General features: G+C 60.8%; 11 protein-coding genes across 16 annotated transcripts; 3 read left to right on the top strand and 8 right to left on the bottom strand.

Annotated features, from left to right (window-relative positions):
- Positions 1-1,380: 1,380 nt before the first annotated feature.
- Positions 1,381-9,442, bottom strand: ZWINT (ZW10 interacting kinetochore protein). Its single transcript, XM_054014807.1, has 10 exons — positions 9,347-9,442; positions 5,835-5,934; positions 5,478-5,598; positions 5,166-5,332; positions 4,824-4,880; positions 3,797-3,948; positions 3,483-3,675; positions 2,242-2,366; positions 2,006-2,165; positions 1,381-1,529 (listed from the first exon to the last, which is right to left on the bottom strand). Exons 1-10 carry the CDS (start codon positions 9,370-9,372, stop codon positions 1,467-1,469), a joined length of 1,164 nt encoding a protein of 387 aa, XP_053870782.1. The 5' UTR covers positions 9,373-9,442; the 3' UTR covers positions 1,381-1,466.
- An 808-nt stretch (positions 9,443-10,250) lies between these two features.
- Positions 10,251-20,232, top strand: WDR13 (WD repeat domain 13). Its single transcript, XM_054014827.1, is given in 11 exon segments — positions 10,251-10,401; positions 14,826-14,909; positions 15,207-15,447; positions 15,607-15,716; positions 16,185-16,315; positions 16,659-16,777; positions 16,779-16,967; positions 17,278-17,458; positions 17,542-17,683; positions 17,887-18,005; positions 18,419-20,232. Coding segments are annotated over 11 exon segments (1,581 nt in total). The 5' UTR covers positions 10,251-10,321; the 3' UTR covers positions 18,604-20,232.
- A 45-nt stretch (positions 20,233-20,277) lies between these two features.
- Positions 20,278-27,849, bottom strand: SUV39H1 (SUV39H1 histone lysine methyltransferase). Of its 2 annotated transcripts, XM_054014804.1 has the most exons (6): positions 27,831-27,849; positions 25,798-25,943; positions 23,642-24,310; positions 23,146-23,292; positions 20,592-20,721; positions 20,278-20,501 (listed from the first exon to the last, which is right to left on the bottom strand). In XM_054014804.1, the coding sequence occupies exons 1-6, from the start codon at positions 27,847-27,849 to the stop codon at positions 20,365-20,367; spliced, it is 1,248 nt and encodes a 415-aa protein (XP_053870779.1). In that variant the 3' UTR covers positions 20,278-20,364. The 2 variants fall into 2 exon arrangements, with proteins under 2 accessions (XP_053870779.1, XP_053870777.1); XM_054014802.1 differs by lacking the exon at positions 27,831-27,849 and having other exon boundaries at positions 25,798-26,103.
- Positions 27,850-28,877: 1,028 nt separating this feature from the next.
- On the bottom strand, positions 28,878-36,339 carry WAS (WASP actin nucleation promoting factor). The gene is made up of 12 exons (XM_054014801.1): positions 36,156-36,339; positions 35,249-35,389; positions 34,882-34,968; positions 34,408-34,504; positions 34,244-34,285; positions 34,051-34,104; positions 33,580-33,757; positions 33,279-33,321; positions 31,608-31,761; positions 30,848-31,269; positions 30,110-30,215; positions 28,878-30,007 (listed from the first exon to the last, which is right to left on the bottom strand). Exons 1-12 carry the CDS (start codon positions 36,267-36,269, stop codon positions 29,952-29,954), a joined length of 1,494 nt encoding a protein of 497 aa, XP_053870776.1. The 5' UTR covers positions 36,270-36,339; the 3' UTR covers positions 28,878-29,951.
- A 699-nt stretch (positions 36,340-37,038) lies between these two features.
- Positions 37,039-55,607, bottom strand: SLC38A5 (solute carrier family 38 member 5). Of its 4 annotated transcripts, none has more exons than XM_054014800.1 (16): positions 55,518-55,607; positions 46,102-46,279; positions 45,810-45,894; positions 45,118-45,233; positions 44,581-44,654; positions 44,388-44,480; positions 43,990-44,071; positions 43,218-43,300; positions 43,057-43,115; positions 42,735-42,887; positions 42,327-42,406; positions 42,068-42,168; positions 41,692-41,816; positions 41,372-41,516; positions 41,045-41,148; positions 37,039-40,855 (listed from the first exon to the last, which is right to left on the bottom strand). In XM_054014800.1, exons 2-16 carry the CDS (start codon positions 46,191-46,193, stop codon positions 40,751-40,753), a joined length of 1,497 nt encoding a protein of 498 aa, XP_053870775.1. In that variant the 5' UTR covers positions 46,194-46,279; positions 55,518-55,607; the 3' UTR covers positions 37,039-40,750. The 4 variants fall into 4 exon arrangements, with proteins under 4 accessions (XP_053870775.1, XP_053870774.1, XP_053870773.1 ...); XM_054014799.1 differs by lacking the exon at positions 55,518-55,607 and adding an exon at positions 54,748-55,482; XM_054014798.1 differs by lacking the exon at positions 55,518-55,607 and adding an exon at positions 54,492-54,737.
- A 1,851-nt stretch (positions 55,608-57,458) lies between these two features.
- On the bottom strand, positions 57,459-68,699 carry TBC1D25 (TBC1 domain family member 25). Its single transcript, XM_054014791.1, has 6 exons — positions 68,625-68,699; positions 67,732-67,841; positions 66,903-67,057; positions 66,644-66,768; positions 66,051-66,239; positions 57,459-65,647 (listed from the first exon to the last, which is right to left on the bottom strand). The coding sequence occupies exons 1-6, from the start codon at positions 68,697-68,699 to the stop codon at positions 64,226-64,228; spliced, it is 2,076 nt and encodes a 691-aa protein (XP_053870766.1). The 3' UTR covers positions 57,459-64,225.
- A 1,718-nt stretch (positions 68,700-70,417) lies between these two features.
- EBP (EBP cholestenol delta-isomerase) lies at positions 70,418-74,210 on the bottom strand. The gene is made up of 5 exons (XM_054014823.1): positions 74,124-74,210; positions 73,604-73,942; positions 73,029-73,065; positions 71,392-71,522; positions 70,418-71,132 (listed from the first exon to the last, which is right to left on the bottom strand). The coding sequence occupies exons 2-5, from the start codon at positions 73,917-73,919 to the stop codon at positions 70,921-70,923; spliced, it is 696 nt and encodes a 231-aa protein (XP_053870798.1). The 5' UTR covers positions 73,920-73,942; positions 74,124-74,210; the 3' UTR covers positions 70,418-70,920.
- Positions 74,211-75,876: 1,666 nt separating this feature from the next.
- On the top strand, positions 75,877-85,880 carry PORCN (porcupine O-acyltransferase). Of its 2 annotated transcripts, XM_054014805.1 has the most exons (14): positions 75,877-75,960; positions 77,753-77,897; positions 79,478-79,670; positions 80,074-80,117; positions 80,403-80,584; positions 80,768-80,898; positions 81,700-81,717; positions 82,464-82,589; positions 82,807-82,907; positions 83,347-83,423; positions 83,531-83,594; positions 83,923-84,008; positions 84,301-84,411; positions 84,879-85,880. In XM_054014805.1, exons 2-14 carry the CDS (start codon positions 77,762-77,764, stop codon positions 84,978-84,980), a joined length of 1,371 nt encoding a protein of 456 aa, XP_053870780.1. In that variant the 5' UTR covers positions 75,877-75,960; positions 77,753-77,761; the 3' UTR covers positions 84,981-85,880. The 2 variants fall into 2 exon arrangements, with proteins under 2 accessions (XP_053870780.1, XP_053870781.1); XM_054014806.1 differs by lacking the exon at positions 81,700-81,717.
- Positions 85,881-86,800: 920 nt separating this feature from the next.
- LOC128829410 (organic solute transporter subunit alpha-like) lies at positions 86,801-91,269 on the top strand. The gene is made up of 6 exons (XM_054014815.1): positions 86,801-86,914; positions 87,504-87,576; positions 87,801-87,956; positions 88,528-88,639; positions 89,589-89,841; positions 89,965-91,269. The coding sequence occupies exons 3-6, from the start codon at positions 87,868-87,870 to the stop codon at positions 90,396-90,398; spliced, it is 888 nt and encodes a 295-aa protein (XP_053870790.1). The 5' UTR covers positions 86,801-86,914; positions 87,504-87,576; positions 87,801-87,867; the 3' UTR covers positions 90,399-91,269.
- FTSJ1 (FtsJ RNA 2'-O-methyltransferase 1) lies at positions 91,159-101,428 on the bottom strand. The gene is made up of 11 exons (XM_054014809.1): positions 101,281-101,428; positions 97,340-97,482; positions 96,701-96,770; positions 96,050-96,155; positions 95,894-95,972; positions 95,711-95,763; positions 95,336-95,389; positions 94,905-95,007; positions 93,490-93,573; positions 91,946-92,049; positions 91,159-91,584 (listed from the first exon to the last, which is right to left on the bottom strand). The coding sequence occupies exons 2-11, from the start codon at positions 97,458-97,460 to the stop codon at positions 91,351-91,353; spliced, it is 1,008 nt and encodes a 335-aa protein (XP_053870784.1). The 5' UTR covers positions 97,461-97,482; positions 101,281-101,428; the 3' UTR covers positions 91,159-91,350.
- Positions 101,429-102,013: 585 nt separating this feature from the next.
- LOC128829382 (myoD family inhibitor-like) lies at positions 102,014-106,653 on the bottom strand. Its single transcript, XM_054014757.1, has 6 exons — positions 106,636-106,653; positions 106,430-106,533; positions 105,232-105,314; positions 104,901-105,008; positions 104,575-104,724; positions 102,014-103,327 (listed from the first exon to the last, which is right to left on the bottom strand). Exons 1-6 carry the CDS (start codon positions 106,651-106,653, stop codon positions 103,071-103,073), a joined length of 720 nt encoding a protein of 239 aa, XP_053870732.1. The 3' UTR covers positions 102,014-103,070.
- Positions 106,654-107,722: the final 1,069 nt, after the last annotated feature.

Genomic DNA, 107,722 nt, shown 5'->3' with positions numbered 1-107,722 from the left:
AGCGAAGGCGAGTCCAGTCCCTCCCAGGCGTGGATGCACTCAACCCACCAGACACAGCGGCCAGGAGTAGATGGGCCCCGCAGGCAAACTGCATTATCTCCCCCCCCACCCCGGTCCCAATGTGGGCTCCGCGCCGGCACGGCCCAGGCTGGGAGGATGGGCTGCAGCAGGGCACGTGGGGGCAGCGTATCCATCCTCGGCCTCAGACCATCGAAACCCCACAACCCCAGCACTGCTGACGCGCTCGAGTTATAGCAACAATAGGAAAGCGTCAGCCAAGGGTTTAGTGGTGTATGCAGGGAGGGGGCTCATCAAGCGCTGAGATGCAGCCACCTCTGGGGCGGGAAAGCTGAGGAACAGCCGCACATAACGCCACAAGGAGGGCTTACCTGGGCCAGATACCCCAACTCCCGACCCGTAGATAGGGACAGACTTACCACTTGGAAATTGCAGGCAGCAACATCCCCCACACACACCAGTCCCAGCAGCCGCGGGGGCTGTGGCTTATTCAGAGGGGCAGAGAACAGAGCCCAAGCCCCTGAAATATTCATCGTGGAAGAGAAAAACCCAGGGGGAGGCTGGGAAAGGGCAGGGGGGAGCAGGGGAGGGGGCACAGGGGTGAGTCCAGCAGCAGTGGTGGGGTCCATGGGGGCTGGTCAACTTCAGCTCTAGGGCACCAATTCACAGAGACCCCCAAGTCTCCACCCCCACCCTGCCCAACTCCCCTTCGCCCTGCAGCCAGTCCTCCACCCCCCCATGCTCCCACCCATCTCCACCCCCCCCATATCCCCACCCAGCCCCCTCTCTCTCCAGCACTGCCCCCAATGTATTCCCACCCCCCACTCCTCACCCCCATCCTTCCAGCCCCCATACCTCATCCCCCCCAATCTCAAATCAACCTGCCCCACTCCTCTAGTTCCATCTGCCCCCCACCATCCCAGGCCCCACCCCCCTTGGGGTTCTCAGCCATGCCTGGTTGAGGTGGGGGGAGTGGGGGGGTGATCCCAGCTGGGGGGGCAGGTCTGGGCTCCTCCCATCTGAGAAGGGGCAGGGAGCTCACAGACACACACGCACATGCACCTCACCCCACGCCCCGTTAGCAAGTAAAACTGAATAGGGCAAGAGCCCCACCTTGTGGCCTAATGGGGAACTACATATGGACAGGCTCCCGGACAAAGCAAAGGGGGTGGGGATGGGGGCCCGGGGCCTTTCCCCTCTAGGGGATGCCAGCCCCCACACCTCAACCAGGACGGGGAACACCAGGGCTGTAGGGTGCGGGGAAGGGTCAGTATCCGTCTCCCATGGGTGGATCGTGGGCTGCTTGTGGAAACCATCTGGTGCCCGTCATCTAGGGCTCCCCCCAATGAGGGGTGATCACAACACTTTACAAAGGTGTGTTTATTACAGGGCAGCTTAACCCCCCCCAGCCTCCCCCGCACAAGGGTCTCTGGGGCCCAGAGGGGTGCTCAGATGTCCAGAGTGCTCAGGTATTCCAGCCACTCACGCAGGGATGGCGTTTCCTGGGGGGGCTGGGAGGGGAGAGAGAGAGGCAGGTTAGAGGACTTGAGGGGGGGAGGCTGGGTCAACAGATGGGGAAACTGAGGCACAGAAAGAGGAGGGGCAGCGAGCAAAGGATAGAATCCAGGAATCCTGTCCTGGGTTCCCCCCCAGCTCTGCCGGTGCCCCTCACTCCTGACCCGCAGCCCCCCCACTAGCCCAGTCGTCAGCTCCCCCGCAGCCCTGCCGGTGCCCCTCACTCCCGACCCACAGCCCCGTGCTAGCCCAGCCCTGCCCCACCCCAAGCCCTGCTGGTGCCCCTCACTCCCGACCCACAGCCCCCTGCTAGCCCAGCCCTGCCCCACCCCAAGCCCCGCCCTGCCCCTCTCACTCCCGACCCGCAGCCCCCTGCTAGCCCAGCCCTGGGCTCCCCCCCAGCTCTGTCGGTGCCCCTCACTCCTGACCCGCAGCCTCTGGTGGTCTCCCAGATCTCTCCCCATCCACTCACCTTCCAGGCCCCAGGGTCCCCAGGGCCATGCTGCCCTTGCACCGCCAGCAGTCGGATGCCCCCACTCCCCAGGTATCCCGGCTCCACCGCCAGCGTCCAGACGGCGGAGGGCTGCAGGAAGCGGAGCCGGCGCTCCTGGGGCTGCCAGTCGATAGGGAACCTGCAGGGAGGGAGGGGGAATCAGTGCTGCCCCCTACCAGGTGGGGGCTGTGGGGTGGGGGTGGGGTGGGACAGACCTGGTCTGGAGGGCCTGGATCTCAGTCAGCAGTGGGGCCAGCTGGTGGTAGCGGTGCTGCAGCTCTAGTACGGTGCCCCGGACGTCAGCGCAGGGCGCGGGGGCTGGGAAGAGGGGACTGTGGCTCTGTGGGACAGAGAGACAGACACACCGACCTCCTGGTCAGACCCAGCCAGCCTGGCCCCCCCAATCCCCTCCGGGTCCCACCCAGCCAGCCTGGCCCCCCCAATCCTCCCCAGGTCCCACCCAGCTAGCCTGCCCCCCCCCAATCCCCTCCGGGTCCCACCCAGCCAGCCCCCCCCACCCAACCCTCCCTGGGTCCCACCCAGCCAGCCTGGCCCCCCACAACCCTCCCTGGGTCCCACCCAGCCAGCCTGGCCCCCCACAACCCTCCCAGGGTCCGACCCAGCCAGCCTGGCCCCCCCGAACCCTCCCAGGGTCCCACCCAGCCAGCCTGGCCCCCCCAATCCCTTCCGGGTCCCACCCAGCCAGCCTGGCCCCCCCAATCCTCCCCGGGTCCCACCCAGCCAGCCTGCCCCCCCAATCCCCTCCGGGTCCCACCCAGCCAGCCTGCCCCCGCAAACCCTCCCTGGGTCCCACCCAGCCAGCCTGGCCCCCCCCAATCCTCCCTGGGTCCCACCCAGCCAGCCTGGCCCCCCCCAATCCTCTCCGGGTCCCACCCAGCCAGCCTGCCCTCCCACCCAACCCTCCCTGGGTCCCACCCAGCCAGCCTGGCCCCCCCAATGCCCTCCGGGTCCCACCCAGCAAGCCTGGCCCCCCCACCCAACCCTCCCTGGGTCCCACCCAGCCAGCCTGGCCCCCCCAATCCCCTCCGGGTCCCACCCAGCCAGCCTGCCCCCCCGAACCCTCCCTGGGTCCGACCCAGCCAGCCTGGCCCCCCACAACCCTCCCTGGGTGAGACCCAGCCAGCCTGGCCCCCCACAACCCTTCTTGGGTCTGACCCAGCCAGCCTGGCCCCCCCAATCCCCTCCGGGTTCCACCCAGCCAGCCTGGCCCCCCCAACCCTCCCTGGGTCAGACCCAGCCAGCCTGGCCCCCCCCAATCCTCCCTGGGTCCCACCCACCCAGCCTGGCCCCCGTAATCCCCTCCGTGTCCCACCCAGCCAGCCTGGCCCCCCCCCCCCAACCCTCCCTGGGTCCCAGCCAGACAGCCTGGCCCCCCCAACCCTTCCTGGGTCAGACCCAGCCAGCCTGGCCCCTCTGCCCCCAGGCCATTACTCACCCGCACCCTGACACTCCCATCCTCCGCCCAGCACAAGGTGAGCCTCAGCGGCTGGGGGTCGGGGGTCGCTGCCTGGAGGTCAGGGGTCGTCGGCTGGGGGCTTGGTGTCAGCTCCATGTCGATTTCATCAGCAGAGGCAGAGACCAGCCGGACCCCCTGGAGGGTCTCCAAGAGCTGGCAGAGGGCTGAGCTCCTGGGGGGAGAAAGCAGGATGCCTGGGTTCCATCCCTGACTCCATGCAGGGGGGGGAGGGGAGGAAGAGGTCTAGTGACTAAAGCAGAGGGGGCTGGGAGCCAGGACTCCTGGGTTCTCACCTCTCCACCTTCTCCCTCCAGCCGCTGGCAACACACTCCTGGCTCTGGAGCTCCCCCTGCAGCCGGTGCAGTTCCTGGCGCTGAGCCTCCAGCCGGCTCCGCAGCAAAGCCGCCTGCTCCTCCAGCTGCTGCTGCCGCTCCTCCAGCTGCTGCTGGATTGGGGGGTGGGAGGAGAACGGGACAGTGAAATGGGGCAGCTGCTGCTCTGACCAGTCCCACTGCTCCTCCCACAATCAACCCACCAGCCCTTCCTAGAATAGTCCCAACCACCCCCCACTTGTCCTCTCGCCCCACTGATTGGCTCCAAAAGGTCCCCCCACAGACCCCTGGGTCAGTACCTGCTGTTACGGAGTTTCCGGGCGATGCTTTGGAACTGCTTTTTACAAAGCCAGTTAGGACTTTGGGGAGCCTTTTTTTTTTTGGAGCAGACTGTTTTTAGGGCAAGAAGCTTACATGGCTTTACCTTTTGGGTTTTTTCTGGGAGCATTTAGCATATGCCCCTTTGTGCGCTTTTTACAGCGAGTTTGCCCAGGCGGGGTTTTGGGGAAGCCAGAGGGTTTTGCACCCCCACTTTGCAGTTAGTTGTGACTTTTAGCCAGCCAGTAAAACAGAGGTTTATTAGATGACAGGAACACGGTTTAAAACAGAGCTTGTAGGTACAGCGAACGGGATTTTTTGGCCGGGTTTATTTTGGGGTTTAGAGAACCAGACACCCATGTTTGCCCTTACTTTTAGTTTTTAGGTAGCTTTAACTTTTAAACCCCCTCCAGCCCCTCCTTTTTTGGCTTTGTTTTTTTCCTGGGCCAGGAGGTTACCTGATTGCTTTGTTTACCTTTACCAGTAGCTATTTTTTTGCAGGGGGGGGGGAAGGGGCCCTGGCCATTTGTTGCCAGGGAGACAGAGTGTTAGTGATTTATGCGCACTGGCCTTTTCCCACCACGTAGAGACTTAAGAAATGCATAGGGGAAACTGAGGCACCCACACAGTATTTAGAGGAAACATTAAGAACAGTCCCACTTCGTCACACCTGCTCCTTCTGCCGTCTCTCCCGGGCGTCCCTTGCCTTCTTCTCAGCCTCATGTCTCTGTGGGGAGAGGGGAGCTGGTGGCAACGCTGGGGTCCCTGTGACCGCCTAGGCAGCTAGTGGCAGAAGTGGGATGGAAACTGCAGGGCCCCTCCCCCCAGAGGAGTTGGTGGCAATAGTAGGATCCCTGGGGAGCTGGTGGCAGCAGTGGGATGGAAACCACAGGGCCTCTCCCCCAAGGGCCAAGGGGACCTGGTGGCAAAAGTGGAATCCCTGGAGCTCCCGGGGCAGCTGGTGGCAACAGTGGGATCCCCACATTCACACACACCCAGGACAGGACCATACCTGGGCCTCGTATTGCACCAGAGCCTCCTTCAGCCGCTGCGCCAGGTGCTGGCCCTTCTCCAGCTGGGCCAGCACACAGGGCACTGCCCCCTCGATGGCTTCCACCCGCTGCTGGTAGCCAGCCTTCAGCTCCTTCCACTGCTGCTTGGCTTGCACCATCTCGCTCCCTGGGCCGGGGAGGGTAGCAGGAGGGAAAGAGGCAGTGCATCAAACTGATGAATCCTGGCTGTGAGCCACCATGGCTCTAACCCACTCTAGCCTCCACTCCCCTCCCAGAGCTGGGGTGAAAACCCAGGAGTCCGGGCTACTCACGGACGGCTGCCTCTTTGGTCTTCTGGTCAAAGGGGGCGGAGTCCCTCTGGTCCAAGAATTCCAGCAGGAATTTGACCACATGGAGCTGGCTGCACATCCACTTCTGCTTCTTCCGTGTGTCCTAGGGAGCCGTGGTAGGGGGAAATTACAGCCGGCGCCCCCTGGAGGGGAAAGGCCCCATTACCCACCCTGAGTCGGCCAGTCCCACGCCCTGGACAGGGTGGGAGCCAGCGCCTCCTAGGGGGGACAGGCCCCGTGTTCCATTTCCCACTTGCCTGAGCCAGCCAATCCCCGCCCCTGGGGCTGGATCAGAGCTGGTGCCCCCTAAAGGCAGAGGCCCGCTGCCCCATCACTCACCACAGCATGCTCCACCAGGACTTTGGCTGGCAGCTCCGCTTCCAGCTCCTCTCGGGTCGGCCCCTCGAAAGCCAGCGCCTCATCCAAGTGGGCCAGGAGCCTGTGGGGAGGGGCAGGGAGAGGGTCACGGCCAGGGAGCGATAGGCCCAGCCTGCGAGGAGCCCCAGCCCCGAATTCGCTCACCCGATGGCAGAAGCCCAAGATCCCGGCCCTCGTGCTCCTTTCTGAGCCACCACGGATGGAAGGATTCCTGTGGCAGCTGATTCTGGGGTGGGGACAACACCCCGGAGGCTTCAATGCCTACAGCCCCACCAACCTCATCTCCTTGCTTGGACTCCCCCAGGCCCTGATCTCTGCCCTAGAGGCAACACTCTGGCCAAATCTCCCACTACAGAGCCCCAGTCCCACAGCCGAGCCCTTTCCTCCCATGAGATGAAGAACCAGGGGAGTCATCTTTGCTCTACGCCAGCTTCCACCATGGAGACACTGGCCCCCTAAAGGGCCCCCTCTCTTCTCCCGCCCCAGATCTCCTGGGTTCTCCCCCCCATCCCTGGAGGATGACTCACACGCCACAGCAAGAAAACCTCCAAAAAAGCGACCAACTCTGGCCCCAATAAGCTACCCGGGGCAATAAACTGCTCCGGCCATCCCACATATCCACTCCCTACATCGTACCCCAGCTCTGAGAGAATCATGAGCACTGAGGAAGTCTTGGACCTGCCCTGTTTATATACAGTGGCCAGTCACCCGGTGGATTCTCCTTAAGAAGTTCAGGCCACCACAAAGGAGTCCGGACTCAAGACACGGCAATCAGAACTGGCCCTGCTTCCCATTGAAATCCAGGGATGGGAGCGTGGCCTTGGATGGATTTAGAGGGCACAAGGGACTAGCCCTGCCGTCTTAACCGCGCGTAGCTGGCAAAGGAATTCAGGATGAGATCGGGAGCCAGACATCGAGATACGAGAACTTTATTGAGGATTTAAATACGGACTAGGAAAATTGCAGTTATCCAAAAAAAGATATGGACAAGCCAACCCCACGTCGTGCCTACTTCTGACGGAGACCTTCTGATGAAGAGACAAGAAGAGTTTAGTGGAGAACGCCCCATAAGCGGGTATCTGCCACCGCAATGTGCCCACTAGACGTCAGACATTCACCTTACTTTAATACCCTTTCTCCTATCCACCCATTTGTGGCTGGCAGCCACGTTTAATTTGCTCGCCGGGCCCGGTCCATGTGGGGTGTTCCAGGTAACTGTAATTGGGGGACCCCAATTGCTACCACCAGCTATTCAAGGCTGGACATTCCCCCAGCGTTTCCAACAGGTTAACATGGCAAACCTCAGGGTTATGTGCACCAAAATTGGGGGGCAATTTTGTTAATTTGTGGTGTCCTTGTTTCTCCCCCAGTACACACAACTAAGTCTTAGAACGCTAGGTCACATACTTTAACAGAGAGAAGATGGATGAGGTGACCATCTTATGGGTCTATGGTTGCCTTTGAAATGTAAGTACATTACCATGAGCAGCACATACATCCCTACCATGAGAAATGCAGATGACGTGAAAAAAAATTATAGTGACTTTGACAAACTCATTGTGTCAACGTCAGATAAGCTAATCATCATGGACTTTTAATGCAAAGGTTGGAAGTAACGGGGTAATATGGCGGAACACCATCAGACACAATGGGACTCAGAAAGAGAATAGCAATGGTCCCACTCACTAAATAGCAGAGTTCAAGGGGAAATTAGCAATTGCAAACGGCTTTTTCCACCTATCTGACAAAACAAAAATGTCACAGGCAAGCCCAAGGTCCAAACAACAGCATCTTATTAACTGCATTGTTGATTGGCAGCGAATTCGACAAGTCACTGTAGCCATGCATGGGGCAGACCACTCCAAACTGTTGTTAGTAATTCAAGTGGCACAGCATAAGTCGTCCTCTAAACCAGTCAGACAACTCAACATAAAGCGATTTGAGCAGAGATTAGTTTCAACATCAGGACAAGTTTTCCAAGATCTGGTCAAGGGTGTAAGGTCAACAGAAGTGTCTCCATCTCCTTCAGGCCTGCAATGGGATCCAGCGGGTCTAGCCAACAACTGGCCAATATTAGTCCCCCCAAAGTGCAACTCCAAGCTCATCTAGATCCATCAACATCTGGATTCAAATGTGGAACCAGAACCACTTCAGTGATGCCAATGGATGATTTATCAATGGATGAAGGAGAAATCTCCATTCTCTCATGCTCTCTGCCGTGTTCCTGTCAACTGTGGTCTCGCTGTCTCAGCCAGGAAAGGCTGCAGGGTCCAGGAGAAAGTTCTGAAATGGTTGGAGTCATTTTTAGAGTGACACTAGGATGGGCAACTTCACTTCCACCACTAGACCCCTCATGAGTGGAGTCCCATTAAAGGATCAAATCTCTGTCCACTCCTATCAAACACCTGTCAGACGACTCGGACTCAAGCCCCAACGACACGCAGTTAACTAGGCTTGGCCAAATTCATTCTTTTATGGATAGCAATGTTTATTTTTAAGCTTTATTCTGCAAGTTTTATCTAATTATGTTTTCACAGTCACACAAAGTTTGGGAGGGTTGACGCATCTAATTGGTATTTTCACCCATTTAAATTTTCGCAGCCACATGGCTTGATGGGCGTCTCAGCCAAGAACAATTTAACAATGGTCTCTAACAAGTTCTCAATGGGCATTTTTTGCCTCTCCGTAAATTTCGACACTCATCGGTGGAAATATTTAGTGTCATTTGGGTGCGTGCAGGCACAGCCAACGTTTACCGCCATTTACAGATAAATATCTAATTTTCCATGTGTAGAGATGGCACCCAACTCTACTTAGCCTCCACCACATAGGACCAAATCTCCACCGGTTAGATGGCCAAATGTTTGGGCAAGATCAGCCCACGAACGGAGAACAGCTGGACCCAAGCAGAGGTGATGCTGGAGGACCGAGCGGAGGAGTGCGAGGAGCTCCCAGACACCCCGCCGTCTCCTCCGGTGGTAGGTTCACGCCCAGAGTTGCTCAGGGCCTGGCAACGCTTCCGACGTTGACCTCGCTGCTCAACGGGGAGACTCCAGTCCGCGCCAGCAGACGACAACGCGGCCTCGGTTACACGATCGCCCCTCGGGTGGAGCACGGCAACGCCGTCGACCTGCAGCCACCGGCGCAGAACGTGGCCGGGCAGCCAACCCGGCCGCGGCGCCACACGGAGTCGCGTCCAAGACTCGAGGCTGAGCGTCGAGGGGCTCCGGGGTCAAGGATGGTCGAAATTGCCGGAGCCGGGGCAGGGTCGATGCGATCGGGATGGGACGGGCCCGGCGACGCGGTGTCCTCAGGGGCCTGCCTCGGACCCGTGTCCCGCGCCGAGCGCCCTACACAGAACCCCAACACCCCCCCCCGCGGGACACCCCCCTACTGAGGGGGACCCCAGCCCCCCCGGGACACACCCCCGCCCCGCCCCATAGAAGGGGAGCCCAGGCCCCCCAACTACTCACTCCCGGGCCTGCCCGGCCGCTGCCATCCCGCGACCGATTTGTTGTTCCAGCCGCCACCCGCGTTCGCGCCTTTTTCTCCAACGCTGTTGGCCCCGCCCCGGCCACCGAAAGAGCCAATCAGCAGACGAGTTCCCTCACGGGAGTCCCCGCCCAGACCTCCGAAGGAGCCAATCAGCAGGCGAGTTCCCTCAGGGAAGGCCCCGCCCAGACCTCCGAAGGAGCCAATCAGCAGACGCGTTCCCTCAGGGAAGGCCCCGCCCGGGACTCTGAAGGAGCCAATCACCAGACGAGTTCCCTCCGGGGAGGCCCCGCCCAGACCTCCGAAGGCGCCAATCAGCAGACGAGTTCCCTCAGGGAAGGCCCCGCCCAGACCTCCGAAGGAGCCAATCAGCAGGCGAGTTCCCTCTGGGGAGGCCCCGCCCAGACCTCCGAAGGCGCCAATCAGCAGACGAGTTCCCTCAGGGAAGGCCCCGCCCGGGACTCTGAAGGAGCCGGCGACAAGGCGGCCCCCTGGAGAGTGGCCGCCATGTTGGAGCCGGGAGAAATGGGGGCGGCCATCTTGAAACGGAGCTAGCAGGGGGCAGCCATCTAGGAACCACGCGAACGGGGGTGTTCAGGTGGGGGCGGCCATCTTGGAACCATGGGGGCCGCCATGTTGGCATAGGGCAGGATCCTGAGGCCGCCATCTTAGGAGAGGCAGGCGGCTGAGGGGGGCGGGCAGGGGAAGCAACTGGCCGGGTTGGGAGGCTCCAAATTCTCTGTGCGCAGGGGGTGGAGAGAGGGAGTCAGGACGCCTGGGTCCTAATCCCAGACCCGGCCCGGAGAGAACCCAGGAGTCCTGGCTCCCAGCCCCTCCCCTCAGCCCACGGGGCGGGGCGGGGCAGGGGCGGGATCCAGGTGAGCCGCAGGTGTTGGCCCCGCCCCCGGCTATAAAGCACCTGCCCCCAGGTGTGGGGGGGGGGGGGAGGAGCCGCCATGGCCTGGACGCCCGAGAGCCGCAAGGGCCGAGCCCTGAGCGCCAGCAGCCGGGACCCCCCCGCCTGGAGGCGATTCCAGTAAGAGGGGGACAGGCTCCCCCCCCCCCCCCCCCGAGAACCCAGGAGTCCTGGCTCCTAACCCTGCCTTGCGCTACACCCATCCCCCACTCCCCTCCCAGAGCCGGGGAGAGAACCCAGGAGTCCTGCGGCCCCCCCTCCCCCTTGAGAACCCAGGAGTCCTGGCTCCTAGCCCTGCCTTGCTCTACACCCAGCCCCCCTCCCCTCCCAGAGCTGGGGAGAGAACCCAGGAGTCCTGGCTCCCAGCCCCCTGCTCTAACCACCAGCCCCCACTCCCCTCCCAGAGCCGGGGAGAGAACCCAGGAGTCCTGGCTCCCAGCCCCCCCTGCTCTAACCACCAGCCCCCCCTCCCCTCCCAGAGCCAGGGAGAGAACCCAGGAGTCCTGGCTCCCAGCCCCCCCTGCTCTAACCCACCAGCCCCCCCTTCCCTCCCAGAGCCAGGGAGAGAACCCAGGAGTCCTGGCTCCCAGCCCCCCCTGCTCTAACCACCAGCTCCCACTCCCCTCCCAGAGCCGGGGAAAGACCCCAGGGTAAGAGCCCTACCACTGCTGCAGTGCAAGTGGATCCCCTGGAATTGTGCAGGGGATTTTTCATGCAGAACCCAAAAGCTACCAAGGTGTAATGGGGCTGTGTGGGGGGGGTGGCGATGGGGCTGTGCATTGGGGTGGGGAGATGGGGGTAGAGGATGGTATTTAAGGTGCAGTGGGGGTTGTGCATGAGATGGGGGATCATAGGCTCCTCGACCCGTGGGGTGAGAAGGGACCGCCAGGGGCACCTAGTCTGACACCCGACCACGCCGCAGGATTTAAATCATCCAAGACAGATGGCTCCGGCCTCTGCTCGAAACCTTCCTCGAAGGAGCTTCCACGACCTCCCGAGGCCTCGGTTCCATCGTCGTCCTCTTCCTGGCCGGAAGTTTTCCCTGAGATTTAATCTGTCTGCTGTGCTGTAGTTTGAACCCACGGCCTCTCGTCCTGCCCTCTGGGGCCAGCGAGAACCACCTGTCTCCATCTTTTCTATGGCAGCCTTTCGAGTAGTCGAAGAGCGCTCGCGTGTCCCCCCTTAATCTCTTTTCCAAACTGAGCGTTCTCACTTCCTGCAGCCTTTGCTCACATAGCTGGCGTCCCACCCCTTCGATCGGCTTTGTCGCTTGCCTCTGGGTCCTACCCAGTGTCTCCACATCCTTTCTGTGCAGTGGACACCCTCCTCCAACTGAGGCCTCGCCTGGGCCGAGCAGAGCCGGACTGTCACCTCCTGGGACCTGCAGCCACGCCTCTGTTCATGCAACCGAAAATTGTATGTGCTTTTTCCTTTTTGCAACAGCATCGCATTGCTGACTCATGTCGAGGTTGTGATCCACCACAACTCCCAGCTCCTTCCCAGCAGCGCTTCTGCCCAGCTAGTTCTCCCCCGCACTGTACTGGTGCACTTGGTTTTTCTTCCCAAAGCGTAGCCCGTCTTCACTGAATTTCATTTTTTTGGCTACAGCGAGTTCTCCAGTTTATCAAGATCCCTCTGAATTGTAGTTCTGTCCTCCAAAGTGTTGGCAACCCCCCCCTCGCTTTGTGGCATCTGTAAATTGGATCAGTCTGCTCTGTATACCTACCTCCAGGTAGTTAATAAAGATGTAGAACACCACTGGATCCAGAACAGATCCCTGTGGATCCTCACTTGAGCCCTCCTTCCAATCCGACATCAGTCCATGTTACGCTTTGTTTGTGGTTATTTAACCAATTCTGTATCCGCCGAATGGTAGTTCTGCCAGGCCCGCATTTCTCCAGCTTACTTATCAGACTGTCATGTGGGACATGTCAAAAGCAGAGCTGTCAATTAATTGTGGTTGATGGCAAGTGATTAACGCAAAGCAAATTAACTAGATTAAAAGAACAGTCATGATTAATCACACTGTTAATACCAGAACACCAAATTTCCATTGATGATCAATATTTGGTGATCTTTTTCCAGATTTTCAAATATATTGATTTCAATTACAATGCAGAATACAAAGTTTACAAGGTTTGCTTTGCATCAGTAGTTTTGATTACATGTAGTTGCACTGTAAAAAAGATAAACAAAGAAATACTATTTTTCAGTTCACCTCAGCCCAGTGCTGTAGGGCAATCTCTTTATCCTGCAGGTGCACCTTACAAGTGTTTAAAAAAAAAAAAAAAAAAAAAACAACAACAACAAAAAATTTGTTACATAACTACACTCAAAACCAAAGCAATCTAAAACTTTAGCGCTTGCAAGTCCACTCAGTCCTACTTCTCGTTCAGCCAATCACTTAGATGAACTAGTGTGTTTACACTTCCAGGCGATCATGCTGCCCGCTTCTTATTTACATTGGCACCTGAAAGTGAGAGAACAGGCGTTCGCCTGGCACGGTTGTAGCTGGGGTCGCAAGGTATTTCTGGGCCAGACATACAAATCACGTGTGCCCCTTCGTACTTCGACCTGAAGTGAAATTGGGATTCAATCCTTGTTTAATAGTGAAATTAAACCCGCGATGGAGTGCCACTCTTTTTTGTTTTTTTAAATCTCGCGATTCATTGCAATTTTTTTTTTCCCGTCAGTTGACAGCCCTGGTCCAAAGCCTGGCTGAATCATAGAATATCAGGGTTGGAAGGGACCTCGGGAGGTATCTAGTCCAACCCCCTGCTCAAGGCAGGACCAATCCCCAACTAAATCATCCCAGGCAGGGCTTTGTCAAGCCGGGCCTTAAAAACCTCTAAGGAAGGAGATTCCACCACCTCCCCAGGGAACCCATTCCAGTGCTTCACCACCCTCCTAGTGAAACAGTTTTTCCTAATATCCAAGTTCAGGTATAAAAATGTTTCTTCGAGCTAATGTTTAAAACGATCTTCCCAGGTTACGGAAAGTGTTTCTGAACATCTGGGTATAATGCTTCAAGCATCCTAAAGTACAAAGTGGGGTTTGCAAGTCATAAAATACATCTAGTCCATCATCTGCCCTATCCCAACGGCTGGTTAATCAGTTGAACGGTGCAGTGAAAATATTAGCACCCAACTATTGGGGTACATCATTCATCCCAAGTTCTACTGAGGTGTAGATGGTCCCTCAGTAACAGAGACTTTGGGATAGGCGGCCCCTCGGGAAATCTCATCCACCGAGCAGGATTTCAGTTGCTTTCCTGACTTCACTTCTCCGTCTCTCTTCTGGTCTCCCCGATGTGGGGTGATCTGTCCCCGTGTTCCCCCCCCTCCACCAAACCGGTTACCCCCACCCGTCAAAGGAGGAACTCAAGCTGGTGGGGCAGGCTTTGGGCCAGGACCCGGCTGCTGGCCATCAGCCCAGCTCTTCCAGGGACGGGCAGCTCTGGTAGCAGCCCAGGGCCCGGTCTGTAGCTTCCCCTGCTCCAGCCAGGTGTTTGCAAATATTGTCTTTCTCCAGGGGCTGGGAGATTTCTTCAGCGCCCTGGGGGTCTGGTGCCCGGGGTGCAGAGGGGGGCTGGGTGCATGTGGGGGCTGGTGCCTGGGGGTGGGTGGGGGCCTGGTTGCACGGGGGGAGGGCTGGTGCAGGGGGGGCTGGTTGCACGGGAGGAGGGGGGGCTGGTGCAGGGGGGGCTGGTTGCATGGGAGGAGGGGGGGGCTGGTGCACGGGGGGGCTGGTTGCATGGGAGGAGGGGGGGCTGGTGCACGGGGGGGCTGGTTGCATGGGAGGAGGGGGGGCTGGTGCACGGGGGGGCTGGTTGCATGGGAGGAGGGGGGGCTGGTGCACGGGGGGGCTGGTTGCATGGGAGGAGGGGGGGCTGGTGCACGGGGGGGCTGGTTGCATGGGAGGAGGGGGGGCTGGTGCACTATTGGTTGATAATTTCCCCCTCCCCCCCCCCCCCGGCACACACCCAGGCGCATGCGGCTGCGGGGCGGGGCGGGCTCCCTGGCCGTATCCGCCCCCAGCCGCTGCCGGCCCCGGGACTGAGGCCGGGACCCGCCCCAGGTACCGACCCCCCCCCCACCCCGCGGGTTTGCATCGCAGCGGCCCCTCCCCCGGATTGCAATGGGGGGGGCTCGCAGCAGGGCCCCCCCCGCCCTGGGGTGCGACGCGATCCGTGCGGGGGGGGGGGCTGCACCTCAATCTACCATGAGCAGCCCCCCCCCCCGCTGCTCTCCCTGCCTCGCCTCCCCCGCCCTAGCAACAACCTGAGCCAACCCATAATACTCCTGCCCCCACCCCCATCCCATAATAACCCCATCGAGGGGGGTCCCTCCTGGCCCCTGCACACCCCCCCCCGGCTGCAGGGGAAGGGGGGCAGGGATGTGGGGGGGCTGGGACCCCGAGGGGGCAGGGAGGGGGGTGAAGGGCCCCCTCTGTGCTGGGGCTAGGGGAGCCCCAGGGCTGGCTCGGTGCCCCCCTGTGCTCCCCCTGACCAGCCCCCCCCCCCACTGACTCTTTGTCCCCCCCAGGCTCCCCCTGGCCAGCTCCCCAGAGGCGCCGGCCGGGACTGGCATGGCCGCAGTGTGGCAACAAGTGCTGGCTGTCGACGCGAGGTGAGGCGGGGGCCGGGCGGGCTCTCCCCTGGGGGGCACCGGGCTGGGGGTTACAGGGGGACTCTCCCCTGGGGGGCACCGGGCTGGGGGTTACAGCGGGACTCTCCCCTGGGGGGTGCTGGGCTGGGGGTCACAGGGGGGCTCTCCCCTGGGGGGTGCCGGGCTGGGGGGGATCACGGGCTGGGCAGAGGGCTCTCCCCTGGGGGGTGCCAGCCTGGGGGTCACAGGGGGGCTGGGCCCAGGGCTGTCCCCTGGGGGGCACCGGGCTGGGGATTACAGGGGGGCTCTCTCACGCAGGTACAACGCCTACCGCACGCCCGGCTTCCCGCAGTTCCGCACCCAGTACATCCGGCGGCGCAGCCAGCTGCTGCGGGAGAACGCCAAGGCCGGGCACGACCCCGGCGCCCGCAAGCTGTACCTGCGGCTGCGCGCCCAGCTCCTGGCGCAGCGCTACGGTCCCCTCTCCGAGCAGAGCAGCTTCCGCGCCTACAGCAACAGCATCGTCCGCAGCAGCCGCACCACCCTGGACCGCATGGAGGTACGGGGGTGGCTCACCCAGCGCTAAGATGCAGCCACCTCTGGGGTGGGGCAGCTGGGGAACAGCTGCATATAACACCACACGGGGGTGGCTCGCCCATGCTGAGATGCAGCCACTTCTGAGGCATGTCATCCGGGTGACCTGTCCATCTTCCCCTAGGACTTTGAGGATGATGCCCGGGCGTTGGGGGCCCGTGGCCATCGCCGCTCAGTCAGCCGCGGCTCCTACCAGCTGCAGGCGCAGATGAACCGTGCGGCGTACGACGAGCGGTGAGTGAGGGGGCACCAGGGATGGGGGTACTCTGGGGGTGGTGCTCACGCCTGCACTCCCATGTCTCTCCGGGGCTCTGGCGTGACGCTGCCCAGCTTCTGCAAACCCCGGCAGCACTGCCCAGCCAGGTGGCACCGCGGCCCTGGGCCTGGGCTCTGCTCCCAGCCGGTGGCAGAGCCCCCTGGCTGCCCCTACGCATAGGAGCCGGAGGAGGGACGTGCCGCTGCTTCCAGGAGCTGCACGGACCAGCCCCGGACCCCGCTCCCTGGCCGGGGCGCCCGAGCAGGGCGAGCCCCGGACCCCGCTCCCCGGAGAGAGCTCGCGGGCCGGATTAAAACATCTGGGGGGCAGGATGTGTCCCCCGGGCTGTAGTTTGCCCACCCCTGGTGTAGTGGTTAGAGCATGGGGTTGGGGGGGCGGGAGCCAGGACTCCTGGGTTCTCAGTGGTCGGTTCTGACCCTCCCCAGATCCCCCGGCAGCGTAGTGCCCACGTCGGTGGCGGAGGCCAGCCGGGCCATGGCCGGGGACACGACGCTGAGCGAGAACTATGCCTTCGCCGGCATGTACCACGTCTTCGACCAGCACGTCGACGAGGCCGGTGAGGGGGGGGCTTCTACCCACACCCCCTTCAGGGCAGGAGTCCCCCCAGCGCGAGACGGGGACCAGCCCATGGAGTGGGAGGGGACTGGAAGTGGGGGACATTGGGTGCCTGATTTGGGGGCCGCTGTGGTGTGGAGAGCGGGGCCTAGAGGGCAGCCTGTGTGGGGCAGAGGGGGTGGAGACACCGGAAGGGGGGGGCATGCTCCCTGGGGGGGGCAGGTGTTAAATTAAAAGGGGGGCAGGGCCCGGTGGGAGGGGCAGGTGTTAAATTAAAAGGGGGGCAGGGCCCGGTGGGAGGGGGCGATGGCCCCCCGCTCCCCCTCACGCCTCCTGCCCCCCAGTACCCAAGGTGCAGTTCGCCAATGACGACAAGCACCTGCTGGCCTGCTGCTCGCTGGATGGCACCATCTCAGTGTGCCAGCTGGCGCCCGCCCCGCCCGCCGTGCTGCGGGTGCTGCGGGGGCCACAGTCGCGGCGTCTCTGACTTCGCCTGGTCCCTGTCCAACGACGTGCTGGTCTCCACCTCGCTGGACGCCACCATGCGCATCTGGGCCGCCGGCGAGGGCAAGTGCATCCGCCAGATCCCCGACCCCGACGGCGCCGAGCTGCTCTGCTGCGTCTTCCAGCCCATGAACAACAACCTCACCGTGGTGAGCGCCCGCCCGCCTGCCCCCCAACCCGCCCCCCAGCCCTCTGCCCCGGCCCCCAACCCGACCCCGACGGCGCCGAGCTGCTCTGCTGCGTCTTCCAGCCCATGAACAACAACCTCACCGTGGTGAGCGCCCGCCCGCCTGCCCCCCAACCCGCCCCCCAGCCCTCTGCCCCGGCCCCCAACCCGACCCCGATGGCGCCGAGCTGCTCTGCTGCGTCTTGTGGCCCATCAGCCCCTCCCTGTGGGATGGGACCGGGGGGTCCCTGCGGGGGGGGCAGGGGGCTGACGGCTCGAGGCTCCCCCCGCAGGTGGGGAACGGGAAGCACAACCTGCACGTGGTGAACATCTCCACGGGGAAGAAGGTGAAGGGCGGGTCGAGCAAGCTGACAGGCCGGGTTCTGGCGCTCTCCTTCGACGCCCCCGGCCGCCTGCTCTGGGCCGGCGACGACCGCGGCAGCGTCTTCTCCTTCCTCTTCGACATGGCCACGGGTGAGCCGCCCCCGGGGCGGGCGGGGGGCTGGGCTCCCCCCACCCCCCCCGCCCTAACCGCCGCCTCTGCCCCCGCCCCACAGGGAAGCTGACCAAGGCCAAGCGGCTGGTGGTGCAGGAGGGCAGCTCCATCACCAGCATCTCGGCCCGGTCCTGGGTCAGCCGGGAGGCCCGCGACCCCTCGCTGCTCATCAACGCCTGTCTCAACAAGCTGCTCCTCTACCGGTGAGGGGCTCTGGGGGTGCCGTGGGGCAGGGCCGGGCGGTCCCCGGGGACAGGGTGGGGGTGCTCTCTCCTGGCAGGCCGAGCTGGGTGCCATGGGGAGGGCAGGGGGTGCTTTCCCTGGCAGTCAGGGCTGGGCACCCGTGGGTGGGGCAAGGAGGCTCAGTTGGGGGGCCCACCCCCGCTCACGCCCGCTTTGCCCACAGGGTGGTGGACAACGAGGGGACCCTGCAGCTGAAGAGGAGTTTCCAGATCCAGCAGGACTCCCATCCCGTGCGCAGCATCTTCTGCCCCCTCATGTCCTTCCGCCAGGGGGCCTGCGTGGGTAAGAGCCGCCCCCCGGGGGGAAGTCCATGGGGCAACCCCTTCTGCTGGGTCCCCGTCCCCTCAGCCCCCACAATCCTCTGGGGCATGGGAGTCAGCCCATGGTTTCTCACGCTTGCCGCTCAGCTCCCTCCCAGAATCCTCTGGAGGAAATCAATCCCCTCGGTTCCGACCCCCAGAACCCCCGGCTCTGCTCCTCCAGGGGGCTTCTGGGGCAGGCTCCACCCCCCAGGGGGCTTTGTGCCCCTGGCTCCACCCTGAGAGGGTGTGGTGGCACAGGCCCCACCCTTGACTCCACCCCTAAAGAGATCTACCTGCCAAGGCCCTGCCCCACCCTGGGGTTCTCAGGGCTGGGGCCCCCCCAACTCTGCCCCTCGGGTTCCAAGCCCCGCCCCTGACTCCACCCCCTTGCAGTGACGGGCAGCGAGGACATGTGCGTCTACTTCTTCGACGTGGAGCGCGCCAGCCGGGCCATCGTGAACAAGCTGCAGGGGCACAGCGCCGCCGTGCTGGGCGTCAGCTTCAACTGCGACGAGAGCCTGCTGGCCTCCAGCGACGCCAAGGGCATGGTCATCGTCTGGCGCCGCGAGCAGAAATAGGGGCCCCGGACCCACCACCCCGCTCCCCCCAGAGCCGGGCGCCCTCTGGGGGGAGCCCTCTGACCCCATGTAACCCTTTGTGGTCCTTCGTGTCTTCTCCCTTGGGGTGGGGCCCCCCTGTGCTTCGCCCGCTTCCTCCCTCCTCCTGCCAGCCAGGACGCCTGGGTTCTCTTGCTGGCTCTGGCCGGGGAGGCCTCAGGCTGCTGGTTTGACTGGGGCAGGTCCCAGAGCTGCTGGCCCCCCTGCTGGTAAGGGGTTACATTATTTCCGTGGGGGGGGGCAGGCCGCCATTGCTGCCATGTGTGGGCAGGTTGACCTACAGCCCTGCTTGATGCTGCTGGCTCTGACCAGATCCCCGGGGGGGGGGTTCTCTGCGCGCCCCCCACCCCGCCGTAGTACATGCAGGCAGAGGCAGCCTCACAGAGTCTGTTCCCTCGGGCTGCCCGCGCTCCCCAGGGGTACACTGCTGGCATGTCCCTTTGGGTCACAGCGGCCACAGAGCCTCCAGCCTAGACAGCAGGATGCCTGGGTTCCATGGCTGGGCCAAAGTCCCCGTGCCTCAGTTTCCCCATCAGTATAAGAGGGTGAACGGTACTGACAGGACCTGAGAGCTGCTGCTGGAAAGCGCTAGCAGAGGCCAAGGTTACTAGGGGCTCCCTCCTCTGCCTTGGTGCCTGCTGCCTTCTGCTGGCCCCAGCCCCCGACTCGATACCTGGTTCTCACAGGTGGATTCAGGCAGCTGAGGTCCCTGCCCTGTGCCAGCGGCGCTGGAGAAGGGCTGCCGTGCTGATGCCAGCATGGGAGGGAGGGCCAGGGCCAGGGCTGGGCATATCTGGGGCCTGTGGAACTAGGGCCAACGGGCCCGTTTAACCCTCACCTTCCATACAAATAACATCTGGGGTCTGGACCAATCCCAAACATGAGAGTATAAAAGGACAGTTTTCCCAGCACTGAGATGCAACCACCTATGGGGCGGGGCAGCTAGGGAACAGCTGTGTATAATGCATCATGGGGCAGCTTGCCCAGCACTGAAAATGCAACAACCTCTGGGATGGGACACCTGGGGAACAGCCACACAGCAAAACTGTCAGTCAGTGAAGCAAACTCCTCCATCTGAGTTAGTTAAATCTAAATAATCTTTTCTTTGCACTAGCACCCCCAATGCCGGGGAAGAGCGGCCCCCCTGGACCCCGTTCTCCAGCCATTATAACCACGGGCACTGTTCCCACGAGCCAAAAGAACCAGATACCACCATCAGGTGCAGAATCAAACCATCTAATTGCCTTGATCGCAGACATCAGCCCCGCTGCCCCCCAGCCCAGCTCCCTCCCCTTCCCCCCCCCCCCAATCAAAAATACCTGGTAGAAAAAGTCCTTTTACAAAATGCCCCAAATCAGTTTAAAAACACCCCACCCCACCCCCGCCCAGCTGCTTTGCTGGTTGCATAGGGACGCAGGGTCAAGTGCGGTTTCAAGTTGAAAATTCCTGGATCCCCCCCAACCGGCAGCTTCCCACAGGAGGCCGTGGCGCTCGGTACACAGTAGACAGGGTCTTTACAGGGCCGTGGCAGAGCCAGAACGGCTCCGGCCTGGGAACCAACTGATTAAAATCCATGACAGCTGTTCCTATAAAACCCCCCTTGACAGGAGGGGGAAGCGGGCAGGTGAGGTAAGTCCAATGGGGGAAGGGTGGGCATGGGCCCCCCAGAGCCCTGCGCGGTGGCGGCCGTGGGTCCCAGACCCCCGGCAGGGCACGCAGGGGCTAGAAGAGGTACTTCCGGCAGGACTCAGCCCCGCACTTACACTCGATCCGCACCCGCTTCTTGGGGGAGCCGGCCAGGCCACCGGCCCGGCCCAGGTTGGAGTCCATCCGTGTGCTCTCTGCATCCACCGGGTCCACTGCGGGGGAGGAGAGAAGGCATCAGGGGGAGGATCCCACCCCAGGGCTCCCCCAAGCAGTGGGGCCAGGCCCCCCTGGCAGGCACTCACCCTGCATGTTGTAGTCAAAGGTGAGCTCCTCCCCGGCCCGGATGTGCCGCGTGGCGAAGAGGGCGATGCGCGGCAGCCGTTCATCCAGGTTGTCTATGAACACGTTGTACACCTGCAGGTTGGGGTCGCACTGCGCCAGGGAGGGGGCAGGTGAGTGGGGCCAGACAAAGCTGCCATAGCCCTGCACCCCTCACCCACATGCCCCCCCCACCTATCTCCCCAAATACCCCTTCCCTCGCCAGGTGCCACCAGCTCCCTCCCCTTGCCCAGCCCTTCTCCAGGGACCCACCCCCCAGGGTGGAGCCACTGAAACTGAAGCGATTTAAATCACCACTTTGAATTGGCAAGTGGAGACCCCGGATTTTCAACCCCCTTTTGCGTCGGTCCTTTTCAATTCTCTCCCTAGGGAAAAGCCGAGCTCGTTGGTTGGTAACCGTTAAAACATGGTAATTGGCAACTAAATGTCGCCTTTGCCCCAAACCTGGCCCTTCTTTTCACTAACCCGCAGGACACGCTACATTTACACACATTTATTTAAGCAATTACCTTATTATTTATTAATGAATGATCCGATTCAAATAGAATTGATATTAATACATTATGTTGTCATTTAGAAATACCCATAGGTAGGATAATATGATGTATTAATATTAACGAATTATATTATCATATTAACATACAGCCTAGATCTCCACTTGGAAGGATTTGATTTTTGTTGGTCAGTGTCGGTAAAGGTCAGTTTCATCGCACACCCACAAACGTGATCGAAATTGAGGGCTAGGCAAAGTAAGAAAAATGCGGCTTGAAGGATATTGACTTTGACTATCTTGATATGTGGTGTTTGTTCTAACAGCTATAAAATTTTAACTTTTTGAATCTCAGCATCTACTGTCATTATATAATGATCGCCTGACCTACCCTATTGTCTAACCCCCCATCTCTCTCTCACACACAACGTCCAACAACTGTGAATATTTAAATCAGGAAAAATTATTAAAAATAAACATCAATTTTGTCCACCGAAATTATAAAAAATGAATTCTGCCAAGCCTACTTATATCATCATTCATTAATCTTAATACATTATATTAGTGTAATTTGTGAATGTTAATATTACACTAATGCAATGTATTAAGATGAATTATATATTATATGTTGTCTATTTGGATTCTTAAATTTTACTTTTTTATGATGTTAGAATTTGGTGAATGACATTTCTTATTCAGGTTTTTTGGGGGGGATGGGGTTTCAGCTCATGGTTTGTTGAAGTTTAATTTGGATGGAAACTAATGAAAAATGCACAAAAAGATTTTAAATTGTTTTGCTTTAATTCGTTCAATAAAACGACCATAAAATGTGCAGGATGCGTATGGAAAAACAAAAGTAGAGATTATCAAAACAGGGTTTGCATTTAAAACTGAGCTACTGTTAATTCCATGACAACTACCTTCAAATGTGCTTGATGCGTAAGAACAAAAATGAGTTTATAAAAACATGGTTTTGCATTGAAAACTGAGTTATTTTTCATTCATTAAATAAAACCTCCCTTCAACGTGCGGGGTGTAGAAGAAGAAAAAAGTAGTTTATCTACAAATGTTTGCGTTTAGAACTAAGTTGTTTTAGTTGGACAAGGTGGGTGAGGTAAATATCTTTTACTGGACCAACTTCTGTTGGTGGGAGGGACAAGTTTTCAAGCTCCACAGAGAGCTTCTTCAGGTCTGGAGAAGGTAACCAGAGTGTTATTTTTAGTGAATTCTTTATTTATTTAATTATTTCTAATCAGTTCAATAAAATGCCCTTAAAATGCACTGGAGGCAGAAGAAGAAAAAAGTAGTTTATCAAACCATGTTTTGCACTGAAAACGAAACAGGTATTTTTAATCAGTTTAATAAAACTACCTTGAACGTGCTGGATACAGAAGAAAATAGGAGGAATATCAAAACGTGGTTTGCATTTAAAATGGATTTAGTAAACAAAGGGAGCGTTCAGGGTAATTAGTGAATTTAAACTGATTGTTTCTAGTCTCCATATCCTTCAGGCTTTTAGATCTAGTAGCTCTCGTCCTCTCCCACCGAGTTTTTCTTTAGAGACTGGAAGAGGAAACCAAGCATTCCTGCTTTGCCAGCTCCTGACCGGTTTCTTAACTTGCAATGGACTGGCCATTGAACTGAGCTCGGTGAATAAACTGAACTGAAGCAAATATTCTCCCTACAAAATACGTGAGCCAAGCCAGCGATTTCCACCAGTTCACTGCTTCAGCTTTCTTCCACCCCTCCACAGCACACATGCCCGGCTGTCTAGTGAATGTGATTTAAATGATGTCCATAGATTCTCAAAGTGGGGGGGCCTTTACATACGTTGTCAACGTTTCAAACTTTGTTTTAAATCATTTTTTTCTTCTAAGAAAAAAACCCGCCTATTTAATTTACATTAAAAAAAAATCGGGGGGAGAGGTATGTTTTTTGTTTGTTTTTCAATCACTGATTTTTGTCCACACCCAGGCTTCCTCCAGCCCCACCCTTCCCCGTGGGCTCCCCCATGCGCCCCCACTCACGCTGTGATTTACGAAGTGTGAGATGTTGCCGTAGTAGGCAGCGTCCACTGTGTAAACATCCTCCACGTAGTCCAGATCAAAGAGGTAGGTAGCACCCTGGCGGTCGTAGATCTGCCCTCGTCGCTCCGCCTCTTCTGATGTGATGATCTGGGAGGGACGGGATGGGATGGGCTCATGCCGGGAGCACAGCACTGGGGGACTCTGTGTGGCTGTTGCCCAGCCGCCCCGCCCCAGAGGTGGCTGTATCTCAGCACTAGGGAAGCATCCCCATGCGGCAGACATGTGGCTGCTGTCCCCCAGCTGTCCCGCCCTAGCAGTGGCTGCATTTCCATGCCAGGTGAGCCCCCCGCCCGTGACATTATGTGCAGCTGTTCCCCAGCTGCTCCGCCCCAGAGGTGGCTGCATCTCAGCGCCAGGCGAGCCATCCCCATATGACACTGTGTGTGGCTGTTCCCCAGCTGCCCCACCCTAGAGGTGGCCGCCTGGCGCTCCGTACCTCTCCCACATACTCCATGACGAAGCTGTTCTTGCGGATCTTCTCCAGGGTGCGCACGCCCCAGCCGCGCCCGTTGGCGGTCCGGAAGATGCACAGATCGTAGCGGATGCCCCGCTGCACCACGCGGTTGGAGCACTCGGCCCCGCAGCGGCAGCGGGCGTTGCACTCGTAGATGGGCAGCCCTGCCCGGATGCGCACCTGGCCCAGCTCGTTGTAGGCGAACTTGTGACGGGAGGCACCGGGGCAGCAGCAGCCGCCGGCCGCCTCCGCCAGGCAGTCACGGCACTCGCAGCCCACCGCCACCTGGGTGAGGGAGATGCCCTCGCCCACCTTGTACTCGTTGATGTAGACGAAGTCCCGGGGCGGCCCATCGAGATCCACCTCGTTCTCCACCATGATGCGCCCCTTGTGGTTGCGCTTGGCATTCAGCTGGCGCTCCCAGCGCCACAGGGCCCGCCGCTGCTTGGCTTTCTGCACCACGTAGTTCGCCACGCCCTGGTCCAGCCAGCGGGCGTTTTTCTTGGGCTTGCCGTCCCGCCGGATCCAGGCCTGCTCCAGGTCCTTGTGGAACTGCTTCAGCAGGCCCACGCAGCGCAGGTTCTTCCGCGGCTCCCAGGTGTTCTCTGACTCCGGGTAGCCGCGCCACTTCACCAGGTAGAACTCCTCCTCCTGCCACCAGAACCTGCCCGTCAGCGGGCGTAGCCACGCCCCCTCCCAGAGATGGGACCCAGGAGTCCGGGCTCCCAGACAGCTCCCCGCCCCATCCCCTCTGTGACCCACTAGACCTCCTCTCAGAGCCAGGAAGAGAACCAAGGAGTCCTGGCTCCCAGCCCCCCCTGCTCTAACCACTAGAGCCAGGGATAGAACCCAGGAGTCCTGGATGGCTTTCACTGGGCTTTTCCCTACTCCTTTACCAACCACACTCCTCTGCCCGGTTGTTTATGCCCCAGGCCCCATTTCTGAGCCCACCCGGGGGAGGCAGGTGTGGAGCAGGGTATCCCTACACAGGCAGAATCAGTCTTGGGCGGAGTCATGTGTTTGGGGGTGCCAGGCAGAGGGGATCAGGATGGGGGGCACCAGGGAGAAGAGATTGGGGCTGTATGAGAAATTGGGGGCGGGGGCAGGGGGGATCCTGGCTGGGGGGGAGAAATTGGAGGCCACAGGGGGAGATCTGGACTACAGATGGTGGGGGGGGGAGGGATCTGGGCTGCAGGTGGGGAATTGGAGGCAGGGGGATCTGGACTACAGGTGGGGGGAATCTGAGCTGCAAGGGCGAATGGGATCCGGGCTGTGGAGGAAATTGGAGGCAGGGGGCTGCAGGCTGTGGGGGGGAATTGGAAGTGGGAGGATCCAGGCTGCGGGGGGGGAATTGGAGGCAGGGGTTTCTGGGCTGCAGGGGGGAATTGGAGGTGGGGGAGGTCCGGGCTGTGGGGGGGAATTGGAGGCAGGGGTTTCTGGGCTGCAGGGGGGAAATTGAAGGTGGGGGGTTTTGGGCTGCGGGGGGGAAATGGAGGCAGGGGTTTCTGGGCTGCGGGGGGGAAATGGAGGCAGGGGTTTCTGGGCTGCAGGGGGGGAATTGGAGGTGGGGGGGTCCGGGCTGCGGGGGGGAATTGGAGGTGTGGGGGGGTCCGGGCTGCGGGGGGGAATGGGAGGTGGGGGGGAATGGGAGGCAGGGGTTTCTGGGCTGCAGGGGGGAATTGGAGGTGGGGGGGAATTGGAGGCAGGGGGGTTTGGGCTGCAGGGGGGGGGGAATTGGAGGCGGGGGAGGTCCGGGCTGTGGGGGGGAATTGGAGGCGGGGGTTTCTGGGCTGCGGGAGGGGGGGAATTGGAGGCGGGGGGGGGGGTCCGGGCTGCGGGGGGGAATTGGAGGTGGGGGGGAATTGGAGGCAGGGGTTTCTGGGCTGCAGGGGGGGAATTGGAGGTGGGGGGGTCCAGGCTGCGGGGGGGAATTGGAGGCAGGGGTTTTTGGGCTGCGGGGGGGGAAATTGGAGGTGAGGGGGTCCGGGCTGCGGGGGGGAATTGGAGGTGGGGGGGAATGGGAGGCAGGGGTTTTTGGGCTGCAGGGGGGACCCGGGCCGAAGGGGTACTGGACGTGGGGGTTTCCCAGCTGTGGGGGGGGGGGAATCCCGGGAGGGATCGCAGGCTGGCACACTCACCCGCACTCTCTTGTAATCGCACAGGAACTCCACCTCGAAGTGGCTGAGGTTCCTGCGGGTGATGCCTAGCGAGGGGCAGCGAACCCTCTCCAGCCGGCACAGGTCCTGCAGCTGGGACCATGAGGACTTGCAGCACACGGCACAGCCTGCGGGCACACGGGGCAGCGTTAGGGGGCTGGCACCAGCCGGGCAGGGAGGGGAGGGACCCCAGGGAAGGGGGGGAATCACTGTGTGTGGGGGGAGCCCAGGGCTTGGCCAGTGGGGGCTGCAGGTCCGGAGTGAGGGGCACCAGCAGACCTGTGACATCGGAAAGGGCCAAAGTGCAAGGGGGCGACCAGGGGTCACAGCTGGGGGGGGGTCACCATGTCAGGGCATCAACAGGAGGATAGCAGGAACTGTTGGGGGGCTGCGTGACTTAGAGGGAGTCCCCTTGCATCGGGGAGATTGGCCTGAGTGTCTGGGGGGGCTCACACTGTATTGAGGGTTTCACCAAAGGGTACTGGGGGGAGGAGGGGGAAGTCACCACATCGGGGGACTGGTAAGCCTACCAGGGGAGGGGAGGTCAGCCCGAGCACGCGCATGGGGAGTGGCTCACCCCTTTTCCGAGGGTTGCCCCTCATCCGGAGGTTGTCATGAGCACGTGGTTAGCATGAGCGTACAGGGAGAGGTCACCATGTCTAGGGAGGATTGCCGTGAGTGTCCAGGAAGGGGTCACCCTGCATCGAGGGCTTGGTGTGAGCGTCCGGGGGGGGAGTCACCCCACATCAGGGGCTTGGTGTGAGCTTACAGAGAGGGTCACCCCGTGTCAGGGGGTTGGCGTGAGCGTACGGGGGAGGTCACCCCACGTCCGGGGGGTTGGCGTGAATGTCCAGGGGGTTGGTGCGAGAATCCGGGGAGTCACCCTGCGTTGGGGGGTTGGCATGAGCATATAGGGGGTTCACCCTGTGTCAGGGGGTTGGCATGAGCATACAGAGGCTTCACCCCACATACAGGGGGTTGGTGTGAGCGTATGGGGGGGGTCACTCAGCATCGGGCGCTTGGCTTGGGCATACGGGGGGGTCACCCCCATGTCACGGGGATCATTGTGGGCATACAGGGGGTCACCCCATGTCAGGGGGTTGGCGTGAGCGTCCAGGGCAGGTCACCCCACGTCGGGTGGGTTGGCGTGAGCGTCCGGGGGGGGTCACCCTGCATCGGGGGGCTGGCATGAGCATATGGGGGGGTCACCCTGTGTCAGGGAGTTGGCGTGAGCGTCCGGGGGGGGGTCACCCTGCATCGGGGGGCTGGCATGAGCATATGGGGGGGTCACCCTGTGTCAGGGAGTTGGCGTGAGTGTCCGGGGGGGGTCACCCTGCATCGGGGGGCTGGCATGAGCATATGGGGGGGTCACCCTGTGTCAGGGAGTTGGCGTGAGCGTCCGGGGGGGTCACCCTGCATCGGGGGGCTGGCATGAGCATATGGGGGGGTCACCCTGTGTCAGGGAGTTGGCGTGAGCATCCGGGGGGGTCACCCTGCATCGGGGGGCTGGCATGAGCATATGGGGGCGTCACCCTGTGTCAGGGAGTTGGCGTGAGCGTCCGAGGGGGGGTCACCCTGCATCGGGGGGGGTTGGTATGAGCATATGGGGGGGTCACCCTGTGTCAGGAGGTTGGCGTGGGCGTACGCGGGGGGGGGGTCAATGCCAGCCTACAAAGGGGAGGTGCTCTGTGTTAGTGGGGTGGGGGCACCCTTAGGGTCACGTGCGCCCCTCCCCCCCACTCCGCCCAGCCCCGTCTCCCGCCCTGCGCGCGAGGGCAGCCCCCTGAACGTTCCACTCGCGCGCTCTCAACCGGCCCCCTCCTTCCTTAACGGTCGCTTCTGCTGCCGCCTCGCGCGCCGGGAAAGAAGGAGAGCGGGGGGGGGAGGGGGGAACTAGCTCCGCGCTCGCGCCGCTCCTCATAGAAACCGCCCCCTCCCCCCGCGGCCGCCTCTCCCGCCGCGCGCCCAGCCCGGCCTCGCGCCACGCTCCGCGCGCGGCGGCTTCCCTCGCTCACCTTTTAAATTTTCCGCCATCTTTTTTTTTTTTTTTTTTTTTTTTTTTTCCCCTCCAGCCACTGGGGCCGCCCGAAACTTTTCCTCCCAAGGGGCGTGGCCAGAGGGGGGGGGGGGGAGAGCGACGTGCCCCGCCACTCCCCGCCGCGGCCGTTCCCATTGGGCGCCCCGGCCTGATTGACGCGCCCCGCCAGCCAATTGGCGCCAGAGGCGCCGGCCACGGGCGTCATTTGCATCTCCCAGAGTGCTGCGCGCCGCCGTGCGACCGCAAGAGTCGCGGAAATGGCTCACAAGGCACCAAATTAACCCGTTTCAGCCCAGTCTGCCCCACAGGCCGCCTGGTGGCTTAGTTGAGGGGCCTTTCTGGCGCCATACTGGGTGGAGGGGACTGCAAAGGATCCTCACCCTATCCGAGAAATGACACCTCAGCCTAAAACAATATGTAGCCCCTCTCCCCGCCCCCATGATTCTGCCCTCCCATCACTGAGCACCCCTGGTTTGCCCTGGTCCCCTTGCCCTGGCACCAGAGTCACTGCCTGGCACTAACGGCAAGGCCACGAGGCAGGATGGCGTCACCCAGGCGCCAATGTCAAGGCCAGGAGGGTTGGCGTCACCCAGGCGCCAATGTCAATGCTGCAGGGAGGGGGGTGGTGTCACCCAGGCGCCAATGTCAATGCTGGGTGGGGCAGGTTGGCATCACCCAGGTGCCAACGTCAAGGCCTGTAGGGTTGGTGTCACCTAGGTACCAATGACAAGGCCAGGGGAAGGGGTGTGAAATTCAGACACCAATGACAAAACACAAAAGCCCCCTTGGAAACTGGGGGTCCAAGGGTTTGGATCCTGGGTTGGCACTCTGAGTTGTTTTACTGACGCGGGAAAGGCGAGGTCTGATTGCGGGGGGGGTCACGCTCCCTGGCCTCCCAGCTGGTTTTATTGGGGTGGGATGCAAAGCCTGGTACACCTAGAGAGGAAAGGCCCCATTCCCCAATTCTGTGCCCCAGAGCAAATCCCCCGTGTGCTGGGATCGCTGCCATGAAAGCGACTGGAGAAACAGTTGATAAAGTTGTTTAATAAAGATCAAAGGAGTAACAATCGCTTTGACTGGCTACTTGAGACCATGTCTGAGTTTGAGCTGAGGCTCTTGACTTCGTCCATCTTCAAGAGACTTTGTGTTTTAAAGCTTTCGCTTTTTGAACTCAACCTCATGAAATAATTATTCCCTGACCCCCCCCCGCACCCGCATCATTTCCCACCTTCGAAATAAACAGTGATACGAGCCATCAAAATGATTGAAAAATAAAAGTCAAACTCTGCTCCGTCGAAATGATCAAAAAACAAATAAAAATCAGTTTCTGCCAAGCCTTGAGATGAATAAGCCATAACTCACGAGCAAGTTCTATATTGCGGGTGACGCCGACGCCATTATAACAAGACATTAGTCTAGAGTGGCTGCTCCGGTCTATGCTCAAAATTGAGAGCAACCTAGCTATGGCGCTCGGGGTGTGCAAAATTCACCCCCCAGAGCACCATCGTCAAGCCGACCTAACACACAGGTATAGACACAACTAAGAATTCTTCCTCCGACTTAGCTACCGGCAAGATGGATCAACTACAGACCCCTTCCATTGCCGTTGAAAGTGTCTACACTAAATCTTCTCTAACTGTGCCACCAGAACACATGGGGCGTAGACACGGCCTCAGATCAAGCGCTCTGGCTTCCAGTCCTGTCACTCAGACACTGACCCAAACCAATGGGTTTTAATCCACCCCAAAATCTGCGCTGATGAGCCGTGCTGGGCTTGATTCCAACTTGGCTTGTTTTTTCAATCGGGCTGAGATCAAAGCAAGGAGCCAAGTTGGAAGGAGATCGGTTTCTTTCTGATGCCAAAGAGGTCAGTGGAGACCAGGGTATTGCCAAGCCCTGGGTTTTGAGGGGGTGATGGGGGCAGATAGGGGAAGCTGGGGGATTGGGGAGGGGAATTCTGGGTAAAAGATGGGGCAGCATGTCAAGCGGAGAGCTGTCTTTATTGCTAAGGGACCAGGTGGGCTGGGGGATCACCCAGGGGAGTGGGGCACAGCGCCCAGTGCACAAGGGGGGGAGCTTTTCTTGCTGGGGACGGAGCTCAGTCGTCCCATTCGTCATCGTCCTCCTCGTCCCCGCCGTTGTCCTCGCCTTCGTCTGCAGGAGGAAGAGGAGGGTGAGTGGTGGAGGGGGCAGGGGGTGGGGGAGGAGGGGCACGGCACCCACTCCCCGCCGCCGAGGCGGGATGGGGCCACTCACCTGAGGAGTGGATCACTTTGCTCCGCTTCTGCATGACATGCATGAGCGCCCCCACCAGGCCCTCCGAGCTCTGAGCAGGCGGCGGGGAGTCCAGCATCTCGGGGGTCTGCAATGCAGGGAGGGGTCAGGGCCTGCAGCACCCATCCCCTGCACCCACCTACCCCCTGGCACCACCAGGGCCCCCATCACAGACCTCCTGCACCCAGCCACCCCCCTGGCACCGCCAGGCCCCCATCACAGACCCCCCTGCACCCACCCAGCTCCCTGGTACTGCCAGGGCCCCCAGCCCAGACCCCCCTGCATCCACCCACCACCCTGGCACCGCCAGGGCCCCCATCACAGACCCCCCTGCACCCACCCACCCCCTGGCACCGCTAGGGCCCCCATCACAGACCCCCTGCACCCACTCACCTACCCCCCTGGTACCACCAAAGCCCATTTCCCCCACCCTCACATCCAAACCCAGCTCTAACTCCCCTTTCGCACCCCCACCCAGCCAGCCGCCCCCTCCCCATCCCTGCTCCCCTCTCTCACCCCCTCCATATCCCACACCTGCCCACAACTCCCCTAGCCCTCCATCGCCCCTTTCCCCACCCACCCCAGCCACCCTGTCCCCCTCCCTTCCCCCCACCTCCTCCATCCCTGCCCCCCCACTCAGCCCTCCTCTCTCTTCCTCCCTTCCCCCCATCTCCCTCATCCTCACCTCCCTCCCTGCCCCCTATCTGCCCCACAGCTCACCTTGTTGAGCTGTATGCCTTGGCGGATCTGGTCCAGCAGGGCCCCACGACCCTTTGCGGGGGGAGCAGGCTGGCCCCCTGGGGAGCTGACCCCCCCTGAAGGAAGTGGGGGAGGGGGACAAGGCCCTGAAGAGACTGGGGGTGGAGGGGGCGGTGGGGGAGGAGGGGGTGGGGGGGCTGCCCCAGAAGCAGGCGGAGGGGGGGGCGGACCAGACCGGGAGGTTTGGGGAGGGGGCCCACAAGGGGGGGGCAGATGCCCCCTGGGAGGCTGGGAGGGAACGGGCCCCCTATTTGGCATAGATGAGGGGGGTGGGGGGCCGCCTGGGATGGGGGGCAACGGGCCAGACCTGCCCCTCGCTGAGGCAGGGGGTGGGGGAGGGAGGGGCCCAGATCGGGTCATGGGGGGCGGAGGAGGTGCTGGACCTGTGGGGAGAAACGAACTGCAATTAAAGCCCAGCCTATAACGAGTCTCTTCCCCCACCCCGTTCCCTGCGGATCCCAAAGCGCCACATGGGGCGGCTTGCCCGGGACTGAGATGCAGCTGCTTCTGGGGCAGGGCAGCTGGAGAACAGCCGCACATAACGCCGCACAGGGATGGCTCGCCCAGCGCTGAGATGCAGCCACCTCTGGGGATGGGCGGCTGGGGAACAGCCGCACATAACGCCGCCCAGGGACGGCTTGCCCAGCGCTGAGATGCAGCCACCTCTGGGGATGGGGAGCTGGGGAACAGCCGCACATAACGCCACACAGGGAGAGCTCACCCTGGCGTCTCAGCTCCTCCTTCACAGCCTCCAGCCCGCCCTGGCCTTCGATGAAATCGTAGATGAGTTTGGAGGTCTCGGCGTCAGTCAGCTGCGCCTCGCTGATCCCGGCCTGGGAGAAGAGCGTCTTCAGGTCGGGGTCCAGGTTATTCACCTAGGAGAGAGACGGATGGAGGAAGGCGGCTCAATCCCCGGGCGAACACCCCCCAAGTTCACACCCCCCACTCCCCACCCCCAGCTGCAGGTACCCAGATGGACAGAGCACAAAGCTTCAACCCCTGAAATCCGGGGATGGGGGTTTTATGGATCATGCCTTAAACTAGCCCCCCCCCCAGCAGCCTCGGGGGACCCCCTAATACTGACCCCCTCAAAGCCTAACCCACTGGACAGAGCAAGCGGCTGGGAGATGTTCCTGGAGGGATCCGACTGGGAGGTGACGTCAGCTGCCCCACCCCAGAGCTGGCTGCATCTCAGCACCAGGCATGCCTTCTCCATGTGGCGTTATATGGGGCTGTTCCCAGCCACCCCGCTCCAGAGCTGGCTGCATCTCAGCGCCAGGCGAGCCTTCCCCATGTGGCGTTATATGGGGCTGTTCCCAGCCGTTCCGCCCCAGAAGTGGCTGCATTCAGAAGTGGCTGAGATCAGTGTCATACAACGCATCCTCTTGCAGGGTCTCATGACCAGATTATTGGGCCGCTGCCTTTGAGGGCCAGGGGAAAACCCCATGCCGTCCAGAGCCCGTGACACTGGCTGCCTCGGCCAGACTTCCCGACAAGCTGCAGCAAAAAAGGGACAGTCCCGAGAGAACCTGGCAATCGATTTTGCAGGCCAGATCACCTAGCCGCCAACTGCGGCATGCCACAGGCCCGGTGTTAATTCCCAGTTGAGCCCCAAGGAGAAAACACATTGTCTGGAGTCCGAAAAACATCCTGGGGCTAGGACCGCGCCCTGCCCCTTGTGCCATCCAGACGCCCGCTAGCTCCGGCAGCGCCTCTGGCTGGCTGTGACTTGCCCCTTTCCTGTGGGCACGCACCAACCTCACCGCCAATAACGGCCACGCTGCCAACTCCCCGAGCAGCTTGGGCGGGCAGGGCGGGGGGAGCTCGGAGCCAGGATCTGACCCCAGTTGAGGGCAAATGTGCGTTGGGAGAACAAAACGAGTTTGGAAAAAGCTGGGGGGACGGAGGGCCACAGGGAGGCGGTATCTTGGGCAGTCCTGGCTCAAGCAAACCCTAAATTTGCCCCCATAATGCTCCATGGGGCACTGAGATGCAGCTACTTCTGGTGCGGGGCAGCTGGGGAACAGCTGCACATGACACCCCATGGAGATAGCTCGCCTGGCACTGAGAGTCAGCTACCTCTAGAGCGGGGCAGCTGGGGAACCGCCGCACATAACGCTGCATAGGGATGGCTCACCGGATGCTAAGATGCAGCCACCTCTGGGGCGGGGCAGCCGGGAAACAGCCACACACAGCAACTGAAGCCCAGTCACACCCCACATCACACCTGGTAGCCACAAGCAGAGTGAAACCCGCCCTCCCCACTGTACACAGACATTGTTAACGCCGAAGCTTTACCCCACGTCCCGTCCTTGGCCCCCTTCCCAGCCCCTCTGATCCCTGGGACCCCAGGGTCAGACCCCCACCATGCCCCGTCTCTGAAGCTACATACGTCAAAGCCGGTGTTGGGGTCCCATCCGACGTGGGTGACATGCCTGGAAGGAGAACAAAGATTAGCCAGTTCTAGAGGGGGCTAGGTCCCGTGTCCCATTCCCGGCCCCCCTGAGCCAGCCAGCCCCCCGCCCTGGGGCCAGACAGGAGCCAGCACCCCCTAGAGGGGCCAGGCCCCGCACACCATTCCCGGCCCCCCTGAGCCAGCCAGCCCCCCGCCCTGGGGCCAGACAGGAGCCAGCACCCCCTAGAGGGGCCAGGCCCCGCGCCCCATTCCCGGCCCCCCTGATGCCAGCTCTCACTTGAATCCGCTTGGGGCGCCGATGTCGGCCTTGGAGATCTTTTTCTTGCCCTTCTTCTTCTCGGTGGCTGTGGGCACCGGCAGCCCCCGGTACCGAGACGAGGTGATGTCCGGGTTCTGGATGTCCATTGTCATCAGGTTCAAGGAGCCGGAGGGGGAATTCGGCTGTTTGCTGGGACCTGCGGGAGAGAGAAATGGGGCTGTGGGGAGCAGGTTGGGGGGCTGGGCAGGGGGTGCTCTGCCCTGGCAGTCAGGGCTATGCGCTAGGGGGCGCCGTGGGGCAGGGAGCTGGGCGGGGGGGCGCTCTACCCTGGCAGTCAGGGCCGGGCGCTGGGGGGCGTCGTGGGGCAGGGAGTGAGGCAGGGGGCGCTCTCCCCTGTTAGTCAGGGCCGGGCGCTGGGGGGGCATCGTGGGGCGGAGGGGTGGGGGGCTGAATTAACCTTTTCAAGCCCCCCACCTCCAAAGCACTTACCATTCATGTCTCCCCCGTGCATTGGGGATCGGGGCAGCGTCGTCGCCCGTCGCTCTAAAGGAGACAAAAAGAGCCGGGGTTAGACCCATGTCACCAGCCCCCCCACCCCCAGTGAGAGAGTTTGGTGGGGGGTCTACCCCTAACCTGCCCCTCCCCCCCATTGCAAAGGACTATGGGATAGAGGGGGACTCACCTTCATTGACCGGGGGAGGTGGCGGGGGGAGCTGCCGTTTCTCTGAGGAAAGAGGAGAACAAGCACTGTGACCCTGGCACGGGCTGGCTCAGGGGGGCGGGGAATGGGGCACGGGGCCTGTCCCCTCTAGGGGGCACTGGCCGGCTCCCAACCCCTCCACGTACCCATCCGCTGCTGTCGCTTCTGGATCTTCTCCTCCACCAGCGCATAGAAGTCGCGGGCCTCAGCCTCGTCCGCAAAGTTCAGCCCGGCCTGGCATTCCTGAAAGCAAAAGGCACCTCGCTGGTCCTGGGGGGGCCCAGGGCCGGGAGAGAACCCAGGAGTCCTGGCTCCCAGCCCCCTGCTCTAACCACTAGCCCCCACTCCCCTCCCAGAGCTGGGGAGAGAACCCAGGAGTCCTGGTTCCCAGCCCCCCCTGCTCTAACTACTAGACCCCACTCCCCTCCCAGAGCCAGGAGAGAACCCAGGCATACGGGTTTCCAGCCTCACTTCTTATTGGTAGCCCTCAATTTTCTCCTTCTTTTCACTCCCCTGTCTCTGAACTGTTGTCTCCGGGGGCAGGGCTATGTCTGGAAGCCCCGCCCCACTGATCAACCCCCCACCCCGGCCCCCCGGCCCCCTCTGGGGCAGATACTCACGTCCCCGGGGAAGGTATGGAAGTAGGGGGTGACGGCAGAATAGACCAGCTGGCTGGAGAGCTCCAGCTCCCATGTGAGCCTCCTGTCCTGCAAGAGAAAGGGGAACCCCGGTTAGCACCCCGCCAGCAGGGGGCGCTGGGAGCCAGGATGCCTGGGTTCTTTGCCCGACTCTGGGAGGGGAGTGGGGTCTAGTGGTTAGAGCAGGGGGCTGGGAGCCTGAATTCCTGGGTTCTCTCCCCGCCTCTGGGAGGGGGGTGGGGTCTGGTGGTTAGAGCAGGGGGTTGGGGGCTGGGAGCCAGGACTCCTGGGTTCTCTCACCAGTGCTGGGAAGGGATGGGGAGCTGCCGGGGGGAGGACAGGGACTCACCTTGAGATCGAAGAGGCGGATGAAGTAGGAGCGCCGGGGGTTGTCCTTGACCAGGCACAGGACCCCGCAGCCCTGCTTACCCCACACCTGGCTGTTGGGGGGCATGGCCTGGTACAGCTGGGCCACCGACGTGGCCAGGGTCTGGCACAGAGACAATCGAGTTACAGAGAGAGCGCGCCTGAGATGCAGCCAGCTCTGGGGCGGCTGGGGAACAGCCGCACAGAACGCCATGGGGGAAGGGCTCGTCTGGCCCTAAGCGTGGCCCCCCGGGGCTGCCAGTTCCTATCTTGGTTTCCGATGTTGGCCGAGGCTCCGGGCTCCCCAACGTCACCGCGCCGGGCCCCTCACAGCCCCCGACAGCACCGCTCACCCCACTTCCTCCTGAGCGGAGGGGGAGGGATGCAGCAATGAAGGTGCCCCTCACTCCTGACCCGCAGCCCGCTTCTAACCCAGCTCTGCTGGTGCCCCCCCTCCACTGCAGGACCCTGCTAGCCCAGTGCTCCCCCCCACCTCTTCCAGTGCCCCCCACTTCCAATCCACATCTTGCTATCCCAGCCCTGGGCTCCCCCAAGCTCTGCTGGTGCCCCTGCTCCACTGCAGCCCCCTGCTAGCCCAGTGCTCCCCTGTGCCCAGCCCGGCTGGTGCCCCCCACTCCCGACCTGCCAGTCCCTCTCATTCCTGACCTGCAGCCCCCTGCTAGCCCAGTCCTAGTCTGCTCCCCAACTCTGCCGGTGCCCCTCACTCCTGACCTGCAGCCCCCTGCCAGCCCAGCCCTGGGGTACCCCCAGCTCTGCCGGTGCCCCCAACTCCCGACCTGCAGCCCTGGGTTCCCCCGCAGCTCTGCCGGTGCCCCCCACTCCCAACCCCCAGCCCCTGGTGTCAGCACCCTCTGGGCCTCACGCCTCACCGTGCATTTCCGGCCCAGGAGCTCAAACACCTGCTGGTTTTCATGATCCCGGAGGAGCTGGGAGGGGACGTTCTCCTGCTGCCCTCGCGCCCCTGACCTGGACCCCCGACTCATGCTGGCTCCTGGCTCCAGCCCCCAGTGGGTTCTCGGGGTCTCTCCCCACCCTGAGCTCGCCCCAGGGAACTTCCGCGTTGCGGGGACTTTTTTCAACAGGAAGCGCAGAAAAAACCACCGACTAACGCTGAGCGCCCGGGGCCTGGGGAAGTTGGGCTCTGCGAATGGCCCCAGCCAGGGCTGGGAGTGAGGGGCACCGGGAGAGCTGGGGGACAGGGGGGAAACCTGGCGATGGTTGGGGCCGGCCTGCCTCGCCGAGCAATGGGCGCAGGCTCTCGGCAAACTCAGGCAACGTTGCGTCCGCCTGGCGCCTGGTCTGTGGTTCCTATGCAGCCATTTGGGGGGGTGGGGGCATTTTCTGAGTCCGACGCACCTTCGGGGGTGTGGGGACCCCCCCCAAGTCAGAGGAGGGCAGCCTAGCTGTGCTGTGGGGGAGGGGCTGTTCCGGGAACTGGCTCAAGCTGCCTCTCTATGGTGGGTAATGTACCGCTAGGGCCCTGCCCCCAACCCCATGCCCCGTTCCTCCCCCCTTCCCCTCCCTGCAACACCCTCCTCCTTAACCCCCCCTCCTCCACACTCACCCCCCAACTTCCCTCCGCTGCCTCCTCCATCTCCCCCTCCCCTCCCCCCACCTTCCCCTCCTCCACACTCACCCCCTAACTTCCCTCCCCTGCCTCCTCCATCTCCCCCCATAACCCCCAGCCTTCCCCTCCCCTCATAGACCCCCCTTCCCTCTGACCCACACACACAGACAACTCAGGCAGGGGGAAAAAGTCCGGTTGTTATTTATTGAAACCCAGAGCGACCGTACAAAAGCCACCGGCTCCATGCATCTCTTTCACCTTGCGCTGCCCCTCCCCACAGCATTGCCCCCCCCAGTCATGGGGGGGAACCCCTGCTGAAATGGGGGGGGGGGTCTTTTGGCTTTGTCCGTAGCATTGGGGACGACGTGCTGACCAAAATAGTACTTTGAGGGGCCCTTTTATCCCCGCTCCCCCCCCCCCGGTAAAGCCTCATGCATCTGGAGTCACGTGAATCCAGGCAGGATCAATGGACCAAGACGCGGACTTTAGGGGCTGGCGGGACAAGGGTTTTCAGTTCGGGGAGCTGTCCCCGGTGCGATTATTCCATCCAGGCCAGCCCTGAATTAACCAGGCCTAGAACCCACCCACCCCAGAATCTGAACCCGGGCCCCTTCTACCAGCGTCCCCGAGCCCCAGGCAACGCCAGGCCCTGAAAAGGAAACGAGACGGTTTGGCAAACGTCCTGAGAGTTAGTAAGGGGGAAAGCTGAGTTTTGAGATCCTCCCATGAAGGCAAAAATCCCGCTTTCCAAAATGGTCTTTTTCTTGTTTCTCCTTCCGGGAAAGGACATTTGGGGGGGGACACAAGAGGGGGTTGGCAGCGTTGGCTGGACAGGACACGTCTCTTTTCCCAGCCCGACTGCCAGGGGAAGAACATGAGCTCTGCACAAGTTCGGAAACGTGTCTCTTTCCCCAGCTGTCGGCCCAAGAAAAGAGATCAGTCGCTCTGAGTCGGTTGCGTGATCGCCCAATTTTGGGAAGGGGGGTGTTCCCCCGGGTGGCTCGCAAAACGTCATTGTTTTCTTCGGCTCCGGGCCAGACCCGGAACCAGAGGATTCTGACAGATCTGTTGCGGCGCGGTAGCTTTAGTTGGACCGAGCCTTGATTTGTTTATCATGGCAGCCAATTTCCCCCACTGGCAAAACAAAAGTCATTTTGGGGGCCTCCCCACACACACTTTTCCGAAAAAATCAGAACATGGGGCGGGGGGGAGCAGATTTTTGTTTGAAACAGCGAGAATTTCCCATTTGAGGGTTTCGTATTTTGGGCAGGGGGTGGAGGGAAGCCTGAAAATGTTTGTTTCTCAAATGCTTCCTTCCAAAATGAAAACCCAAATTACGCCAGTAGAAAGGGAGAAACCAGTTTCTGGAGAGGGCGAAGATGGGAGCACTGGTGGTAGAACCCAGGAGTCCTGGCTCCCAGCTCTAACCACTGGGCCCCACTCCCCTCCCAGAGCCAGGGAGAGAACCCAGGAGTCCTGGCTCCCAGCTCTAACCACTAGGCCCCACTCCCCTCCCAGAGCCGGGGAGAGAACCCAGGAGTCCTGAGTCTCTGTAGGGCCCCTTTCTGCCAATATAACTGCTGTGTCAGGGCGGGGGCAGACTCACCAGGGTTGCGGTTGAATTTGGGGGGCAGGAGATGGCTACTGTGAAGCCAGGGGGCTGCACTGGGGGGGAGTGGGAGTTTAAGGCACTGGCTGAAGAGGCATTGAGTGCTAAGGCCACAGTGGTGGGGGAGCTGTGCAGATGTGGCTGGGGGTGTTGGGACTTTTCTGGGGGGGATAGTTCAGTGGTTTGAGCATTGGCCTGCTAAACCCAGGGTTGTGAGTTCAATCCTTGAGGGGGCCATTTAGGGATCTGGGGCAAAATCTGTCAGGGACGGTACTTGGTCCTGCTGTGAAGGCAGAGGACTGGACTTGATGACCTTTCAAGGTCCCTTCCAGCTCTATGAGATAGATAGGGAAATGGAGCCATCAGGGTGGGATGTAGAGGTTTCTGGAGGAAAAAATGTAGGCATAAGGATCCTTCTAGAAGGGAGATGGTGGCGTCGGGGCAAGATCTAGAGATCTCTGGAGGAGGAAGTGGTGGCGCTGGGATTTTTCTAGAGGAGAGAGAGGCACCACCGGGGTGAGATCTAGAGATAGCTGGAGGCAGAAGCAGAGGTGTCGGGATTTTTCTAGAGGAGGTGCCGGAGTGGGAACTATTCGTTTCTGGATGAAAAAACATAGGCACGAGGATTTTTCTGGAGGGGAGAAAGAGCCATTGGGACGAGATCTAGACGTTTCTGGAGGAGGAAGCAGAGGCTCCAGGATTTCTCGACAGGGCGGACAGAGCGTTCTCCGGCTCCGAGGGGGCACCTAACCTGGATTGTCTCCCACTCCGCGCTCAGGGAGGTGCCCCCCCCCCCCGACAGCCCTGTCCTTAACCTCTTGCTCTCTGAAGGGGCTGGGGCGAGCAGCATTAGTGACCCTCGGCTGTCTCTGGGTGGTGAGGTAGTTTGAAAAGAGAACCGAGACCCAGGGTTCGATAAACGCCCGCCCCGACACCCAGATGAAAGGGGGGCATTCAACTGGCTCGACCAGCGGCACCCCCGTGTGGTGGGGGGAGGGTGCTGACTTGGGGCGAATTCTGCACCGTGGTTGGGGCCTGTCCCAGGCGGCAAACAGGCCTGTAGGCGCACGGCTTCCCCTCCCGCCCCCAGCCCCGCTCAGGAAGCCAGGCGTCCCGGGTAGAACCCAGGTGTCCTAAGGCTCCATGGGACGCTCACCCCCTGCCTCCCCCATTACTGTAACAGTAACAGCGTCTCCTCCGGTCCCAGAGAATTCAGACACTCGAGGGTTAATCCTCAGCAGGATGGGAACACGCCCCTATCTCCCAGTGGGGAAACTGAGGCACAAAAAAGTGGACAGCCCATGGCCCCGTCGCTGGGGATGGGACCCAGGAGTCCTGGGGGGGTGTCACGATCCTGGCCCCAGCAGTGAGCCCGGCATCGCTCTTTGGTCTGGCTGCCGGCTCCGAATTAAATAAGAGCAATAAATAAGAGTGCCATGGATCCACCTGGCCCCCGCCCTGGCACAGTCAGATTCACAGTCCCTCTTCGACTGATGCCAGGGAATGAGTACAAGCGGGGGAGAGGGGGTGTTCCTGTCTCCATGGGAACCAAAGAGGTGGGAGGCATTGTCTGGAGGGAACTGTTGCTATGGGACCCCCCACCCACCCACTCCAGCAGTGGCCCAAGCGTTGTCACAGCAACAAAGGCCTGGTGTTGTTCCCCTGGGGACCTGCCATGTTGCCACGGCGACAGGGAGCTAAGGAGAACCCAGTTGCACTGTAGTCAGGCGACTCAGTAGTCGTGGGGAACCTGCCGTTGCCATGGCACCGATGGGCCAATCAGGACCTTTGTCCCATGGAAATGGGAGGCTGCCATGACTACAGGGCACACATAGGAGGGCCTTAGCGCCATTCCCATGGAAACCAGTCACTGCCAGGAGCTGTAGCGTTGCCACGGTAACAGTCAACCGATGGAAGGACCTTGGCACCGTTCCCATGGACACCAGTCGCTGCCAGGAGCTGTAGCATTGCCGTGGTAACAGGTGGCCCATAGAAGGGCCTTCGCACCATTTCCATGGAAACCAGTCGCTGTAGCATTGCCACAGTAACAGTCGATGGAAGGGCCTTGGCACCGTTCCCATGGACACCAGTCGCTGCCAGGGTCTGTAGCGTTGCCATGGTAACAGTCGGCAATGGGCGGCCCTAGCGTTGGTCTCAGCGTTGCCATGGCTGCAGCGGAGCAAGGGCCAATGGGAGGTGGCGGTGCCCTTGCCCCAGCGACGGCTGGGCCCCCCGAGCCGGCCCAGTGGGGTCCATGTGTCTGTGCCGGGGGTCGGCGGGGGGGCGGGTCAGTGCCCCCCGCTGCTGCTCCGTCCAGTCGTCACCCAGTCAGCCACGATGAAGCTGAGACTCATCACCATGAAAATGAAGCCGAGGGCAGCGAAACAAGCAGCCTGGGGGGCGGGAGGGGGAGGACAAGGTGAGCCCCAAAGTACAGCACAGAACCCTCCGCTGAGCTCCCCGCCCCCACCCCACAGCATGGCACCCCCCACCGAGCCCCCTACTCGCCACAGAATGGTGCCCCCGCACCGAGCCCCCCGCTCCCCAGGGCACTGCACCCACCCCCTCCCAGCGGTGGGTACCTGGATTTTTGGCCTGGATCTCAGCGGTTCTTTTTCATTGGGAACGATGCGGAGGTAGAAGATGCTGGGGAGGATAAAAATGAGACTGGGTGCGGAGGTGGCGCCTGGGAAGAGAGAGGAGAAAGGTCAAAGATGCAACTACCTCTGGGGTGGGGTGAGGCAGATGTGGAGCAGCCACACATAACGCCGCACAGGGATGGCTTGCCTGGCGCTGAAATGCAGCCACCTCCGGGGCGGGGCAACTGGAGAACAGCCACATATAATGCTGCATGGAGACACTTCGCCTTGGAGGGCCAACCCCCAGCCCATTTGAAGCCAGGGACTTACCAATGACTCCAAAGATATCCCGGATGTTAGGGACAAAGATGACCAGGAGATTGACCAAGAACAGAAGGCAGATAGCGATGCTCACATGCCGAACCCAGCTGAAATCCTTCCCGTGGAAGAGTAGCTGCTGGATGGCTCTGCGGATCTGGGAGGAGACAAGGAAAGAAGTAAGGGATATGGCGGTGGCTCACCCAGCACCGAGATGCAGCTGCCTCTGGGGTGCAGCAGCGAGGGAACAGCCACACATAACACCACACCAAGACAGCTCGCCCGGCGCCGAGATGCAGCCGCCTCTGGGGCAGAGCAGCCGGGACACATACCGGGAAGAGCACCACGGGCACTGTCAGTGTGACGGCCATCAACACGGCCAGGCGGACGCAGAGGATGAGCCGGTCCAGGGGATCCACCTCGCTGTACGTGTGCAGCATTTCTGGTTCGACGTTCCCTGTGGGACACGGAAGGGCCGGAGGGCCGGCCGTTAGCCGGGAGCCCAGCTGGGCCTGGTGAGGGGTGGAGGAACCGGGAGGGACGCACAGCCATAGCGTTGGGGTTGTAGGTGGGGGTGGAGGGCGGGGCTGGTCAGAGAGGGTGCTGGGGGCGCTGATGGGGTCAGTGCGGAGAGCGAGGGGGGAGCCGAGCCCTGGGAAGGGGACCCTGCGCCCCCTGCTGGAGGGGCCCAGCCCCGCACTGCCTTACCGTAGAAGGTGAGGTAGCCGAAGATGGCCGTCAGCAGGTACATGATGAACATGGCCAGGATGGAGACGTTCGCCACGCTCTGCATGCGCCGCCTCGAGGCTCTGGCGGGGGACAGAGGGGTCAAACGCCGCCCTGCCCCGGGGGCTGGCAGGGAGAACCCAGGAGTCCAGGTTCCCAGCCCCCCTACTGGACCCCACTCTCTTCCCACTGACTTGATGTCCCTGAACCCACCCAGCCCTTCCCTCTCCCCGCCCCTCACCTGCGCAGCTCTGTGTAGATGGGCAGCACCTCCGGGTGACAGACGAATGCGAAAGCCAAGATGGGGATGGTGTATGCGGTCTGCGGGGGGAAGGGAAGGGCTAACTGCTAGAGCCAGGAGAGAACCCAGGAGTCCTGACTCCCAGCCCCCCAGCTCTAACCACTAGACCCCACTCCCCTCCCAGAGCCAGGGAGAGAACCCAGGCATCCTGACTCCCAGCCCCCCAGCTCTAACCACTAGACCCCACTCCCCTCCCAGAACCAGGGAGAGAAGCCAGGAGTCCTGACTCCCAGCCCCCACAGCTCTAACCACTAGACCCCACTCCCCTCCCAGAGCCAGGGAGAAAACCCAGGAGTCCTGACTCCCAGGCCCCCTGCTCTAACCACTGGCCCCCACCCCCGCTCTCACCTGGGAGTTGACGGTGAAGGTCTGGGGCGTGCACTCGTCCCCAGTGGTGCTGGCGGCGCTGGTGCTGGCGTTGTGCCCGTTGTAGTAGACGAGGGGGGTCACGGGCTCGGTCCCGTTCAGCGGGCAGGAGATCTGGAACTTCTTGTAGATCACCTGGGGGGAGCCACGGGGGGGATGGGGCGGTGAGAGACATCCCTTCCCCAGCAGGGGTTACCCCCCCACCAGCCAGCCAGCCAGGGAGCTGGGAGCCAGGATGCCTGGGTTCTCTCCCTGGCGGGCAGGTGGGGGAGGGACAGCGGGTTGGGGGGCAGGGCGGACTCACCGAGATGAGGAAGAAGACCATGCAGGTCAGCGAGAGCCCGCTGGTGTACCCCAGATAGCCTGTGGGGGAGGGGAGAGAGGGTGAGACACGCAGGGCTGATCCTTACCAGCAGGGGGCGCCACCCCCACCCCCCCCATACACACACCCAACCCCACACTCACCGAGATGTTTCATGAGCGCCAGGGGAAGGATGACGCAGACACTGACGATGACAATTAGCACGTTGCCGTTCATGTACCAGCTCCTGGGAGACACGGGGGGGGGGGGTCAGCACCCCGCAAAGCCTCCTGCTGGGGGAGGCGGGGACGGAGCAGCTGGGAGCAGCCCTCCTCCCCCCCCCCGTGGCCAGCACCCCACAGCACCCCCTGCTGGGAGAGGCGGGGCCGAGGAGAAACACTCCTGCCTTGGGCCAGCCGATTCCTCGTGATTCCTCGGGAGCGGGACATGGGGGGGAGGGGGCAGGAACGGCCCCAGGTGACACGGGGGGGGGTGGGAATTAGAACCTTCTACGGGACCCACCAGGAGCCCTATGGAATTAGAGAGCTTCTTCTCCATGGCTCGATGCAATCCGTGGGGCCGAGAGTCCGGACTCCTGGGTTCTCTCCCTGGCTCTGGGAGGGGAGTGGGGGCTAGTGGTTAGAGCGGGGGGGACCGAGAGTCCGGACTCCTGGGTTCTCTCCCCGGCTCTGGGAGGTGAGTGGGGTCTGGTAGGATGGTGTGAGGGCAGGGCTGACTGTAGGGGATGAGGGCACCATGCCCAGGCAGGGAAGGCACGTGAACAGGAGAGCCAGATGTCCCCATTTATACAGGAATGTGGCCCGGGGCCTTTCCCCTCTAGTGGGTGGCGGCTCCCATCTGCCCACAGGGCAGGGGCTGGCTGGCAGTATGGCGGGAAAGGGGCCCGGGGCTAGTGCCCCACGTGATCTCACTCACCCGGTGTTCTCCGTCAGGCCCAGGAACGTCTGTATCACTAGAGGCAACTCATATTTCACAATGTACAGGTAACTGGACATGGCTGCAAAACAAACACCAGCGTCAGGACTCCTGGGTTCTCTCCCTGGCTCTGGGAGGGGAGTGGGGGCTAGTGGTTAGAGCAGGGGGGGCTGGGAGCCCGGATGCCTGGGTTCCCTGCCCGGCTCTGGGCAGGGAGTGGGGGCTAATGGGTTAGAGCAGGGGGGGCTGGGAGCCAGGACGCCTGGGTTCTCTTCCCGGCTCTGGGAGAGGAGTGGGGGCTAGTGGTTAGAGCAGGGGGGGCTGGGAGCCAGAACGCCTGGGTTCCCTGCCCAGCTCTGGGCGGGGAGTGGGGCCTAGTGGCTAGATCAGACTCTCACCTCCCGTGTTGTGCACACAGATGACCACCGCTGCCACCACCTTGCCGCCCGGGCCGAATGCTCGGTAACCCAGCTGTTCGTAGGCGCGGATCCCTGCACGGGAGGGAAAAGACAGGAGTTAGAGAGCGTCGGCGCCCCCGGCTGGGCGAGCCAGGGCTGGAGGAGCCGGGAGCTTCCCCTCCCCCCCACTCACCTACGACGCCGGCACATTTCAGCAGCAGGTGGATGGAGTAAGCGGAGAGCATGGCGATGCAGATCAGTAGCACGCTGCAAAGAGAAAGGTGGGCAGCTGGAAGTTCCCCTCCCGGAGCTAGAGAGAGAACCCAGGAGTCCTGGCTACCAGCCCCCTGCCCCTCCGACCATTAGATCCCACTCCCCTCCTAGAGCTAGGGAGAGAACCCAGGAGTCCTGGCTCCGTTTGCTATAGCTCCCACCCATCGGCGCTGCCTGGTGGAGGAGGAGTATATCTCACTGATCCCAGCACTGCGATCTTCCCTGGGCAGTGCCCTGTGGGGGCAGCAGTGACCCCAGCATGGCGATCTTCCCCTGGGCAGTGCCCTGTGGGGGCAGCAGTGACCCCAGCATGGCGACCTTCCCCTGGGCAGTGCCCTGTGGGGGCAGCAGTGACCCCAGCATGGCGACCTTCCCCCGGGCAGTGCCCTGTGGGGGCAGCAGTGACCCCAGCATGGCGACCTTCCCCCGGGCAGTGCCCTGTGGGGGCAGCACTCACATGAAGAGCGCAATGCCCGTGTTGCTCATGGCGTAGGCGAGGCCCAGGATGCCGCTGCCCATGATGGCGTTGCTGAGGTTAAAGACCGACATCCCAAACGACGTCTTCCCCTCGAACTGCGGGTAAGAGAGAGAGACGGGGCGGGGTGAGAGCCTGGGGGAGGGCAGAGGTCAAAGGGCAGGGGAGGAAAGGGCAAGGGTCAGAGGACAAAGAACAAAGCAATTAACGGAGCGGACAACGGCCAAAGAACACATTGCATGAATAGGAGGGCAAGGGTCATACACCAAAGATCAAAGGTCAGCGAGGAGAGGGCAAAAATCGGAGGTCAAAGATCAAACCACTTCAAGGCGAGGACAAGCGTCAGAGGTCAAAGGACAACGGGGCGGCCAAAGAGGAAGGGCAACGAGAAAGTGCAAAGAGCTGAAGGCAAGGGTCAGAGGTCAAAGAGCAAAAGAGGAGGGGCAAGCTCCGAGGTCAAAGGGCAAAGGACAGTGAGGGTCAGAGGTTAAAAGCGCCATGGGGTGTGGCATCAATGAAAGGTCAAAGAGCAGGGGTCAAAGGGGACATCGGGCGAGGGTCCAATGAAATGTCAAAGGGCAGGGGTCAAAGAGGCGAGGGACTACTCAAAGGACTGGCTGCCGGGGGTTGGGATCAGCTCTGCGTCGGGGCCCGGACGCCTGGGTCCCACTTACGTCGGTGAACTGGCTCAGCTTCTTGCTGGTGGTGTGGGGCAGGAAGCCCTCCTGCTCGGCCGCCGTCACCTCCGCTGCGGGGTCCCTGCAAGGGGAAGGGCCGCAGGGTGAGCGGGCTGCGAGCTCGGATGCCTGGGTCCCTTCCCCAGAGCCTCCCCCTCCCCGATGCAGGGGTTGCCCGCCCAGATGCCCCCGGTAGCCCTGGTTACTCACCCAGATACCTCCATTACTCCCTCCACTAGCCCCCCGATACCCTCGTCCGTTCCCGCCCCCCCGGCCCCCTGATACTCACCCATCTTCCAGGCCGCTGGCTTTGTCACACTCTGGGACAGACCCGTTTAACATCTCCAGCCCCTCCTGCTCCTCCATCTTCTGCAGCTCCATGGCGGACGCGGGCCGGTTCAGGGTGTGGACGGGGTGTGTGTGTCAGAGATCACACCTGGGGCACAGCGCATGGGTCACCTTCCCACCTAGAAACCCAGAGAAAAGGGTCAGCCAGGAATGCCCCCACCCAAACGAAGGAGAAGCTCATTCCCAGCGTGGGCTGGGGGGACTGGGAGCCAGGACTCCTGGGTTCTTTCCCTGGCTCTGGGAGGGGAGTGGGTGCTGGTGGTTAGAGCAGGGGGGGCTGGGAGCCAGGACTCCTGAGTTCTCTTCCCGGCTCTGGGAGGGAAGTGGGGGCTGGTGGTTAGAGCAGGGTGGGCTGGGAGCCAGGACTCCTGGGTTCTCTCCCGGTCTCTGGGAGGGGAGTGGGGTCTAGTGGTTAGAGCAGGGGGGGCTGGGAGTCAGGACTCCTGGGTTCTCTCCCAGGCTCTGGGAGGGGAGTGGGGTCTAGTGATTAGAGCAGGGCGGGCAGCAGGGGACTGTCTCCTAGGATGGCCAATGGCATGAACACAAGATTCGCCGCTGCCCGTCAGCCGGGCTCCCGCGAACGAAATCTGAACGCAAAGAGGCAATGGCCCTGACGGATCCACCCCCAAGACGGCATCTTCCAATCATCCCCGGTCAAGAATTCACAGATCTCAAGCTCAGTTGGGACTTCCGGGATCACCGAATCCGAGCTCCGATACAACCCCTGGGCAGATCTTTTAGCAAAACACCCCATCTTGACCGCAAACTGGCCCGTGATGGCAGTACAGCTGAGACGCGTGTTTATCCCGCAGGAAATCAAGAACTTTACATCCAAAAGTTGTTGGTTTTTTCCCCATCAAAGACTGGCCTTTTTGCTCAGTCTGAGACTTTCACCCAAAACGTCTCGGGGAACTTTTGGGTCGTTGGTCGTTAAGCCTCCAATTTTCTGAATTCTGCAACGTCGCGTCGTCTAACCAAGCTGATTTTCTCCTTTGAAAGTTGCATTTTGCCACGTGAGCTAATTTCCGAAATGGTCCCTTTTCCCCTCTACGTTCGAAATGCCACTTTTTCAAATGCAGCCACCGTTTCTATTTTTAGAAACGCCAAAATTTCTACTGGACGTTTTCTCATTTCAAAGCCTCAGTTTGTCCAATGAATCCATTCTTTCTAATTCTGACATTTCAGTGTTCCTAACAAAAACACGTGTTACATTTGGAACTGTTGGTTTACCTAAACCATCCAAATTATCTCACACTGACATAGCTGAGTTTCTAATAAGGCAAATATTCCCAAGTTCAAACTGTTTTCATTGAATCACAGTTTCTATTTTTGACATTGAAAATGTCCTGAATAAACTTTTGCTCTATTTCTGAAATGTCAACATTTCCAATTAATCCATTTTCCTCATTTTGAAACGTCAGATTTGCTAATGAAACTACTTGAAAAACACCGGGACGTCCATTCATCTCGTTAAGCCAAGTTCTTTATTTTGGAAGTGTCCAACTTTGTAGCGTTGGACATTCAAAATGTCCTTTTCACTTTTGAAAACTTTTGAAATATCAAATGTTTCTAATCAGAGTCATCACATCTTTCCAGTTTTTACATTTCAAAAGTTCTAATTACTACAATTTGCTTCAATTTCCAATTTCACAAACAATCCTCTTTTGAAAATGGATTTTTTTTTAAATTTCCAATTTTTAAACGTCTTGATTCAGCCAATCCTCCTCATTTTGAATTTGCCGCCCAATCCAATTTCCAAATCTTCACTTTTCAAAGTTCCTAATTAGCCTCTTTCTTGAAACTGCTCCCTTTTCGATGATTAAATTCCGATTTCTGTACATTTCAAACGTCCTAAGTAACCCAGTTTCCTACAGGTGAAATGTCCCATTTTCGAATCAGTCAGGCCCGGCTCGTCAAACGCATTTCGGTGCCTAATTCCCTTTGACTGATGAAATCTGAGCACGTTGAGTGCCGTGAAATGGACAATTTCTCCTCTCCCAATCCTTAACACGCGGGAGCAGAATTAGACACGGGATTACAAGCGAGGCTTTGTCCACAGGCATTAACACTTCCCGATCTCGGCTGGAAAAACCTCGCCTGATCCATCCTGTCACACCAACCACCTGGGGGGGGCGGGGTTTCATGTGACTCATCCCTTCCTCCCCCCATACCGAGAGCAAAGCAATAGTTGAACCGATTGCCTGGTGGTGGGGAGGGGGGTGCCCACTGGTGGATGCAATAAGCTGATCACAAAGAAGCCTCCCCCCTGCCCACAATTTTTCAGGTGGGGAAACTGAGGCACAGCTAGTCATCCCAGGTCCTGGGAGGCCTAGAATAGCTTCCCAATCACTCAACAACACTTCCCCTCCGTGATGGGACAGAGAGAATGTCACCAACAAACTCACGGCACTGGGAGGGGAGTGGGGTCTAGTGGTGAGAGCAGGGGGGGCTGGAGCCAGGATTTCTGGGTTCTCTCCCGGGCTCTGGGAGGGGAGTGGGGGCTGGTGGTTAGAGCAGGGGGGCTGGGAGCCAGGACTCCTGGGTTCTCTCCCCGGCTCTGGGAGTGGAGCGGGGGCTAGTGGTTAGAGCAGGGGGCGCTGGGAGCCAGGACTTCTGGGTTCTCTCTCTGGCTCTGGGAGGGGAGTGGGATCTAGTGGTTAGAGCAGGGGGGGCTGGGAGTCAGGACTCCTGGGTTCTCTCCCCGGCTCTGGGAGGGGAGTGGGGGCTAGTGGTGAGAGCAGGGGGCACTGGGAGCCCAGACTCCTGGGTTCTCTCCCCGGCTCTGGGAGGGGAGTGGGGGCTAGTGGTGAGAGCAGGGTGTGGCAGAGTCAGCGGGTTGGCTAATGTCTTCAGTAACGGAGCGGCAGGGAACGCGCGGGAACAGCGGCCGCCCGCAGGTTGTGCACCCGTCTTGGCTGGGTGGGGTGGGAAGGCGCCTGGCTCCCCCTAAGGGCAGGAGCTGGCGCTGCGCCCGTTCCTGCATTTCCCACATGCTGGGGCTTAACTTTGATGCCTGATCCCTCAGGACAGGACGGACACGCCCGGTCTCCTGGGTTCTATTCTCGGCTCTAGGAGAGGAGTGGGGTCCGATGGTTAGAGCACAGGGGGCTGGGAGCCAGGACTCCTGGGTTCTCTCCCTGGCTCTGGGAGGGGAGTGGGGGCTGGTGATTAGAGCGGGGGGCTGGGAGCCAGGACTCCTGGGTTCTCTCCCCGGCTCTGGGAGGGGAGTGGGAGCTGGTGGTTAGAGTGGGGGGCGGGGGGGGGGAGGCTGGGAGCCAGGACTCCTGGGTTCTCTCCCTGGCTCGGGGAGGGGAAGGGAGTCTAGTGGTTAGAGCAGGTGCATGGGGTGGGTGGGTGGGACTGGGATCCCGGACACCTGGGTTCTACTTCCTTGCTCAGATCAGTCCCAGTCTGAGGCTCCCTGCCTCGCCTTCCTGTTCCTGCCCCGAGGTGGCAGCGGCCCACCCTGCTCGGGCCCCAACCTCTAGCTTCCCCCTCCCCCCCCCCCCAGCAAAGCTGGGCCCTGGCATCGGAAACTGAGACTGGGGGAAAGGTCAGGAAGGGCCAGGTGCTGATGTGGCACAAGGCCTTGAGGAGCTGCCCAGGGCACCCCACTACCAGAGACCGGGAGAGAACCCAGGAGTCCGGCTCCCAGCCTCCCCTGCTCTAACCACCAGCCCCCACTCCCCTCCCAGAGCCGGGGAGAGAACCCAGGAGTCCTGGGGTCCCTTCAGGTGACCCTCACACAGAGGTGGTCTCGCCTCGAGGCTTTGGAGTTGTTGGGAGATGTTTGATTTTTCACCTCCCAGCACCCTGGAACCTACACTGGGGTCGGGGCAGCGAGGGGTTAACCCCGGCCCATACCTCAGAAAGGTCTTTGGGAGGGTGTGTGTGTGTGTGGGGGGGATGTGCAGCTCCAGAGCAGGGGGAGGCTGGAAGCCCGGACTCCTGGGTTCCCTCCCCAGGGCACCCCACAACCAGAGCTGGGTTAGAACCCAGGGTCCGGCTCCCAGCCCCCCTGCTCTAACCATCAGACCGCACTCCCCTCCCAGAGCCGGGCAGAGAACCAAGGAGTCCTGGCTCCCAGCCCCCCCTGCTCTAACCACTAGTCCCCACTCCCCCCCAGGGCCGGGCAGGGCCCCTAGCTCCCAGGCAGCCGCAGCGGCTGTGGGATGAGAACACAACACGTGCTGCCGCTGGCTGGGGGGGGGGGGACGACACAGAAATGGTGGGGGTGGGGGAGGGGAGGATATGGGGGGGACGTTGGGGGGGGGCGCTGGGATTTAACCACTCATGTGCTGGAGAGAAAATAGCCAACACCAGAGCACCCCCCAACTTGCTGACCCCCCCCCAGAAAGGTGTGGGAAAGGCCCCCCCCTGCAGACCCTCCCAATGAGATAGGGGCCATGGGTGGGTACAATGCTCCCCCCCCATCTGTCTGCCCCCCCCATCCGCGGCCCCCCGCCCCGGCCTCTGCCGCCGCCCCCCCCCCCCCCACCAGGGCGGCTGATGCAACCGCCTCATGGCCTTGCACCAGGAGTTGTGTCTCCCCCCGCGCACACCCACAGCCGGCATTTCACACTCACCCGTGCGAGGAGGGAAGGGGGGAGCAGGCCGGCCGGGGAGATCCGGGGTCGGGCCGGTGTGTGTGTGTGTGTGTGTGTGTGTGTGTGTGTGTGTTGGGGGGCGTCTCACGCCGAGCCACACGCTCCCCCAGCCGCACGCCCGCGCCAAGAGACGTCCCCGGCCAATCACACCCTGCGCAGGCGGGCAGGCGTGAGGCAGGCGCACAACGTGCAGATGGGCACAGGACACGACAGCCCCGCAACACAACACAGATCCACACACACAAAGAGCCCGCTGGCCCTGCACAACCACACCCCCCGCAACACAACACAGATCAACACACACACACAGCCCGCTGGCCCTGCACAGTGACACCCCCTGCAACACAACACAGATCAACACACACACACAGCCCGCTGGCCCTGCACAGTGACACCCCCTGCAACACAACACAGATCAACACACATACACAGCCTGCTGGCCCCGCACAACCACACTCCCTGCAACACAATACAGATGAACACACAGACATACACAGCCCACTGGCTCTGCACAATCCCTCCTGCAACACAACACAGAGATTAACACACACTCACACAACCTACTGGCCTTGCACAACAACACCCACTGCCATGCAACACACAGATCAACACACACACAAACAGCCTGCTGGCCCTGGACACCAACACCCACTGCAGCACGACACCCCCCTCCTTCTGCCAACACACACAGATCAACACACAAACATACAGTTCAACACACACACTCTAAAGTGTTCCCAACACACAGCCTCTTGGGTCTACACCACAACATCTCCTCCAGCACGACACACATACATGTCACCTCCTGTGCCCCCTCCCACACACACAACACCCAGAATTGGCTGTGCCCAGTACAACCGCACACCTGCCAACACACAACACGCACCTCCTATCCCAAAACTGATCAATTCACCCCTGCCTACCCCCCAACACACACACACACACACACAGCCAGCTGTCCCCAATGCAATCACACACCTGCCAGTCCCACGGCACACACAATCCACACATGCATGCCTCTGCTTCCTCCCAACACAACGGGTACGCATGGACCAACATCCACACACACACAGAGCTGGGTTTGTTCCCTCCAGCAGGGGGACACACCCACAAACACACCGCCACTCCCACTAAAGAAACATACACACCTAGTGGTTGGGGGGGGGAGGTGAGGAGGGCTGGGAGCCAGGACTCCTGGGTTCTCTCCCCGGCTCCAGGAGGGCAATGGGGGCTAGTGGTTAGAGCGGGGGGCTGGGAGCCAGGACTCCGAGTGCTTTACCCCACTGGACCCAGCTACTCCAGCCCTGGCCTCTCCTAGCAGGGGGCGCTGTGGGGACTGTGGGGCAGGGCGCTGGCTGTGGGGGGAGCGCCGGGTCCAGCTGGCAGCTGTGGGAGTTTCCACCACGCACTGTGATGTGTGTACACAATCCGCTGGGATTCATGTCTCTATAAGGGCCAGTGGCGGGTGCGTCTCGGGGCCGCGTTCTGCCTTCGCCTTCCCCTTCGGGCCCTGACGCTAACGGCTTTGCATCTGACAGAAGTTTTAATTAGGCCTCATGGCTAATTGGCTGTAATTATTCTGGTGTTCGTTAAAATATCCCGGGGGGAGCACTAACATAATTATAGTTAGCAGCCGTTGAGGGTGTGTCAGAGTCAGGAACAGCTAATTACCAGGCAGAGAGGAACCCAGGAGTCCTGGCTCCCAGACCCCCCTGCTCTAACCACCAGACCCCACTGCCCTCCCAGAGCTGGGGAGAGAACCCAGGAGTCCTGGTTCCCAGCCCCCCCGCTTTAACCACTAGACCCCACTCCCCGAGCCAGGGACAGGACCCAGCCTGGGCTGGTCAGAGCCGGGGAAGCAGATGGGAGTCAGGAGGGGGGAACCCCAGTGGCCTTGCATTGCTGTCCCCCCATACGCCCCCCCCACCCAACTAGCGTCCTGCCCCGCTGCCCACAGCACCCCCTGCTGGGCAAGGTCAGGGACTGCACCAAGAAGGGACAGGAGAGGTGGGGGGTAAACTCAGACCCCTTGCAAACCCCAGGGCTCCCACCCCCACCCCATGCTCCTGCGCCCTTGCCAGCCGCGGCCTGGGAAGCTGGATAAACTAATCGCTGGACCACAACGCGCGCCACACCCATCAGCGACGCCCCCCCATGTGCTTCCCCGCCCTTCCCTCCCCTCCCCCATTACAGAGCGTCCCATTCACCTGCACCCAGCGGGGGTGTTGCCTGAGATGCGGCCTTCAGCATTTGTCCCAGTGTAGAGAGGGTGGGGTCAGGTGGAACGGTGTAGAAACACCTTTACCCTCAGCAGTGCAACAGACATTGTTACTGCTAGTGCAACACACAGTGTTAGCAACGCCGTTACCTTCAACAACACTACAAACGCTGTTCCTGCTAATGCTACAGATGGTGTTAGCAACACCGTTACCCACAGCTGCACTACAAACACTGTTCCTATTAGTGCTGCACAGGGTGTTAGCAACACCGTTACCCTCAACAGCGCTACAAACGCTGTTCTCGCTAGTGCTGCAGGCGGTGTTAGCAACACTGTTACCCTCAACAGTGCGCAGACACAGTTACTACTCATGCTACAACCATTAGCAACATCAATACCCTCCACAATGCTACAGACCCCATTACTGCTAGCGCTACAGTGTTAACAACACCGTTACCCTCAACAATGCTACAGACATCATTCCTGCTCATGCCACACACAGTGTTAGCTACACTGTTACTGCTCACACTGTTGCCAGAAATACTCCAAACCGTTATCACTCACGTTGTTGCTACTGCTACAACAAATAGTATCATTAACATCACCACAAACACAGTGATAGTGAACTTTGTCACTCATACTCCAAGACTGTTACCCCAATGCTGGGAACACCATAATCCCCTGATTTATGCTACTGACACTATCACTAGTTGTAGGAACGTGGTAACCACTGATGTTATAACCACTAATCCTACAAGTAACATCACCATAACCCCGTCACTGCTCCCAATAATACAGCCATCCCTGCCACTCCAGTTGTTACCTCTGATTCTCCAGTCACGACCCACATTGTAAGCACCATTACTACTTACAGTTATTACTCCAATTGTTACCACTGTTACTCCAAAGAGTTACTAGCCAGATGGTACCACCAATACACCAGAGAGTTATTAGTGAAATCAATGCCACTAATACTGCAAGTAGTTACTACTAAAATTGTTACAAGTAATACTCCAAAAAGTTACTAATGGTCCAAAGGGTCACTACTCACACTGATACCACTAATACTGCAAAGAGTTACTAATACTCTAAATGGCTACTAGTCAAATGGACACAGCCAGTATTCCCAAGTTAATACTCAAATGGACATCACTAATACTCCAAAGAGTTACTAGTCACATCAATAACATTATTGTGCCAGTTATTAATACTCCAACTAGCTACTACTTGAATCAATACCACTAATACTCCAACGAGTTACTAGTCAAATCGATATCACTAATACTCCAAAGAATTACTAATGCTCCAAATGGTTACTACTCAAATCAATACCACTAATACACTATGGAGTTACTACACAAATTGCTAACATCAATACTCCAAAGAGTCACTACTCAAATAGATCCCACTAATACTCCAGCTAGTTACTACTCAAGTTGATATCACTCATATGCCAGAGTTACTCACATCAATTCCATTAATACTACAGACAACCTGAGTACTTACAATCGTTACCACTAATTCCAGGATCAATGTTACTCCTCAAATCCTCCCCAATAGTAGGCACCGCAGCTGCTATTCGCCTTGTTCCTGAGATTTCTGTCCCTGTTAACAGCTCCGACTCGCGCTGCTCTGTCCAGTGGCCAATTTCTCTCCAAAAAGAAAGAGATCGTTCACATTTCCAGAGCAACTTTTCAACACTTAAGAGGAGGAGGAGCCTCCCAGCTACTCAGACAAGGAATAGCCACTGGAAGACAGTCACCTCTGGCTTTGAAGTCGGAAAATTGCAGTCAGGATTCCTGGGTTCCCTCCCCGGCTCTGGGAGGGAAGTGGGGTCTAGTGGTCAGAGCACGGGGGGGGGGGGCGCTGGGAGCCCGGACTCCTGGGTTCTCTCCCCAACTCTGGGAGGGGAGTGGGGGCTGGTGGTTAGAGCGGGGGGGCTGGGAGCCAGGACTCCTGGGTTCTCTCCCTAGCTCTGGGAGAGGAGTGGGGGCTGGTGGGGGAAGGGGAGGGCTGGGAGCCAGGACTCCTGGGTTCTCTCCCCAGCTCCGGAAGGGGAGGGGTGGGCTGGGAGCCAGGACTCCTGGGTTCTCTCCCCAGCTCCGGGAGGGGAGTGGGGGCTGGTGGGTTAGAACAGGGGGGGCTGGGAGCCAGGACTCCTGGGTTCTCTCCCCAGCTCCGGGAGGGGAGTGGGGGCTGGTGGGTTAGAACAGGGGGGGCTGGGAGCCAGGACTCCTGGGTTCTCTCCCCGGCTCCTGGAGCGGAGTGGGGTCTGGTGGGTTAGAGCAGGGGGGGCTGGGAGCCAGGACTCCTGGGTTCTCTCCCCAGCTCCGGGAGGGGAGTGGGGGCTGGTGGGGGAAGGGGAGGGCTGGGAGGCAGGACTCCTGGGTTCTCTGCCCGGCCCTGGGAGGGAACAGCTGGCCAGCTGGCACCGGGAGGGAGGCCACAGGTTCAGGCTGGGACACGCCAAGTTCTGGCAGGTCAGGACGCCCCAGGCTGAGTCCCGCACGTGGCGGGCCCCACATCACTCACCCTGGGAGCGGCGCGGAGGGTCCCGGCGCGGGCGGCGGAGCGGGCGGACTGGGGGAGCCGGGCGGGGCGCAGGCTGGGAAGGGATCAGGTTACCATTGCATCAGATCCCCGGGCCACGCTGCTGGGGCACATCCGGCTGTGGGAGGGGACCGGACCCGCTGGGGGCCCGGACTCCTGGGTTCTATTCCCCGGGGAGGGGAGTGGGGGCTGGTGGGCTACAGCAGGGAGGGGCTGGGAACCGGACTCCTGGGTTCTCTACCAGCTCTGGGAGGGGAGTGGGGTCCAGTGGTTACAGCAGGAGGGTGTCCTTTTAATCCAGTTCCCCTTTAGGACCCTGCCTCGGTTTACCCTGAATCACCCTAGTCCGTTTTTGTTAAAAAATCCCACTGTGGCCATTGATTCCCCGGGCTTAACTCCCCCCCCCCCCCATCTCCCGGAAACACGCGGCAACCCTCAGCCCTGGCCGGGTTAGAAACTGACAGAGCCGGAGCCGCCCAGGCCAGCAGGGACCCTGGGGAGCCCCTGGAAACATCCAGGCCAGGAGGGGCCCCTGGAGATGTCAGGCCAGGAGGGACCCTAGGGAGCCCCTGGAGACGCCCAGGCCAGGAGGGGCCCCTGGAGATGTCAGGCCAGGAGGGACCCTAGGGAGCCCCTGGAGACGCCCAGGCCAGGAGGGGCCCCTGGAGATGTCAGGCCAGGAGGGACCCTAGGGAGCCCCTGGAGACGCCCAGGCCAGGAGGGGCCCCTGGAGATGTCAGGCCAGGAGGGACCCTAGGGAGCCCCTGGAGACGCCCAGGCCAGGAGGGGCCCCTGGAGATGTCAGGCCAGGAGGGACCCTAGGGAGCCCCTGGAGACGCCCAGGCCAGGAGGGGCCCCTGGAGATGTCAGGCCAGGAGGGACCCTAGGGAGCCCCTGGAGACGCCCAGGCCAGGAGGGGCCCCTGGAGATGTCAGGCCAGGAGGGACCCTAGGGAGCCCCTGGAGACGCCCAGGCCAGGAGGGGCCCCTGGAGATGTCAGGCCAGGAGGGACCCTAGGGAGCCCCTGGAAACGCCCAGGCCAGGAGGGGCCCCTGGAGATGTCAGGCCAGGAGGGACCCTAGGGAGCCCCTGGAGACGCCCAGGCCAGGAGGGGCCCCTGCTCTGAGCTCCCGCGTAGCTCTGGCCGCAGGGCTGCGCTGGGAGAGGAAGTGACCGGGTCACACAGGGAAATTCAGGGGACAGTGTGGTTTAAAGAAAACCTCCATGGCCGGAGCATGGGACCCAAGCAGATAAACTCCCTTATTAAGCTGCTCTGGGACCCAGGCTACACAGACACCGGATGGGGCCGGGGGTGGATCTGATAAATGGGCCCGGGAAAGGGGTGTTAAGGCAAATAGAAGCACATTCTCCCCCGTCGCTTGGGCAGGTGCCAGGTTGCATCTGGAGGAAGGAGATGTGCCAGTCTGCCTCAAAGCGAGAGAGGACTGGGAGGGGAATCACCCATCATGTCACTGCAGTACAGGGAACATGACACACACGGCCACAGTCCTGAGTGCATCCATTGCAAGGTAGTGGTTATATAGACAACCCAGCCCCCCTGCTCAAACCCACTAGACCCCCCCTCCCATCCTGGCACCAGGGAGAGAACCCCGGAGTCCTGGCACCCAGCCCCCCTGCTCTAACCATTAGCCCCCCCTCCCCTCCCCAGTTCATAGGGATGGTGCCAGACTGGAGCGAAGGGTTCTGGCTCTAACTGGAGTAACATGATGCTCCAGGCTCCTCTCCCAGGCTCTTGGAGTGGGGGCTAGAGGTGAGAGCTAGGACTCCTGGGTTCTCCCCCGAGCTCGGGGAGGGGAGCCTGGTAGGTTACAGCAATGGAAGGAGGGGGCTGGAAGCCAGGACTCCTGGATACTTCCTGGGGCCTCTTTTCCCTGCCCATGAACAAACCCGGACACAACCATCCACTTTTTCCTCCTTTTATTTCCACTTTCATTCCTGTAGCACATTCACTCAAAGGCCCGAGCGGGACCCCCTTCGCCAAGCCCGGCTTCGGGCGCGGGGGTTTAGGAACATACTGGGGTCTCCAGCTGTACAGAGGATATATACAGGGGATGGAACAGCTGCGCTGACCCAGAGGCCATACACCCAGCGTGATCAGGGATAGGTCCCCTTGTCACGACACCCACGCCCCGGCCGCTCTCCGCCACGGCTTTAGGTAGATTTGGTTCCTTGGCTCTTTTGGTCGGTTAGAGACTTCTGCCGCCCACGCAGCTGAAACAGATCAAATCGCTGGCAGCCTGAAGGAGGAGAGATCCAGGTGCTGGGCCATTAATCCAACTCCTGGGTCTTTCCCCCAGAGGAATCCAGAATCGCCACTGTTGGCTGGGGGGGGAGCGCCCAATCCACCTTGAAAGTGACGCCTTGATCCACCCAAGGCAGTGTTATTAACTGGCTGCCCCCCAGCCTTCCTCCCAGAATCCACTGCAATTTTTAGAGAGTCCATCGCCAGGAAAAGTTGCTCGGTCAATGTCTGGTACGAGGGCCGCTTTTCCTTTTCAAAGGGGTCCCGGATCCGGGCCTGAAATAAGCAAAGCCTGTGAGAAGACTCCAGCTGGTTGATTTCTGCACCAGCCGTGTGAGTTTCACCTTTGTTTCAAAACCTTTGTCCTGTTTAAACAGCCCAGCCGGGTAAATAAACTTAACAGCGCCGAAGGTTGGCAAAATAAATAGAGCAGCACAAAATAAGGAAAGGCTGAATACCAAAAACAATATTCACAACTCAGCACCATTGGCTTCTGCTTCTCATCTACAAAGTCCCTTCTCTCGCGGTCAGCGAGAGATCAAACAGGCCACTGATTTCAGCAGCAGAGCGGGAGTTTGGACAGGGCCCCCATCACAAAGCCAGGAAGCGGAAAGACTTTGATTACCTCCCAAAGATACATTAGGCCCTACAATAACAACACTATCCCAGCACAGCGGGGCAATTGGGTAGCAGCCCAGGGCACCCAGCCCCCCAATCCCTGGCTCTAACCACTAGCCTCTGCTCCCCTCCCAGAGCTGGGGAACGAACCCAGGAGTCCTGGCTCCCATTCTCCTGTAGTTAATGACAACTGAGATTTCCAACTGCTAATTTAGCGCCCACTGCAAAATACCCAGCGATCTGATTTCCCAGCGCCCGGGGCGCTAGGATCTGTCTCCAATTTTAAATATCGAGATCCCCAGGGACTTTTAAAGAAAGAAAAAAATCATCGGTTCCTTGGATTGATTTTTAAAATTGGGATTTTTGCCCAGGAGTTTGCCAGCTCAGCAGGTGACACTGACTAGGCAAAGGAGTGAGATTACCCACGAGCTGTTGCCCCGAAGAGAAATACACCTCCTGGAAATTGGATCAATTCAAAATGCCTTCACCTTTAACGATCTCAAGTGTCAGCAACCTAAGCGAGGGGAGTAGAAAAGGAGATTGGGCCCGATCCCCGCTCTGGCCGTCTCTGAGCCAACCCTCAGAGCACAAACTGTCCTAACTCTATTGACTTTGGTGGCGCAAAGACTTTATAGCAGCTGTGTTTCCTACCAAACACAGGGTGTTTTCAAACCCAACCTCCATTTCTCTCGAAGATGAATTTGGCTCAGTTTCCAAAGGAGAAGTACCAGGCTCTTAGGAAAGGTGAATCCAATGTGTGAGAAGGAACAAGACTTGGGGGGAAAGTTGGCACCTGGAGACCCACAAACCAACAGATCTCAGCCTGGGTTTGGAATATGTCTCAGGATAAAACGATCCCAGGTGCCAGAGAATATAGTCATCACCAGTTACAACCCAACGGATTTGGGGGAGACAGGAGCGGGTGTCAGGGTGTCTTTCAGTCCCCCACCGCTCCCAAGAAACCCAGAGCCTTGGCAGTCTCCCAGCCTGACTGTGCCAGAAACAGCTTCGTAGCTTTCACCCGAGCCCAGTTGATCTAGATTGAAAAGCCGCCCTGGGGCTCTAAAAGAACCAGCTTTCAGGCAAAGCGCGGCTGGAGCCGGATTCGAAAATTCCCACCCCCCAGTCCTTTGTGTCATTTCAATCCAGGCAACAGACAAGGACGATTCTGAGCGGAATGGAACGGCGTGCCAAGCCTGCCCCTGGAGCCTTGGCCGCTGGCGGAGACTCAAAGGCAGCCAACTTCCATGGAGCAAATCGGCGCTTGAAAGACTCTTTTTCTTTTGATGCATCAAAGGGAAACTTTAAAGAGCTGCAATTTCTCCAGCGAGCTGAGCACGTCGGGGGTTGATCTCTGGGGAAAATCTAGCTCTTATTTAGACTTGGAGACCTCTAGAGACGCTGGCTTGGATTTTGGTATTGAGCTAAGCACCTGAATACCTTCCAGGGCCTGGGCCTGAGACGGTAGCAACCTGCCCCTCCTGACTTCGTTGGCACAAATCGTCCTCCAAGAGCAAGTACCTCGTCTGGGCGTAGCTGAGATTAATCCCCTTTGATTGGAGGTAAATCAGAATCGGGTCACTTCCAATCAAGTCCAAAGCACTTTCCTCTTTTCTGGACCTCAGCGTCAGTCCCATGATAATTCTTTGCAGTTTCACAACCCCAATTCCCCTCTGTTTACACAAACCCCCCACCCCAAAACTAGCCTCTTGTGCGGCAAATAAATGCTGGATCTGAGAGCCTAGCCTAGAGCGATTTGAGCCCTGAGGGACGGGGTGGAACTTCTCCCACGGTCTAACTGTATTTCGGTCTGAGGCTGAAACTGATTAGATGCAAAAATGCAATGGACTAGACGCAAGAACAGGCCCCAGATCAGCAGCGGCTCCAGGCACCAACGCTCCAAGCACGTGCCTGGGGCGGCAAGCCGCGGGGGGCACCCTGCCAGTCCCTGCCAGGGCGGCAGTCAGGCAGCCTTCGGCGGCATGCCTGCGGGAGGTCTGCCAGCGGGTATGCTGAAGCCGCGGGACCGGCGGACCTCCTGCAGGCATGCCGCCAAATCTGCGGGACTGGGGAACTTCCGCAGGCGCGCCATGCTTGGGGCGGCAAAAAAGCTCGAGTCGCCCCTGCCCCGGATCCCCAGCTGGTGGAAATCAGCGTCGCACTGTTGACTTCCCCACTTGGGGATATGGTCTTTGAGCACTTACTAACTCACAGAGGAAAACATTTTTCCTCCCTGCACCTTTCAGATTGGGTGGGATCACTAGCAGGTCCATGGGCAAGTCAGATAGTAACCTTGGATCCCCTACCGGGGCGTTTAAATCCAGAGCAAGGAGAGAGTGGGGAAAGACAAAATGGAAGGCGACGAGCGATCCCGCCATGTCCTGCTCGCTTTTGCCGGGAACAGATGCCGAGGGTTTGTTCGAGGGCCTGGTTTCTGGCCAGCTTTGGAAAAGAGACTCCCCGTTTCTTGGCCACGATCAGAAGATCCGAACCTTGGCAATAAGGATGGAGGTGTTTTAAGGACGCGAGTGTCCATGAGATTCAAGTTTGACCCTCCTCCGGCGGTGAGATCCAAGAACCCCCTGCCCGTTCAGAGGAAGCGGCACAAATAACCGGAGCTGTCCGAGACACACCGGCGGCTTCCTTGTTTCCTCACGCTGGGAGCTCTGGAGGAAACAGCCCGCTAAGACGGGTCTGATCTAGCCCCAAAGTAACAGGGCAGGGCTTGGTGTGTGTTTGTTCAGAGCTAAGCTATTGTGGGGCCGCCCGGGGGGGCACGGGAAGGGCGGAGGAGAGTGATCGCTACCACCCCCCATGGGCTATCAAGGAGCACGCCACCCGCTGGGGTCAGCCCATCGCACTCCCCCGCAATGGGCTGTAGGGGGAGCGTGCGCTGCGTCCATTCTGCTGGACGCCGGACTCAGGCGCCTTCCCGGCATTGGCAAGACGCTGGAGCCAACAACAGACGGGGAGGCAAACGCCCCTGGATCTAAGGGGTGACCCCCTGGGCACCCTGTTCCCACAGAGCCTCACTGCTGCCTAGCAGCCCTATAACTGCCCACCCCTGCCCTAGCTCCCGCTGGGAAGATCTGGAACCCGATTTTAAGATTTGGCCCATGCGCGATCCAGGTTAGAGCCCAGCTGGCGCCCGACTCCCTGCCGGGACGAGGGAAGGGGCCGCGGAGCACGGAAGAATGTGGGGTTTTAAAGCCGTTGCTTTTCGGAGGAAGCCAAAGGCGAGAAGATACCGACGCGGGTCAAATTTGACAAATGGAAAGCGCCTGGGATTCAAGCCAGCCCACCTTGCTCTCAAGGAGACAAGCGACCCAGAACCGAATGGCCTTTAGCAGGGGCCACGGAAGTCTCGATCGGGCTCGGGGCCAGTTGGACCTAATGGGACGCCGGTGAGCCCAGGGTCGCAAGCCTGCTCCTGCGGCTAGTCAGTTACAGCTGGGCCAGCCAAGGGGTGTGAAACTGACTAGGGCAGGACTGCTACAGTTGACTAGCTGTGGGTTGTAACTGAGGTGGAAGTTAATCTGGTGGGAGGGGCCAGTCCCCTCTGTCTGTGCCCCATGGCCCACAGCCCCGGTGCATCAGCCGAGTCCAGCAGCCCAGATAAGCATCAACTGCTGCCACAGAGGGTCAATTACAACACCAAGTCCTAATCAATTTCTCTCCCCCGCCATGGCAAGTTGGCGTGGAGGAGCTCTGGGTGGGGGACGGGGCCCCACCAGTGCAGGCTCTGGGCAGGCCAATCTCCGTCCACACCCAAGATCGGGACCTCCCACACGCCAGATACAACCCCCAAGAGACGCCTGCCAATCTGGGCTCTGCCTGCCGGTCCCTCCGGTAACAGGGCTACGTACCAACTCTGGCGATCCCACAGATCACCAGAAAGATCCCCCCCGAACTGACACCGTGGGGACGTCCGGTTTCTCTCCCCATCCCTACCTAGATCCTGGGGGGATCTCACAACCCAGAACCTTCCTGAGGTAGAGAACTCAGATCTGCAAAGCCCAACGGTGACCTCTAGTGGCCAGACTGCGTCCCTACAGGGACTTGTTGTTTGTTTTTCCAATAGGACCTAGAGTAAATCCCCTTCTCTGCTACAACACAGCCAGCTCTCTGCTTCGTCTGCCTTAGAGACGCTAAACCCCACGTGGCTGCAATAAGCAATTCATATCAGACTTCGTACAAAGAGCCCGGATCTGGGACGATAGGATGGGCAGATATCTGGAGGGGGGAAATATCCGTAGCGGTCTTGAGCCAGACAATCCAACACAGATGCTGATGTAGGAGGTGGGTCTCTGAGCTAAGATAAGGCCAACGCAGAAGGATGCCACGGAAACAAAAAGGCATCAGGGGCTAGATCCCAGCGATGAAGCCCTGCTCTCCTCCGGGCGGACGCGAAGGGGAAAGAGGATGTTCGGAAGACGTCTTCGTCTGCAGAAATTCCCAGATCGGCGCGGCTGACGCAGGCCAGGCACCGCTTCCGATCCCGTGTCATAGAAACGAGCGAGGCGCCGATCTCGGCAGCATCCAGAGAAGCTCCAGACTGATGCTGGCTCAGCCGAGATCAGGACCTGCTTCTGGACAGGCCATCAGCAGATCGCACGCCATGGCCAACCCGCCGCAGGGACGCTAATGCAGCGCGATGAGGCGCGATCAACGGAAATGGTTTTGTTTACGATCCCTCTGCCCCGCCCCTCTCCCCACCGATACGGATCCTGCCCCAGAAGTCAATCCACAGGCGGGCAGGTCTTGCCTCCATCCTGTCAACAGCTGATCTCTCGTTAAAACTAGGAACAGAAAGGCTCCGCTGATCGAAGATCTCTGGTTAGTTTTACAGCCAAGCAAATCCAGGGAGCCACTGGGGTCTGTTTGCCCAGGGAAACGGCTAACGAATGAAAGTGGCAAGCCAGCAGAGATCATATGTTGTTTGATCCCCTAGTATCCCGGATTCCCGTCCCTTTGCATCATGCAGCTGATGTCTGGTCTTCCTCCAAAGCGCGGAATAAATTCCACTTGATCTCTTCATTGGAGGAGGAACTATACCACGACTGGGCAACCTGGTTTAAAAGGCAACCAGCCAAGTTCTGGGTCAGTGAAAAGCGGATCCAAAACGGAACAGAAAAGAGCACCTACATCCCAGCGGTCAAGAGTCTGAAGATCTGGGGAGGGGTGTTGGGCGTGCTCCCCAGCTTTGGCAGTGATGCCGTCAGAGGCTGCGGCCGCAGCGGGGAAGGAAACCAAAAACCGGATCCGCTAATGCACATAAAAGAAAAAGGCACCGGAGTCCGAGTGGCCGATCCTGGTTGGGTCTCTGAAGGATCTTCCGAGGGTCTGGATCTTCCAAAAGGATCACTGGAGTCAGAAGGGGATGGCTGGCGGGGATCCCACTGGGAAGGCCAGATCCTGGTAGGTCCATGAAGGATCTTCCAAGGAGAAGATTAAATCCAAGGGGGAGGGGGGGTCAGAAGGGGATTTAACAGGGAGGGAGATATTCTAGTTGGTCTCTGACGGATCGTCCAAGGAGATAATTGAAATTAGAGAGGATGCCAGTGGAAAGGGCAGATCCCAGTTGGTTCATGAAGAATATTCCAGGGAGATCATTAGATCTGCAGGGGGATGGATAGAGGGAATCCCACAGGGAGAAGATCCCGATTGGTCCATGAAGGCTCTTCCAAGGAGATCATTAGATCCAGGGGGAAATAGAGAGGATTGACCTGTGATGAGTCTCAAGGAGGTTGCCGGAAGGGGGAGTGGCAGGAGAGTTGGGGGGGATCAGATCCCCAGGGGAGGGGGGGGGTCACGAGACGGCTGGGGACTCTGCGGCCGCCTCGTCCCCCTCCTCGGAGTCCCAGACCTCGGACTGCAGGTAGTCGGCGAAGAGGGCTTTGGCCCGGTGCAGCACCTTGGCCAGATTGTGCCGGCGCACCAGGCGGTCGAAGTGCATGGCCAGCTCGTTGTAGTCCATGTTGTTCTTCATGATGTGGTCCCGGTGCTCCAGCAGGATGGCCAGGCAGAGGAAGAGCATGAAGGGGTTGCCTTTGCCGAACTCCTGCGGCGGAGGCAAGCTCACCGTGGCTGGGGACGGGGCGGCGGGGAGGGGGCTGCTGGGTGGGGAGGATGGCGTGTCACCTGCCAAATCTCCCTTCTCCTCCGGCAGGCTCTCGTTCTTCTCGCTGCCAGAGAGGGGTGAGGGTGAGGAGGGGGAGTCTCCGGAAGGCGTGGGCGGGGTCAGGGGACGGAGGGATGGGGCGGAGAAAGACTTGGTCATGGCCGGGAGCTGGAGCAAGGGGTCCTGCTCGCTGCAGAAGTCCTCCTCTTCCTCCATGGAGCGCTGGGATCTCAGTGAAGGCTCTTCCTCGGAGCTGTCCTCACGAGCGCTATAGTACTTGAATTCCCCAAAGCTGGATTGCTTCAATAAGGTCTTCTGCTCCAGGCAAGGCCGGGCTCCGGGCTCCTCCAAGGAGGGCCGGGCTCCGGACTCCTCCAAGCAAGGACGGTCCCCAGTCGCATCGAAGCTACAGGTGGGCCGCAACATGTGGCGTTGGCGGACAGGCTGGCCACTCTCACTAAGCCTGGCCGGCGGCCCCACTAGCTCCACCTCCTTCTCCGGAGGATCCGGTGGCAAGGAGCTCCAGGTTATCTCCAGCATCCGCAAGGCATCCTCAAAGGCAAACTCCCGTTTCAGCTCCAGCAGCAGCCAGCGGTAGCAGAAGAAGAAGTCGTCGGCGCCCCGGGAGAGGAGGTAGGCGTAGAACTCAGGATCCGAGTACTGGAGGAGGAGCTTGAGGTGGGAGAACTTGAGGGACATCACCTCGCCGTCCACCTGGAAGTTGCCTTCCAGGCGCTTCATGATGCCGCAGAAGCAGATGAAGGCGTGGGCCTCGTTGTCCATGACGGCCAGGATGGGCGAGGCGATGTCGCTCATGCCCTGGCAGTAGGAGATCTGCGGGTGGGTGACGGCGTAGGTGGTCAGCAGGTCGTGAAGGGCGGTCAGGTGCGGATTGTCCTCCGAGCCGGCGTAGTAGGGGTGGGTGCGGTCCGTGCGGAGAACATCCTTGAGGACGTTGCTGCGGATGAAGTCCAGGTCTTCAGGGCTGGCCCGCTCCGCCCACTGGCCCTTTAGCTGGTCGTACTCCCGCGTCTTGCGCTTCATGTAGTTCATGCGCTCCTGGCCCGTCAGCCCGTCTGGGTAGACGTTCAGCAGGTAGCGCCACACCACCTGGGAGGTAGAGAGAGGAGCTTCAACGCCCAGCATCTTCCCGCCACCTCTCAGCGTCCCACCACCGTCCCACCACACTGCCTCTCACCTGCCTGGCCTCTCCCAGGATCCCACCGCGACTTGGGGGGCAGAGAGGGGCCTCAGCGCTAGGCATCGTCCCACATAGCCTGCCATGCTACATGCCCCTTTGTGCCAGGCACCCCGACATCACTCCCCCATGGCTAAGCACCCCCTGACATCCCATCTCCACTACCCCCGAGATCCCATTTCCCAGAGCCAGGGAGAGAACCCAGGAGTCCTGGCTCCAGCATCCCCGCTCTAACCAGCAGACCCCACTCCCCTCCCAGAGCCAGGGAGAGAACCCAGGAGTCCGGGCTCCCAGCCCCACTCCCCAGAGACTCACTTTCCGCAGCGAGGGCTCCACGCCGCCGTGGTAGATGCGCAGCCGCAGCTCCTCGGGCCGGTTCAGCTGCCCCTCGTGGTTCAGGTAGGTGTGGAACTCGGAGTCGCTCAGCGGCGGTTTGAACGGCTTCACGTCCTCCCCGTAGGACCAGCTCAGAGCCTGCTGGACCTTCGACAGCGTCCGGCCCACCTAGGCAGAGAGACAGGGTCACTGACCCAGTCCTGTTCAGAGCAAGGCATGGCGGACGCCAGGGGTGGGCAGGATCCTCCCCACTGTATGGGGGGGAACTGAGGCACGGGAGCAGGCAGGGGAGGTCCAGGCAATAGGAGACTTCATTGGACCATGATCATCCTAGCACTGGAACAACAGAGCTGTGGCCAGCTACCAGGAAGAGATGCAGGAGAGCGGGAGTCAGGACTCCTGGGTTCTACCTCCGGCTCTGGGAGGGGAGTGGGGTCTAGTGTGTTAAAACAGGGGTGGGTGGGTGCGTGGGAACCAGGACTCCTGAGTTCTCTTCTGAACCCTGTTCCACCCACGTAGCTTGGGGTGCTTCCTACCTGAACGACCCTCCTCCTCTTCCCCTCTCGACTCACCTGGGAGATGATGGACTGGGTAAAAGGCAGGGCGGCCGCCGCCAGGGACCTCTTCTCCACCAGGAGCAGATCAGTGCTGATGACATCTTTGGGGCTGATGATGTCCCAGTCCTCCAGCAGGGGGCCTGAGAGAGCAGCACATGACAGTTAGCAGGTTCTGTTCCCGGCTCTGGGAGGGCAGTGGGGTCTGGCGGTTAGAGCACAAGGAGGGGGTGACAGCCAGGACTCCTGGGTCCCTAGCCCTGCCACAATGACTCACTGTCTTCCGAAGGCTTGATGTCTACGAGGAGCTGCAGGTAAGGCTTGGAGGCGCTGGCGAAGGCCGTGGCCAGGTCCCAGTCCGACAGCAGCGACAGGTACGTCTCCTGGCCCTGCTTCTCCTGGCCCAGGTAGCTGATCCCAAAGTTTTTCTTCCTGGGTGAGGGGGAGGTGATTGGCTCCAATGCACACAGGACAACATCACCCCATCCGCAGCGTTCCGCCTCCCAGCACCTCCCGGGGTCCCCCGTCAGTACAGAACCCCACACTGTCACCGTCAGCCATACGGAACCTCCCACTGCTCCCTTGGGGTCTCCCATTGGCCATAAGGACACACACCCCTTTGAGGTCCTCCATCAGTTATACAGAACCTCCCCCGCCTCTTTAGGGTTTGCTGTCAGCCATACGGATGCCTCCCGTTGGGGTCCTTCATCAACCATACAGAACCCCCCACTACTCTCTAGAGGTCGTTCACCAGCCGTTCCAGCCTCCCTGCCTTCCATCCTTTCTCGGGGTCCCCCATTAGCTCTTCAGACTGAATGAGCTCATCTGTCCCCCAAATCTCCTCTTTGCCCCCTGGCTCCCAACAGCCTCAAATTCTTCACTAGCTCCTTCCTCAGCCAGGATCTAACTCCCAGGCAACCCCAGAAATAGCAGCACTGGGGAGAGAACCCAGGAGTCCTGGCTCCCAGCCCCACCTGCTCTAACCACTAGACCCCACTCCCCTCCCAGAGCTGGGGAGAGAACCCAGGAATCCTGACTCCCACCTCCCCTCCGCTCTAACCCTCCCACGCTGGGCACAGGTCCCTGGCGACTGGGACGGGACTCACCCGTTGAGGTCAAAGGCGCGGATGAGGATGTGCTGTAGGACATCCAGCGAGGTGATCTGGGGGTCGACGGCAAAGGTGCGGAACTCGGGCTGCAGGAACCCCTCGCGCTTCTGGGGGGACAGGACTGGAGTGAGCGCCCTCTACAGGGGACAGGCCCTGTGCCCCATTCCCCACCCCCCGAGCCAGCCAGTCCCCACCCTGGTGCCGGAGGGGGAGCCGCGCCCCCTAGAGGGGAAAGGCCCTGGCTCATTCCCCCCACGCTGCACAGATCCGCCCGCGTTTCGGACAGACGGAGACCGCCGCGGACACAAGGGAAGGGCAGTTTCGCTGCGCTCTTTCACACCGAAATCCTTTCTCCTCGCTGGCCGTGGGAGGTCTGAGTTCCTGGGCGTTTCTTCCCCCGCCTTGGCACGTGCCTTGCCCCAGATCTCCTGGCCGCCACGCAGCCACCCAGGAGGGAGGCCGGGGGACGAGACGCAGGCGACACTGGGTCGCGTCCCCGGTTCTGTTCTGGCTCTGACCCGCTCAGCGAAGGCAAGGAGGGTTTGTCTGGGGCAGTAAGGGAGAGGCGTAGAGGGCACAAGGACAAGCAGGACTCCTGGGTTCTCTCCCCGGCTCTGGGAGGAGAGTGGGGGCTGGTGGTTAGAGCAGGGGGGGCTGGGAGCCAGGACGCCTGGGTTCTCTCCCCGGCTCTGGGAGGAGAATGGGGGCTGGTGGTTAGAGCAGGGGGGCTGGGAGCCAGGACTCCTGGGTTCTCTCCCTGGCTCTGGGAGGGGGGGGGGCTGGTGGTCACACGCCCCGTTGGGGGGTCCCGCTCTGCGCCCCACTGATCTGGGGGTGCCCCTCCCCCCGCCCCGTGACCCCTGACCCCGCCGTGACCCCTGACCTCTCACCTTGACCCGGACCCGCACCACCTCCCGCTCCTCCTCCTCCTCCCGGGCCCCGCCCCCCGCCGCCGCCGCCGCCATCCCGGCCCCCGGCCGGCTCCGCGGGGGGGGCGGGGGCGGAGGGGGGGAGGAGCCTCGCGCCGGACGGGACCGTTACGGCCCCGCCCCTGGGGGGAGGCGGGGGAGGCCTCGCGCCGCGACGGGTAGAACCGGCTCGCGCCGGGCGGGCGGTTGACGTCAGGTGGGGATGGAGGGGGAGGGGGGGGGAGCCTCACGTGACCCCGCCGCTACTTCCGCTTCCGGCTTGGAGGCCTCGGCTGAGGCGCTGACGTCATCGCCCTCTTAAAAAAACGGGTGGGGGAGGGGGAGAGACGGGAGCAGCCGGGCCCCTCCCCGCCACGGGACGGGGACTCACATCCGGGGTCAACCGGAAATAACCGCCCAACCACGGGAAACAACATCCGGGTTAACTGGAAATAGCGCGTAACCAAGGCAATAACTGCCCGGACAAGCCCCGCACTGGGGAAACAACGGCCCAGCCAACCGGAAATAGCCCCCAACCGGCGCCACCGGAAATAGACATACCAGCAGGGACAGCAATATCCGGGTCAACCGGAAATGACCGCCCTAGCAGGGACAGCAACATCCGGGTCAACCGGATATAACCGCCCTAGCAGGGAAAACAACATCCGGGTTAACCGGAAGTAACCCCCAACTGGTGAAAACAACCACATCCGCCCGCAGCTCCAGGGACCCGGATGTTCCCCGCCAGGGGGCAGCTGGGCACCGGGCAGGGGCTGGCTCGGGCGGACACACGGGCTGAAGCCGGAGGCCCCTGCGGCGGGGGCTGTAGTGACCCTCTGGGCTTCCCTGCTCCCCATGTTACAGCTCTGACCCCTGCTCCCTTCCCCGCCTTTTCCTTCGCGCCCCCAGAATCAGGGTTTATGGGCTCCCTGGCCCCGCCCCTCCATTGAGGGGGCGGAGCTTTCCTACAGGCGGGCGGAAACCCCCCGTGCCCAGCCCAGTGCACACGGCATTGGAAATGGGGCCTGTCCCCTCTAGGGGGCGCCAGCTCCCTCCGGCCCCAGGGCAGGAGACTGAGGTATGGGGCCTGTCCCCTCTAGGGGGCGCCAGCTCCCTCCGGCCCCAGGGCAGGAGATTGAGGTATGGGGCCTGTCCCCTCTAGGGGTGCCAGCTCCCTCCGGCCCCAGGGCAGGAGACTGAGGTATGGGGCCTGTCCCCTCTAGGGGTGCCAGCTCCCCTCCGGCCCCAGGGCAGCAGACTGAGGTATGGGGCCTGTCCCCTCTAGGGGTGCCAGCTCCCCTCCGGCCCCAGGGCAGCAGACTGACGTATGGGGCCTGTCCCCTCTAGGGGGCGCCAGCTCCCCTCCGGCCCCAGGGCAGCAGACTGAGGTATGGGGCCTTTCCCCTCTAGGGGGCGCCAGCTCCCCTCCGGCCCCAGGGCAGCAGACTGAGGTATGGGGCCTGTCCCCTCTAGGGGGCGCCAGCTCCCCTCCGGCCCCAGGGCAGGGGACTGGGAATGGGACACAGGTTACTGAGATGCAGAGTGCAGGGAAAAGGTATTTGGAATTTGCCCCTCTCAGAGAAGGTCCCACTCTCCCTTGTTCCCGGTCATGATGTTAATCAGGGCCTCGCCATCTTCTCTCTAAAGCATCCCAGCCCAGGAGGGACCCTCGGGATCAGCTGGTATGACCTCCTGTATAACCCCTTTTGTCCTGGCAGCACGGCGCCACTCCGAGGGCGACAGCGGCAGACAAGGACAGCTGCTGGAAGGCAAAGGAGTACACACATGTGTTTATTAAAACAAGCTGATTGGCCCTGTCCACCGGAGGCGCTTGAGGTCCCAGCATCCCCCACCCTACAGCCAGTCAGGAGGCAAAGGGGGTCGTTGTCGGGGGCACACAGAGACGGGGTCGGAGCTTTGGTTATGGGAACAGGGAGGGTTCGGCGGAGGAGGGGGTGCTAGCATAACAAGTCATAGGGAGGCAGACATCTCCCCCACCCTTGCTAGCGATTTCCTCACCTGTCCCTCCCCACCAGGTCGGCAGATAAAGCCAGCCTGGAGAAACAGGAACATCTCCCACAGATGCTGGGAAAAGAGCCAAGACGTCCTGGCTCCCAGCCCCCCACCTCTAGCCCACTGGACCCCACTCCCCTCCCAGAGCCAGGTAGAGAGTCCTGCATACTCCAATCCCTGAGCATCATTCATCCTGCAGCCCCCGGGGCAGTTTTGTGCCAGATACCCCCACCCCGGGTGGCGGGGGGGGGGGGGGAGTGAGGCATCAGTGTCTCTTGGGCTTGACAGAGTCCAGCGCCCTCTGGGCAGCGCTCAGGTGCCCCCAGGCGTTGAGGAGGAGGATGGAGGGGATGATGATCCACAGGGCGTTCATGAAGACGAAGTAGAACCAGAAGTAAAGCGGGTGCCACATCTCGCTGTGGGCGAAGCCTTCTCGGTACTCGGTGTAGAAGTACAGGACGTCGCCATACAGCTGGCCTGGGGGTGGGGGGTGGGGAGGAAAGGTCAAGGGGTCAGATCGAGGAGAATCCAAGGGTCATGGAAAGATCAGGTGGCATCTGGGGTCCAGGCTAGGTCAAGATGAAGCTGATCTGGGACCTTTGACCATCAGCCCCTGGGCCATTCTACAGCCAGGGAGAGAACCCAGGAGTCCTGCCTCCCAACCCCTCCGGTTCTAACCACTAGACCCCCCCCTCCCCAAGCCAGGGAGGGGACCCAGGCATCCGGCTGCCCTTACCCAGCGACACCACCAGCTGCAGGACGTAGCGGTGGGGCTGGTGCTGGAGGAAGGCCAGCACAGTCAAGAGGCTCAGCGGGCCCCATGCCCAGGCAGTGATGGTCTCCATGCACACGGTGAAATTGTCCTCTCTGCAGACAGAGGAGAGAGGCACCCAAGGGTTAACCCAACTTCTAAGGCCCCCCCGTTCCCATCCCTCCCAAACAACCACGCGTCTCAGCTTGCACCTCATTGGCCTCAGTTTCCCCAGCCGTACCATGAGGAGTATGGTCCTGCCTGGGTGTGTTTAGACTGGAAGCTCTTTGGGGTCTCAGGGGGGGGGGTCTGTGTAGCGCCAGGCACAATGGGGGGCTTCATGCACCCAGCAATGCAAGGGCTATGATCTCCCTCTGGCAGGGGCTGTGCGGGGACAGGGGCCCCGATCTAGCGGCTGGTGGGGTGGGGGGTTATGCAGCACCCAACAGAGGCCCTGCTCTCAGGGGTGGGTCCGTGCAGCGCCTGGCACGACAGGGCAGGTTCTCTGGTCTCGGTTGGCCGGGAAGTCGGCCGTGCTGATCACAACAGCCCCTTCTGTCCCCAGAACCTACCAACCCACGAGCGGCGTGGCTGTGAAAAGGCCATGGCACGACGCAGCAAACCCGGCTGATCTTTTGGGACCTGGCAAGCTACATTCCCAGGACGTGTGGGGGAGAAGCGGGTGGCGCCAGCGCCCCCGCCCCACAGACTCAGCCTTCCGAACTTCGCCCGGAGATCGGGGAGGGAATTGGGGGGCCAATCTTTAGACTGACACCGCCCCTGGTCGATTTACATGTCGCTTCTTTGGCTGTTTTCCCCGCAGCGCTCCTGCCTTACGGCTAAAAGGGGCTTCCTCCGAAGGGCTGCGTGTTATTGATAGCCCGTCGTTTGCTGGGAATAACGCAATGAAGGCAAGGGGCAGTCACCCAGAATTGGTCTAGCTTCGACTTCGAGCCGTCGGATCGGGTTTGACCTTCCTCTGCTCGATCAAACGCCCGTTCTCAAATGTTTGTTCCCTGCGTAGATACGACCGGGATCCAATCACCCTTCAGCCATCTCTTCGTTCAGCTCCATAGCTGGAGCTCAGCGAGTCTCTCAGGCCAAGGCTGGGTTTCTGATCCTTGAATCATTCTCATGGCACTTCTCTGACGCCCCCGCGACTGATCAACGGCCTTCTAGAGTTGTGGCCACCAGAACAGGACGCCGGATCCCAGCAGCAGTGGCACCAGGGCCAAATCCAGAGGGGAAAATCCCCTCTGCGTTCCGCCTCGTGATCCCCGTTTTGGCCCCAGCGTCGCACCGGGAGCCCCCATTCAGCTGATTGTCCCCCATGACCCCCAAATCTTTGTCAAGACAGAGTCCCCACCATCCTGTACGCATTGCCTGTGTGCTTTGTTCCTGGAGGGATGCATGTGCATTAAGTGATATTAAACCACATATTGTTTGCTTGCGCTGAGCTAGCAGGCACGTGTGAAACCTGACGGGTTTTTTGAAGGCTGCATCCGATCTATTCCAAATTTCCAGGTGGATTTTGGGCAGACGCCAGTGGATTGTGGTGGGTGGGTGGGTAGGAATCAGAAAAGGGGAAGAGGGGAATGGGACACACAAAGGCTAAAACTCACATGACATATCGGCTGTCTCCTTTGGCGTACTCCTTCCCTGGAGGCGGAAACAAGATTCAGCTGAAACAGTCGCTCGTCGGGTCACACAGAACGAATCAAATTCATCATTTTATGGGAGGGGAGGGAGGAACATGGAGAGGTTTTGAAACACGGGAGGAAATATTCTACAACCCATTTGGTTTTCCCAAATTTTAGGGCTGGGAATTTCCATAGTTTCTTCTCCCAGCTAGGAGCAGTGGAACCTCTGGAGCTGTTTCTACAAGGATCCGTAGTTCTCCCCGGCCTCCCGGCCCGTCTCTCCGGAAGAGGATTCACCTGGAGGGCAGGTAACCTGTCTAGCAGATTTCCTTTCCTCACGTCACGGTAGCAAACAGCTCCCGTCAGGGCTCCCCTCAGCTGGGCTAGAACCCAGGCATCCTGGCTCCCAGCCTCCCCTGCTCTAACCACTAGACCCCACTCCCCTCCCAGAGCTAGAGATCGAACCCAGGAGTCCTGGCTCCCAGCCACCCCAGTCTAACCCACCAGACTCCATCCCCCACCCAAAGAACCCAGGAGTCCTGGTTCCCATGCCTTACACAGCTGGGAGAGGAAGGACTGGTCCCCTGGTATATCCATGTAGTAGAGGCTGAACCAGCCCTCAATCACGCCATGGATGAAGCCGCAGAGGGCGAACCAACAGAGGGCCAGGCGGCGCCCGGTCCTCATGGGCGCCCCCGTCCACCCCCGCCAGCCGGCGGCCAGCCAGGTGAGCATCAGCAGGGCCGCCGAGACAGAGAAGAGGAAAGCCAGGCTGTGCCAGGTGGGACGGTCGTTGGGGATGTAGCGCCGGATCTCCAGGTCCCGGGGCCAGTAAGGGTGGGGGGCGGCGAGGGGCTCGGCCTCCAGCCCCATGGCAGGCAAGACAGCGACTCCCGCTGCAAAGGAAAAAAGAGATGGTGTCAGGAAGGGGATCCAGGGAGTTTCCAGCTCTGATCCGGATTGGCGGGTGTGGGGGGGGCAGATCCACCCCCAGCTGGGCTGGGAACGGGGACCCCCGGGGGGGGGTGTACGTCCCTGCGTGCAGCCCCCTGCGTGCCCGCCCCGGCAGCCCCTCACCCGCTCAGCGCCTCCGGCCCGAGTCCCGACGCTGCTGGCAGCTGACCGCAGACTGAGGCCGGCGCCCGGCCGGGCGGCCACCTGCAGCCCTAAGCCCCGCCCCCGCGACCAATGAGCGCGCGCCTTGGCCGCGGCAGGCGGGCGGGGCCGCCTCCTCCGCTCGATCCGCCCGCCCGTTGGGCCGCTGGCCTTTTCTTCGCGGCCAATGGGAGGCCGGGGCGCTGGTGGGCGGGGCCGCGAGAGGCCCTCCCGAGGAGCGGATTGGCCCAGAGGCCGGCTGAGGCGATGTGGGCTCAGCAGGGGCGGGGGGGGCGGAGTAGCCATGGTAACAGGTGTCGTCAGAGCGGGAGATTTAAAAGGAGGAGAGACGGGGCCGTATTTGGGCGGGGCCTGAGCCCAGGGGAGGGGCCTGAGCCCAAGGGGAGGGGCTAATATCCAGGAGGAGGAGATTGTGCCCAGCAGGGGGAGGAGCCTTTGTCTAGCAGGGGGAGGGGCCATATCCAAGGGGAGGGGTCTGTGCCCAGGTGGAGGGTCCGGTATCTAGGGGGGTGGGGCCTGTTCCCAGGGGGTGCTCATCAGGGGAGGAGCCTGTGGCTGGAGGGTGGGGCTTATCTTCAAAGGCAAGGGTGAGGCAGATGGGGGGCCCACTCACAGGTGTCCTGGGTCCATGGGAGGGGCTTATATTCAGTGGGGGGAGGGGCTTATAGTCAGTGCGGGGGAGGGGCTTCTCCCAAGGTGCAAGGTCTTAACCCAGCTGGTAGAGGGATTGCAGGTATTCCCCGGCTGCCCTGCCCCAGAGGTGGCTGCATCTCAGCATCGGATGAGCCAGCCCTGTGTTGCGTTATGTGTGGCCATTCCCCGGCTGCCCTGCCCCAGAGGTGGCTGCATCTCAGCATCGGATGAGCCAGCCCTGTGTTGCGTTATGTGTGGCCGTTCCCCGGCTGCCCTGCCCCAGAGGTGGCTGTATCTCAGTGCCAGGTGAGCCCTCCCCATGCAGTGTTATATGCAGCTGTTCCCCAGCTGTCCCAAAACTTGTTTAATGCTAGCTAAGGTGAGATTAGCGCAAACCACACGGGGCAGGTCGCCTGGGTTCCCTGCCACCTTTCGCAGGGTGGGCCCTCCTTTCTCTGCGCTTCCTCACCAGCAGAGCGGACATAGGGCACTGTCCTGCCTCCCGGGGTTAAGGTGTCAAGTGACTGTGAGGTGCTGAGATACTGTAGCAATAGGGGACAGAGAAGTACCTAAAATATAGACCCCTCCACAGCTCTAACCTTCTAGCCCTCACTCCCCTCCCAGAGCCAGGGGGAGAACCCAGGCGTCCTGGCTCCCAGCCCCCCCTGCTCTAACCCAGCAGCCCCCACTCCCCTCCCAGAGCCAGGGGGAGAACCCAGGAGTCCTGGCTCCCAGCCCCTCCCTGCTCTAACCACTAGACCCCACTTCCCTCCAAGAGCCAGGGGGAGAACCCAGGAGTCCTGGCTCCCAACCCCCCTGCTCCAATCCACTAGACCCCTCCCCTTCCCGAGTTGCGGAGACGAGAGAACCCAGGAGTCCTGGCCCCCACTCCCCTCCCAAAACCAGGGAGAGAACCCAGACGTCCTGGCTCCCAGCGCTGGAGATAGAGGGCATCCATTGGCTGTCTTGATCGCCCGCCCCGTCCCATCCCATCCGGCTCCCGATTGGCCGAGCCGAGCCGTCTCCTTTTCCCATAGGAGGGTACGCCGATCCTTTCCGCCCCCAAATTTAAAGGGGATTAGCTCCCCCTCCCCCCGGGAGAGCCGGACCGCAGGACTGGCCGCGCGGGGACAGACAGACCTAGAGGGAGAGGCTCGCTGCAAAGGTACCCGGGCCCCGCGCGAGCCACAGCTGGACGGGGGGGAGAGCAGGGAACGCCCCCTTCTCCCCCCTCCCACAACAAAAATGATTAGGGGTCTGGAGCACATGACTTATGAGGAGAGGCTGAGAGAACTGGGATTGTTTAGTCTCCAGAAGAGAAGAATGAGGGGGGATTTGATAGCAGCCTTCAACTACCTGAAGGGGGGTTCCAAAGAGGATGGAGCTCGGCTGTTCTCAGTGGTGGCAGATGACAGAACAAGGAGCAATGGTCTCAAGTTGCAGTGGGGGAGGTCCAGGTTGGATATCAGGAAAAACTATTTCACTAGGAGGGTGGTGAAACACTGGAATGCGTTACCTAGGGAGGTGGTGGAGTCTCCTTCCTTGGAGGTTTTTAAGGCCCGGCTTGACAAAGCCCTGGCTGGGATGATTTAGCTGGGAATTGGTCCTGCTTTGAGCAGGGGGTTGGACTAGATGACCTCTTGAGGTCCCTTCCAACTCTGATATTCTATGATTCTATGATCTGGATCCAGCCACCAGTGCAGCTGGTTAGGGGAACCCCCTCCCCTCCATTCCCGCCACATCTGGATGCAGGGCCCAGTGTGGCTGCAGAGGGGGAATCCCACCCCCACCCCTGTCCGCCTCTGGCCACATCTGGATGTCAGTGCCGGTCTCCCAGGCTTCTCACTTGGGGAGAGAGGCGGGTTATCAAGACATGTTGCCTTGGGGGGGTTGGGGCGGGGGGAGCCCCCCCCCAGCGTTCCTAGTTCTCAAATTGGGGTGATGCACATTTCACTCATTCAATACTACCTCCCTTCCACCCTCACCCCACCACCCCCCTGTGGCCCAGCGGTGTCCCAGACTCTGGGGGTCCCAGGCTGGATCAGGCCCTGGTTGAGCTATGTGAATCCTGGAGAATAGATAGATCAGTGTGTTAGGGTTTGGGAAGATAGATAGATAGGTGTATGGAGATGGATGGATAGATCGAAGGGTGTGCATGGGGCGGATGGAGAGATAGGTTGGTACGTATGGGGAGGGATGGACGGATGCATGGAACGACAGATGGGTGTTTATGGAGCTGGGTGGATCGATAGAGGGGTGTGTAGGGGGATGGATGGATCTATAGAGGGGTGTATGGGGGATGGGTGGATCGATAGAGGGGCGTGCAGGGGGATGGGTGGATAGGTACATAGGTAGGGGGTGGTGCAGGGTGAATGGATGGATAGAATAATTGTAACGTCAGGCTGGAAGGGATCTTGTGAAGTCACCAAGTCCAGCCCCCTGCGCTGAGATGGGACCATTCATCTAACCATCCACACATCCATCCATTCATCAACCAGCTAACCATCCATTCATCTAACCATCTAACCCAGTGGGTCTCAAACTTTTTTACGGGTGACCCCTTTCACATCGTAAGCTTCTGAGTGCGACCCCCCCCCCATAAATTCAACACATTTTAAAATATATTTAACAGCATTATAAATGCTGGAGGCAAGTGAAGGTTGGGGTGAAGGTTGACCGTTCGTGACCCCCTGAGGGGTCCCGCCCCCCAGTTTGAGAACCCCTGATCTAACCATCCATTCATCAACCACCCACACATCCATCCCTCTAACCATCCATTCATCAACCACCCACACATCCATCCCTCTAACCATCCATGAAGCCAGCCAATCAAACATCCCAGTATGTCTGTCCCTCGGCCCCCATCTCCATAGGCTCTTTCTGCTCTATGTCCTCTCCAGCAGCTCCTGCCCATCCTGGTTCTCCTTGACTCTCCCCCCCCCCCCTGTCTCTTTCAGGCCCTGGCAATGGCCACTTTCACCCGCCAGGAGTTCTACCAGCAGCTGCTGCAGGGCTGCGTGATCCCCACTGCCCGGCAGGGGCTGGAGCAGATCTGGGTCCTGCTGCTCATCTGCCTGGCGTGCCGGCTGCTCTGGAGGCTGCGTAAGCAGGTGGCAGGGATGGACAGAGGCTTGGGGGGGGGGGGGGATGGAGAGAAGGAGGGATGCAGGGAGAGTTAGTTGGAGGGAGGGATTGATGGACATATGGGACGGTGGGTTGGATGGAGGGTTGGTTGGGGGATTCGTTGGATGCATGGAGGGCTGGTTGGAGGGATGGATGGAAGATGGGTTGGTGGATTGGACGCATGGAGGGATGGTTGGAGGGATGGATGGAAGATGGGTTGGTGGATTGGATGCATGGAGGGATGGATGGATGGAAGGTGGGTTGGTGGGTTGGACGCATGGAGGGCTGGTTGGAGGGATGGATGGATGGAAGATGGGTTGGTGGATTGGACGCATGGAAGGCTGGTTGGAGGGATGGATGGAAGGTGGGTTGGTGGATTGGATGCATGGAGGGATGGATGGATGGAAGGTGGGTTGGATGCATGGAGGGCTGGTTGGAGGGATGGATGGATGGAAGGTGGGTTGGTGGGTTGTATGCATGGAGGGCTGGTTGGAGGGATGGATGGAAGATGGGTTGGTGGATTGGACGCTTGGAGGGATGGATGGAAGGTGGGTTGGTGGATTGGACGCATGGAGGGCTGGTTGGAGGGATGGATGGATGGAAGGTGGGTTGGTGGATTGGACGCATGGAGGGATGGATGGATGGAAGGTGGGTTGGTGGATTGGACGCATGGAGGGCTGGTTGGAGGGATGGATGGATGGATGGAAGGTGGGTTGGTGGGTTGGACGCATGGAGGGCTGGTTGGAGGGATGGATGGATGGAAGGTGGGTTGGTGGATTGGACGCATGGAGGGCTGGTTGGAGGGATGGATGGATGGAAGGTGGGTTGGTGGGTTGTATGCATGGAGGGCTGGTTGGAGGGATGGATGGAAGGTGGGTTGGACGCATGGAGGGCTGGTTGGAGGGATGGATGGATGGTTGGTGGGTTGGACGCATGGAGGGCTGGTTGGAGGGAGGGATGGATGGAAGGTGGGTTGGTGGATTGGACGCATGGAGGGCTGGTTGGAGGGATGGATGGATGGAAGGTGGGTTGGTGGATTGGACGCATGGAGGGCTGGTTGGAGGGATGGATGGATGGAAGGTGGGTTGGTGGGTTGTATGCATGGAGGGCTGGTTGGAGGGATGGATGGAAGGTGGGTTGGACGCATGGAGGGCTGGTTGGAAGATGGATGGATGGAAGGTGGGTTGGTGGGTTGCATGCATGGAGGGCTGGCTGGATGGATGGTTGGTGGGTTGAACGCATGGAGGGCTGGTTGGAGGGATGGATGGATGGAAGGTGGGTTGGTGGGTTGCATGCATGGAGGGATGGATGGATGGTTGGTGGGTTGGACGCATGGAGGGCTGGTTGGAGGGATGGATAGATGGAAGGTGGGTTGGACGCATGGAGGGCTGGTTGGAGGGATGGATGGATGGAAGGTGGGTTGGTGGGTTGGACGCACTGAGGGCTGGTTAGAGGGATGGATGGATGGTTGGTTGGAGGGTTGGACGCATAGAGGGCTGGTTGGAGGGAGGGATGGATGGAAGGGTCCCCACCACAACTCCATGTCCCCCCTCCCCCAGCTCTTCCCGGCTATGCGAAGCACCTCAGCACGGTGGTGGGGGGGTTCTACGCCCTCCACCACTTCTTCCAGCTGCAGATGGTCTGGGTGGTGTTGCTCAGCCTGCTGTGCTACCTGGTTCTCTTCCTGTGCCGGCACTCGGCCCACCGTGGGGTCTTCCTCTCCATCACCATCCTCATCTACCTCCTCATGGGGTGAGGCCCGGCAGGGTCGGGGGAGGGGGCTGGGCCTGGGAAGGGGCACAGAGGGATTCTGGTCTGCAAAGACCTTCTGGGTGGAGTTGGGTCCGTGGCGGGGGGAGGAGGGGATGCATGATCCATGGAGATGGGAAGGCCGGACCCATGGAGGGGAGGGGGCCCTGAAGCCAGGTGAGACCCCGCAGCCCCCCATAGGGACCCCAGCCATGTCTAGCAGGTGGGAGGAGAAGTTGGAAGACTGGGTGGGAGGCAGCTCTGGGGGAGGGGGGGTGCAGCGATGTCTGGGGAGGAGAGCCAGGCATTGTCTGGGGAGCTGGAGATCAGCTGATCTCACAGGGAGACCCCCACCCACCCCATTAGTTCCTCTCTCTGAAACAGTCTCCGTCCTTCTCTCTGGCAGGGAGATGCACATGGTGGATACCGTGACCTGGCATAAAATGAGAGGTGAGACTCTGACCTGCCCTCACTGGGACTGGACACAGGGCCTTTCCCCTCTAGGGGGCGCTGGCTCCCATCCACCCCCAGGGCAAGGCGGGCTGGCTGGTGGGCTGGCTGGCAGAGGGGTGGGGAGCCAGGACACCTGGGTTCTATCTCCAGCTCTGGGAGGGGAGGGGGGTCTAGTGGTTAGAGCGGGGGGGGCGGGGGGGGGGCTGGGAGCCAGGACTCCTGGGTTCTCTCCCCTGTAGTCCCGGCGTACCCCACCCCCGCCTGTCTCTCTCTCCATGGCAGGGGCCCAGATGATTGTGGCGATGAAGGCCGTGTCCCTGGGCTTCGACCTGGACCGCGGGGAGCTCCCGGCCGTCCCCTCCCCCGTGGAGTTCATGGGCTACATCTACTTTGTGGGCACGGCCATCTTCGGGCCCTGGAGCCGCTTCCGCAGCTACCTCCAGGCGGTGGAGAGCCGGGCCCTGGTGAGAGTCGGGGTGTGGGGAGGGGGAACAGCGCCCCTGGTGGGCACACCTGGTCCTGCGCCTAGCGGCCTTTCCCCTTTAGCGGGCGCCGGTTCTCCTCTGGCTGCAGGGTGGGGACTGGCTGGCTCAGGCGGGCCGGGGGGGAAACGGGACACACTTGCTAAGTTACCCTTCGCCCCACAGAGCCTCCCCTGGCTGCGGAAGGTGTCCCGGAGCCTCCTCCTCTCCATCATCTGCCTCCTCGTCTCCACCTGCGTCGCCCCCTACCTGTTCTCCTACTTCATCCCGCTCTACGGCTACCGGCAGCTCAGGAAGTGAGTGTGTGCGTCCCCTCCCCCCCATTTCCCACCCTAGGGGCAGGGGTGAGACCCCACGACCTCCTGCTCCCTCACACCGGCCTCTGGGTCTCCTTCTGCTGCTGCAAGAGCCTCCCGCTGCCCTCAAGGCCCCAGCTGGGGAGAGAACCCAGGAGTCCTGGCTTCCAGACCCCTCTGCTCTAACCCACTAGACCCCCCCCCCTCCCCTCACTGAGCCAGGGAGAGAACCCAGGAGTCCTGGCTTCCAACCCCCCGCTCTAACCCACTAGACACCTCCCCTCACAGAGCCAGGGAGAGAACCCAGGAGTCCTGGCTTCCAACCCCCTCTGCTCTAACCCACTAGACCTCCCCTCCCCTCCCCGAGCCAGGGAGAGAACCCAGGAGTCCTGGCTCCCACCCCCCCTGCTCTAACCCACTAGACCCCCCCCCCCCCCCACTGAGCCAGGGAGAGAACCCAGGAGTCCTGGCTCCCAGGCCCCACAGCTCTAACCACTAGACCCACCCTCCCTGCACCTCCCAGAGCTGGGGAGAGAACCCTGGAACTTCCAGCCCCCCTGCTCTAACCACTGGACCCCACTCCTCCTTCCGTTTTCCACCGGTACCTCAATCCACTTCTTGCCCCCTCCGATGCCCAGCATCACCCCTCTGCCCCCCGCGAGAGGTGCCCCACTACTGCCGTGGCTAAGGAGAGCGGCCCCCAGGCCAGGGTCGGTCTCCGTCTCTCTCTCTCTGTTTCTCACTCCTTCCCCCTTCACTCTCTCTGCTCCCCCTCCTTGCCCGGGATCCCGCCGGCCTCAGGAGGAAGCGGAAGGCCAGGTAACGGCGGCCCCGGTGTGCGACGGGTCGCGGGCTCATTCGCGGGTCGCGCCGCGGCTCGGCAAACGGCTCCTCTGAGCCGCGGCCCATCAGCCCCCTCACTCCGTGACTCGCTTGCCCTCTGGCCTTGCTGTCCTTCAGCTGGCTTGTTGCCGCAGCGGATTACTTGCCCTACCCCCGGCACTGAGGTCCTGGATCTCTGGTCAGGCTTCACTGCCCGGTTGCCACGGCCAGCGGAAGCGTTCGCTCGGAGGTCTGTGGTTCTCAGTGACTCGGCCATGGCTGGCTCCGTGGCCCTGTGGCTTCTCCCGTGGCTTGGTGGCGAGCTCCCTGAGTCACTCGCTGCGTGCCCCCATGGCTGGCTCACTCCGTGGCTTGGTAGTTGGCTCGCTTTGTGGCTGCCTGGCTTGGTGGCAGACTTGCTCCGTGGCCGGCTTGCTTTGTGGCTGCCTCGCTCCGTGACTCGGTGGCTGCCTTGCTCCGTGGCTGGCCGGCTTCCTTGGTGTCTGCATCGCTCCGCGGCCGGCTTGCTCTGTGACTCGGTGGCCGGCTCGCTCCCTGCATGGCACCCTGGTTCTCCACCTGATAGTTTCTCCTTGAATTTCCCGGGTCCTCCCTCTGCCCACACCGCCCAGGGGCTTGGCAGTGAGGTGAGTTGAAGGCCGGCCACGGTGGGAGCCGGGCCCTGCCCCTCTCTGGGAGCAAGGTTCCCGTGGCCTGACCCCCCACCCTCCCACCCTCCGCAGGTGGCTCCGGGCCTACGAAAGCGCCATCTCCTTCCACTTCAGCAGCTACTTCGTGGGATTCCTCTCCGAGGCCACGGCCACGCTGGCGGGGGCGGGATTCACCGAGGAGAAGGACAACCTCAAATGGTGAGTAGTGGGGGAGAGAACCCAGGCATCCGGGCTCCCCTCCCTGCCCCCTACCCACCCGCTCTAACCACTAGACCCCACTCAACTCCCAGGGCTGGGGAAAGAACCCAGGAGTCCAGGCCCCCAGCCCCCCTGCTCTAACCACTGGACCCCACTCCCCTCCCAGGGCTGGGGAGAGAACCCAGGCGTCCTGACTGCTCGCTCTCTCTCCTGGCAGGGACCTGACGGTGTCCCGACCCTTGAATGTCGAGCTGCCCCGGTCGATGGTGGAAGTCGTCACCAGCTGGAACCTACCCATGTCCAATTGGCTCAACTCCTGTAAGGTCCACTAGGGGGCGCTGGGGGGGAGCGGGGCAGGAGCTGGCTGTGGGGGGAGCTCCCAGCTACTCCAGCCCCGGCCTCTCCCAGCAGGGGGCGCTGTGGGGAGCTGGGGGGGGGAAATCTCCTGGCTATTCCATCCCTGATCTCTCCCAGCAGGGGGCGCTGTGGGGAGCTGGGGGGGGGGGGGCGGGAATCTCCTGGCTATTCCATCCCTGATCTCTCCCAGTAGGGGGCGCTGTGGGGAGCTGGGGGGGGGGGAAATCTCCTGGCTATTCCATCCCTGATCTCTCCCAGCAGGGGGCGCTGTGGGGAGCTGGGGGGGGGGGGAATCTCCTGGCTATTCCATCCCTGATCTCTCCCAGCTGGGGGCGCTGTGGGGAGCGGGGCAGTTTGGTAGATTTACACACACACACCCCCCCCCGGTGTTTACTTGCAGATGTCTTTAAGAACAGCCTGCAACTCGGGACTTTCTCCGCTGTCATTGTCACGTATGCCGCCAGCGCCCTCCTGCATGTAAGTTTTGGGGGGGCTCGGGGAGAGGTGGCAAATGGGGGAGCAGCCCCCCTCCTGGGCTGGCCACTGGCTGATGTCTCCCCTCTCCTCCTCATTCCCAACCCCAGGGACTCAGCTTCCACTTGGCCGCGGTGCTGCTGTCTCTGGGATTCATCACCTACGTGGAGCATGGTAAGTTTCCCCGGGGCCCGGACGGGCCCTTGCAGAACTGGCGGCTGTGTGGCATATGCCCCGTAGTGCTCACTGCCTGAGGGGGATTCTCCGGCCGCCTCTGGGGGGGTTATGTGATGGCATGTTCTGTGCGGGGTTGGGGGGGGCGGTTAAATACACACACCCACGCAGAGCAGGGCTCATCCCCTCCCCTAGGGGGTAGCAGGGACACACACACACTATGCAGCGATGTGTGTCCTATGCCCCGTACTGTCACACCCCCCTCAGGGGGATTCTCCTCAATCTCCAGGGCCAGTGTCCTGCTCTCACGTCTTTCTTTTCTCCCAAGTCCTCCGGAAGCGCCTCTCTGTCATCTTTGACGCCTGCCTCCTCTCCAAGCGCTGCCTGCCCGGCTGTCCCCACCGCCATAACACGGTGAGCCCACAGCCAGAATGCCTGGGTTCAGTCCCCGGCTCTGGGAGCGGAGTAGGGTCTAGTGGGTTAGTGCAGGGGGGCTGGGAGCCAGGACTCCTGGGTTCTCTCCCCGGCTCTGGGAGCGGAGTGGGGGCTGGTGGTTAGGGCAGGGGGGGCTGGGAGCCAGGACTCCTGGGTTCTCTCCTTAGCCAGGAGGTGAGTGCAGGGTGACAGGGGTCTCCCCGGGGTTGGTAGGGGATGGGAAGGGAAGGACATGGGTGAGGGTCTCTGAACTGGGGTATTTTTCCCGCAGAATCTCTGGGTTCGGCTGCTGAACCTGCTTTTCGGCATTCTGGCTGTCTTCCACCTGGCCTACTTGGGCTCACTCTTTGACATCGACGCTGATGACACCGTAGAGGAGCAGGTGGGGTGGTGCAGTCCGACTGTACATCAGTCATCAGCAGGAACAGGCGCCCTACCCCCTGATCTCTGACTCTGCTTCAGTCATCTCAGAAAACAAGCGGCCCTACCCTCCTGGGGTCCAACGGTACCTCAGTCATCCCAGGAAACAGGCCCCCCTACCCAGCTGAGATCCAACTGTATCTCAGTCACCCCCAAGAACAGGCAGCCCAGCCTCCTGCTCTCTGATTGTATGTCACTCACCCCAGGGAACAGGCATCCCTACTGTCCAGATTTTTGACTGTACCTCAGTCCTTGCCTTGGTGGGATCTGGCTGTACCTTGTCACCACAGGAACAGGTGTTCCTACCCTCCTAACTCTCAGCTGTACCTGAGTCACAGGCGGCCCAACCCACTGGGCTCCCGACTGTCCCCCAGCGCCCCAGGACACAGGCATTCCCTCCCCCAACTGTAGTGTCTCTCTCCACCACAGGGCTACAGCATGTCCTACACCATCTATAAGTGGTCGGAGCTGAGCTGGGCCAGCCACTGGGTCACCTTCGGCTGCTGGGTCTTCTACCGCCTCATCGGCTGAGCTGGACTGAGACACAGAGACACCAGGAGGTGGGGGTGTCCTGGTGTGAGCCGACTGTACCTCCCCCCGGCCCCTACTGAGACCATCAGACACAACCTCAAGAGCTGGCGGGCTTCAGCTGGGGCATCTGGCACCAGGGCATGGGCATCGGGGACTGGGGGGGCGGGGCTAGTGGCCCCATGGGGAATCACAATCCCTGTCCCCTGCCCACTGGCCAGCCATTAACCCCTCCCTGCCTTGGAGTGAACTGGAAGGCCAAGAATTCTATGATGGGTCCGGATCCCACTTCTGCCACCATCTTATAAGTGTAGAGAGAGGGAATAGACACCATAGAGAGTGACCACTATCTCTGCATCTCCCCCACCAAAATAACATGACCTGGTCCTCTCTAGGAACTGGAGGACTGAGATCTCTATGGTCAGTTTGGATCCCACCGCTACCACCATGTTGTAGGAGCAGAGTGAGAGAACAAACACCATGGAGAATGACCTCTATCCTGCATCTGTCCCCCTGCCCCACACACTCCATTCACCGTGCCCTGGTCCTCTCTAGGAACCGGAGGACTGAAATCTCTATGGTTGATTCTGATCCCACCCTGTTGTAGCAGCAGAGAGAAAAAGGACACTGCTAGCCAAGGAAGGACACACCCCGGCCCCCGCCCAGAACTCCTCCCCATGCAAGGTCCCCTCTAGGACCTGCAAGACCCAGAACTCTGTGAGTTTATATGGCCCGAGTTACAGCTGCTACCCCCCCCCCCCCCCGACCCCCAAACCTGCCAAGGGTGGGGGACAGGAAAGTACTGTACTTAGCTTAGAAAAAGGGATTTTTTTTAACAGAAACCCCCCAAGTATCAGATTTGTTACCTGTAAAATAAATAATAAACACAATGTATGCACAGAACCACTCCTGCCTCCCGCTGGCTGGATTGCTTAATGAGCCATTCCCGCTTTAATAATAACGCGTCGTTAATCGATGGTGGGGCTTCTCCTTCCAAACTCAAAGCCTTTTGCACCCATTCATGCTTCATTATTAATGACTTATTAATCATTTGCACTATCACCAGGATCAGGTCCCCTGTTGCAATGAGTGCCGCTCCCCCCATCTCCCCACCAGACTGAGATTGGGGGCCTCCGTGGTGCCAGACAGACACCCCAGCTGAGAGCGGAGCCCATCCTGCCAGGAGCTAGAGTAACCCGCTCGAGCCCACTCCCCTCCCAGAGCTGGGGATAGGACCCAGGAGCCGTGAGCTCTCCATCTAGTGGCAGAGAGTTCCACAGGCCTCAGCCACCGAACCGTTCGCCGCTGCCCAGCAAGTGGAGGAAGCCGGACTTGGACCCCGTTACCTGGCGCTCACACCTGGGCTGGGTCAATGATTAATTAGTACAGTGACTAACGAGGAAGGCTCCTTCCTTGGGGGGGGTGGGGGAGAGGGCAGGGGAAGCTGGAAACAGAGAATCAAGGACGCCGGGCGGTGTCTGAAGAGAGGGGAGGGGAGGGCAGAAATGGCGCGACCCCAAAACTGCACCCACCACAGCGGCCAGTTCCCCCTGTCCTCAGAGATCTTCCAAGGTGGGACCCAGGCGTCCGGGCGCCCAGAGGACCAGAGTGGAGGGGGGGAGCATGCGGCCATGGGGGGGGGGGAATCAGGCCCGAATGGAGGGGGAGTCCCTGGGGAGGGGTCAGCCTGGGGTGGGCACTTGGGGGGACCAGGAGCTCTGTGGGGCTCAGGCTCACTCCTCCCCCCTCTCTCTGCCTTCGCCCCCCCCCACCCCCCCCGCCCAGTGTTCCAAGCCCAGCTGTGGATTTTCCTCATTCCCACGGCCCTGGGCCTGGTGCAGCTCGGCCTCTTCCTGGAGCAGACGGGCTTCTTCCTACGCCGCCGGGGCACCTCCCGCCGGACCAGCCTCTCCCTCTGGATCCTGGGGGTCTACCCGGTAAGGCAGGAGAGAACCCAGGAGTCCGGGCTCCCAGTCCCCCGCTCTCACCACCAGACCCCACTCCCCTCCCAGAGCCAGGGAGAGAACCCAGGAGTCCTGGCTCCCAGTCCCCCGCTCTCACCACCAGACTCCACTCCCCTCCCAGAGCCAGGGAGAGAACCCAGGAGTCCGGGCTCCCAGTCCCCCCTGCTCTAACCACTAGACACTTTCCCCCCCAGAGCCAGGAGAGAACCCAGGAGTCTGGGCTCCCAGCCCTTCCCTGCTTCAACCCATTAGACCCCACTACCTTCTCAGACCTGGGGCTAGAAACCAGGTGTCCTGGCCCCCAGCCCCCACTGCTCTAACCACTAGACCCCTCTCCCCCCCCAGAGCCAGGGATGGGACCCAGGAGGCCGGGCTCCCAGCCCCACCCACTCTCATCACCAGACCCCACTCCCCTCCCAGAACTGGAGAAAGAACCCAGGAGTCCAGGCTCCCAGCCCCCCCCCTGCTCTAACCACTAGACCCCACTCCCCCCCCCTCCTGAGCCAGGGAGAGAACCCAGGAGTCCGGGTTCCCCTGACACTGTTCTCTGCTCCATCCCCAGGTGTTCAGCAGCATGTCCCTCATTGCCATGTACATCCCCGATCCTCCTTCGTCTGTAACTTTGTTGCGAACATGTGAGTGTCCTGGAAGCAGGGGGTGGGACTTAAGTTAAAGAGGAGGGGCATAGTGAGGCAATGTTATGTACGGCTGTTCCCCAGATGCCCCGCCCCAGAGGTGGCTGCATCTCAGACCCAGGCGAGCCGTCCCTGTGCAGTGTTATGTGCAAGCTGTTCCCCCAGCTATCCCACCCCAGCATCAGCAGCATCTCAATCCCACCTTGCCTGCCCCATCTCCGCAGCTACCACTCCATCACCCTGTGGAAATTCCTGGACTTGGTGACTGATTTCTTTGGGGGCTCGGCCCGCATGGTCCAGCGCCTGCGGGGTCAGCACGTGGCCCCCAACCCCTTCCCCTGCTGCTGCTGCTGCTGTCTGCCCAACATTTCCACCAGCTGGTAAGTGCCCGGCCAGCTAAAACCTGGCATCTCTGGCCCCGCATCCCGCTGTGCCCGGGTCTCCAGCCGCAGCCATGGTGGGTTCCCGTGCCCAGCTGGCCTCGGCACCCCCCTGACGTGGGTCAGGGGTTCTTCTGTTGTTCCTAGGCGCATGGGTTTGACGTGCCAGCCCCCTAACCCGGAGCCACAATGGTCCCCTTTAGCATTAGCCCCTTCACACCCAATGGGGAGCCAGATGAAGCAAGGGGGAAACCGAGGCACGCCTAGGGGCCACCCAAATTCCTATATTCTCCATACGGGGCTGCGGCAAGGCTGGGAACTCTCTTCCCCAAGCCAGGCAAGGCAGCCCAAGGAGGAGATGGATCATCTCAATCTCTCCCATTTAAGCTGTTCCCTCATTGGAGGAGGGTGTCTGGTCGCTGGGTCTCCCGCCTCCCAGTGCCGTAACCCCTGGGCTATACCGTCATTCTCGCTCTGGGGCCCTGTGGCTGAGTGGAGGAGGTGGACCTGTCGTCTAGGGAGTCCCCTTAAGCTGATCACCCCCATGTCTCACCCGCTCCCCATCCGCAAGGTCCAACCTACGCTGGATGACCCTGGCCGTGTACCAGCTGTCCCTCATCAGGACCATCCTCTTCTTCATCACGCTCATCCTCTGGACCGACGAGAAGTATGACTACGGCGATGTGAGTTGCTCTGGCCCCATGCCGTCCCCTCCCCCTCCCCGGCATGGGGTGGGCAGACCCCTTGGGGTAGAGGGGGTAACTCGTCTACCAAGGGCAGGGAATGGTGGCACCAGCTTAGCATTGGGGTTGGGTGTTAAGATGGAGTGTAGGTTGGGGTGGGTCTACTGTTACCCAGGGGTGTAGCATCAGGTGTTACCCTGGGCGTTGGGTTGAGGGTTACCCTTGGGCGTTGGGTTGAGGGTTACCCTTGGGCGTTGGGTTGAGGGTTACCGTAGGGCGCTGGGCTGAGGTGGTTACCCTTGGGCATTGGGTTGGGCCGGGCATTATCCTTGGATATGGGATTGGGTTGAGGTTGGGCATTATCCTTGGGGAGGGGGTTAGGTTCGGTTGACTTTGGGCGCTACCCTTGGGTATTGGGTTGGGCGTTAGCCTTGGGCATCAGGTTGAGTTGACTTTGGGCATTACCCATCAGAGTTGGGTTGAGCGTTAGCCCTGGGAGTTGGGCAGAGATTGGGCATTCCCCTCAAGGTTGGGTTGAATGTTACCCATAGACACTGGGATGGATTGAACATTACCCTTGGGCATTGGGTCAAGGTTGGACTTTACCGTTGGGTGTTGGGCAAGGTTGGGCATTACTCTTGGCCATGGGGTTGTGTTGAGCTTGGGTGTTCTCCCTAGGCATGAGGTTGGGTTGAGGCTTACCTCAGGCACTGGTCATTACTCGGGGGCACTGAGTTGGGTTGAGCATTATCCTCGGGTGTGAGATGGGGCAGAGCATTATCCTTGGGCATGGGGTGGGGTTGGATTGAGGTTTCTGTGTTATATGGGGTGTAGGGTTGAGTTGAAGATGGGCGTTACCCTTGGGCGCGGGGCTGGCCGTTACCCTACAGAGGGAGGTGGCCTGACAGACCACCCAGACCCATCTTCTGACCCACGGCCTCTCCTGCAGGTGAGCTACACCAACCCCAACTCCTACATCAACGCCATCATTGGTATCTCTACCTTGCTGTCCTTCTATGGCTACCTGCTCTTCTACAAGGCCACCCAGCCGGCCCTGGCCGGCTACAACCTGCGTTCCAAGTTCGTCTGCATCATCCTGGTCCTTGTTGTGTGCGGCCTCCAGAGCGGCATCGTGGAGACCATGGGGGCCCTGGGGGCCATTCCCTGCCGGCCTCCGCTCTCGGCCGATACCCGCTCCCAGAGTGAGTCCACCTACAGCAATCCCGCGGGGCGGCGCGAGGGTGGGGGCAAGGGGCGCTCGCCCCTGGCAGTCAGGGCCGGGCACAAGGGGGCGCTGTTCTAACCTCACCGTTCTCCCTTCCCAGTTATCTATTACTACTCCCTGGTGGTGGAGATGTTTCTCATCAGCCTCTTCGCCCATTACTGTTTCCGACGGGACGAGCTCACCCCGGAGAGCCCCACCGGCACCAAGAACCAGGCCTCCCAGACACAGGTGCCCCCTAGTGGCTCTGGGGAGGACAGCGCCTCCCTGACTGGCCTCAACCCCTGCTACTCCCCCGATGAGAGCCTCTGCCGAATCGAGCACACGCCGTTGGATCGCTTCCATTTCAGCCCCGGCTTCCCCCGACCTGGAGGGGGGCTGGGCCAGGGCTGGCCAGCTGGAACTCCCCCGGGGGCCCTCGAGATGGGAGAGCTGAGTCCTGGGGTCCCTGCAAATGGGTCTCCCCCCAGGAAAACCGACGCCCGTCCCAACGGAATCCAGAACCAACCCAGCACCCAGGACGTCACCGTGGTATAAGCGGGACCCCACCCCACATGGGGCAGGGAGCAGGCAGAGGTAGAAGACAGATGGTGTTAATCTGCGGAACTCCCTGCTACAGGATACTGCAGGAGGTGATGCTTCCCCAAGAGGATGGGGGGGCGGAAACTGGTTGACCCCCAGAAAGAATGGGGATGAGGCAGGAGCTGGAGATCAAATGCTAAGTGCTGTTGTATAATTAGGGTGATCTAGGGGACCCCCTGTACTTACGAATGGTGGGGGATATGAAACTGCTGTCGCGGAAGGCCTCTGTGTCTACCCAGCATGGCTGCTAAGTCTTTAAGCAGATACCTCCCAGAGGACGCACCGGAAGAGCCATTCGGCGAGCTAGAGCAGGAGGGGGTGTCGCTGTTATTTTGGGGATGTCTGGATTACTTCTCATTAATATCGTGTCTGACCCTGTTTCCCTGGCTGCATCTAGGGCAATCAAAGGAGGCTCAGAGTACGCAGACCATCAGCTCTTTGGAGCGGGGCCTGTCAGTCTGTTCTGTGTTCGTACAGGGCCGCGGAGGCAGCGGGCCAGAGCCGGGGGGCTCCATTAACGTACAAAATAAAGCAACGTCGGCTGAGACAGGCTCTCCAGTGCCAGCTTCAAAGGGGCTAAGGCACCAATGGCTGGGCCCTTAACCAAGGGAAGACGCTGCCGCCGTTAACCAGCGGAACTCCCTGCTTCATGATATCCCTGAAGGGGAAAGATTGCCCAGGTGATTCAGGGCTGGGGTTGAAAGGCATCCACTGATGACATCTCCGCGAGTCTTTATTAAAACAGAGGCCATGGGGAAGGGGCGGTGGGCAGAACCCCCTGCAAAACTGGCCACAAAGGGTTAAATTAAAATGCTCTTTTCACAGACTCAGAGCAGGGCTCATCCCTGGCAGAGAGGGACGGACACACACACACACACACACACACACTCACTCTCTCACACACACGCTACGGTGACATGGACAGAGACGCCAGGACATTTTCAACAGCTGCCTCCGGAGGGCAGCCCTGAGGTTCCGGCGCTGACCCGTACGAGGGGGCGGGGCCAGCCTCCTCCAGTGGGGACGGCCCGGGCTCCTTAGCCAATAGGTTGTTCTTCTTCAAGAAGCAGGCTTCCTGGTAGGGGGGACGGATGGGGGGCTGGGTGGGGGGCACATAGCTGTATTCCTTCCCTGGGGCCAGCTGCAGAGGGGGCGAGAGAGAGAGAGAGAGAAAGAGAGATATAGGAGTAGGGGGTGCCAGCATGCCCCCCCCCCCCTCCACTGCCGGGATCCCGCCCCCATCCCCCCCCAGCCTGTGATTCCCCACCCCCCGCCGGGATCCCGCCCCCATCCCCCCCCAGCCTGTGATTCCCCGCCCCCCGCCGGGATCCCGCCCCCATCCCCCCCAGCGTGTGATTCCCCACCCTGCCCGACCCCCCCAATTCCGGGATCCCGCTCCCATCCCCCCCAGCCTGTGATTCCCCACCCTGCCCGACCCCCCCAGTTCCGGGATCCCCTCCCGATTCCCCGCCAGGATCCTGCCCCCATCCCTGCAGTCTCACCTGGAGGGGATACGTCCTGTCCGAGTCGTAAGCGCTCAGATCCCCACAGGCCAAGAACGGGACAATGACTCTGTTGGGACCTTCCAGCTGGTTAAAATCCACATCTGGAAAGGGACAGACGTGAGCAAGAGCCGTCCCTGCCTGCCGGGGGAGAGCACCCCGCTGAGCCCCGTTTCCCCCCGGCACCGTGCCCCCCAGCCCCGCCTGCCCGGGGAGAGCGCCCCGCGCTGAGCCCCGTTCCCCCCGGCAAGGTGCCCCGCAGCCCCGCCTGCCCAGGGAGAGCGCCCCCCGCTGAGCCCCGGTCCCCCCGACACGGTGCCCCCCAGCCCCGCCTGCCCGGGGAGAGCGCCCCCCGCTGAGCCCCCGTCCCCCCGGCACCGTGCCCCCCAGCCCCGCCTGCCCGGGGAGAGCGCCCCCCGGTCCCCCCGGCATGGTGCCCCCCAGCCCCGCCTGCCCGGGGAGAGCGCCCCCCGCTGAGCCCCCGTCCCCCCGGCACCGTGCCCCCCAGCCCCGCCTGCCCGGGGAGAGCGCCCCCCGCTGAGCCCCCGTCCCCCCGGCACCGTGCCCCCCAGCCCCGCCTGCCGGGGGAGAGCGCCCCCCGCTGAGCCCCGGTCCCCCCGGCACGGTGCCCCCCAGCCCCGCCTGCCCGGGGAGAGCGCCCCCCGCTGAGCCCCGGTCCCCCCGGCACGGTGCCCCCCCAGCCCCGCCTGCCCGGGGAGAGCGCCCCGCGCTGAGCCCCGTTCCCCCCGGCAAGGTGCCCCCCAGCCCCGCCTGCCGGGGGAGAGCGCCCCGCGCTGAGCCCCGTTCCCCCCGGCAAGGTGCCCCCGCAGCCCCGCCTGCCCGGGGAGAGCGCCCCGCGCTGAGCCCCGTTCCCCCCGGCACGGTGCCCCCCAGCCCCGCCTGCCCGGGGAGAGCGCCCCCCGCTGAGCCCCGTTCCCCCCGGCACGGTGCCCCCCAGCCCCGCCTGCCGGGGGAGAGCGCCCCCCGCTGAGCCCCGTTCCCCCCGGCACCGTGCCCCCCAGCCCCGCCTGCCCGGGGAGAGCGCGCCCCGGTCCCCCCGGCACCGTGCCCCCCAGCCCCGCCTGCCCGGGGAGAGCGCCCCCCGCTGAGCCCCGGTCCCCCCGGCACCGTGCCCCCCAGCCCCGCCTGCCCGGGGAGAGCGCCCCCCGCTGAGCCCCCGTCCCCCCGGCACCGTGCCCCCCAGCCCCGCCTGCCCGGGGAGAGCGCCCCCCGCTGAGCCCCGGTCCCCCCGGCACGGTGCCCCCCAGCCCCGCCTGCCCGGGGAGAGCGCCCCCCGCTGAGCCCCCGTCCCCCCGGCACCGTGCCCCCCAGCCCCGCCTGCCCGGGGAGAGCGCCCCCCGGTCCCCCCGGCACGGTGCCCCCCAGCCCCGCCTGCCCGGGGAGAGCGCCCCCCGCTGAGCCCCCGTCCCCCCGGCACGGTGCCCCCCAGCCCCGCCTGCCCGGGGAGAGCGCCCCCCGCTGAGCCCCGGTCCCCCCGGCACCGTGCCCCCCAGCCCCCCACTCTCTGCAGCCCAGCTCCTTACCGTAGCAATGGTCCAGCAGGGGGTTGGACATATTCGGCACGTAGCCCTCGGGCGGGCAGTACCCCCGGCAGACAACGAAGGCCTCTAGAGGCAGGAGAGATGTGGTTAGGGGGGTGCGGTGAGCCGGGGCGCCTGGAGCGGACGCAAACCCCGTGCGGCAGGCACTGCCCCCCGAGCTGGGTTCCCAGCCCTTTGCCAAGCGGCGGGTGGCAAAGGGCGTCGATGTTAAACACCCGCCCATCGAGAGGGAATCGCTCCAGAGACCAGCCGAGCACTGAGCCAAGGTGTAGCTTTGCCCCGGTGCAGATCCCCTTGGCAAGGGCCGGGGGCACCGGGCAAGGCTGGCAAGGGGGAGCCCGACGGGAGACGAGACAGAACAGATTTGGGCATCTCAGGTTGATGGGACCCAGTGTAGCCAAGTGAGGCACAGAATGTGATACCTGTTTGCTTGGCCCCCTAGCGCCCGGCCCTGCCTGCCAGGGGAGAGCGCCCCCCACTGAGCCCCCCGCCCCACGGTGCCCATTACTGCCCAGCCCTGCCTGCCAGGGGAGAGCGCCCCCCGCCCCACGGTGCCCATTACTGCCCAGCCCTGCCTGCCAGGGGAGAGCGCCCCCCGCTGAGCCCCCCGCCCCACGGTGCCCATTACTGCCCAGCCCTGCCTGCCAGGGGAGAGCGCCCCCCGCTGAGTCCCCCGCCCCACGGTGCCCATTACTGCCCAGCCCTGACTGCCAGGGGAGAGCGCCCCCCGCTGAGTCCCCCGCCCCACGGTGCCCATTACTGCCCAGCCCTGCCTGCCAGGGGAGAGCGCCCCCCGCTGAGTCCCCCGCCCCACGGTGCCCATTACTGCCCAGCCCTGCCTGCCAGGGGAGAGCGCCCCCCACTGAGTCCCCCGCCCCACGGTGCCCATTACTGCCCAGCCCTGCCTGCCAGGGGAGAGCGCCCCCCACTGAGTCCCCCGCCCCACGGTGCCCATTACTGCCCAGCCCTGCCTGCCAGGGGAGAGCGCCCCCCACTGAGCCCCCCGCCCCACAGTGCCCATTACTGCCCAGCCCTGCCTGCCAGGGGAGAGCGCCCCCTGCTGATCACTGATGTGTGGGGCTTCAGGCAAAGTGTGTCTGTCTCTAATGTTGGGCATGGAGCAAGCAAGCTCTAGGGAGCGTGTGGGGTTGGCACCGAGCCCAGGTGCTGGGCAGTGCTGCCAGCTCTGAGGAGGGGGTGCTAGATAAAAGGATCTGCGTGTGCCCCCCAACATCAAACAGATCCCTGCCTCTTAACCCGCCCGGAGACAGAACAGCTGGGTCCCTGTGCGGGACCCCCAGACGGATCTGTCACAGTCCGGACACCCCGGATACCTTCCCAACCCCCAGATCTGCCCCCTTCTGCAACCTCCCTGGGGCGCCCGGTTCTGCCCTCACCGATGCTGGAGTTTCGGCTGCTCCGGGGTTTGGCGCAGGTGACGTCGGGAAAGAAGATGCGGAGCTGGGAGTAGAGAAGCGTCACGTCCTTCCCCCGGAAGATCTAGGGCAGGGAGGTGGGGACAGGGTGACAGGCCAGCAGGGGGCAGTGCAGGGATGGTGCCAACGGCGTCCCCAGTGCCCGGCCCTGACTGCCAGGGGACAGCACCCCTGCCCAGCCCCCCACCAGTATGTTGCCCCCTGGCATCACACCCCTAACTCCCTCAATTACAACTCCAATCGTCCAGAGACACGTCGACAGCTAGAGGTCGCTGTTCCCCAGCCGCCCCACCCCAGAGGTGGCTGCATCTCAGCCCCAGGTGAGCCACCCCCTTGTGGCTGTTACCCCTTCAGCTAGGACCCCGGGGCTTCTTAGAGGGCCTAAAATTTACCTTGGCCACGAAGGTGCCTCCTTTATTCAGCACGTGGGTCGTGATGTTCAGAGCCTGGAATGAGAAGGAGAAATTATCAACAAATGCCAAAATCCTTAATAAAAAAGGGAAAACTCTCTTGGCACTGAGATGCAGCCACCTCTGGGGTGGGGCAGCTGGGGAACAGCCACACATAACGCCGCATGGGGAGGGCTCACCCGGCGCTGAGATGCAGCCACCTCTGGGGTGGGGCAGCTGGGGAACAGCCATTTGGGACAGGTAGTGACTGAAACTGCGGAGGAGGATTGGGGAATGGAATCACCTGACGGGGTGCCTGTGCTGCGGGGAACGGGGCTCGGCAGGGGGCGCCCCCTTGCGGCCGGGCGGGGTACTCACCGCTAGCAGCAGCTGCGCCTGGATGTATTCGTCGATATCGTGAAGGCCGGTCACTGCAAGTCAGGAGGGGAGAGGGGGCTCAGTGGGGCCCAGTCCTACCCCACACGGCGCCCTCCAGGGGGCGCCAGCGAGGGGCCTCCCGCCCCCTCCCGCCTGGAGCCGGGGGGGGCTGCTCCCACTCACCGTCGGGGGCCCCATCGCAGACCACCAGGTCGGCCGGCTGCCCTTCAAAGTGCTGGATGATCTCCTGCGCGGTGGAGACCTGGCAGGGGACAGACGGGCCGGGTTACGGGTCGGGACGGACGGACTCGGGTCGGGGGGAGGGGGCCCCCCACATACCTTGGTGATGTCCCCCTGGATCTGGACAACCCCTGGGAGCGGAGCCATGGCCTGGAGATCGACTGCGACGATCTTCACGGAGTCAGGGCCCTCCCCAGCACCGCCCCTGGGGGAGATATGGGAGGGGGTGAGAGACAGCCTGGGGGGGGCCTTCCCCCTCCCACCCGCTGCTACAGCCCAGTCCCACCCCCTCTCCCCTCCCACCTCCCCCCGCCCCTTCTGCCCCACCCCACTCCCTCCTGCCCCATCTCCCCTCACCCCGTCCCACCCCCTTCTTCTCTACTGCCTCCTCTGCCCCCTCCAGCCCCCGTCCTATCCCCCCCACACCACTGCGCCCCTCCCCACTCCGCCTTCACCCTTCCAATCCCCCAGTCCCACCCCCCTCTCATTCCCCCATCTACCCCTATCACCCCCTGCTACCCTGCCCCACCCCCTGCCACCCATCCTCCCTTCACCTCCAGCCCCCATCCTATCCCCCCACACCACTGCGCCCCTCCCCACCCTGCCTTCACCCTTCCAATCCCCCAGTCCCACCCCCTCTCATTCCCCCATCTACCCCCTATCACCCCCTGCTACCCTGCCCCACCCCCTGCCACCCATCCTCCCTTCGCCTCCAGCCCCACCTTCCCCCCCTCCGCCCCCCACACTCACTTCAGCTTCCTGCTCAGAACCTGGCTCCAGCTGCCCGGGGCAGCGCAGAGATCCACCGCCCGGCGCACCCCTGCAGGGAGAGAATGGGGGGGGGTTGGGAGCCGGGACGCCTGGGTTCTCTCCCTGCTCTGGGAGGGGAGCGGGGGCTGGTGGGTTAGAGCAGGGGGGGTTGGGAGCCGGGACGCCTGGGTTCTCCCCCCGGCTCTGGGAGGGCAGTGGGGGCTGGTGGGTTAGAGCAGGGGGGGCTGGGAGCCAGGACTTCTGGGTTCTCTCCCTGCTCTGGGAGGGCAGTGGGGGCTGGTGGGTTAGAGCAGGGAGGGGCTGGGTGCCAGGACTCCTGGGTTCTCTCCCTGCTCTGGGAGGGGAGTGGGGTCTGGTGGGTGAGAGCAGGGAGGGGCTGGGAGCCAGGACGCCTGGGTTCTCCCCCCAGCTCTGGGAGGGGAGTGGGGTCTGGTGGGTGAGAGCAGGGAGGGGCTGGGAGCCAGGACTCCTGGGTTCTCTCCCAAGAGACTGGGCAGCACAATGGGACCCCAATCTTCCACGGGCTTTGTGCAGCGCCCGGCACAACAGATGGGGGCTACCATAATACACCTAATAGAAGGAGCTGCGGACGGGGGCTGGGGCCGGTTCCCGGTTTACCCTCAAACAGCTGGAACTCCTCGTCCAGCTGCAGGAGTTTGAAGGCGCTGCGGGCCCGCCAGCCCTCCTCCTTCGCCAGGCGGTAGTAGATGTCCCGCTTGTCCTTCGATGAGCGCCCCATTTCAGCTCTGACCCCCCCGGGCCTGGAGGGCAAAGGATGAGGGCCAGTTACCCACCCTTCCCAGCTTGGCACCCGGGTCATTCTTAACTAAAAGACTTTTGTGTTGTTAAGACGGAATTGGCTGAGACACATTACTGTAGGCCCTACAATAATAGGTCTGTGGGCACTGGAGCCAAATTAATTACGGATCTATTACTGTAGGCCCTACATTAATAGATATATTAACACAGGTTCTAAATGAACATGGACATATTACTGTAGGTCCTACACTAACAGGTATAATGGCCCTGGACCTAAATGAACGTAGATATATTATCGGAGGCCCTTTCAAAATAGTTTTAATGGCCCAGGACTCAAATGTCTGTATCTGAAGTTGGGAATATGGACTCTGTATCTGTATTTCAACTCCGCTGGTTTGGGTGACGCCCCCTGCTCACACTTCAGGTACACGGACGGAAAAGCCAGACAGGCGGATGGCCCGTCAGCGAGGACAACGGACTGTGAAAAGCTCCTGGGTACTGCTCCTGTCTCACGTACGCCGTGATCCTATCACCTGATACTAAACCATTCCCTGGGACGTCTTGTAATTTCCACCGGAAGCAACGGGGGGTCACACTAGGGAAACAAAGTCAGTTCTCCCCGGCTACCCCACCCAAGATGACTACAGGAGGAAAGACCTGGGCCCAGCCTGTGGGTGTGTGAGAGGAGGTTTGAAGAGTCTGGCTCAGCAAGACAGGTAAAAGGGGGCCCAGGCTGGCAGAACAGGTAGACTCAGTGGTGTCCCCGCACACTGGGTGACATCCCAGGGGGTCCAACCCGTCACAAACCCAAGGAGGAGTATTTCTAACCAAGAAAAACCTGGCTGAAGTTTTGACTAGTTGAAAAAGGGAAACTGAGGTAGGCTGCTTGTAGCATGACCCTCGGACACCAGAGGCACCTACCTTAATAGGTACAGTGGCAGTGGACCAAATTTCTGTAGGCCCTACAATAATGGAAGGCTTGGCAGAAATAGACTTCTTAGTATAATTTCAATGAATAATATGGACATCTATTTTTAAGTGCTTTTTTCTGGTTTCATCCATTTTAATATTCACAGGTTCCCAAAATGATGGTCTTAACGCATTTTATTTTTATCAATTTAGACTTTTGCAGTTGCAGGAAATCATGGGCTGGGTGAGACAATTGCTTAATGACGGGAGATGCCGAGATTCCAAAAGTTAAAACTTTATACTTGTTACAAGTTGTCAACACCACAGGTCAGAACATACAAATGCCAGCCGCACTGTCACCAGTCTGTTTCGCAGTTAGGGACCAACTCGTTTGCAATAAGTTTAACAACATACTTCTGGCCCGTGTATATTTTGTCGAAATCAGGGAGGAGCAATTCTTCCTCGGCTATCCAGCATATAAAGTCAATATCCTGAATCAGGTCTCAAGCAGAATTTCTCTTACTTTGCCTAGCTGGGAATTTAGACTATTATCGCTGGAAATATTTTTCCGTCGATGTGGGTGGTGAAATCGACATTTACCGACAAAAATCAAAACGCTGCAATCCTAAATAACAGGTGTACTGACAAAGAAGCCGGGTCGATGTGGATCTGTTCTAGTAGGCCCTACTTTAAATGATTCATTGATACAAGTCTCAAATTAAGTCGTCTTCCTTATCTAAACAGACTTCGCTGTACGAGTCCTCTCCCTCCAGACGGCTCTGTTCAATTCATATCTTCTATCAGGCTACTACTTCTTCTTGGGTTGGCCTCTCTGGCTTTTTCCACCAGTCTTGATCTTCTGGACTCTCTTACCCACATAATTGTCCAGCCTGTGCTTTTGTGACCAATTTTTTCCTTTATGGGGGTTACTTTGAGTATGTCTCCGACATACACACCCCTCGCATGGGCCTTCTTGTTTTCGCCGCTCACCCACCTCAACGTGCGCGTTTCTGCAGAACAGATACTTTCCTCGCGTTTCTTTGTTGCGCCATGCATTAACACGGGACGGGGAACCGTTTTCTACACTTGCCCTTTTAATTTGATCAGTATCTTCCTGATACGTACCGCACCACTTCTCTCCGTCTGAGCCAGGTATTTATTATTCTAGCTCTAATTTAGTCCTCTATTTCCCCATTTTCCCGGATTCTGGAACTCAAGATACTTGAAACTTTACATTTTCGGTACTGCCTGCCCATCTAGCTTCAAGGCTAATTCTTGCGTGTCCACACTATTGAAATCACATGTTTATTTTGAGCCCATGATTCTCCAGTATGTCTCTCCAGATAGTCATCAAGATCCTCTTCTAGACTATCTTTAGGCATGGAAGGAATAGAGTTTTCTTTAAACAGTAAATCTTAGTAAACATCGATTTTACCAGACACCCACCAACAGATGAAAAAATATTTCCATCGATAATAAGCAAAATTTACAGATAAGCAAAGTAAGAAAAATGCGGCTTAGAGACTGTCCTTAAATAATAGTTGTAAATGTATTGTATAACCCAGGCCACAAAACTTCCCCGAAATAATTCCTAGAGTCGATCTTTTAGAAAAACAGCCAATCTTGATGTGAGGGCATTCAGGACGAAATTGAACAAGAAAGGGATCGGTGCTTTTTGAAGTGGGAGGGCTCTCCCGGCCTTCCTGCATTTGTTCAAAATCCTGTTCCACAGATCCTTTATGGGACTGCCCACCAGTTTCATCTTTGATGAACCTGAACCTCACTTTCTATATATTTTTGGTGCTTGTTTTGTCCTTTTGCCAGTCGATACGCTTCTTTTTCCCCTTCCTGTGTTTCAAGTCGTGCATAAAGTTCCTCTCCGTCCTTTGCTTTCGCAACTACATTCTTGTATGCCTCCTCCTACTCTTTCGACAGGTTTAAACTTTTCCCCATTATCTTTTAACCCTTCTTGTACTTCCTCACCCCACCACCAAGTTTCTTTGGGAGTGAAGCTTTCCCTTTCGATTCACCCACCACTTGTCACTATAAAATCTCCCGATTTATCCACTTCTTCCACACGTTGGTGCCGACCTCTCCTCTCCATAACCACACCCTAAAGACCTTTTCAGCTTCACCCTGTCGTTTTTGCCACCTTATCCGTGGTGTTATCCTCTTTGCTTTTCTCTATACCTTTGTCCTAAGAAACGTATCCAAGGTGAGGGGTCTCTGTTGACTGGTACCGCTCCCTCCCGCAATCACCTTGCAATTCCTTTCATATCATTTAGTTTCCGGATCCAAATTAAGTAGAGGCATATTATTCTAGGCCCTGCGTTAATGAAATAGGTTGACACAGGTTCTGCATTAAGGATACATGATTGTCGGCCCTCCGTGAATACGTATATTGTCACTGGAGCTAAATTCATTACATATGTGTGATTGCAGGCCCTGCGTTAATTGGTAGATTGATCGAGTCCTGGGGAATTATGGATATGTTATTGTAGGTCCTACAATAAGTCAGTTGTGTCGTCCCAAGGTGCTGAATCCATCTCCACCAGGAATAAAGCAAATATTACTGTAGGACCTACATAAATAACCACATATTATTGTAGCCCCCAAATGAATACGCATATATTATTGTAGGGCCTACCATAATACATCACTGGCAAACACCTTCACACCCAGCCCCATCCAACTTGATCTGTTATTGTAGGACCCACCGTAATTGGGCTCGCCTCTGCGCATGCGCACGGAGGCCCAACGTTCGGGCACCGCACAGGGTGAAGCGACGGCGCACGCGCAGCACGGGCACGTGCCTGCGGCGGTTGGAACGTGCTCTCCCCCCCCCCCCGGCGGCGCACGCGCACAACCTTCCTTGCCCGACCGCTGCTTACCGCGCCGGACGCGACCGAACCCGCCCGGAGAGACGGCGCCGAACCGGAAGTGGTTCTTTCCCAAGCCGGAAGCGGAAGCTAGGGCGGCGCCGGCGTTGGGGGGAAGGAGTCGGGCGGGGGGGGGGAGCAGGAGCTGCGGACTGTGGGGAACAGATCTGGGCTGACGGCGGCGGGTTTTCTTCAGTGCGCCTGCGCAGAGACCGGCCCGCTTTCACTGCGCCTGCGCAGCAAGCCTGAGCGCGTGAGATTTTCCCCTATTGCGCACGCGGGGGAGGGGGAATCATTCGATCGGCGCATGCGCATTGCAGGACATCAGTGAGGGGAAAGTCTTACTGCAGCACTGCATTGTGGGAATTGTAGTCTCCATGGGTCATGTGACCTAGGGCCCTGCATAGGCAAGGCATTGCAATACCTTGGGCTCCTGGAGCAGCAGTGCATGCTGGGATAGACACAGTCGTGCTTCAGGAGACCCCTCCTCCCAGCAAGGGCAATGCATGCTGGGATTTGTAGTTCCCTGGAGTGAGGGGGGGCACGATGAGGCGCAGTGCATACTGGGATTTGTGGTTCCCTGGGGAGGATCAGGTGCAGTGCATGCTGGGATTTGCAGTTCCTTGGGGAGCCAATTGCAGGAATTTATAGCAAGTTGGGGGGGGGGCAATCAGGAATGGTGCATGCTGGGAGTTCTAGCCCAACACCCCCTCTCCGCCCCCCGCAAAAAAATGAGGTCGGCTTAAAGAGCTCATGCGATTTATTTAAAAGAGAACGAACATGGGGGCGGCTCCCCCTTTGCCTGCTGCTCTTTGAGGCCGGGGGAGGGGCTGGTTTTGGGGGCCACGGCGTCCTCCCGTCTCCGTGGGGGTGAGAAGGGTAGAACCGGGACTCCAGCTCTCTGGAGGGAGTCCGCCCCAACCCAGCCCCGATTACCCTCCTCCTGGGAGACACGGCACCCACCTTTAGCCGGCTCATAAGTGAAGTGGGGAAGGGGAGCCCAGGGCTGGGCTAGCAGGGGCTGCGGGTCAGGAGTGTGGGGCACCGGCAGAGCTGGGGGGGGAGCCCAGGGCTGGGCTAGCAGGGGCTGCGGGTCAGGAGTGTGGGGCACCGGCAGAGCTGGGGGGGAGCCCAGGGCTGGGCTAGCAGGGGCTGCAGGTCGGGAGTGTGGGGCACCGGCAGAGCTGGGGACATCTGAGTCCATTTGATGACATCACAGCAGAGGAAGCGGAGCTCTGGCAGCCACACCCACACATTCAATGACATCACTGCATAGAGGTGTGGCTTGGTGCATGTGATGTCACAATTAATGAGGCGTGGCTTCCTGCAGGACCCGCCCCTTGCTGGGGCTATTTGATGGTGTCACTCTGCCTAGACACCTTTGATGACATCACAGTAGATAGGGTGTGACTTGTTCCACACAGTGATGTCACCAATAGGGTGTGGTTTGTTCCACTCAGTGATGTCACCACCAAGGGGGTGTGGCTTTATCACCCAGGGACATCACCACCAATGGGGGTGTGGCTTACCACCTCTGATGAGGCCCCAGTAAGATGGGTGGGGCTTCTTGCATTGTGAGGACGTCCCCGGTGAGCATCCAATGGCTCTCGTCCTGTTAGATGACATCATAAGTGGAGGTGTGGCTTGGACCACTGGGTGACATCACGCTGCATGGGGCGTGGCTCAGTCCATCCAATGACATCACCGGCTGGGTTGGATGGGGCGGGGCTCAGCCCGTAGAGAGCCAGGAATGGGGTGGGATTGTGAGGGGCTGGGGTGGGGGGTGAGCTCCAGCCCCTGGGTCAGCCGGGGAAGCAGATGGAGCAGCACTCCAGGCAGATTTCCAGGCAGTCCGCGGAGTCGCAGCAGTCCTGGAGGAGTCCGCACCCCCCTCCACAGGGGCAGCTGCCTCCCCCGCAGCCCTGACCCGGGGGGTCCCCCCTGGCGCAGCAGCCCCCCGCCAGGCACAGCGCCCCGCAGCCCAGGCCATCCAGCGCCAGGGAGCAGAGCGCCAGGAACTCGCAGAACAGGCAGGCCAGGGCACAGTGAGCGCAGCGGTCTGGGGGAGAGAAACAGAGGGCAGAGGGTGAGCGAAGCCGAAGAGTGAACCCAGGAGTCCGGGATCCCAGGCCACCCACAACCCCTAGACCCCACTTCCGTCCCAGAGCTGGGGAGAGAACCCAGGTGTCCTGGCTCCCAGCCCCCCTGCTCTAACCACCAGACCCCACTCCCCTCCCAGAGCTGGGGAGAGAACCCAGGAGTCCTGGCTCCCAGCCCCCCTGCTCTAACCACCAGACCCCACTCCCGTCCCAGAGCTGGGGAGAGAACCCAGGAGTCCTGGTGCCCAGCCCCCCCCTGCTCTAACCACTAGACCCCACTCCCCTCCCAGAGCTGGGGAGAGAACCCAGGAGTCCTGGCTCCCAACCCCCTGCTCTAACCACCAGACCCCACTCCCGTCCCAGAGCTGGGGAGAGAACCCAGGAGTCCTGGTGCCCAGCCCCCCCTGCTCTAACCACCAGACCTCACTCCCCTCCCAGAGCTGGGGAGAGAACCCAGGAGTCCTGGCTCCCAGCCCAGCCCAGCCCACTTGCAGAGGCTGTTTGTTTTTCTATCTGGGCGGAAATGGCCATAATAATAATTGCGTTAACGAGCTCCCAGAGGCACCTGGGGCGGATCCTGAATTAATGCTCAACTCTGGGCGAAACCAGCAACCAGAACCCAACCGTGGGCTCCCCTCCCCCGCCCCAGCGCTGCCAGTGCCCCTCACTCCCAACCCGCAGCCCCTGCCAGCCCAGCCCTGCCCCCCCCAGCTCTGCCGGTGCCCCTCACTCCCGACCCACAGCCCCCTGCTAGCCCAGCCCTGCCCCCCACCACCCCTGCCGGTGCCCCTCACTCCCAACCCGCAGCCCCTGCCAGCCCAGCCCTGCCCCCCCCCAGCTCTGCCAGGGCCCCTCACTCCCAACCCGCAGCCCCCGCTAGCCCGGCCCTGCCCCCCCCCAGCTCTGCCGGTGCCCCTCACTCCCAACCCGCAGCCCCCTCCTAGCCCTGCCCTGCCCCCCCCCAGCTCTGCCGGTGCCCCTCACTCCCAACCCGCAGCCCCCGCTAGCCCGGCCCTGTTCCCCCAAAGCCCTGCCGGTGCCCCTCACTCCCAACCCGCAGCCCCCGCTAGCCCGGCCCTGTTCCCCCAAAGCCCTGCCGGTGCCCCTCACTCCCGACCCACAGCCCCTGCCAGCCCTGCCCCCCACCATCCCTGCCGGTGCCCCCGCTCCCGATCCGCAGCCCAGCCCAGCCCAGCCTCGCACTCACCATCCCCAGCCACCTCCTGGATGTGCGAGGCGGTGGATTTACAGCTCTGGTGGCTGCAGACAGACGCGGTGGAGCCCAGACGCTGCTTGTCCCTCCAGCGCTCAGGGCAGCGGGTGACCGCAGGGCCCCCCGAGGGCGGGGGTGTGGAGTCTGAAAGCAGAGGGGACAGCAGAGATGGAACCCAGGAGTCCTGGCTCCCAGCCCCCCCCCCGCCCCTCCCGATCTACCCCACCAGACCCCACCCCTTCCCAGAGCCAGGGAGAGAACCCAGGAGTCCTGGCTCCCAGCCCCCCTTGCTCTAATCACTAGACCCCACTCCCTCATACCTCTCCCTGCTTTCTCAGTGGTCAGGGGCGGGAGAATTAGCGATGTCTCCTCGCTGGGACGAACCTCTTCCCCAGGCAGAGATCTCCGGCTGGGACAATCCACATCCCCTGGGAGCAACCAGACACTGTCAGCAGCAACCCCATCTGCTGTGCGGCGCCTCCCCAGCTGCCCTGCCCCAGAGCCGGCTGCATCTCCATGCCGCACAAGCCATCCCTGTGCAGCGTTATATGCAGCTGTTCCCCAGCTGACCCACCCCAGAGGTGGCTGCATCTCAGCACCAGATGAATTATCGTTATGCGTTCAGGAGCTGCAATGAGACAGGGCACTTACTCTCCGACGTGGAGAATCTGCGTGGGTCTCCTGAGACGCCCTTCGATAGTGCATCCGCCCCACGACCGTCAGGGGGGACCGGGCTGCCCGCAGACATCAGGGCCCCGAGGGTAGGAACAGCAGGTGTAATGGTTAGAGAACTCACCCCACGCAGCTCTGCCAGTGCCCCTCAACCCCGACCCGCAGCCCTCTGCGCCCCCAGCCCTGTCCCCCCACCACGGCTCTGCCAGTGCCCCTCAATCCCGACCCGCACCCCCTACTCGCCCAGCCTTGGGCCTTTCTGGGTTTTGGCTTCTGGCTGGGTGAGTGGAAAGTGGGAAAGGAGCCAGTGAATGACCGGATGCATCAGAGTGACCCCTCCCTGCAGACAAGTGGGGAGGGGGAGCTAGTGGTTAGAGTGGGGCGGGGGGAGGCTGTTGCTGGGAGCCCAGACTCCCAAACCCCCAGCTCTAACCACTAGACCCCACTCCCCTCCCAGAGCCAGGAGAAAACCCAGGAGTCCTGGCTCCCAGACCCCCTGCTCTAACCCCTAGCCCCCACTCCCCTCTAAGAGCCAGGGAGAGAACCCAGGAGTCCTGGCTCCCGGCCCCCCCTGCTCTAACCCAGTAGCCCCCACTACCCTCCCAAAACCAGGGAGAGAACCCAGGAGTCCTGGCTCCCAGACCCTCCCCCCAAGTCCCACCAAACCCCACTCCCCTCTTAGAGCTTGTGAGAGAACCCAGGAGTCCTGCCCTGTGTGGCTAGGGGGAGGGGGACGTCCCAGCACAGCAGGTACTGGGGCTGGCAGGAGATGAAAGTGGGGGCGTCAGAGGTGAGGCAGCCGCTTGGCTTTGGCTTCCTGATTTCCCCGCCCGGACAACTGGGTTCAAAGCAGAGGGCAGCAGAGGTGGAAAAAACAGACCCATAAATCTCCAACCCCTGCGGGAATATAATCAGCTCTCAGGGCCGGGAAGATAAACAACAGGGATGGGGGGGAGCCAGGACGCCTGGGTTTTTACCCCCGGCTTTGTGGGGGAAAGACCCCGTGTCCTCTTCATTTCCCACAAATGAGATACCCCCACTCACACCCACAAATGTGCACCCAGCAAGATAGATACACATAGGCACAGATGTCCTACATACACGCAACACACAGACAGCCCCAGGACCCCCCACCCCAGGTCACACAACCTGCCCCACCCCTGGAGCCATCCCTTACCTCAGAGCGGGTGGGGGAGCCGGGGACTGCTTTTCACCCCTCTGCTGCACCGTTACAGTCCCTGTCTCCGGTGGTGGGGGGTCCTGGGTCAGAATCGCCTTCTTCTACCTCCTTCTGTTACCCCATCCACCCCCTTCTATCGCCCTCACGGCATCCCCAGACACCCCATCCATCCCCAGACACCCCATCCAACACCCTATCCATACATCCAACATCCCATCCATCCTTCCCGACACCCCATCCATCCATCCCAACTCCCCATCCATCCTTCCATCCATCACAACACCCCATCCAACACCCCATCCATCCCGACACCCCATCCCAACACCCCATCCAACACCCCATCCATCCATCCAACACCCCATACATCCATACATCCATCCAACACCCCATCCAACACCCATCCATCCTTCCCGACACCCCATCCATCCATACATCCCAACACCCCATCCAACACCCCATCCATCCATCCATCCATCCCAACACCCCATCCAACACTCCATCCATCCATCCAAAACCCCATCCATCCTTCCATCCATCCCGACACCCCATCCATCCATCCCAAGACCCCATCCCAAGACCCCATCCATCCATCCATCAATCCATCCATCCATCCATCCATCCATCCATCCAAAACCCCATCCATCCATCCCAACACCCCATCCCAACACCCCATCCATCCATCCATCCATCCTTCCCGACACCCCATCCATCCATCCAAAACCCCATCCATCCATCCCAACACCCCATCCATCCTTCCCGACACCCCATCCATCCATCCAAAATCCCATCCATCCATCCCAACACCGCATCCCAACACCCCATCCATCCATCCATCCATCCAAAACCCCATCCATCCCAACACCCCATCCATCCATCTAACACCCCATCCATCCTTCCCGACACCCCATCCATCCTTCCATGGATCCCAACACCCCATCCAACACCCCATCCATCCTTCCATCCATCCCGACACCCCATCCATCCATCCATCCAACACCCCATCCATCCATCCTAACACCCCATCCATCCATGTAACACCCCATCCATCCTTCCCAACACCCCATCCATCCATCCATCCTTCCCGACACCCCATCCATCCATCCCAACACCCCAACCCAACACCCCATCCATCCATCCATCCATCCTTCCCGACACCCCATCCATCCATCCAAAACCCCATCCATCCATCCCAACACCCCATCCATCCTTCCCGACACCCCATCCATCCATCCAAAATCCCATCCATCCATCCCAACACCGCATCCCAACACCCCATCCATCCATCCATCC

Source organism: Malaclemys terrapin, assembly GCF_027887155.1.
Source record: "Malaclemys terrapin pileata isolate rMalTer1 chromosome 20 unlocalized genomic scaffold, rMalTer1.hap1 SUPER_20_unloc_1, whole genome shotgun sequence".
Taxonomy (NCBI): Eukaryota; Metazoa; Chordata; order Testudines; family Emydidae; genus Malaclemys; species Malaclemys terrapin.
This window is presented reverse-complemented; position numbering and strand designations above follow the sequence as displayed.

Coding starts and splice junctions, on each gene's coding strand:
- LOC128829382 (XM_054014757.1), bottom strand. Junction 104,725..104,900: donor CACTGAGAAAGCAGGGAGAG/GTATGAGGGAGT, acceptor CTCTGCTTTCAG/ACTCCACACCCCCGCCCTCG. Junction 103,328..104,574: donor CCAGGAGGTGGCTGGGGATG/GTGAGTGCGAGG, acceptor TCTCTCCCCCAG/ACCGCTGCGCTCACTGTGCC.
- PORCN (XM_054014805.1), top strand. CDS start 77,762: ATGGCCACTTTCACCCGCCAGGAGTTCTACCAGCAGCTGCTGCAGGGC. Junction 77,898..79,477: donor CCGGCTGCTCTGGAGGCTGC/GTAAGCAGGTGG, acceptor CCCCTCCCCCAG/CTCTTCCCGGCTATGCGAAG. Junction 79,671..80,073: donor CTCATCTACCTCCTCATGGG/GTGAGGCCCGGC, acceptor TCTCTCTGGCAG/GGAGATGCACATGGTGGATA.
- TBC1D25 (XM_054014791.1), bottom strand. CDS start 68,699: ATGGCGGCGGCGGCGGCGGGGGGCGGGGCCCGGGAGGAGGAGGAGGAG. Junction 66,240..66,643: donor CCCAGTCCATCATCTCCCAG/GTGAGTCGAGAG, acceptor CTCTCTGCCTAG/GTGGGCCGGACGCTGTCGAA. Junction 65,648..66,050: donor TGGAGCCCTCGCTGCGGAAA/GTGAGTCTCTGG, acceptor TCTACCTCCCAG/GTGGTGTGGCGCTACCTGCT.
- WAS (XM_054014801.1), bottom strand. CDS start 36,269: ATGAGTCGGGGGTCCAGGTCAGGGGCGCGAGGGCAGCAGGAGAACGTC. Junction 31,762..33,278: donor ACCCCAACACCGGCTTTGAC/GTATGTAGCTTC, acceptor TCTCTCTCCTAG/GTGAATAACCTGGACCCCGA. Junction 30,008..30,109: donor CAAAGTGATCCACTCCTCAG/GTGAGTGGCCCC, acceptor TTCCTCCTGCAG/ACGAAGGCGAGGACAACGGC.
- FTSJ1 (XM_054014809.1), bottom strand. CDS start 97,460: ATGGGGCGCTCATCGAAGGACAAGCGGGACATCTACTACCGCCTGGCG. Junction 95,008..95,335: donor GAGGCACCTTCGTGGCCAAG/GTAAATTTTAGG, acceptor TCCCTGCCCTAG/ATCTTCCGGGGGAAGGACGT. Junction 93,574..94,904: donor CAGCCGAAACTCCAGCATCG/GTGAGGGCAGAA, acceptor TCCTGCCTCTAG/AGGCCTTCGTTGTCTGCCGG.
- LOC128829410 (XM_054014815.1), top strand. CDS start 87,868: ATGGTCCAGCGCCTGCGGGGTCAGCACGTGGCCCCCAACCCCTTCCCC. Junction 88,640..89,588: donor AGAAGTATGACTACGGCGAT/GTGAGTTGCTCT, acceptor CCTCTCCTGCAG/GTGAGCTACACCAACCCCAA. Junction 89,842..89,964: donor GGCCGATACCCGCTCCCAGA/GTGAGTCCACCT, acceptor CTCCCTTCCCAG/TTATCTATTACTACTCCCTG.
- SLC38A5 (XM_054014800.1), bottom strand. CDS start 46,193: ATGGAGCTGCAGAAGATGGAGGAGCAGGAGGGGCTGGAGATGTTAAAC. Junction 43,116..43,217: donor GGCGCTCATGAAACATCTCG/GTGAGTGTGGGG, acceptor CCTCCCCCACAG/GCTATCTGGGGTACACCAGC. Junction 41,817..42,067: donor CGGCTACCTCACCTTCTACG/GTAAGGCAGTGC, acceptor CGTGTCCCACAG/GGAACGTCGAACCAGAAATG.
- ZWINT (XM_054014807.1), bottom strand. CDS start 9,372: ATGGCAGCGGCCGGGCAGGCCCGGGA. Junction 5,599..5,834: donor TCCTGGTGGAGCATGCTGTG/GTGAGTGATGGG, acceptor ACGGCTCCCTAG/GACACACGGAAGAAGCAGAA. Junction 2,166..2,241: donor ATCCAGGCCCTCCAGACCAG/GTCTGTCCCACC, acceptor CCCTCCCTGCAG/GTTCCCTATCGACTGGCAGC.
- SUV39H1 (XM_054014802.1), bottom strand. CDS start 26,103: ATGTCACAGGTCTGCTGGTGCCCCTCACTCCGGACCTGCAGCCCCCAC. Junction 24,311..25,797: donor GCGATTACAAGAGAGTGCGG/GTGAGTGTGCCA, acceptor TTCTGGTGGCAG/GAGGAGGAGTTCTACCTGGT. Junction 20,722..23,145: donor CACACTTCGTAAATCACAGC/GTGAGTGGGGGC, acceptor TCCCTGGCGCAG/TGCGACCCCAACCTGCAGGT.
- EBP (XM_054014823.1), bottom strand. CDS start 73,919: ATGGGGCTGGAGGCCGAGCCCCTCGCCGCCCCCCACCCTTACTGGCCC. Junction 71,523..73,028: donor GGAGACAGCCGATATGTCAT/GTGAGTTTTAGC, acceptor CTCTGTCTGCAG/AGAGGACAATTTCACCGTGT. Junction 71,133..71,391: donor GCAGCTGGTGGTGTCGCTGG/GTAAGGGCAGCC, acceptor CCCCACCCCCAG/GCCAGCTGTATGGCGACGTC.